The sequence below is a fragment of the Canis aureus genome, chromosome 21 (assembly GCF_053574225.1).
Source record: "Canis aureus isolate CA01 chromosome 21, VMU_Caureus_v.1.0, whole genome shotgun sequence".
Taxonomy (NCBI): domain Eukaryota; kingdom Metazoa; phylum Chordata; class Mammalia; order Carnivora; family Canidae; genus Canis; species Canis aureus.
Window position 1 is genome coordinate 1,278,691 of NC_135631.1, and position 138,246 is coordinate 1,416,936.

General features: G+C 53.0%; 5 protein-coding genes and 2 long non-coding RNA genes across 33 annotated transcripts in view; 3 read left to right on the plus strand and 4 right to left on the minus strand.

The window, feature by feature from the left end:
• Nucleotides 1-3,356: 3,356 nt before the first annotated feature.
• LOC144293188 (uncharacterized) lies at nt 3,357-4,376 on the minus strand. The gene is made up of 2 exons (XR_013360618.1): nt 3,986-4,376; nt 3,357-3,887 (listed from the first exon to the last, which is right to left on the minus strand). It is a non-coding gene; the product is annotated as an uncharacterized LOC144293188 (long non-coding RNA).
• A 477-nt stretch (nt 4,377-4,853) lies between these two features.
• Nucleotides 4,854-34,577, plus strand: FADS2 (fatty acid desaturase 2). Its single transcript, XM_077861941.1, has 12 exons — nt 4,854-5,116; nt 13,271-13,381; nt 15,142-15,339; nt 15,464-15,565; nt 20,111-20,236; nt 25,529-25,589; nt 25,889-25,965; nt 31,192-31,289; nt 31,504-31,600; nt 31,867-31,946; nt 32,408-32,533; nt 32,812-34,577. Exons 1-12 carry the CDS (start codon nt 4,910-4,912, stop codon nt 32,861-32,863), a joined length of 1,335 nt encoding a protein of 444 aa, XP_077718067.1. The 5' UTR covers nt 4,854-4,909; the 3' UTR covers nt 32,864-34,577.
• Nucleotides 34,578-39,141: 4,564 nt separating this feature from the next.
• On the minus strand, nt 39,142-53,079 carry FADS3 (fatty acid desaturase 3). Of its 3 annotated transcripts, none has more exons than XM_077861943.1 (12): nt 52,838-53,079; nt 45,087-45,197; nt 44,371-44,568; nt 43,484-43,585; nt 43,228-43,350; nt 42,825-42,885; nt 42,143-42,219; nt 41,657-41,754; nt 41,158-41,254; nt 40,939-41,018; nt 40,717-40,868; nt 39,142-39,472 (listed from the first exon to the last, which is right to left on the minus strand). In XM_077861943.1, the coding sequence occupies exons 1-11, from the start codon at nt 53,042-53,044 to the stop codon at nt 40,751-40,753; spliced, it is 1,272 nt and encodes a 423-aa protein (XP_077718069.1). In that variant the 5' UTR covers nt 53,045-53,079; the 3' UTR covers nt 39,142-39,472; nt 40,717-40,750. The 3 variants fall into 3 exon arrangements, with proteins under 3 accessions (XP_077718069.1, XP_077718068.1, XP_077718070.1); XM_077861942.1 differs by having other exon boundaries at nt 40,717-40,842; nt 52,838-53,074; XM_077861944.1 differs by lacking the exon at nt 44,371-44,568 and having other exon boundaries at nt 40,717-40,842; nt 52,838-53,076.
• Nucleotides 53,080-58,282: 5,203 nt separating this feature from the next.
• On the minus strand, nt 58,283-102,697 carry RAB3IL1 (RAB3A interacting protein like 1). 20 transcript variants are annotated; one of them, XM_077861957.1, is made up of 13 exons: nt 77,688-77,785; nt 77,065-77,247; nt 70,977-71,057; nt 69,027-69,261; nt 68,588-68,683; nt 68,417-68,494; nt 67,540-67,758; nt 66,460-66,606; nt 65,818-65,946; nt 65,618-65,730; nt 63,946-64,045; nt 60,145-60,211; nt 58,283-59,355 (listed from the first exon to the last, which is right to left on the minus strand). In XM_077861957.1, the coding sequence occupies exons 3-13, from the start codon at nt 71,036-71,038 to the stop codon at nt 59,273-59,275; spliced, it is 1,329 nt and encodes a 442-aa protein (XP_077718083.1). In that variant the 5' UTR covers nt 71,039-71,057; nt 77,065-77,247; nt 77,688-77,785; the 3' UTR covers nt 58,283-59,272. The 20 variants fall into 20 exon arrangements, with proteins under 20 accessions (XP_077718083.1, XP_077718084.1, XP_077718094.1 ...); XM_077861958.1 differs by lacking the exons at nt 77,065-77,247; nt 77,688-77,785 and adding an exon at nt 102,122-102,697; XM_077861968.1 differs by lacking the exon at nt 70,977-71,057 and having other exon boundaries at nt 69,143-69,261; nt 77,688-77,788.
• Nucleotides 102,698-102,735: 38 nt separating this feature from the next.
• On the plus strand, nt 102,736-117,706 carry BEST1 (bestrophin 1). 6 transcript variants are annotated; one of them, XM_077861950.1, is made up of 13 exons: nt 102,737-102,929; nt 103,805-104,018; nt 104,779-105,230; nt 107,363-107,550; nt 108,794-108,888; nt 109,288-109,521; nt 109,916-110,070; nt 110,641-110,718; nt 111,257-111,409; nt 112,809-112,889; nt 113,195-113,346; nt 115,012-115,635; nt 116,675-117,473. In XM_077861950.1, the coding sequence occupies exons 4-13, from the start codon at nt 107,399-107,401 to the stop codon at nt 116,691-116,693; spliced, it is 1,743 nt and encodes a 580-aa protein (XP_077718076.1). In that variant the 5' UTR covers nt 102,737-102,929; nt 103,805-104,018; nt 104,779-105,230; nt 107,363-107,398; the 3' UTR covers nt 116,694-117,473. The 6 variants fall into 6 exon arrangements, with proteins under 6 accessions (XP_077718072.1, XP_077718073.1, XP_077718076.1 ...); XM_077861946.1 differs by having other exon boundaries at nt 102,736-102,929; nt 108,794-109,521; nt 116,675-117,706; XM_077861947.1 differs by having other exon boundaries at nt 102,736-102,929; nt 104,779-104,980; nt 108,794-109,521; nt 116,675-117,706.
• FTH1 (ferritin heavy chain 1) lies at nt 117,161-119,864 on the minus strand. The gene is made up of 4 exons (XM_077861973.1): nt 119,538-119,864; nt 118,019-118,165; nt 117,581-117,706; nt 117,161-117,481 (listed from the first exon to the last, which is right to left on the minus strand). The coding sequence occupies exons 1-4, from the start codon at nt 119,649-119,651 to the stop codon at nt 117,317-117,319; spliced, it is 552 nt and encodes a 183-aa protein (XP_077718099.1). The 5' UTR covers nt 119,652-119,864; the 3' UTR covers nt 117,161-117,316.
• A 17,436-nt stretch (nt 119,865-137,300) lies between these two features.
• The window catches only part of LOC144293189 (uncharacterized), an 8,277-nt gene continuing 7,331 nt past the window's right edge, over nt 137,301-138,246 (plus strand). Inside the window, exon 1 of the long non-coding RNA XR_013360620.1 lies at nt 137,301-137,425. This is a non-coding gene — a long non-coding RNA (uncharacterized LOC144293189). The remainder of the gene's footprint in view (nt 137,426-138,246) is intronic.

A 138,246-nucleotide genomic window follows, 5' to 3' on the forward strand; every position in this document is an offset into this window, starting at 1 on the left:
AATAAGGTAACATTCTCCTAGCATCCTCTCCTACACTTTAAAAAAATTTTTTATTTAAATTCAATTAATCAACATATAATGTCTTATTGATTTCAGAGGTAGAAGTCAGTAACTCATCAGTCTTACATAACACCCAGTGCTCGTGACATCACATACCCTCCTTAATGCCCATCACCCACTTACCCCATCCTCCTTTCTCTCCTATACTTCTTTAGCCATTTGGTTGGAGCTGCAGATAAAGCCAATGCCTTCAGGGAACATTATTAGTATTTACATGCATTCCTTCCTTACCTCACCCCTGCTTAACTCCCTAGGCAGCGAAAACCCATGGGCAGGAGTCCTACTCAGCAAAATGACACTGCCATAGTGTGTGCAACGATGGCTGAGTGTCAGACACCCTCTGCCCTAACAGTGGCAGTGGCAACGGAATAAAAGGGGCATATGGGAACCACTGGGAGAGGTAGAATCTGTTGAGCAGAACGACTATTCTTTACAAAGGTCAGAGGCAAGAGAAGAGGAGTAAAAGGCATTCTGAGATTCTGAACCCAAGTGACAGGAAGCAAAGTGGTGTCATTAATAGAAATGAGGAAGTTAAAAGGAAGGGCTGTCTTCTGGAAGGGAAGCATCAAATTCATTCTTTGCATCAAAAACAGTGAAGGTGAGACCTGGCTAGGTCCAAAGGACACATCTGCTGAGACCTAATTCTTGACTCTGGGAGGTTATGTTGAGTCTGCAGTGCTAGTGGGACATCCAGCTTTGCCTGTGTAGGAAGTGGATGTAGATTTGAGATCCAGAGTCATCTCTGAGGCGGTCACATCCCAAATGTGGCCCCTGAAGAAGGAAATACTGGGTGAGCCAAGAGCCAAGAACATTTAGAGGGAAGGAGGAGGAAGACAAGCAAATGGAGACCACAAAGGGGGTGGTTCAGTGGTAGAATTGGGATCGTGGATTGCCAAGGAACCAAGAGAGGATCACATGGCAAGAGGAAAGGATGTCAGCCTGCCAGAAGTCTCTGAGAGGTCTGAGAAAGGCAGTCAGATTTGCTGATGACCTTTCGGAGAGGATTCTAGAAGATTTGATGGAATCTAGGGTTTGCATTCTAGGACTCAGTCTACTATCTGCTGATTGAGGGGCCAGACCTGTCATTACACTGAGTGTTCATGTTCACATCTGCAAAGACAGAGTAAGAGTACCTATTCTCAGCCTTGCTGTGAGAAATGAGATCCAGAGGAGGAAGGACAAGAGCCACTTTGATGCCTCCTTTGTCCTGGGCATTGTGCCAAAAGCTTTTGTCTACCCTCTGAGAGTCCTTTGGATACCCTAATGCAATAGGTCAACACGAGGGATCGTTACCACCATTATTAAAATTGGAGAAGCTGGTAACGATCAGAGGAATGAATGGGAGACAGGAAGGAGACCCAGAGACGGTTGACTGTTCATTCACAAAACCTGACAACGCATGAACGGTGAAAGCCAGGAGCCATGGCTTGACAGAAAGTCACCAGTGACAGTCTCTTACAGATTAGTGGTGTCTTGGCCATCTTTATCAACCAATGAAAGGAAGAGCCAGAAGGAGCCAGGAGGAGCATGCTGCTTCAGCTACTGGCCCTCTGCCTCTGAGGGGCTCTGAGTCAGAACTGTGTCCCCCCCCCCCATTCCCTACCCCAAACCCCTGCTGTTTCCCAAAGGTGTTTTCCACATTCACCCTCCCTCTGATTAACCTGTCTCTTCACTCGTGTGACCTTGCCCCATCCACCAGCATACCTGAGAGACCCCCTCTGTGAGCACAGACCCAAAGGCCCCCTCAGCCATTCTGTGGGGCCTGGCTGCACGGGCTCCAGCTCTCAGACCCTGGCTCCAACGGCACTCCCCCACTCTGCCCAGCCTTTCACTCGCTTGGCTGGCTGGGAGGACCTGGGCACCATGCCACCCGGCTCTTTTCTTTTGTTCCTGATAAAGTGCAGTGATCACACTTGTGAGGTCCTGGCAAGATCCCCAGGAAGCTGCTGTTCTTGGGAGGAGGGATTCTGTGGGCCAGGGGGAAACCATGGGAACCTCAACCCTCTCTGAGATCACCCCTTTTCCTAAGCAACTCTGGGGTCATCTGGCTGCCTTGGGGTTTTCTCTAAGAGAACAGTCTTATCAGCCCCTCTGAGTAGTGACAACAATAAATAATGGAGCAGGAGCAGGGCAGATGGGGGCAAGGCAGTGTCTGCTGCCGTGGGCTCCAGCCTTCTAAAGTTCCCTCCCACTTCAGCCCTTCTCCATTCTCTTCTGGAGCGCTGCAGGGTACCCCCTGCGTTCCACATCCAGTCCCAGCCTTGGATCCCTCCCAAGGTCTCTTGTGGATCTGGTCATAGCCAACACTCCCACTTTAAGAATCTCCTCGCCTCCTCCAGAATAAAGTCCTCCATCCTTGGCAAAGCTCTCGAGGCTTTCCCCATTTGAACCCTGGCTGTGGCAGGTCTTACCAGAACTGTCCCTGGAGCCATTCCTCTCTGTTCTTTTGCATTCTTCACACACTCATTCACATCTTCAGCAACTGTCTTTCTGAGACTACTCTGGGTGGCAGTAAGCTGGGACCTGTTGGGCACCCCACACCCTGGTGGGTTTCCACTATGTGCCCATCCTCAGCTGCACTCTCTACCTTTTACACCTTGGTGCCTTCTGGTGCTGTTCTGAGCCCACGGGACTCTTCCATGACAGAGTCCTGGTTCCCCCTTTGAGACTATCACTTCTCCTGAGCTCCTGGCCTTTTGAATTTTTTCATTAATTTATGTATTTGTGATAATCCCCCTTCCGAAAAAAAAAATCAGTTTTGCTTACTGTTTCAGTATACCTTTAACACGCATAAAAATCAGTGTATCCTCCTGGGGAGCTTGCTTCATCCTTTCTCATCCTGTGAGCAAGGGCTTTGGTTCAGATGCCTATTGCTACTCTTTAAAGCCAGAGAGAGGCCTTGTTTCTCCTCCTGTCAAAGTTTGAGACATGAATGAAGCCTGCTCGGGACTGATACCAGCATGACATGGGGGAGGCCGACCACTGGCCATGGCATGAAGGGGACCCTGTGGGGCCTCCACTGCCCTGCCCCCCACCAGTTGGCTAGCATGATCTTCCTACCCGCCCCGGCATCAGGTTGCTCCCCAGCCAAGTTTCTACAATGAATCCTTTCCACTGACCTCATTAGGGGAGAGGCAGGGTGATGTCTGGAGACTGCCTGGCAGTGCTAGCTGCTGGCGGTAAGCACCTGCCTATTTCATCTTTCTTAAACTTCCGTGTCTCCACGTTGTAGTTTGATATAACAACGTGGGTCCTGTTTGCCACCAAACACAGGCCAGTAAGTTAAGACACAGGTGTTGCAGCAATGAAAGCAACTTTATTCCAGAAAGCCATCTAACAGAAAAAGATGATGGACTGATGTCCCAAGAAACCATCTTCCTATGGGCACAAAGAGGGGCTTTGAAAGCGGGAGGGAAACAGGAAACAGAAACTGGCTGAGGTGCCACAGGGGCTTGAGCAAATCCATCAGGGGTCTTCAGTGAACATGCGTCCGGTTCGAGCTCCCTAGGAAGCCTTAAACAGAATCATATAAGCTTATCACGTGCTTATGGGGTGATCTGCAAGAATACGCCGATTAGTTTATTTTGTGCCATGTGTCCTGTCTTAATTCAGTGTTCCTATGAAAACCTAAAAACCTAAAGGTCGGCTAGTTCCCCAGCGGGTTCCCCAGCGGGCTTGCAGCGTGCAAACAGGTCTCCGGTGGAGCAGCAGGGGAGGGAGCAGCGTTCAAGGCAAACTGGGTTCAAGATGGAGCTAGGCCTGCTCCGCGGTCACCTCACAGGGTTGGCTGAGAAGCTCACGAGGGGAGTGTGCCAGCGACCCGGGACCTAGAAGTCATCCCATTGCAGCATGAGGGCCGCTTAGGGCCTCCCGGTCCCCAAGGCTGTCCTCGCCCCCCACTTGGTCCCGTTCATCCCCGGGCCACCTCGGGAGCCAGGGCTCGGGGCGCCGATCCTAAGCAGTCTGCGTCCTCCGGGCTCCGGGGGCCTGCGTCTCCCGCCTCCCTTCTGCCTCCTCCATCTTCTCTTTCCTGGAGCCCGCGGGGCGCTCCTGCCAGGGGCTCGGGGTGCTCGCTCGCCGCCCGGCCTGTGCGCTTCCCGGTGGGGCCAGCGCGCGCCCCCTGCGCTCCCCCGCCCGCTGCGGCCCCGGGTCCTTCCCTCCTTCCCGAGAGTCTGACCACGGGCGTCTTGGCCCTGGGCGGGTCCGGGCCGCGGGGTGCTCGGGGGAGGCTGAGGACGGCGCGGACGTGGGGAGCGCGGACAGTCGGGGACACCCCGGGGCGCGGGGCTGGGGGCCTGGGCGCCCGCGGCCGGGGCGGGTGGGGGCGGGGAGGCGGCGGGACACGTAGCGGCCTCGGGCCCGGCCGGACTGAGCGAGGGCGCGCGGGCGGGGGAGCCGTGGAGCCGGGGAGCCGGGGAGCGCCGCGGCAGCCCGCTGGCCTTCGAAAGATCCTCCTGGGCCAATGGCAGGCGGGGCGACGCGCCCGGATTGGTGCAGACGCTCTGCTGATCACGGTGGGAACGCGGGCGGCCGCGGAGCCGCGGGCGGGGGCCGGGGCCGGGGCCGGGGCCGGGGCCGGGGCCGGGGGCGGGCGGAGGAGAGGGGCCGCCGGGGGCGCGCGGGGCCGGGCCGGGCGCGAGGGAAGGCCGGGAGGGTCCTGCGCGCGGGCGGCGGGCGGCGGGCGGCGGGGCTGGGGGAGGGGAGGGGAGGGGAGGGGAGGGGGAGGGGGCGCGCGGGGGGGAGGAGGAGGAGGAGGAGGAGACAAAAGCCGCAGGCCGGGAGGCCCGGGCCGCACACTCGGGCGGCGGGCGAGGGGGCCACAGCGCGCGGGCACCGCGGTCGCCGCAGCATGGGGAAGGGGGGCAACCAGGGCGAGGGGGCCGCCGAGCGCGAGGCGCCCCTGCAGACCTTCTGCTGGGAGGAGATCCAGAAGCACAACCTGCGCACCGACAAGTGGCTCGTCATCGACCGCAAGGTCTACAACATCACCAAATGGTCCAGCCGGCACCCGGGGGGCCACCGGGTCATCGGGCACTACGCGGGGGAGGACGCCACGGTGAGGCTGCGCGGCGCCGAGCGGGGGCCCCGGGCTGGAAGGAGGGACGGGGCGGGACGGGGGGAGCTCGCGCGCTGCCCCTGGTCCCGGAGGCCGCCATGTGCCCCGGGGGCACCGCCCGGGAGCCCCTGCGCCCGCGCTCCAGGACCGCCACGACCCACCGGCGGGCAGGCTCCCGGGCGCCGGGGCTGGGGGATCGGCAGGAGGGTTTGTTTGCCAAGGCCGGGTCCAGAGGAGCCGGGAGCCGCGCGGGTTTAGCAGCATCAGGCTGGCTTGGCAGCAGGTCCAGCTGGGCCGGGGTTACTCCCGGACTCCTCCAGTACTCAATGGTCCTCTGTTTCCAGATCTTGCCAGGAATGCCCTTCCCTCATCTTGCACTCCTAAACCTATCGGGATGGTGGGGCCTCCCGCCGAGTCAGAGCTGCCCTGTCTCACCCACACTAAAGGTTTCGCTGTGTCCCTTTGGCACCTCCCGACCCCCCAGTCTGAAATCCTTGCATTGTTTTTGTTTTGTTTTGTTTTGTTTTTAATTTATTTATGATAGTCACACACAGAGAGAGAGAGGCAGAGACATAGGCAGAGGGAGAAGCAGGCTCCATGCACTGGGAGCCCAACGTGGGATTCGATCCCGGGTCTCCAGGATCGCGCCCTGGGCCAAAGGCAGGCGCCAAACCGCTGCGCCACCCAGGGATCCCCCTTGCATTGTCTTAAGGTGCTGCTGGAGCCCAAAGGACTCGAATGGGAGAGAGGGAGCCTAAGAGGGTCTATAAGGGAAGAAAGGGGCCCCTCGGTGGTAGTGACCTGGAAGCCACTTGGGCAGGGTGAACAGGGGAGAGGCGGTGGGCCGACACCCAGATCGTGGCCCCTGGATCGTTTGCATGCTCTGCGGCTTTTGCTCTTCTAGCTGTATGAGCCCCTGTGAGTCAGTAGAACTTTTCATCTCCCTGCTTCTTCTAAGTCTCTTTGGACCAGGCGTACCCAGGCAGGCCAGACCAGGCAGCTATAATCTAGACTGTAAATGGCTTACAGCTTTGGGGAGCAGGATCCAGGCAACATGCAAGATCCCGAAGGTGGTCAACCATAGATGGTGCCTACCACTCTGGGGCTCATCTGGTTTTACCTGCTTGTGAACGCTGCTCAGCCCTGGGGGCTGGACTGCCAACCATAACTTAGTGGGCATAAGGTTTCCCAGCCCATCTGTTATGTGACGGGGCCCTTCCCACAGTTGTCCATAGGAAGCTGGGTAAGGGCAGTTCTCAAAATACCTGACTCCTGGTTGAGGTCTTCTCACCATGAAATGTGTTTTTCTTATGTGGATAAAGATGTATTGTGCAGCAAAGCACTTCATAAGCTGTAAGTGAGCACTGGAAAGATTGCTTCTTGTCCAGCAAGTAAGAAGATGAGGATTATGTAAACAAGGAAAAAAGTTTAAATCTATGCCAGCTTTATGTGTTGGAGCAACGCATTACATAACCTTTATTTCCAAAGCTTACTACCTCCTAAGATGAGGTTTATAGGGCATTGTATGTGCTAACTGGGGATATAGTACAGTAACATGGAGTGGGCAACTGGATTCTCCTCTCTTCGCTATCTGGACCAGGTCCCCACCAGGGTGGCACCATGGGCAGCACAGGGTGTGTGGGATGCAGACTTGCGGAGGCTGGAGTAGTCTAGCAAGAGACCCTTGGCCTTAGGTTGTTGAGCAGCAGGTAGCGTTGGTCCTCAGAGCACTGACTTCTTCTCTGGAGCTTGGGGAGAGACAGAGTATTTGGGTCATGCAAGTTGGGGAGGGACTAGTCCATAGACAGAGTTCAGATGCCCTGGAACACTCAGTGCATGCACCGATCACAGGTTTTGAGCCGATCACATTGCAGTAATATCCTTCTTATGAGGCTGAAAGTCAAGGAAGCTTTTCTTGGGACAATTCAGGGCCTCCATAAGGGATTTTCCTGTTTCTGAAGAAAAGGCCGCAGAACTTAGGACCACCTCTTCCGCAGAAGAGTGACCTAGCCAAGGGCAGTTATCCTTTGGTACTTCTGCAGAAGTTAGAACTTGGCCTTGTCTATAAGAATACAGGTGCCTAAATTTTGCAACTCACAGAGCACATTCAGGCATGCTAGTGCAGTTGGCCCTCAGAAAAGCCATGGAGGTATCTCTCATTGCTCTTAGGTTTCAAAACTTTGCTCAAGTGGCAGTGCTCAGCCCTAAGCCCAGGATCTACCATTACGGAGTCCTCCATGCCCCATTACAGAGCCCACCCACCCTTTCCCCCTGCCTCCCTCCCCTGACTTCCTATTCTACCTCTGGCCCTCCAGTACTTTCTGCATTTTGCCTTGCTGAGGGCAAAAGGAACCCTGGGAGTCCCAAGGATGCCTGCTCTTCAAGACCAAGGCCCACCACTGCAGAACTTTCCCTACTTGTGGTTTTTATCTTCAGCTGTGATTTATCACACATTTATTCAGTGTCTCCACGGTTCTGAACTGGGCCCCCTGGGCAGTCAGCTGTAAGATGAACAGTTCAGACAGTAACCGCATCTGGTGGGTTTGCTTCCCTCCCTCTTAAGCTGAGGCATGGTGCTGGGTCCTCTCCTTCTGGGCACCACACCTGCCTTTGTCTCCAGCTTTTCCTGCCCTATCCGCGTTAAGCCACATCTTTAAAAATTTTATTTATTTCTTTGACAAAGAGAGACCGAGAAAGAGAGAGAGTGAGAGAGCACAAGCAGAGGGAGGAACTGAGGGAGAGGGAGGAGCAGACTCCCCACAGAGCAGGGAATCTGATGCAGACTCTATCATTGATCATCCATTGACTGTGGGACCCCAGGATCATGACTTGAGCTGAAGGCAGACACTGAACCAACTGAGCCACCCAGGAACCCCTCTGACCTCCTTTAGACAGGGCCAGAGGGTCATGGTATTCAGAGGCAGAGGACCTAGGTTTGCATCAGCTTTATGAATTCCTAGGCGAGGCATTACCATGAATTTTGCTTTCACAGATCTGTTGTTGCCAGGCTCAAATGGGCTGTGGTTCAAATGGACTGTGGCTCAAATGGGCTATGCATGAGTTCACTATTTTAAAAAAAGTTTTATTCTATTCTATTCATTCATTCATTCATTCATTCATTCATTCATTCATTCGTGAGAGGCAGAGACAAAGGCAGAGCGAGAAGCAAGCTCCCTGTGGGGAGCCTGATGTGGGACTTGATCCCAGGAGCACGACCTGAGCAGAAGGTAGATGCTCAACCCCTGAGCCACCCAGGTGTCCTGAGTTCACTCTTTAAACTTCAGGACGCACTACAGGTGTGATGGATCATTACTGGGTGTCCCTTAGCATGTGTGTGCATGTGTGTGCATGTTCCCAGCACACAGAGCAGGGAGTTCAGTAAATAGGAAATAGCAGGTGAAGAAGAGAAAGTTCAGTGACCCCATATTTACCATAGGAAAAGGCATCGACTGCAGGACACCTGTCCTCTGTGCCTGGAGGGGAGCTGTACCTCCTGAGCTAGATGTGGACAGGACAGTCCCAGCCCCACTGGCTGCAGCCTCAGGGAAGGACCCAGCCCAGCATCTTCCCATCCCTCATCCCTCATCATTTGTGAGAACGACAAGGTTGTCAGCTTGCCTCTGTTGGCATCTACTCCCTGTGCTGTGGAGCCCTTCCCTCCCCTGGGACGCTATGTGTGCCAGCCATCATCAGCCAACGTGCCCTCTCTCACCCAAGGGCACCCTGGTCCCCGAACCCCGCTCACAGCCTCCATTGCTTCTTTCCCGGGGATGGGGCGTGGTCCAGGGGCTCTGCAATAGAAAGGAAGTCGGTGACCCTGTCTCTAGCTGAGAACTCAGGATACCTTGTCTGCTTCTTCCTCCTTAACCCCTTGTTCTGCAGAGTCCTGGTTCCCAGGACCACTACCTGCAATGTGGAATGCCCTTTGTTTGCTCCTCCTGTACTTCCCAGGTCCCAGGCTAAGTGCCCAGATGTATAAAAGCTGGACTGGAGACCAGCTTTGTTCTGCAGAGAAGGTGGGCACAGCCAGAAACAAATCATGGCATCTACCCCTCGGTGTGGTAGGAGGAGTTGCCAGCTCTACCCTGAGTGGGCACGGACCGGGGAAGGTGTCTTCATGCAGAAGTTGTCTGGCATTGGTGCTGGATGGTGGCAGAAACAGGAAATGCAGCATACGTGTCTTCCATTTTGGAATCTTTGGCCCTTTCTCCCACAGCCCATACACCTGGCCTCCTGAGGACAGTTCCAGTCTGCTCCCAAGCTGTTGCTACTTCTTTCTCTTTACCCTTGTCTCAGACCTTCCTTTTTTTTTTTTTTTTTTTTTTTTGTCTTTTTTGTCTCAGACCTTCCTGATAAACCTTTGGCCTCTCTCCCTGTCAAATGAGGATAGACCCTGGTTCCAACTCTTGTTCCAAAGTCAATGTTTGGATTGGCCCTGTCTTGCCCTGCCTGGTGACCTACCTAGCGCCAGCCAGACACTTCTATAACCGAAGTTACTGGGAACCTTCTGTGGATATGTGAGGTCCATCCATGACATTTTGAAGGGGAAGGCACAAAAGGTGCTTGACTTCTGGCGGGGAGGAAGCTTGTTTTGATTGAGGCCTGTGTCTAAGCATTGGAAAACTCTAGATGTAGGCACCTGGAAGGTGACTGTGGCCTAGCAGCTTCACCTCCCTCAGTCTCCTTCCTTGTCTCTAAAATAAGACCTGCCTAAGAGTTTGGTAAAGATGAGTGGATTATGTACACAAAGCCCATGGCTCAGTGGCTAGCCTCCCTGTCTCAGCTTGTGGCAACTTGACAAACACCAGCATGGGTGCTGGAGAAGACGAAGAGTTCTGGGGCCTTAGAAGCATAAGCTGGGTTGCACTAAACGGTGCAAGAAGCGTCTGAACACGATTGCAGGATGGGTAAGTTTCCTGGGATGAGAGGGGGCATGGCTATGGCATCCTGGGCCCTCACATGCACTTGTGAGCGCCTCTCCAGCATTGTTGTCAGCCCTGGGGTTGCAGCGAATGAGACAGCTGTGGCCCTTCCCTGTGGGAGCTCACATTCTTGTGGAGAATGACAATAAGGAAGTGAGTATGTAATATAACCTGTGAATTCGGTAACTGTCAGGAAGAAGGCAAAACAGGTCAATGTCCAAGAGAGAACATGGGACTGGAGAATGGGAAAAGCCAGGCATGGGACCCTACTGGGAGCAGGGCTCCCAGGCAGAAGGAAGAGCCATGCAAAGGCCCCGGCGTGGGCACGAGCTTGGTGGTTCACTGGTGGTCCTCACCTGGCCTGCACAGAAAGCTGTCCGATGTACCACGGACAATAAGATGATCTAACAGCACTCGGCCTTCTAAACTGGTAGGAGGCGTGAGGCCTGTGGACCGTGGCAGGTAGGGAAGCAGCCCCCGAGTCAGGTGAACTTACATCTGATCCTGGCTCTGTCACTTGGAGCAGAGGATGTGTGCTTCTTGCACTCTGGTGTCTTCATCTGTCCTGTAGGGCACTCAGGCTTCTGGGAGGTGACAGAAACAAGGCTCCTGTCTCCCTCCCTGTCATGTGGCCCTTCCCTCCCCCTGGACTCATGGAGGTTAGAAGCCACCTGAGAGCCATCTGGAAATGGCCAAGGAATGGCCTGGGTCAGGATGGGAGTCTACTCCACCAAGTTCCCCGGCCCAGGCAAGGGCTTGAGGGCCTGACCGGAACCTGGTGGATGGAGGGGGAGGGGGATGCAGGGCGGGGGCGGTAGGTGCTGGGTGAGAAAAAAGTCACTTGCAGACTTGAATTTTATCTTCTCACTGGGAGAGTGGTGGCTTGGTTATCAGACACAGCATTTGGCCCTCAGGAAACTGCCTTGCCCAAGACTTCCCACCATTTCTCGAAAGCTGTGGTCTGATGTGAGGACGACCAATGAAAGAGCTTCTGTAGGCTCTGACTTTGGAAGGCGCTGCACCGCTGACACCCAGGCCCTGACGTGGAAGCTCCTGGCAGGCCTCTCCCCAGGGCCTTCAAACTTGGTGCTGGGAGGGACTTCGCTTTGCAGAGGACGCTGAGGCCAGGGTCAGAGCCTGTGGCCCAGAGTGGCAGAGCTGGTCAGCACTGGCCCCCAGGTGTCCCTACCACCTGCCCAGGGCCCTAGAAGAGCCTCGCATCTCTTCTCTGAAAAGAGACTTGATTTGATCCTCTGCTACCGTCTTTCTGTTCAAGTAGGGGGCAGGCACAGACATTTTTTTTTAAACTGCACAAAATGTTGCTTTGTAAGTCTGTTCTAGACTCAAATAAAGACCGAACAAAAAGACTTGATGCCAGGGATACAGTAAGGAATCAGGAGAGGCCTGGCAGTCGCTGTTCTGAGATACTTTGGTGGCAGCTGAAAACATGCTTATGAGTTGTGGGTACTTTCCCGGTTCTTCTTTCCTTTAAAAACACTTTGCAAATTTCTAAGCATGCAGAACTGTTGAAAGAGGAAGTGAACACCTGCATTTCCTCAACCAAGATTCACTAATCTTCACATTTTGCCATGTTTGCATTCTGCCTCTGTGCATATATCTAACTTTTTTTTGTATGAGATTCTCTTTAGCCAAATCATATGAAAATAAGTGTCAACAATTCCACCTCATCCCTAAATTCTTCATCGCTTGCTCCTAACAATAGGGACATTCTTTAACATAATCACAATACCTTTGTTGCGATTAAGAAAATAAATAGTAACTCTTCAACGTGGCCAGATATCCAGTCCATATTCCAGTTTTCTCATTCAACTCCAGAAGTGTCTTATGTAACAGCTGGATCTTCCCCACCCCCCCTCCAAAAAGGAAACTTTCAAATCAAGCATTGCCATTTAAAAAAAAAAAATTTTATTTATTTATTTGACAGAGAGAGAGCACAAGTAGGGGGTGTTGGGCAGAGGGAGAGGGAGAAGCAGGCTCCCCGCTGAGCAGGGAGTCCAATGCCAGGACCCTGAGATCGTGACCCGAGCCGAAGGCAGGCAGCTACTTAACTGACTGGGTCACTCAGGTGCCCCAAGCATTACTGTTTTTATAATCTTTTTGTTTTATCTTTTTCATTTTTTAAAAATCTGAATACCCCCTCCCAACACACACTCACATACATGCACGCACACACTTTTCCCCCCACTATATTTATGTTTCTCCTGGTTTCTCACCAGGAGAGGACTTTGTCCTCTATCCTGCAATGTCTCAAAATTTGGCTCACCGCAGAGTAAATGTTGTTTGCTACTGGGACATTATACCGTAGTCCATGAAGGGGACCTGATGCCAGCTCATCTCTAATGGAAATGCCATATTTGTTATGAGATGATTTATGTAATAATATACATAACGCATATAGGAAAAAACCCAGAGGGCAATAAGCTAAAATATTAGCAACAGTGGTCACTCTGGGTGGCATTTATTTTCCTCTTCATTCTTCTGTACAGTCTCTGAATTTGCTCAAATCATGCATGTTATAATTTTATAATTGGAATTACAATAATATTATTATATAACATTTAAAAAATTTAAAAGCAATGGTATGTCAGTGTTAGAGAAAGTTTGAAAAGTAATGAAATAAAGCAAGACATAATGCCACCACCTTAACATATAATAATTTAGGGTTTCTCCAAAGTTCTTGATGATTGTTTTTGTAATTATTTTCATACTTTGTCAAATTATGAAAAAGCTTTTTTTCAGGCATGGTTTTTTTTTTTTTTTACCTAGTTCTGTATTTGTTTTTGGTTTGACATGATTTCCTAAGTACATTTTCCATGCTGTAGCAGGATCCAGCCCCATGCTTTTCACTGTAAGCCATGTGCATGGGGTGGCGGGTGGTGTGATTCCCCGGGTGCCAGCGGAGGCACTCATCCTCCTTGGGCCTGGCCCAGCCTGTGAAGCTACCTGGAGGGGTGCATTTTTCCAACTCACCCAGAGGCATCCCGAATCTACACACACCCTTGGTGAGCCCAGGGTGGAGACCCAGGGGCGGTGCTGGTGTGGCTGCGCACTGAGAGATGTGCCAAGGTGAGGCTGGAGAGAGCATTTGGGGCCAGGTCCTGGGAGGCCCCATTCAGTGTCCAAGTGGGGACACTGGAGAGCTGCTGCTGGTGAGCCCTGTTCTTCCTGGATGGAGGTCTCCTCACTCGCCGCCTGCCTTCCTGCTCCCCAGGATGCCTTCCACGCCTTCCACCGTGACCTTGATTTCGTGCGAAAGTTCATGAAGCCTCTGCTGATCGGAGAGCTGGCCCCGGAGGAGCCCAGCCAGGACCATGGCAAGAACGTGAGTGTGCCCAGACCAAGGAAGGAGAGGAGGGTTTGAGGGGAGAGGGGATGCCCGCCCAAAGACAGAGAGCGCCAGGTGTCAGCCAAGGGAGCTTTGTGTCAGTACTGGGGAGCCACTGCACCATACCTGGGGTCGAGCAGGATTCCCAGACTCTGCAGCAAGCACCCTCCTCTTGCTGCCAGCCTGGGCTGGCTCCCCGCCTTGGAGTGATTCGTCCCCAGCCTATTCACCTCCACGGTCTCAGTAGAGTTCGGCTGGGCACAGGGTCTTCATTTCTGGTCCAGTCCTCCCACTGTTTTCTTTCTCCACCCCTGGGAAATACAGCCCATTCCATGTGTCCTCCAGAGGCCAACCTCCCCCCATCCCTGGATCTCTCATCTCTGCCCCTCCCTGTTCTCCCCAGGGCTGAGGGAGGAGATTGTCTTCACCCCATCCCGGAGCTGACCTGGGGTTCCATCCTGCTTCCTTCACTCCATCCTCTGCTCTCACCAGCCCCCCTGCAGGCAGGCACCTTCTCTCCTCTCTTGGGTGTCCTGTGGGCTCCCCCCTTCCTGACTGTGCTTCTCTGGCTCCTACCTGGTTTCCCCTCTTGCCCTGCTGCTTACATGGGCATTAGCCACTCTTCATATCCTTTGCCACTTATCACCCATGCTCCCAAACCTGGCTTCCTCCACCCCCACGGCACCCCATCTACCTTTCAGAGCACCCTCTTCCCCACACCTGCCCTACCCCCACCTCCCTGCTCTGTCTCCCAGCCATGCTCATTTCTCCAGAGTCACCGCCGCACACTCCACCTTGGCATCCTGGACCCCACATCCCCAGGGCCCATCCAGTTGTCCTGCCTCCCTGAGCTCTCTAGGGGCAGGGGCGTCTGCCTGCAGTTTTGTCTCCCCCACCACAACCCCTCAAGACTCGACAGAGTGCCCAGAGCAAGTGGGGGCAGGGTCAGGTACTGGAAAAGTGCAAGCTTGTGTGTGTGTGCGTGTGTGTGTGCAGTAATATACACATATCCATACCACAAATTTTACCATTTTAACCAGTTTTAAATGTACAATTCAATGGCTTTGGAGCACATTCACATTGTCAGGTGATCTTGACCACCATCCACTTCCAGAATTTTTTCGTCACCCCAAGTCATAATTGTCCCCATTGAACACCTAACTCCCCATTAAAGGTTCTCCCCTCCTCGAAGCCCCAGGAAAGCACTATTCTGCTTTCTGTCTGTGATTTGCCTGCTCTCGGTAGCTCAGTTATGTGGGATGACACACTATTAGTCCTGCTGTGTCTGGCTTCATTTCACGGAGTGTGACATCTTCAGGGTTCATCCCCTGGTACCTCAGGTCGTGATCCTAGGGTCCTGGAGTCGAGTCCTGCATTGGGCTCCCCGCAAGGAGCCTGCTTGTCCCTCTGCCTGTGTCTCTGCCTCTATCTCTGTGTCACCATCTCCTTCCCTTTCGAGACTGACTGGTCTTCCATGGTGTGGATAGACCCCACTCTGTTTAGCCAGTTATCCATTGGTGGATACTTAGGTTGTTTCTGCCTTTTGCCTTGCGAATAATGCTGTGTGAACATGGTATGCAAGACCAGCTTTTGAGTCGAATCCTTTCCTTGCCACCTAACTGGGACCAAACATGCGGTCCCCATGGCCATGGAGTCCGTGGCAAGTACCACAGATGTGGTGCTTCTCCCGGCTAGAAGACGACAGCCCCTCCAAAGTGACCAGGGGTCCAACGCCTTCCCTGCACTCTTCTCAACAGTCCCAGATCACCGAGGACTTCCGGGCCCTGAGGAAGACTGCCGAGGACATGAACCTGTTCAAGAGTGACCACCTGTTCTTTCTCCTCCTCCTGGCCCACATCATCGTCATGGAGAGCATCGCCTGGTTCATCATCTTTTACTTTGGCAATGGCTGGATTTCAACCGTCATCACGGCCTTTGTCCTTGCTACCTCTCAGGTGAGGTGTCATGTTCTCACTGGACACCTGAAGCCCCCATCCCCCCCACCTCCCCAGTACCTTGGGCGCACAGGGGCCAGGGACATGGGAAAGCCGGCTCTGTGAAAGCATCTCTATTCCCCAGGCCCAAGCTGGATGGCTGCAACACGATTATGGCCACCTCTCTGTCTACAAGAAGTCCATGTGGAACCACGTTGTCCACAAGTTCATCATTGGCCACTTAAAGGTAAATACCAATAGTCCTGGGCATCTGCCCATCAGTTAGCGGTTGGCACAGCACTGTCTCACTTTCCCAGGGCCAGGTCTCCTCTCGGGTCAGTGTCTGTGGCCGCGGGCAAAACTGCAGGTCCACCCTTGAGCCACGCCTTCCTCCTGGGCTGCGCTGGGCTCTGGGACTTGGTGAATCCTTCCCTCTTCTGACCTTCCAAGCCCTGTCTCCATGTATATATTAGACCTGCAAAGGCAGCGTACCAGTTATGAGGACAGGCATACGCTGCTTTTGTGTATTGACTCAGTGGATTACATTGTTTACTCTTTATCTAAATACTTATCTAATAAGTTACTTTTAGTCTGAAAGGGAGATATTGTCATGGAATTCTGCAGATAAGGGACATCAATCCTGGGATGCCTGGGTGGCTCAGTGGTTGAGCATCTGCCTTCGGCTGAGGTCGTGATCCCAGGGTCCTTGGATCGAGTCCCACATCGGGGTCACCGCATGGAGCCTGCTTCTCCCTCTGCCTGTGTCTCTGCCTCTCCCTGTGTGTCTCTCATGAATAAATAAATAAAACCTTTTTTTAAAAGAAAGGACATTAATCAAGTAGCACCATGAATAGCTTAACCAAAGGACCCGAGTTGTTTAAAGCTCATGGATAAATCAGCAATTCCCCTCTCACTCCCCTGCAGATCAGGAGGCAGTACCACAAAGGCAAGTTTGTGAGAAGACAGGCTGGACTTGCCAGTGACCTTGTGCTCGTCCGATAGGCTTATCTCCTTGGTTTTGGAAACAGATCAGCCCCCACTCAGCACCCAGCTGCTTCCTGAGAAAGGCTGTGTCCTAAGGAATCCCATCCCTCCTCACCCCGGCTCGGGAAGAGCTACCTGTCTGAGTTCAGTGTATCCCCCCATGACCCAGACCAAGGGGAGCGCTTGGCCTGCCGGCTGCAAATCTGCTTGGGGATGGACTAGCACCGAACTAGTAACCATTTCCATAGCGGTCTGCCTGGCCCTGCGCCTGAAGTGGCCTGAGAACCTGGTTTCTTTCCAGAAATTCAGGGGTGAAGGGAGAGGGTGTACATAGTAGAGCGCTTTGTTTCATTATATACTCTTTTCTGGGGGATAAAACCCTCCTCAGTAATGGAAAGTAACATTTCACTCCGACCCATGTTATCACCACACACTTAACAAAGGTGGGCTGTGTCCTGTTCCCAGATCCTGGGTGGGAGCCGGGAGGGCCTTTCCTGCCTGATGTCCTTCAGGTTTTAAAGGCCTTGATGTGCAGCCTTTGAGTCAGATGCAAGACATGCCAGGACAGAGGACTGGTCTCCATGCAGGATGTGGGTATATGAAGTCAGGATTCTGGGACAATGGGAAGACAGGGTACTTGGGCTCGGGGATTAGAAGTCAGAGATGTGGGATGCCTGGATGGCTCAGTGGTTGAGCATCTGCCTTCGGCTCAGGATATGATCCTGAAGACCCGGGATTGAGTCCCACGTTGGGCTCCCTGCATGGAGCCTGCTTCTCCCTCTGCCTATGTCTCTGCCTCTCTCTCTGTCTTTCATGAATAAATATATAAAATCTTAAAAAAAGAAGTCAGGGACGTGGGTTGCACTCATGGCTCGCCAGCCCCTCAGTGTAGTGGTATCCTTCTTGCTGTGTCCAGCCCAGAGGCACGGCCATGCAACTCACCCCAGGGTGCCCTAGAGCCAGGAGGATCCCAGCTTGTCTGAAATCGCCCTGGCACTCCATAGTCACACAGCTGCAGACAAGTCTTGTAGGTCCATCTGTTCCTCTGGTCCCTTTGCTAGAAAAAAAGAGTGTCTCTCTCTCTCTCTCTCTGTGTGACTGTCATAAATAAAAAATAAATAAATAAAATAAAAGTTGGAAAGTTGGGTATATTAAAGGGCCCAACATTAAGGGAAAGTATATTTTTTGCACCAAACCAAAATTTTATTATTATTTTACTTCGGATTAAGTTAATCAAAAGTTATTTAAGGGGCACCTGAGTGGCTTAGTCGGTTAAGCGTCTGATTCTTGGTTTCGGCTCAGGTCATGACCTCAGGGTCTGGAGATGGAGCCCCACTTCGGGTTCCATGTTGGGTGGGGAGTCTGCTTGAAATTTTCTCTCTCTCCCTCTGCCCCTCCCTGGCAAAGAAATTTAAAATTTTTTTTTCGATTATTTAAAATTGTCACTTAGTGGAGAGAAATCATCCACCTTGGCAATCCTCTCATTTGAAAATGAGACAAACCAAAAAGTAGACTCGGAAACTTGTTGGTGCCTTTGTGACCATTCAAGCGATGAGTACACATTTTTCCCATTCCCTCAGGTGGTGATAGGGGTCAGCCCAGGACTATTGACCCCCATCCTGGGTCTCCAGCCTAACCAAGGGGGCTTTGGCTTCTGGAGCAATCCACACTGCCCCTTCCTTGGACCCCAAGGCCCTCACCTGGCCCCCTCCCTCTGTCACAAAGGCAACCCTCATGCTCACTCTGCCTGCCCCCACCGGGTTTGCTTGTCTTTCCCGGCCCCATCTCAGTGTGTTGGGGTGCCCTACTCTCCCTCACCAGGCAAGGGCTTGCCTCTGGATCACTGCTTCATCATCCCTTATCATCTTGGGGCAGGCAGAGCTTCTGGGTGTGAAGAGTAAGTAGGGGGCAGCCTGGGTGGCTCAGCGGTTTAGCGCCGCCTCAGCCCAGGGCCTGATCCTGGAGACCCAGGATCGAGTCCCATGTTGGGCTCCCTGCATGGAGCCTGCTTCTCCCTCTGCCTGTGTCTCTGCCTCTCTCTCTCTCTCATGAATAAATAAATAAAATCTTAAAAAAAAAAAAAAAAAAAGAGTAAGTAGGGCTCTGCCTAGCAAAGAATGGAAGAAAATCCCAGCAGAGGACTAGCAAGATCAAACAACATATTGTTGCTAATCTGTCCAGAGAGAGACAGAGACAGCGACTCATCTCCGAGGTATTTACAGCTCATCTTTCTTTCCTTCATTTATTCATTCCACAACCAACTCTGGGTCGGGGTATTTGAAACAGCTGCTTACCCCTGACATGCCTTTCTCCTCAATTTCTTTCTCTGTGCCCAGGACTTCCCATGTGACCTTTCTAGGAGTGGGGTCCCTTCTGGCTGGAAAGATGAATGTGTCGTGTAATTCCTCAATCCTCTGAGCCCTCGCTTACTGAACTTTTTTCTTTTTTTTTTTTCTTTCTTTCTTTCTTTCTTTTTTTTTTTTTTCTCTGTTGGGTTTTGAGACCCACCTGCTTCTAAGTCTCTTGCAGCTGTGCCCGCCCATGCCTCTTCGTGTCCAGAGACCGTGTTTGTGCCAAAAGTATCTTCCAAGTAAAATGTTTGTTTTAGCAATTAGACCTTTTTGTAGATGGCCAGATCCTTGGCCAAAACGTTGATTGATCCAGTTCACTAGTAGAGAGTGAAGAACAGAAAGGTCCCATTTCCTTCTACGGACCACAGGGCATCTTTGGGAACAGGCATGCCTCCAGCATGTGTCAAGAGCTTGAGTTGGTGAGGCAGAACTTTGTGACCTTGAAAAAAATACTCAGTTAATGTCTCTTATCTTCTAGGATCATGTTTTTAGATTTTCATGTTAGAAAACTTTCACTGGAAACTCATGCCTGTTCCCGTTAGCCATTGCTTATTAAGCCCTCCCTGTGGCCTTCGGGGTATGACCTCACTGAGTCCTCACCTTCCCATGCAGCAAACCTGTCTGGCAACAGTTGGGTTGTCTCTTGCTAATTGCTTATAGGATGTTCACAGATTTATGCAACCATCATCACAATCAACGTGGGAACATCTTCATCATCCCCAAAATAAACCTCACACCTCCTAGCCACCACCTCCCAACCCCCTCATCCCTTTCACCCATCCCCAGCCCTAGCCTTAGGCAACCACTAATCTTTCTGGCTCTAGATTCTCTATTCCAGACATTTCATGTAAATGGAATCACATATGCGGTCCTTCATGTCTGGCTTTGTTCATTCAGCATGATTTTTCAAGATTTGTCCACGTTGTAGCAGATGCTTCATACATTTCTATGGCATGGCCAGACCGCATCCCATCCTGTGGATCTACTGCATTTTATTTATCCATTATTGGCTGAAGGACATTGGGTCGTTTCCACTTATTGGCTATTTTGGATAATGGGAACATCGGTGTATAGTTTCGTGTGGCAAGGTTTCATTTCTCTTGGGTACACATCTAGGAGTGGAATCCTGGGCCATGTAGTGGAGACCTCTTCTTACTGTATGAGGAGAAGAACACAGCACATGGGGGATGGGTGGAGAATGAGGGGTGTGGAGGCTCACACCTGGTGCTGCAAGCACCTGCCATTGCTGATGGGGAAGCAGGACCAGAGGGATGGCATGGTTTGGCTCCTGGCCTCAGGGGCTGGCCAGCGCTCCAGACTCAGTATTGGCAGGTCCTCATTCCTATGCTGGGGGGCCCAAGGCCTCGTATATGATGGTGACGTTCGTTCTGAGTATTGGCGGTGCTAGGAACCAATCCCCCAGAGAACCATGCTGCTCACCCTGTTTCCCCCCACAGGGTGCCTCTGCCAACTGGTGGAATCACCGCCACTTCCAGCATCATGCCAAGCCCAACATCTTCCACAAGGATCCAGATGTGAACATGCTGCATGTGTTCGTTCTGGGTGAATGGCAGCCCATTGAGGTACGATGAGGGGTCAGTGTTGACGCGGGAAGTGTTTGGCTTGAGCAGGAACCAGGGAAGGAACTCTATAGGTTGGATAGTCATCTGAACACATCTGCATCTGATGTTTGCATGAAAACCCTTCCTGGATGCTCTGAATTATTCAAGCTGGAATTTCTGTGGAATGGCCTCCCATATAAATAATGGACCAGCTGCTTATCAGTGTTCGATGCCTCTCTCTCTCCCGTGGACTTTTCCAAAGTACGTGCTGCTGGCCTGCTTCTTCTTGGAAGCAGTTTGCTAGCTTTGATTAGTGGTGTCCAGATAACAGAGCTGATTAACTCTGGGTTTTCTGATGAGTGAAGACAAAGGCTTCCTTTTCTCCGTGAGGCTTCATGTCATAGAGCTGTTGGCTGTCCTGCCAGATGTTCTCTGCGTCCCTAACAACAGAAATCTAGTCTTGCCAGCTCTGCTGGCAGGAAGGCTTTCTTTCCTCTCTGCCTGGTGGTCAGCGAAGTCTCTTCTAACACCTCCTCTCCCTAAATACTTCTTGAATGTTGGCTGCTGGGCAGGTGCTAGGGTGGGAGGTTTTGGAAATCTGGTTGTGTGGTTGCTAATAGCTTTTGAAAGACCACAGCCAGGGCCACAGTGCTCTGTGGAAATCCTCTTCTCCTACACACATGGCAGGATAAAGGCCAGATGCTTACTGGGTGGAGCTGTGTCCTGGTGTCCACAAGACCATGCTGCCCTGGAAGGGACTGTGGTGACATTGGGTCTGATAGCATTGTCTCATGCCAGGCCCACATACCACACCCCACACTGCCCTGGCCCCAAATGGCCACACCTTGGGGTGTTGGCCATCCTCTGGCTTCCAGAGCAAGGAGGCCAGAGGCTCTTATCTCCAGGCCAGGATAAACAAACTGGCTCCAAACAGCTATGCAGAAATTAAGTAGACAGATCTCAGCAGTTGAAGCCCCTTTCCTAGTTAGTTCTCTGCCTTTTGGTCTTATTTATGACTTCTGGGAGGATTTTGTTTGTTTTATGTAGCAAAAGGTATTCATTTTTTTTCCTCCTGCAAATTCCTTTAATTTCTTTCATGCTTAAAAAGTTCTTTTTTTTTTTTTTAAGATTTTATTTTTAAGTAACCTTTACACCCAGTGTGGGGCTCAGTGTTTTGTGGCTTCACTTTTGAATTATTTAACTTTGGCCAGATGGGGTGTGGGTAGGCTGGTGGCTGCCCTTCACCTTTGTCTGAAGGCAGCCAGGTTCCCCAGCACCCCCATTGGGGTGGGGGAGTGTGCCCCTGAGCCATATACCTGGGTGGGGTGGTCAGCCTCCTGCAGGGCGCCATCTGCTCTCCATCCGCCCCTGGCCCTCCATCGCTGGCCGGCAGCAACAGTTCCCATCTTCATACTCTGTGTTTCTAGCTTGAAATAAGGCCTCTTTCTCCAGTTCCTCAAACTTCTTTTTCTTTCGCTTAGGAAAGCTTTATAATCTTCTTTACACGTCTTGTGGGTGTTTCCCTTCCAGTTCAAGCATGGATCTTTCCTACTTGTGTTGTTGGGATTGGCGCTTCTCCAGTGTTCCAGAAGCTGTTGATACTTGATGGTTAGCTTATGTCCAGCTGGTGTCCACTCAGGCCTGTGATTCTAGTTGTCCTTCAGTTGATTCTTTTGAGTTTCCTGGGTAGACTGTTGTACCCTTGAAAGTGATGAAAATGTACTTTTTTTCTCATAGCTCCACCCTCTCATTTCTGATTTGGGTTAGAAGAGGTTCCCGGAGCTTCTGGTATAGAATTAAATAGAGGTCAGGGGCAGTCTTTACCCCTTCCTTTTAGTCACCTGCCACATCCTAGAGGGGAACAGTAAGGCCGTTATCCCTGTGGCCCTAGAAGCAGGCTTTTCAGAAGCCAGGAGTGTTTATGCCTCCCCACGTGAGGTCCTGCTTCCCCCTCATCTAGGATGCTCTCCCTTTCCCACTGCCTATCTGCCACCAAGCCTCCAGGCTTCCTGCTTCACGTTGTCCTTTCAGGGCCCACGGACTGGGGCCTTGCCATTCTGCATATGCCCTGCCTGGCCATGGAGTTCATTTCTCTCTGAGTTTGCAGGTTCCCAGAGGCGGGGACTGGGCTTGGCGACAGCTCCCCTCCCCCAACCCTGAACAGACAAGGAAGGCCCTTGTCATTCCTCAGACATTTTGTTCCAAAGCTGCAAAGTCCCCTGCACATGGCCCTGGCATGTGCTACAATCCAAGCTTGGCCTGCGGCCTGGGAAAAGGCTGAGCACAGGAGGGTCAGCCCAGTCTGGCCAAAGGGGTAGGGACCTCCAAGAAGCCAGGCCACCAGGGCCAGCAGGGCTCCCACTCTCTCTACCCTGGTTTGTGTCCCCCCCGCCCCCGCCCCGAGCCTCTGCTTGGGCATGAATCAAAGGGAGCCCTCCGTGTGCTTCCATGTTCATCTCTAGATCACAAGAAGCCCCCTGGCCTGAGTAAAAGCACCCTCTCTTTCTATGGCTGCCCTGCCACCCGAGCCTCGTCCCTGGGTATGATGAGGACTATCCTAGAGGAGAAGAGATGCAGGGGGTCCTCCAGGCCCAGTGGCCCCCAGTGGCGAACAGGGCAGACCCTGACTGAATTTGCACATCGAGCACTGTGCCAGGCACAGCGTGCAGCACATTACTTAATCTTGGCCTAACCATGAGGCAGGAGCTATCTTCACGCCCATTTCATAGATGGAAAGGCTCAGGCCAAGGGACAGGAGATAACTTGCTTGAGGAAAAGGTAGCTCCACTCCCAGGCCATCCAGCTCCAAGCTAGGGCTTCTGGCTTCTGCAAGAAACTGCCCAGGGCCACCACCTGCTGGACCCTAGGGAGTCGGGCTTATTGGATCACTCCAGGTTCCTGATGAATTGAGATGCCAGGAGTAGCTCCTCCCAGCTTGGTATGTTCTAGAACCCTGATCCTCTCCGCACCTGTGACTTCTGTGGTTGGATGCTGGCAAAGAGCCGAGCCAACAAGTCAGCCACGCATTGTTACACTGTGCGTGTGCTTTCTGGTTTCTGAGGAAAACTGGTACTGTGGGCCAACCATACCCTGACAGTTGCCTTGCAGTTGCTTCATCTAAGGTCATCAAGATGGGAACAGATGTGCAGTGATGATTATGTGTGCCAGCACGCACAGTCACACGTGGAATTGTGACTACACCTCCTGGTTCTGTCCACAGTCCCGAAGTAACATTTTACCCACCTCGGCTGCCGGTCCCTCAGCAGCCCTGGCAGGTGCCCATCAGACCCCCACTTGACAAGGAGGGAATCCTCAGCTCATAGCAAGGCAGAGGAGGGTGTGTGGGAAGAAATTCGCTCAAATACTGAATTGTTTCTGAATCCTGAGGCCCTGCCTCCTTGGAACACCCAGGGTCTGATAGAGAAAGGCCAGGGACCCAGCAGCTTCTGCAGGATAGTCTACAGCAACAAAGGAGCACACGTGGGAGCCTGGACTGCCTGTTGGCTTAGGGGTAGCTGGGGGAGTGTCAGCCCATGTAATCTGTCACTCCCCAGAGGTCACCATAAATCAAGGAAAACAGCATGCTTACTATGGAAATATGACTTCAAATGAATTACCTGGTGTGCCCCCCTCCCCCCGCCCCGTAGTACCCCTAGGTCCTTCTATGAAGACTCTCTGGTCTGCCCACCTGCCTGGGCCACCCCAAGTGTTCACCTCCCAAGAGTCTAACCCTTAGGGCCCACGGCCACCTCCTAGGATGATCTGTGGACAGAGCTGCAGCAGGGAGGGCTCCTGTTTGGGGCCCAGAAGCCTGCAGACAAAGGCTGGGCCTGTGGGCCTGTTTCCTGGCTTCTGGGAGGAGGTTAGAGCAGGATCCAGGAACCCGTTCTACGGGCCATATGTTCCCTGGAACCCTGGACCACAGCATTGCCCATCCCAACTGGCCACTGAGGGGTGCACCTGTAGTCCTGCCCCCCCACTCCCTCCTCTGAGAAATCTTCCATAGCTGCCTCTGAAGCCACCTTGGCCAGGACCTCTCCAAGGCCAGCCTCAGCCCTGGCCTTGGTGACTGTCCTTGTGCAAATGGCCACACTTTCTGGGGATGAGTGAGACCCCTGCCAAGGCACAGGAGGCCACGCAGAACAAAGGGCTCAATTCTAGTGGTATTTCAGCCAGATGTGCTGTGACTGTGGCTGCTGGCGCCAAGATGCCAGGCCTGGAGACAGGCTGGCCTTCCTTCCCACCCAGGGCTCCTCCTTTCAGGAATCGTGGGCCCTCCCTGCATTTCTGGCAGTCCTTTCCCTCTCTGTGTTACCCTGGAGATGGGTACTGGCTTAGCAACATCCAGGGTCTCTCTATCTGTAACGTGCTTTCATCTCCTGAGTGTGATAAGTGGGAACAGACAGGGCTGGATCCGGGGAAGGGCGAGTGAGGGGCTGCGTCCCAGCAGCCAGCCCCTGGCATTTCTGCCTGTGTTCTCCTTGGCTCCTCTTAACAACTGGTGATTTGGGTACCGAATGGGGTTGGGGGGTACGAGGGCTGAGCTATCTGTGCAGGTGATCTTGGCAGATTCCAAGCCCCCCCCTCCACCCAATGGCCTTTCAGTACCAAATATAAGAGCAGGAGCCACTCTCTGAGCAACATCTTCTGATCTCAGGCCCCGAGGAGCAAGATGGACTGGTCTGCAGAGGGCTGAGACCTAGCATCAAAGGGATCCAGGGACCCCGTGGGGCAGGGGCTTCCCGCACCGGCTCGTGCTCAGCGTGGCCTGAGCAGCTTTGTGCAGTAGGATGTCTAGGCCCCGGCACTACCCTCCATACTCTGTGACTGTCTGGGTATCAGGGTACCCTGTGTGGGGGGGGCGGGGGGAGCAGCCTGCCAGCATCCTCGACTGAAAAATAACTGCCTGGGAGAAGGATTAGCTTTTGAAAGTTGCAAGAGGCTCTCAGGAGGTAGATATTCCCAGCCTGGTGACTGTTAACTATTCCCCAGGTGCTTATCTGGGTTCCTCAGGCTGCTGCAAGCTCTGGGCAGCTCCCCAGCTTGCCCCAGGAGCTTTTCTCACTCTCAAATGGGTGGAGACTGGCCAAGGAGCTCCTCGGTGGACACCCATCTGAGTCGTTTGGTTGGCATGCACTCCACAAACATTCATTTAGTGCCCCTCATGCGGGCTCTGAGTCACAAGATCCCAGGCTTCAGGGCCCCAGGGTGTGGGCTGACAAGACAGGAGCAGTGATTGCAGAATGGGCAGGGGGTGCGGACGGCTGGAGCCTCGGGGGTGCCAGGTGCTCACCCTCTCTTCTCTCTCCTCAGTACGGCAAGAAGAAGCTCAAATACCTGCCTTACAACCACCAGCACGAATACTTCTTCCTGAGTGAGTGCTGGGGGCCACTCTCCAACCACAGCCTGGAACACCTGCCACCCCTTTGGACCCCACGATCACCCCTAAGCTTGGTAGAGCAGGAAGGGCTGCAGCAGCCATCCAAGCAAACTGCCCCTGGCCCATGGGACAGAAGGGACACAGAGGCCTGGGGCCCCACACTCAGGGGTCCCTGGGTGGGGAGAGGGGGGGCGTCTGCTTCCAGCCCCTCCTCAGGCACAGGTCGCTGCCTCTGCCTGTGAGCTGCAGAGCTGGGCCCCCCACATCTCTAAGCGCCTCTGCTCTCCCCACAGTCGGGCCGCCGCTGCTCATCCCTGTGTACTTCCAGTACCAGATCATCATGACCATGATCGTACGCAGAGACTGGGTGGTGAGTCAAGGGGTCCAGCTGGCCTGGGCCATTGGGAACCCTTGGGGGCAGGGGTGGGTGGGCCCGGCTGCCTCCCAGAGGGGCTGCCTCATCACACTCAGAAAAGGAGTTCCTCTGGGGCTGCCAGGAGCCAGGGAGGCCACAGCCCTACACATTCCGCCCCACACACACATACAGTGGGGTCAGTAGGCAGCCACTGCCTTCACAGAGCCCCCTCAGAAAGCCCCTGAAGGTGATGTGATGAGAGCCACCTTGGGCCCACCTGTCTTCCACCCTGGCCATTGCCTCCTGTGGAGCCCTGAGACCCCATGAACCAGCGCACACCTCGCTCCACATGGTAAATGGAGAGCAGCCAGGCACTGGGTGAGAGGACATGTGTATTGTTTGCTCAGGCCATACAACAAAGCACAGAGTGGCTGCTCTGTTCCACAACAGGGATGTCAGTGCTCACAGTTCTGGAAGCTACAAGTCCTAGACGAGATGCTGTCGGCATGGGTCCTTCTTTTTTTTTTTTTTTTTTTAAGACTTTATTTATTTATTCATGAGAGACACAGAGAGAGGCAGAGGGAGAAGCAGGCTCCCAGGACCCCAGGATCACGCTCTGAGCTGAAGGCAGACACTCAACCACGGAGCCACCCAGGTGCCCTCAGCATACGTCCTTCTGAGGACTGTTAGGGGAGGACCTGGTCTGGGCCAGTGGCCTTGGCTAGTGGACGGCTGGGTCTCCTGCCTGTGTCTGGATCTGTGTCCAAATTCCCCTTTTCTTTAAGAATGCCAGTGGCAGGGAACTAGGGCCCACCCTCTTGACCCCAGTTTAGCGAATTACACCTATCTCTAAATAAGGTCACATGTGGCCCTGGGATTAGGGCTTCAACATATGCATCTTAGGGGACACAGTCCAGCCGGTCACACCAGGCTTGGTGGATTCTCCAGATTCTGTATCCAGAGAGAGAGAAGCAAACTGTGCACAGGGGCCATACGGCTTTGGTGCACTCTCTGGTCCCCGGCTTTATATAGATCTGCACGGGTCATTCTGCATAAAGGGTTGATAGAATGACCTGGAGGGACCCATCACCGCAGGCAGAGTGTGCTTGTGGCAGAGCAGGGTTCACTGGGACAGGGACAGGGCCCCTGCCCTGGAGACCAAGTGGAAGGTCACTTAGGTATCGCTGGTCTTTTTTTTTTTTCTTTTCTTTTCACAACCCAGTTTCATAAATGAAAATATTGAGCCTTTGAGAGTTTGAGACTTGCCCAGGGTGACATCAAGGGGTGGATCCGGCACGAGAACCCAGGCCATATCCTGTTCTGTCCCCCGACTTCAACCACAAATACCTCATATTTCTGTCGTCTCGGAAGGGCTTCAAATGCTTTGCCTTGTCCTTGCACACTGAAGTTGTGGGCATAACGGCCGTATCTGTTAGTGCTGCTAATGTCCAGGGCTGAGACGCGGGAGCCGGTGGCATGGCTAGTGAGGCAGTGGGACTCTGGAAGTCTCTGCCAGTCATGTCTTGTTAGAACCTGTGCCACCCACATGGTATTTTTCCAGAAGTGAGCATTTCATAAGTACTCACTGTGTTCTAGCGCGGCCACCTACATTGTGTCATTTTACTCCGGTTTATAAGTTAAATAACATGGGCTGGAGGGACGGAGTTTCTGGGTCAGTTAAGCGGTGGGGATTTGAACCCGGATCTCCTGCCTATGGTAATTACTGTTTCCACTGGGTTCCCTGGGCCTTGGGAGGAGTCCCACAGTTGAAAAGGAACTTGAGCCCTGCTGCGTGGGGTTTCCTGGTACTGCCCAGGGTATTTTAATCAGCTTTTATGGCAGATGACTCCTGCCTGAATATTTACCCTTTTTTTTTTTTTTTCTGTGCTTCCCCAAGGGACCAAGCACTCAAGGATGGTAGGGAAGGGAATAAGACTATGTACCTGGATGGGATCAGATGGCAGGCCCAGGGAAATTTGATAGGACCCCTCAGGTCTTCCAGGGCCCGCTCGGTGGCAGGGATCCTGGGCAGCCCTGCTGTTGCCCTGCTGGGCAGTAGGTTTCAAGTTGGGCAGGAGGGACAGTCTTCCAGCCTTGGGCTCCTCTTATGAAACAGCTGACTGCAATCAGTACTTGGTGCTGGGGACTCGGGGCAGGCAAGATTCAGTGCCCCTACCCCCAGGGGTCCCCAGCTGCATGGCACAGAGGTGCATCCTGTACTGTGCTTTTCTGATTTATGGTAACAGCAAGCTTCAGTGCCAAGTGCACCTGCGGCTTGGGGCAGTCGTCGCCAACAGGAGCTTCTATTGAGCCAGTTGGCAATATCTGGAGACATTTTCGATTATCACAACGCAGGGGAGATTGAGTGCTCCTGGCATCTGGCACCTGGTGGGCACCCAGGGAAGCTGCCGAACATCCTGTCATGCATGGCACGGCCCCCCACGGCGAGGACTTGTCCAGCTCCAGATGCCGGTCATGTGGAGGAAAGGGGGTGATACACTGTAAGAGCTTTGAGGAGGGAAGTTTTTACCGCGGTGGTGGTACTGGCAGTGACCATATATCCTGGAGATGCTTCTCAGCTTCCCTCCCTGGAGGTTCTCTACATCCAACGCCAATAACCACTCTCTCCTGGAATTCTCCCCATCATCTTTCAAGTCCCACATCTGCTGGTTCTCCTCCGCTTCTCAATTCCCCTGCGTCTGCTTCATACCCGACCCCTGAAACCAGTGGTCCTGTGGTCGTGTGTCACTCTGCACAAAAAAAAAAAAAAAAAAAAAAAGCACCCACCCCTTAATGGACATGCATTTTCTACTGCACTCCATACACACACACAAAAATGAATGTGGACGTGGTGAAGAGTAGGAGCAGAACTTATAAGGCTTGCTTCTCTCACCCCCTGAGAGACCCCTCGTTGGATCCCAGGTCATGCCTTGGGCCTGCTGCCAACCCTCCAGCCTCTGCCTTCCCCTAGACCTCCTAGACGCTCCCCTCTGCCTCAGCTCATGGCACCTGTGTGGGGAGCAGCCTGGATTTCTCACCACTGAGCACTCCCCAGATGCAAGTACTCCAGCCTCCTAAATCATTCTGGAATCTGTATCCTCCTTGGGGCCGTGGGCTCTGCTTTGGGTCTCCATCATTTCCTGTCTAGGCTACCTCATGCCTTCATCTCCAGTTGGCAGAGATCTATTTTAATATTCCAATGTGGCTGTGTTCTTCCAACATGTAAAGCCCTCGGTTTTTCCACTGCCCACCCAAGAGGCTGGGGTCAGCATCCTGAGGCAGATGGGACCTGGCCACATCTCCCACCCCCACAGCAAGCACTTGAGCTGGAGTGCGTGGGACACAGGGTCTGCACTTGCCTCCCGTAATGCACGCCACTGTCTTCCCTTGTCCCACCTTTTTATTTTTTTTCATTATTGTTGTCATTCTGCAAATGTCTCCTACTGTTCTTTGCTCGGCTGACCTCTGTGGTGTCCCAGCCCGGCTCAGACACCCCCTCCTGACGGATGCCCTTCCTAAATCCAAACATCATGTCAGGACCGCCCCCGTACTCCCCTCGCTTCTGTCACTTTCCATACGATATTGGAGGGACCTCTTTATTAGCCTGTCCTTCCAGATGTAGGGAAGGACCTCCTTTTGCTCCCAGCACCCAACTCAGCCCCGGCTAGAGAGGAAGCAGTCACAGAGTTTGGGGAGCTTAACTGAACATAGACTGAAGGAGGAGTTTGCCAAGCAGAGCAGACAAGGGGAGAAGGAGCCTCCAGGTGGAAACGACACTACACTGTGACAGAACCTGGTCTGGCCGGCTGCACGAGGAGGCAAGGTCGGTGGGCAGGCCTGGGAAGGGCCCATGTGCCCTACCCCGGGCTGGATTGTCTCCTTTATCCCCCAGAGGAGGAGGCAGCGAGTGGTGGCTTTAAGCACGGCAGTGTCATGATCCAGGTCAGGAAGATCTCCACGGAGTATAAAGGAACTGGACTAGAGTCGTTTAGAGCTTATCCTTTGGGGCTGTGCTCACCATTGCAATACATGGTTGACCCATTAACAGCCTCAGCAGGAGGTCCTTTCCCTGTCCCACAGATGAGGCCATGGGGGCATAGCCGAGGAAGTCACCCATAGCCCCACAGAGCTAGTGGTGGAGCTGAGACTAACACAGCCAACCCGGAGCCTGTGCTCTGACCACTACCCTGCTGAGACTCTGGGGAGGAGGAGCGATGGGGGAGAGGAATCCATGCAAAGGCCCTGGGGACGATCGGCTGAGCTCTATGGCAGAGACAGGTTCTGCCTGGAGCTAAGGTGGCCGAGGTACACGAGGAGACGCGGGAGACCAGTGGGAGGCCACTGCTATGGCCCAGTGGAGACATGTGGACTCGGGCGGCAGTGAGATGGTGGAGAGAGCGGGACCTGCTGCCTGGAGGGCCTGCTTGTGGGGCTGCCGTGGAGGGTGTGAGTAGCTGGAGTGGCTGAGGGAAGCACTTGCCCAGCTGAGGGAAGACCCGCAAGCATGGGATACTGGTGCCACCCCAGTGAGGGGCAGGAAGGGAGAGGGGATGACGGGAGGAGAACCAAGTGTGGGAGGAAGATCAGCGTGTCTGAGGTGGCTGCAAGGGCCTTAGGGAGAGGATGGACGGTGTCACTGGCCTCGGCTCTGTGACAAAGGAAATCCCAGGTGTTGATGGGCAGGACATGGCTGAAGGGCAGTTTTCAGGGGTCTATGCACCTTCAGAATCCCTGGGACCATGAAAGGGATGCTCCTTGGGGCACCTGGGTGGCTCAGCAGTTGAGCCTCTGCCTCTGGCTGAGGTCATTATCCCAGGATCCTGGGATCGAGTCCCGCATCGGGCTCCTGGCAGGGAGCCTGCTTCTTCCTCTGCCTGTGTCTCTGCCTCTCTCTTTATTTGTCATGAACAAATACATTTTTTTTAAAAAAAAAATGTTTTTTAAAGAAAGAAAGAAAGGGCTCCTCCTTGCTGACATCTCCTGGCCCCTGACCTGTTTCCCTGAAGCAAGGCACCCAGCCCCCTCCTGCCACTCAAACACTCAGCATTCCCCTGGGAACAAAGTTGGTCCCATCAGCCCTGTGCACACAAGCATCACATCCCCCCTGTGGGCCCAGTGCCCAACTTCCTCCAGGCCTGTTGGGGGTTCTTGGACACCTTGGCCCAGCGGGGCATGTGAGGGGTTGTGTGCACACCTGTGGGGCAGGTGGTGGTCCCATATCTAACCTCGTTCTCTCTGCAGGACTTGGCCTGGGCCATGAGCTACTATGTTCGGTTCTTCATCACCTACATCCCTTTCTATGGCATCCTGGGGGCCCTCCTTTTCCTCAACTTCATCAGGTACCTGAGCTTGGCCTTGATGGGGTTTTGACACGAGGGCCCCATGCAGAAGGGCTCCAAGCTCCCCACTTCCCGCCCTAGGCCTCACGACCTGGCACCTTGGTCGGGGCTGCACCTGCCCAGGCCGTTTGGGGCTAGGGGAGAGGATCTGTTCCCGCCGTGGCCAGGCCCAGTGGAGAGCAAGGCTCCCGAGCTGAGCTGTGTTCTCTTCCAGGTTCCTGGAGAGCCACTGGTTTGTGTGGGTCACACAGATGAACCACATCGTCATGGAGATTGACCGGGAGCCCTACCGTGACTGGTTCAGCAGCCAGGTGAGGGTAGCCAGAGCTGTCACCAGGGTCCCACGGAGCCTGGGGGTCGATTTCCCTGGCCTCCAGCTCTTGGCTGCTTGGTAGACCCGGTTCCACACTGACTTCTTGGGGCTGTCTGTAGCCTTCCGCTGGGAGGGACTGGTGGGGAACCCAGGCAGGCTGAGGTCTTGAGGCAGGGCTGTATGATAGGGAGGGGGCGCCTCACAGGAAGACCAAGCTCTTCATCCCCGCCCCCACTCCTGGCCTCTCACCCCTCCCTTCTACAGCTGGCGGCCACCTGCAATGTGGAGCAGTCCTTTTTCAACGACTGGTTCAGCGGGCACCTCAACTTCCAGATCGAGCACCAGTGAGCAAAGGCTGGCTGGAAAGGCGGGTGGCACAGGGGGAGGGAAGAGGTCACCAGCCCCATCTGGGCGTGGGCAGCACATGTGGCTACCTCTCCCAGGCCTAGAGCATGGCTCTGCTGCCAGCCCGCTGCAGTCGGGGAGGGGCTCACGTGGCCCCGATGGCAAGCACCCCTCTTGTGCGGCCCATGCTTTGTAATTACCAAGAGCTCACACCACCAGTCTCCCTTGATCCTGGACGCCTAATAGGGTAGGATGATTGATCCCTTTATTGGCAGGGAAACGGAGGCCCAGCTTTCCCCACACACACATCCCCCTGCCCCCGTGTGGCAGCCTCCTGGGGCAGTGGGGGGGAGGGTCACACGGGGAGAGCCGTGGACAGGATCTCCCTGGCCCTGACTGCTGTGTGTGCGGGCTGCAAGTGGAGCTAGGAGTGTCCTCACCGTATCCCTGCCGTCCCCAGCCTCTTCCCCACCATGCCCCGGCACAACTTGCACAAGGTCGCGCCGTTGGTGAAGTCTCTATGCGCCAAGCATGGCATCAAGTACCAGGAGAAGCCGCTGCTGAGGGCCCTACAGGACATCATCAGGTAAGGGGGGGTGGTCCCTGAGTGCCAGGGGCCCCCTTGACATCCTTGAGAGGCCTGTAGCTGGGACGACCCTTGTTGGAGACCCACAGCCGCAGGAGGGGGCAGCCCTGTGGCACAAGTGTCCCCACCAGGCCACCTCCCTTACTAGGAATGACCTGGCTTTGCTCTGGGCTGGGTGAAGTCCCTCCCTCCTCACGGGGTCCCCTGCAGCCCCGCAGCACAGCCTCCACGGCCCCCCTCACCCTGCCTGAGCCCTGACAGTCCCCTCCTCTTCCCAGGTCCCTGAAGAAGTCTGGGGAGCTGTGGCTGGACGCCTACCTCCACAAATGAAGCTGCAGCCCCTGGGGCACCCACGGGGAAGGGGGAGCAGGTGGGAGTGCTGGTCACAGGGAGGGGTGGGCTGTAGTTCTGTGGGCTGCCCACGAGGCTGGGGTACAGATCCCATCTTTGGTCTTTCTCCCGTTTTCCCTTCTGCTTGCCCTTTGCTTCTCTCCCCGACACCCTTCCTCGCCTTCTCCCAGCCCCTGCCCCTAAGCTTCTGCCAGACCAGAGGTCCACATATATGGCCCGTGATGCCCCCCTGGTGCCTGGCCTGTAGGCCTCACACCCCCTGGTCTCCCTCCGACGCTCTTGCGGGCCGTGGGGTGGGGCCCTCGTTGGGCAGGGAGGCTCCCTGGCCTGGAGGCCTGCCCGCCCCCCTCGCCCCCCCCACACACAAGGCCCCACCACTGGGTCCCCAGGCTTAGGGAGCCTGTGTGCAGGATGCACCTGTCTCCTTCCCAGTCCACACCGGGACCGGGGCTCTGGGCCTCTCTGCTGGCACCACTTCTTATCAGGTGTCCAGGGGCCTGGCCCCGATCCCAGCTCCCTCTGCTGCAGCGCATCCAGCTCAGACCCTGGGGGCCTAGGGGAAGTGTCCTCGCCCTCCCGGCACCCTCTGACCAGGGCTCATGCTGTTCCATCCTATCATCTTCCACGTTTCCCTACTCCACTTCACAGCCTGTGACCTCAGAGCCAAGGGGGCAGTCCTGCAGGTGGACTCAGCCGAGGCCATGGCCAGGTCAGAGGCTCAGCTGGCCTAAGGGCTCAGCCCTGCCCGCCCCCCACCCCCAACCCCATTCAGATGTTTGTTGGGGCTGGGAGACCTAAGATTCTGGAGAGATCAGACCCTTCTCCAAAGTGCTCCGTTACCTGCCAGGCAGTACCAACCATCTCTAGGTGCTTGGCTGAGTGGCCGAGTGGCCAAGTGGCCGAGTGGCCTTGGGCCCTTCAAGCTGCAGGAGCACTTCACACAGCCCCTCCCCGTGTTGGGGTGGCTAATGTGGACCTGCTCACACTATCTTCTGCTCTCTTGTGTCTTCTGGTTTTTTAACCTTTTGTTATAGGGATACATTCTGACCGGGGTGGGGGGTGGGAGTGGGGGGGTGGTGAGGCAGGGCTGGGCCTTGTGACAACCTCTTACCACCTGCTCCTCTGGGACCCGAGGTGGGCTGAGCCGGGCTCACTCACTGAGGCCACAGTGGCCCCGACTATTGGCAGGGGGGCCCATTGGGGCCACTGCTGTCAGGAGGGCAGTGGGGGCACAAGGGGAGGCAGTCCCAGAGGAGGTGACCCTGAGGATCTGGGGGATCAGGAGGGAGATCTGATGAGGGCCAAGTGAAAACTGCCAACAGGGAGTCGGGCGCTGGAGGCCAGGGGCTGGGGAGTGAGAGGGAGGGAGGGATCCAGGGCTGCATTCGGAAATCTAACCCACTAACCAATATTTAGCTTCAGGGGAGGGGAGCAGAAACAAACTCAAGGGGGGGCCTTTGGAGGAAGGGCTGTGGTCCCCCAGCTCTGGCCAGCCACGAGGGACTCATCCAGTGTGATGCACCTGTGGGTTGCCACGGCAACATGGGTTCCCAAGGCCCCCCACTGAGAACCCAGGCCCCAGGAGCTGTCCTTCCCTAGAGACAAGATGGATCCATAGGGCACTGATGTTAATTTTTACCATGTCGCTTCCCCACCCCCACATTTTTTGGAAATAAAAGTAATTTTATTCTCACTTCCTTGATCAGCAGGTGACCTTGTCCTCCTGCCCGTTAATGCTGGGCCAGGTGTCGGGATGGAGGGAAGGGGCTTTGCACCCAAGGCCTGGGCACCAGGGAGGAGACCCGTGTTGGTAGAGCAACCTTTTGGCTGTCCTCTCCCCAACTGCAGTCATCCTACCCCTGTCCTCCACTGCCTCTGCTCAGGAAAGAACTTCTCTCCACTTGCCTGAGTGCATTCCCACAAACCCAACCCCAGACGTGGCCGCCAGAGCCACAGGAGGCTTTCTTGCAGGTCACTAGAGGGCAGCAAGGAGCTGACACAGGCCACTTTCCCGACACCCGCCATCTCTGTCCCCAGTTCATCCTGGGACCAGTAGCCTGCTCACAGCCTCACCAGTCAACTGGCTTCTGCCAGACTCCCGGCCCTCCCACTTTCTGGTCTGTGCACAGAGTGCTGGGGGCAAAGAGAACCTCAGGAGGGGTTTTGGAAAATCCTGGAGACCTACACTTCCATCGTGTGGCCCTTGTGCCCTGCTCTGTGGCTTATGTGGCCCCCACAACCTGCGGAGACACCATGGCATCCAAGCCTGGGAAAAGTCCCAAGGGCTGTGCAAGGGGCACTTGTACAGTTTGCCTCCCACTGTACAAGCAGCCTGCACACCGCTCCGCTCCCCAGCCTCTGTGCGGGCTCAGCCGGCAGGTCAAGCTAGGCATGCCAGGGAAGGCAGGGAAGGGCCAAGAGGCTCAGGAGAGCCAGCATCTGGCCTTGGATCTCCTCCCAGCAGGGCTGGACAGAGCTCCACACCGGACCTTCAGGCCCCTCTTGGCTTTCCCTGTGACCGCAGTATAGCCGTCAGGGACAGCCAGCTGTCCCAGGTATGGTGTGGGTGGCTCCCCAGGGGGTGCATGGCTTCTGCAGAAGGTGCCCTGAGCCAGGAGGCAGAGGCCCACTGAGTGGCCTTGGGTGAGTCCTTTGCCCTGGCTCTCTGGGCCAGCCCCACCATTTGTAGAGCGAAGTCACAGTGGGCTTGGTGGGGGGCACTGCAGTAATGCTGTCAGTCACCACAACTGAGAGCCCTTGGCCTGGTCCTTCCCATAGACCCACTAGAGGCCTTCGAGGCTGAAAGACTGTGAAGAACACACCTTCCACCCTCTGACTTGTGCCTGTCACCTCCTACCTGGGCTGGGTGTGGCACCCCATCCCCCAGGATGGGACTGTACAGGCCCCACCACCCCACCAGCTGTAAGTCCAGGGTTCATCCCCTGTGACAGTCACTCCTGGGGGGTGGGGGAGAGTTAGGGGGTTGCCCAATGAGCCAGGTGGATGCTGTGGCTGAGGACACTCACTAAATCTTGGCTCAGGTTAGTGGGCACTTGGATCTTCTTTGGGACTTCTTCCCACCACACTGTCTTCGCAAAGCTCAAGTATTACCCTCGCAGCAAGAAGCTGGGGACACCCATACCTGCTCTCTGTTGTTCCTCCTCTCCCCATACTCCATGGAGGCTCTTGCCCAATACGGAATCCTGGGTTTCCCCACCCCCTCCCAAAGTCATGAGGCCCTGAAGTGTGAGGTCCTGTGTGCTCACAAGACCCAAAGATTCCATTTCTGGGTGAAGCTGGGACCAGAAGGGAAAGGACTGGCCAGAGGCCACTCGGTGGCAGCAACTGGAGCCCTGCTCCTCACCCAGCACTCCGCCCGGCCATCTCCTTCACTCCCTCAAGGGAAGGGCTGTTTCCCAGAACAGGGCATCCCCCCACACCAGGCCAAATGTCAGACCACATTCCTGAGAGGCCCAGCAGCTGGGCAGAGGGGGCAGAGATGGTGGAGGTGGTCCTTGAGGAGATGTGAGCCTGCACATAGTGAGGGGCTGCCCTGATGGAAGAGTATCGGTTGGGGTGGGGGGAGGCATGCACATGTGCCAGGCCCAGAGGAGGGGTTGGCAGAGCAGTCTGGGCTGTGCGTGGACCTGGAGCCCCAGAGGTGGTCAGTGCCCTGGCAAGTTCCTTAGGCACCAGGTGGGACACTCAGAAGTCCTCTTGGTCCACTGGGAGGAGAAAGGCCATTGGTGACAAGGGGTGGAGGTGGCAGCCCTGGGCTCCAGCTGCCCTTGGGAGTCACCAGCCACTGCTCATGAGATAGATAGTGCCTCCGGCCTATTGGGACTTCTCAGCTGTCCCGGCCACACAGTCCCTGGAGAGGTGTGTCCTTCTGGAAAGGATACCCCTTCTCAAAGAGCCCCTGGCTTGACACCTGACGTGGAAATGATAAACTGTGGATCCTACAACCACTTCTGAAGAAACAGGCCTGGCAGGGAAGTAGGGCCCCAGGTCCGGAACTCTGGGGCTCTCTTGGCTGCATTTGACATTTCTAAGCAGACTGGCCACCCAAGCTACACAACAAGTGACCACCAAGCGTGGTAGCATTTGAAGACCGCATCTCTACTTGCCCTCTGCCATCAGAATTAGGTTTCTTTTAATTTTGAAGGCATTTAGTTCTTCCTTCCAAATCACCTGTTTTGAGAGCAAGCGTTCAGGAGAATTAGTGACAGGGCCCGGGAGCTTGGGAAGGGCCAAGCAGAAGAGGCAGCCAGGTGCTCCACACCTGTCACGGGGCGGGGTGCATGGGAAGACTTGCGAGAGATGCGGGGCCCATCCTGTCACATTCGTTCGTTCATCACCCAGACCCGCACCCAGAACCTGCAGGCAGGGTTCTTGGAAATCTCCTTTCCCTCCATCTGCCCGGCTGCCCGCCGGAGAGCGAACGCTGGTTGACCAAAAGACAAATCGGCAAGTCCTGGCTGACCCCACCCGTTCTGCTTTCCCTCTGCACCCAAGACTGTGCAGATCATAAAGAAGGGATACGGGGTTTCTTGAGGCTCCGCCAAGATCTTTCGTTCTTTTTACAAACCTGGCCCAGACTCCCTAAGTTCTTGTTCCTGGACTGTGTGAAAGACCTCCTGAGAAGGGGACCTCAGCTCAGGAGAGGGGTGATGACCTGTCCGCAGGGGCTCTAGCATGGGGGACAGAGTGGGACAAGGGCAAAGACGACCCGCCAGTGAGGACTTCAGGCAACAAGCAGAGATCGGGTGGCCACGTGAGAGGCCAGGGGGCTTCCTCAGGGTCCTCTGAGCAAGTCGCTAGTCAGCTGCCAATTCACAGAGGGACCGCGCACTGCCCGCGGCCACCACCAGCGGCAGCATGAGCGTGGCCTGCCCACAGCGGTGCAGATACTCTGGAGGCCCCGAGGTGGCGACGCAGGCTCAGCGTTGTTCCCTACGGTGGGGGCCCCGCCACCCCCAAGTACCGGGCGCTAACATTTCCCATAAGCGCCTGTGCATCGGAGCCGCTGCGGGACAGGCACGGATGGCACAGGGTGGGGGGAATGCCATCCAGAACCCACATGGCACCCAGGTTCGGCAGGGTTCCCAGAGGTGGCCACAGGAAAGAGGCCTCCCTGCAGAGTGAACAGCAGGTGAGGGACCCCGAATGTGAGATCCGCTCTGGACACAGGGAGTTTGCTTTCAAGGTAGAAGGACCTTCCAAAGAGCAAACAGGGTCAGAGACCGCCGCGGGCTTGTCCCAGGTCAGAGCAGGTGGGGCTCCAGGGAGTTGGACTGTGCATGATTTTTTTTTAAATTTGAGCCCTACTGGCAAGCCCTATGCAAAGACTCTTCCACACAGCATCCCCTTTACCTTCCATCATCCCAGGAGGTCAAACTGCCGCTCAGAGAAGTTGAACTTCCCACAAGGTCACACAGCCAGAGTCCTGGCAGCGGTGGGACCCTCACCCCCATTTCCCTAACCAGAGAAGAGCAGATAGAAGCTGCATGGAGGGGGCCAGAGTGGGGCCCGGCGGTCCCAGGAAAGGACTGAGTAAGGCCTCTGGGACTTGTGCTCCTTCCAGATTCTGAAGAGAACCCAGCCCAGGAAACCCCTGACAAAGTGAGGGGCGGCTGATGGGGAGACTCCAGTTCCTTCTCTAGAGAGGCCTTCAGAGGAATCCTATAGCTCTGTGTTTCATTTTCTTTAAGCTGCTGAAACCACGCAAGCACCCGGTCCCAGCAGGTGTAGGAGAAACCCGGTGTCACCTCTTGTGGGCTGCTAAGCACAGTCCAGCTGCACCCCCACCAGCATGATGCTGGCAGGTGACCCTAGCAGGCCCCTCATCACAAAGCTGCGGAAGGAGGCCAGTGTAGGCCTGGGACAGACTGGCTTCCCCTCCTGTGCTCAGGGGACCTACGGACGTGACCCTCCACCTGGAGCCCTGGTCTGCTGGACCAGCAGCCCCTATACGGCTGTGCAGAGGAATAAAGTGAGATGAGTCCAACATGACTGCCCAAGGGTGCTGGTGAGCGGGTAAAGAACAGGAAGGGAGGAACCGGGCCCACAGAGAGATCTGAGCCTAGGGCAGCTGCCAACTCCCCAACCCAGGGCACAGAGGGACCTCTGAAAGCCACCACTCACCCCCCACCCCATCTCCCAGCACCCTGATGGCCCACAGGCCTGAACTCCTCTCAGGAAGTCTGGGGCAGACTCCAGCTCCAAGGTTCTTGCAGATTCAGTACCCTACTCCATAATATATTTAGGTTTTTATATAAAAATAACAGTTTTCCCTAAATTTTTGCTCTAGGAAAACATGCCATGCTGTGTGGCTTTATGTACCATCCCCCTAGCCCTGTTCCTGTTTGGCCAAAAGCTATGGCCTTAGGGCTGCCAAGCAGACAGGTGAGGGTGAAGACAGCAGATCCAGAAGGGTGGGCAGGGCCCCTAGGCAAAGGAGAGGGGGGAGAGGGAGAGCAGAGGTGTCAAGCCTGCCTGGGCCAGCTTGGTGGCTGCTGAGGCCCTGGGTGCTGCCCTCACTGGTGGAGATAGGCTTCCAGCCAGACATCGCCAGACTTCTTCAGGGACCTAGGAGGCAGAAATGGGGTGGGTGTCTTGACTGCAAAATAGTAACCCCCTCCCCCAAGACAGTGAGTGTAGTGGACTTTCCCCATTCCTCTAGGTGTCCTTTCCCTCTGGGGCAGCAGCTGGGGTGGGAGTGGTGGGCAGAAGGGTAACCGGGAGGAGGGACACTCTCGTTATTAACTGGAATAGAGTTTAGACTTTGCATGGGGGCAGTCAGGGACACCAAGGCCAAGTCCTGACAGCAGTCAGCATGCACCTGTCCCTCTGTCACCGAGCTCTCTCCTCTGTCTTCTTCTGCTGGACCCTGTGACCCTAGGACCCATTTGTAAGGCCTGGAGCCAGCCCACCAAGAGCCAGGTGACAGGCTGAGGATCCAGAAGCGTCAACAGCTCACAAGAACTCTGTGCCGAGTGTTCCAACAGGGGCTCAGAGCATGGGGCTGGGAAGGGCCATGCAGGAGAAGCAGCAGGGCTTCTAACACCAGTACGGGAAGGGCCTCCCCGTAAAGGGAACAGCATGTGGCAAAGCGCAGAGGTAGCAGAGAGAATCTGACCTCAGTTCCCCATGGCCAAGGTGAACTCTAGGGCCCCGGCCACCCCCACCATCCCTCACCTGCACAGCTGCAGGAACCCCTGCTCTGCTTCTTTCTGCTTCAAATTGAGCCCCGTGGGTGCATTCTCACTTAGGACATCTTTCCCAAATCCAATTAAGTCCTGCATGTCCCTCCTCCACTCACATCGGCACACGCTTGCCCCATGGCCTTTGCACTGCTGCTCCCCTGCCCCAGACAGTCTCTCCCCTCCCCCCCACCATGTCTCTCCATCACCAGTCCTCTCCCCTCCTCCGCTCACATGGCACCTTCTCAATACCACCTACCCTGCCACCCTATTAAAAATCACAAGTCCTGCCTAGCACTCCCATCCCTTTGCCTGCTCCCACATCTTCTCTTCCCACACTTTTTTGTAATTTGCTTATTTTAACTGCTTTCTGTTTCTCCTCCTAGGATGTTGGCTCCAGGAAGACAGGGACCTCAACCTGCTTTGCTCTTGGGCACAGCTGCATCTATAGCTCCCAGGCCAGGGCCCAGGCCCAGGAAGAGCACTGGGAAGGGAGGGAGTGAGGGAATGGGCTGAGGGCAGAAAGGTTGATTAAAAAGGCCTTGAATGCCAGCTCTTGGACAGGGACCCATGTGGGCTCAAAGAGCCAGGTGCCCAGGATGGGAGCTCTCATGAGCAGAGGGTCCTTACCCGATGATGTCCACCAAGGCAGTGAGGAAGGGCTTCACTTCGTAGTTGAGGCCATGCTTGGCGCACAGCGCCTTGACCAGCGGAGCCACCCTGCGGTAGTTGTGCCTTGGCATCGTGGGGAAGAGGCTGGTGGGGAGAGCGTGTGCTGGCACCTGAGGGGAGGGGGTGTGGGGGAGCCCCCGCCCTCCCATCACCTCCCCGGCCTCCAGGGCCCACACTCACTGGTGCTCGATCTGGAAGTTGAGGTGCCCGCTGAACCAGTCAATGAAGAGTGAGGGCTCCACGTTGCAGGTGGCTGCCAGCTGCCGGGAATGGGTGGGGCACGGGTGAGAGAGGCGGCCAGGAGGCCCTGACCCCATGGCATCCCCTGAGCCTGCTAGCCCTACAGGGCCCCCAACCCCTCTAGCTGGGAGCCTGCCCAGCTGCACCCCTGCTGCTCACCTGCGAGCTGGCCCAGTCCCGGTGCTTCTCATGGCCGATCTCCTTGGGGATGTGGTTCATCTGTGTGATCCACACGAACCAGTGGCTCTCCAGGACCCTGTGAGGAGAGGTTCAGTCCCTGCCATGTCCAGCTCACCACCTGGACCAGACCTGGGCCTCAGCTTCCTCGTCCGCACCGTGGGAATGTGGTAACCTCTCCCCGACTGGTGTTTAAAGAAGCTGAGCAAAGCAGGGCCCATTGCCCAGCTGAGCCCAGAGCAGCCCTGCTCGGGAGGCTGGCTGCCCATGGGGCTGCCTGTACACCAAGCCACTTCCTCCAGACCCACTGTCCCTGGGATCCTGCCGCTAGTGTTCCTCAACAACCCAGGGAGGCAGCCCTGCCATCCCCATACCGCACATGGGAACACGGAGGCCCTGAGGATGGAGGGTCCTGGTCGGGGGCCCCCTGCTGCCTGTGTGTGACCCCTCCAACTCCCCACCATTCTGAATCTGGCCATACCTGACAGCAACAAACAGGAGCAGTGCCCCAGGAACACCGTAGAAGGGGACATAGCACAAGAAGAAGCGGGAATAGAAGCTGGTGGCCCACAGCAAGTCCTGCAGAGGACGGTAGAGGACAGAGGCCCCCAGGAGCCCGGAGGTGGAGCAGGGTCATTCACCCCTTCTGCCTGCTGCACCTCTCTGGGCCTCAGTTTTCTCCACTAGGTAAAGGGATGGGGTCCTTGCCCTGCCGGCCTCACGGGGCTGACTCTGGAGTGAAGGTGTCCTGGAGGAGTGTGCAAAGCGGGAGCCCCTCCCTGGGAGACAAATGCCTGGCAGATTTGGCCCAGAGGATCCCCACTCCCAGAGAGATCCCCCCAGCACACCCTGTGCACACTCACACATGTGCACCTGTTTGCATTCGTGGGCAGGGCCGTCCCCTTGGGCCCCACCATTGCCAGCATGGCGGTATTCCCTGGGAGACATGTGCAGGGCCCCCACTCACCGTCCACCGCATGCACACCAGCATGTATGCCAGATTTTCCACTTCAAAGTTCACCAGGGTGAGCAGTGGTGGGCCGACTGCAAGGGGGCACCAGAGAGCTCAGAAGCAGGGCTGGGGTGCCGAGCAGGAGAGGCCCAGGAAATTGGGGAGCCAGGCGCAGGTGTCCCAGGAATGCCTGTGGGACCCGGTGCCGGTCCCATCCAGTTGGGTGACCCCACATTACCCACAAGGCCTGGTCCGCAATCTTCCCTTAGTGTCTGAGCCTCCCCAGGCTGGCCCTCACCTGACCATCCCTGTGTTCCTTCTGCAGGCCGGAGCCAGCCTCACACGTCTCCACCCTTAAATCCTCACCTGAGCCATCCCAATGACTACCCCGGGTGCTCCAGGCCTTGGGACTGCTCTGATGGGAGTATAGGAAGGAATTCTGAAGACCCCCCCCCCCCGCCCACCCCGGCAGGGCCGAGGCTGTCTCTGGCCGTGGGAGAGTCAGCCCAGTCTGCCGAGTGGGGTGACCAGGGCAGGGGCTGGGAGAGGCACATAGGGACGCCATACTGAGGGAGGTAGGACAAGTTTGCCCCTACCCGGTGCTAGAAGTTGTCTAGGGTGGGCAGGCAGTACAGGCTCAGGCACGGTCTGGGGTCCAGCTGTGCCCCCACCTCCAGGAGGACAAACAGACACTCACTCAGGAAGAAGTACAGGTGCTGGTGGTTATAGGGTAAATATCTGCGCTTCTTCTTGCCGTACTGTGGAGACAGCCGGGGCTGAGGAGAGCAGCCCTCCGGGCCCTCTTCCTCCCAGCTAGGGTCAGGGGACTGGCTGGGGCCAAGGAGCCAAGGGGCAAAGGCAACCCCAAGTTCTGGCAATTGGGCCCATCATCTCCAGCAGGCTGGCAAGTGTGGAAGGGGCGCGCGCCCCTTGGGCAGGGACTCAGCCTGGAGTTAGAGTAGGGGGTGTTGTCAGGGCCCAGGCCTGGGCCACAGTGAGGGACTCAGTGGCCATGGTCCCCCTGGAGCTGTGGCCCAGCCAGGTAGGTCCCCCTGGAGCTTCAGGCCCAGCTGGGTAGAGTCCATGTTCTCCCCACACACCTCAACGGATGATTCCCCCAGGAGGAAGACGGGCGCCACGGTCACATCTGGGTCTTTGTGGAAGATGTTGGGCTTGGCGTGGTGCTGAAAATGGCGGAAGTTCCACCAGTGGGCAGAGAAGCCCTGTAGGGGATGCGAGGGGCTCTCAGGACAGGGACCAGGTGGGGTCAACGACTCCGCATCTGGACACTTGGGCAGACCCAACGAGACACCCCCAACTCAGCCCCTGGCTCCCCACTGCCCACACCACCCTCACCTTCAGCTGCCCCATCACAAACTGCTGGGCCACATGGTTCCACTGGGACTTCCTGAAGACCGAGGTATGGCCTAGGTCGTGCTGCAGACACCAACACTGGGCCTGTGGACAGAAGCAGGGACAGGAGCTGGCAGGAGGGAACCATGGGGGCCCCAGCCCTGGAGCCCCAGGGTGTCCTCTCAGCGCACGGGGCTCACCCACAGCTAATGCTGCATTTGAGGACCTTAACAGATAAGGAAACTGCGCCTTGGGAGGCCTAGGGGCTTGCAAGTGTGTCATGGAGCTCATTTAAAATGCAGCTGGACCAGGAGACCTGGGTGGTTCAGTCGGTTAAGCGACCTATTCTTGGTTTCAGCTCAGGTCATGATCTCAGGGTCCTGGGATCAAGCCCCGAGTCAGGCTCCCTGCTCAGCCAGGAACCTGCTTCTCCCTCTCCCTCTGCTCCTCCCCTGTTTTGCACTCATACTCTCTCTCTCACTCTTCCTCAAATAAATAAATAAAATCTTTTAAAAAATAAAATAAGGGACATCTGGGTGGCTCAGGGGTTGAGTGTCTGCCTCCGGCTCAGGGCGTGATCCTGGGGTCCTGGGATCAAAGTCCCACATCAGGTTCCCCACAGGAAACCTGCTTCTCCCTCTGCCTATATCTCTGCCTCTCTCTGTATCTCATGAATGAATAAAACCTTTAAAAAAATACAACATAATACAATACAATACAATGCAATACAATGCAACTTGACCTAGAGTTACATGCCTTATGGGGCCTTTGCTACTCATTCATTCATTCATTTATTCATTCATTCAGCAAATATGTCCAGAGTGTCCTCATTTGCCAGGCCCCGTGTCTACTGGACAGTTTAGGTGGTGGCAAAACAGTGCTGGAGTCACCTGCGAGGTGGCCAGGACAAGGGCAGCAAGGGTGCTGGGCACCCAGCCCGGGCCGAAGAGGTAGATGATAAGCCAGGCGAGCACCTCCATGGCCAGGATATGGCCCAGCAGGAGAGCGAAGAAGGCTGGCTTGGCCTCAAACAGCTCCATGTCCTCAGCTGCCTGGCGCAGGGCTCGGAAGTCCTTGACAAGCTGTGCCTGCCACGGTGGAACGGCTGGTCGGCTACAGGATCGAGGCCCCAGTGATCCCCCAGGAGCCCCTGACAGTGACCCATGCCTCAGCCAGTCCCTGTGCCAGGCCCCAGGGGTACGGTCAGAGGATGGAGGGGTGAGAATACCAGACATGGGTCTGAGCTGGGGAGCTGGCTGGTGGCAAAGGTTCATCCCGCAAAAGGTGTCGTGGTACATGAGAAGCAGAAAAGCCAGAGCGGGGACAACCCTTAGAGCCTCGTGTGTCAAAACCCTCCGCGTGGATGGGGAGACTGGGCCCAGCATTTGCCACAGCAAATGCTGGCCCAGCCAGCCCCGGGGGCCCTGGGCTCCCGCAGGTCTCCCTCCCTCCAGCTCTGCTTTGCCTACCCAGGAAGGGATGGCAAAGGGATGACCCAGTCCCGGGTCCCCTGGGGGTAATGGGGACAGAGTTGCTGCTGCCAATGTCCCCCCACTCCATCAGCCCTCCACTGGGGGCTTGGCCTCCACCCTGGAACCCCACTCACGTCCTGGGGTCCATCCTGGCTGGGCTCCTCTGGGGCCAGCTCTCCAATCAGCAGGGGCTGCAGGAACTTGCGTACAAAATTGAGGTCTTGATGGAAGGCGCGGAAGGCATCCTGAGGGAGAGCCAACGGTCAGGTGGGCAGGCGGGCGGCAGTAGCAGCACCCAGAGGCGGCACAGACGAGGCGGGAGGAGGCTCACGGAAGGGCAGGGCGCACGTGGGCGGAGACGCAGCTGCCTGTTCAGGGATCACATCCGTCGGGCCCCCGACGGGTCAGCCTCGCCCACTGGCCCAGCTGGGTCCTCCCTCGGCCTCGGGTGCCCTGCCTGGAGCCGCCTTGCCTGCCGGGCTCCAGCTGCCGTCCCCAGCACCGAAGGCCCCTTCTCCCAAAATCAGTCAAGGGCCACAGAAACTTGAGTTCTTGGGTTTGAGAGGACACTCACAAACAGTCAAACTCGTTTAATTTTAAAGGCAGAAGTGGAAAATATCACTTTTTTTAAAGCAAATTAGATATCGAACGTTCTCAGGATTCTCTGTAACAGCTGGGGGTGGGGGTGGGGTGCTAGGCCACAGGGGTTAGAGGGCCACAGACAAAGCGCCAGGGACGGGGACCAGTTGGGAAACTGCCCCGCAGCTTGGAAACGTGAACAAGCTTGACCTGTGCCCCCGGGTTCCCTCGGGCATGCTGATCTCATCCTAGGGACACTGGCTTGTACTGTTCCCAGCTCTTCCCTGGGTCTTTATCCCTGAACTTCCAGAGGCTCTCTCTGAAGGGACGAGCCCTACCTAGCCACCCAGCTGCCTGAAGTACAGAAAGAAGCAGTGACTGGCGTGGGTGATGCTGTGCCCCGGGCCCGGGGAAGGGGCTGCCGGCTGCCAAAGGAAACAGCTTTGAAGAAGGCTGTGAGAGCAGGGGGGCTCCTATTACTCTCTTGCTAACGAGCCTTCCAGCTTCTGGTGGGCGTTCAGACAGACAGCTGGGCCCCTACACCCGCTACTGGACATCCCGTGTGGTCCTGTGGGGAGGAAGCACTGCGAGCCCCTCTGGCCCCCAGAGTACCTTAGGCTCTGGAGAAGGAGACTTGGGGCCTTCCCTGAGCTCCTAAGAGGGGAGAGCACTGATCAGATCTCCCCTTCTCTGGGCGGACCCTGACTTGGGAGAGGAGGTGGAGGGAGGGCTGGCCCCATGGGGGGCAGGGAGCTGCCTGGCCCTGTCCTGGGGAGCTAGCAGGGCCGTGTGCTCTGGGGTGGCTGCCCCTACTCACTGTGACCTTGAGCAAGCCCGTCCTCCTGCTGGGACCAGGCAGCAGAGGGCAAGCCTCCAGCGCCTTGCTGGCTCTCCATGGACTCAGAGCGTTAACTTTTTTTTCTTCTTAGTTTACCCTTTTAACCATTTTCAAGCAGTTAAGTAGCACTAAGTGTACTGACACTTCTGGGCGACCACCACCATCCACCTCCACAACGTTTTCATCTCCGCCCCCGTGAAACACTTCCTCCCCCCAACTCCCTCGCAGCCCCCACTTTGCTGTCTCTATGCATTCAACTACTCTAGGGACCTCTAATAAAAGGAATCAAACATATTCATCCTTTGGTGACTAACTTGTCACTCGGCATCATGTCCTCAAGCTTCATCCGTGTGGTAGCAGGTGGCAAAATTTCCTTCCTTTCGAAGGCTGATGAGCACCGACTCTGATTCCATTTGGCTTCCTCTGAAATTCCCCTGGCAGCACATGAGGCCCCTGACGTGCGTACACGACTGCGACACCAGGATTTCCTCCCCCATCTTCCAGTCCTTCTTCTCCCCCATCCTCTGTGTGTTCTGGGGCCACCCTGGCACCCAGCAGACCCCCCAGATGCTCCAAGGCCATGCCCTTGAGCTGAGGAGCTGCAGGAGCAGCAGGAGCAGGCCAGCCGCCCGGACTCTTTCCCTGGGTGCTGATGCACCCAGGTCAGGCCTGGAGATGCACTGAGGGAGGGGGCCACTGAGGGACCTCCAGCCAGGTCTATCCCCTGGTGTGACAAGGGGAAGGGGGAGTCCCAGAAGGGCCCGTGAGACAATCCCAAAGCTCGAAGACAAGGCTCCTCTGGCTGATGGGAGGAGATGGGCAGGGCTGTGGCAGGGCCTTGGAAAGCAGGTGGGCACTGCTGGGTCTGTTCTTCTTAAGATTGTATTTATTTATTTGAGACCGAGAGAGAGAGAGAGAGAGAGAGAGAGAGCGAGCACAAGCTGGGAAGGGCAGAGGAGGAGGGAGAGAGAATGTGAAGCATCCTCCACACTGAAGTGTGGAGCCCGACCCGGGGGTCAATGCCATGACCATAAGAGCATGACCCGAGCGCAAACCAAGAGTCAGATGCCCGACTGACTGAGCCATGCAGATGCCCCCAGACTCTTCTTATGCTCTCAGGACCAACAAGGTGGGTTGCTGGCCTCACACCCAAACCTAATGTACCAGGAGACAGCCTTTGCTGGAACACTTGCTGGGGCCATGTGACCAGATCCTCTCTGGGCCACTGTTTAAGAAGATCCAGAGAGGTTAAGCCACATTATAAAGGTCACACAGCTCCATTTGATGGAGATCGGACCAGAATCCAGTCTGACTGTAAAACTGCGCAGTGGGTGTCCCAGGCAGGGGGCAGGAGGGGGTGCGCAGGGTGGCCCTTGCCACGAAGCTGACCACCATCCCACACAGCCAAGGACCTGGCTGCTTGGAGACTGGACTGTGAGGAACAGGAAGGTGGTCCTGGCATTTCTTGGGCTGCTACGGTTTCAGGGCCCTGCAGGAGACCCCACCCTTACCTACACCTGGCACACCTGGAAACATCCTATGATCCTCCCCCACCTAACATATCAAGGGTGGCACTCCAGGTCCCTCCTGAGGTCTTGGAACAGAGCTGGGGGAGACTGCTGGTATCCCTAAACATACGCTGTTGGTGGCAGCGACAGGCTGTGTCCACAGGGCTGTCCCGAATCTGGCAGAGCAGGGGCTGGACAGCAGGTGTGTATAAGTGGAAAAGAGCCAACCCTCCACAGCCCACAAGGAAGGGCTAAAAACCATTTTACTGGAACAAAGCCTCAGAGTGGTAGAGATACTGGCCCAAGTCGGAGTCTGTCATGGCAGAGCTGGGATTTAAACCCAAGTAAATCTGTGATGTCTATGTCCTTCCAGCCCTGCTTCGACCCCCAGAGTGGCTCCTGGCCTGCTCCACAGCCCCTCGTGAGCCCTGAGTAGCAGCCGGTTAAGGGGCAGGATTGGGGCGCTCTGCAGCCAGCTGGCTGGGGATGGAATCTGAGCCAAGCGGAGCCCCTCCATTCTGGATTTCCTCATCAGTATAGCAGAAATCACCACTGCCCATCTCCTGGGGCTGCGGGGAGGACTGAGTCAGTGCGGGTAAAAGTGCACGTAGAAGGGGCTGGCATCCAGCTCTGGCAGAGCCCCCGCTGGCCTGACTCACCCTTCTCCTGAGTTCACTCACATACAGTGGCCTTGAAGGGTGGGGGGGCGGGGTGCAGGCTGCGGGTGTGAGGCAGGAGAGTGACCGGTCAAGCCCTGGCCAGCCTGAGGCTGGGGAACTGAGACACAGTGGGGAATGGGGACAACTTCTGGCCACTCCCCAAAGAACTGGGAGTGTTCCAGATCAGGAAGGGAATGGAGCACGGCTGTTGGGGGCTCAGGCGGTCTGGGTCTGTCCGTGCTGCATAAGACTCTGTTGAGGAGGCAGCAGTGGGCTGTGAGAGGTAAGCTTCAGGAGCCACCCCAGGAATCCCTCCATCCCCACTTCTCCCAGGCCCTCATGCCCAGCACTCCTGCTCCTTCCCATCCCTTGCCTGCATTCCTCATCAGAGCCAGTGGGGAAGTGCTAGCATGTCCCCATTTTATAGATGGGGACACGAGGACACAAAGGTCAAAGGACACACAGCTCTGCCCACAGCACATCCAAGTCCCGTGCAGACCAGCCGAGCCAGCACAAGGACAGACCCTGCTGGAAAGCTGCTCCTGGTGAACCTGAGGACGGGCTGGCAGCCACATTAGGGCTCCACTCAGGGCCCTTAGCTTCACAAATGTCAGTCCCCCCCAAGCAGCCAGGTGCTCTGACGCTGGGTCCTTTCTCTACTATCACTCCCTGGCTCACCCCACGAGCTCTGGCTCTTCCCTGCTGTTACATGTGAAACCACAAGGCTTGGGCGCCCTCAGGAAGAAAAGCAGAGGGTTGCCGGGTGCCAGGTGCCGGGGTGATAGCATCCCTCCTCTGCACTGTGTTCCTGCCCAGCACTCTCCCAGGGCCGGAGCCTGCACAGCAACTACCCCGGGAAGGGGCCTGAGTGGGTGGGGAACCACCTATAGAGCCCAGGGAGGTCACACTCATGGGAAGTGCCACTAGGCAGCAGAGCTTTCCAGGCAGCCAGTGGTGGGTGGAAGCAGCGTGGGCTCCAGAGCCCTGCGGCCTGCGTTCCTGGCTGGGCCCTGTCTGAGGCCTCACCCTCCCTCCAGGGCCTCCGATCTGCCCCGCCTTCCCCCAACTCCTACCCAAACACAAACCCCACCCTCCAAGCCCAAGGGTGAAGGCCCTGCCTGCCCTCTGAAGGCCCCAAGAAGGTTCTTTCACATCACCCACATTCAGCCTGTCTCCTCATCTGCAAATGGGCTAGCACTCATACCTGCCTTCAATGGGTTATTGTGCCAAAGCTATCTCCTAATGCTCCTGCCTTCTGCCCTGGCTCTTCAGAGTGACCTCCCCTGGGAGACGGTGGGTCCCCACCATCTCTTCCCTTGGCCTCCCGCCTTCTCCTGGAGGGCTCTGCATTCCCCCCTATATTAGGGGTCCCTTTAAATGTATATCAGATTCCCCCGGCTTCCTTCCCAGCTCTGCCCTCCAAGATCCCCTTAGAATAAAACCAAAGTCCTGCTTCCAGGGACCCCTGGAAGGGACACAGAAGGGACACAGAAGCCCAGCAGGAGCCAGCTCCTGTCACCTCTGGACCTCACTGCTTGCCCCCTCCCCACTGTGTGCTCCAGCCATACTGACAGCCTTGCTGTCTCTTGAGTACCTTCCCACCTTGGAGCCTCTGTTCCAGCTCATCCCCCTCTCTGCCAAGGAATTTCATCCTTGCCATGTTTTGTTCACAGCTATGTCTTCAGAGGTTAGAACAGAGTTTGGTGGATAGGATATGCTCACTGAATACCTGCTGATGGGTTTAATGGTTCAGTAACTGAAGGATGGATGAATGGGGAAAAAAAAAAAAACAGTTAAGTCACAGGGCAGCGTGTGCTTAAGAGGATGGCCTATGGATTCAAATCTCTGGACCGGCCACTTAATTTCAAGTCACTTACCTCTTTGAGCCTCAGTTTTCCCATCTGTAAAGTGGGAAAATCACTTAATAGCACCTGCCTCATAGGAGTAACCTGAGGATTAAGAGAGCGTCCATAAATTCTTTGCTGCATTTGGAGCGTGGCACATAGTAGGCTCTCAGGGCCTAGTGCCCGTATGCTTTTGATCGGCAGCAGCCAGGCCTTGCCCCTCCCTGGCTGCCTTAGCTAGTCTCAAGCTGCCTCTGACTCTTAGGCAAACTTGGATCAGTGCCCAGAGCACTCTCCCCAGGGTACCCAGCATTGTATCCCAGGATCGCCACAGGCTGACTTCATGGCACAGGAACTCTGGGAATTTCCTGGCAGGAAGGCTTCTGTTGCCTGGACATGAGAACAGCTGATGGGTGGCTGGGGCTAGTGAGAGGTGGCCCGGGGAACACAGCCCTGGCATGACAGCTGCCCCACCCTACCTGCACTCCAGGGCATGGAATGGGGTACCTGGGGCCTAGACTCAACCACACACACAGCCCTGGGCTGGTCTGATCTGTCATCTGTGCTGTGGGCCCATCAGAGACAAAGGTTGGGGTCCCTCACCCCCCAACCACCTCATAGCCCATTTAGCCTGAACGGAACAGGTATTTCTGGCAACTCCACCCAGCCCAGTGTTTGGAGCCCTGAGGAAGCTAACATGGCCGTAATGCACGCAACTCCTGCCCATTACAGACATGGATTGACAAGGCCATCCAGCCAAGGGGGTGGCTACACCATGGCTGTTCCACTACACTGTGTGGTTTGCAAGGTGCACTCACGCTTCCCAACCAGCAACAGACACCAGCCAGGAACGAATACATGGCAGCCCTGGGGCCACAGAGCTGCGAAGGCACGGTCCTGCCTGTAGCCGGCCCGGCTGTCTGCACTTTGCAGATGAAGAAACTGAGGCGCAGGGGAGGAACACCTGTTCAAGGTCACTCAGAGTCTCAGGTGGCAGAGCCAGGACCCAGCCAGGGAGCAGACAGATTGCTTTCTGGAGATGGGCGAAAGACCTCACTGGCGACGAACCAGTGAGAAAACTGTCAGATGGAGGTGTCAGGGTCAAGAGCTAACTGTACGATGGGGTTCCCACGTCGGAGGCCCCCCCAGCAGTGGCCTGGGCACCGAGAAAGAACCACTGATTGAGAAATGCCTTGCGTCATCCTTCCTCTCTCCTGCATCCATCCCACCCTTCAGCCCCAAGGTTCAAGTTCAGTGAGGCTGGAGCACACACCCACAGGATCCTCGAGGAGTGGCCAGGGCCGTGGGATCTCATACCACCGCCACCCCCCCATGCCCCGGCAGAAACGCACACGCGGACGACCATGCACGCAAATGCGTACAGCGCTCACACACATATGGGCCCGTGCGTGGCCACGCAATTGGTGACCCACAGTCATCTTCAGCTCCGTGGCTCCTCTCAGGAGGCTTCTGAGTAAACTCTCAGCTTCTTAGGATGCAAGTGGGGAAGGGAAACCTTTCCCCTCAAAGAGTCCGTGGAGCTTGCCCAACCCGGCAGCCCTGGTAAACAGGGACGCTGGACGTCATGGGGCAGGACACACTCTTCTTTCTGCTCCTTCAAGTTCTGCCAATTAGGGATTCGGCTCCTGGAGCCTTTAAGATTCCTAGTACCCAGCATGGCCAACCTAGAATTTTAGATCAGAGCATCACAGCCTCAACTCCTGGTCTCAGGACAGGGCACCGCTGGACTATGGTGAGAAAGGAGTCTCCCCCACCACAGCCCGCTCTAGCGCTGGACCACGGCCAGGCAGTCCCAGCGGAGCAGGCCGTATCCCTTCTTGGCAAGACCTGCCTAGACATGGGCTGGGAAGGGGAAGCCAGGGTCCCCAAGGGCCAGCCTATTCCTGGGGTGGCTGTGCTTCCCGAGGAGGCCCACCCAGCCGGGCTCACAAAGTTCTCCCACGTGCGGCCACCGGCTGCCAGCCCAGGAGAGGTGAGTCACGGCCCTCGGGGCGGTCGACGGCAGCTCTTGGGAAAGCCACGGCCCTCTGGGCCCTGCCCCAGCTCTGCTGCGCAGCCCACGGCCTCTGGTGGCACATCCTGGCCAGCCCCCAGGGGGACCCCGCCCGACCGCGGACGCTGGGCCGAAGGAACCTGGGGTGGGGGGCCCAGAACCGGAGGAGGGGCTCCAGGCCGCCCGGGCACGCCCACCTCGCCAGCCCCTCGCTCCGGCCCAGGCCGGCGCCCGCCCAGCCCCGCTGCAGGCCTGGTGCGCAGGTTCCCGGGCAGGGACGGGGCCTCCTCGCCCAGCGCCGGCCTGGCGCGTGCATCCCGGTCTGGGTCCTGCACCAGGAGGTCCGGGTCGGCGGAGGGCGGCGAGGATGCGCGGCCGGGAAGGGCTGCGGGTCTCCGCGCCCGGCCCCGGCCCCGGCCCCGCCCGGCCCGGCGGCTCCTTACCGTGGCGTCCTCGGCGCCGTGGTGGCCAATGAGGCGGCTGCCCCCCGGGTGCCGCTGAGCCCAGCGGCTGATGTCGTAGACGCGCCGCTCGATGACCAGCCACTTGTCGCCCGGCAGGTTGTGCCGGCGGATCTGCTCCCAGCGCAGCGCGGGCAGCGGCGCCCCGGGCCGTGCGGGCCCCTCGCGGGGCTCCCCGACGCCGCCCATGGCGAGTGCGCGAGGCCCCGCGGAGACCCGGAGCGAGGCGCGGCCCCGCCCTGCCGCTGCAGCCGCCGAACAGCGCCCGCCCGAGCCGGCGCAGGGACTGGCCCCCGCCCGCGCCCGCGCCCGCGCCCCGCCCCTCCCGCGCCCCGCGCCCCGCCCCTCCCGCGCCCCGCGCCCCGCCCGCCCGCGCGCGCCAATCCCCGCGCCGCGCCTCCGCCTCCATTGGCTGCGCCGCGCTCCGGGCCCGCGAGGGCGGCGTCCACGCGGACCCGCCCCGCCCCGCCCCGCCCTGCAGCGCGACGCGGCCGGCCCCGGGCTCCCCGCGGGCGGGGGCGGGGGCGGGGGGGACCTGCCTCGGGGCTCGGGGGCTTCCAGGCCAGCCCTGACCCCGCCAGTCCGCGCGCACGGAGACGCCTGCGCCTCCCCTGAACCGCTCCCCAGCAGTCGGCCCCCCGCGTCTACGCAGCGAGGCCTGCTGGGGGCGGGGGCGGGGGCGGGGGCGGCCGCTGGGGCGCAAGGGGCGCGGGGGCCGAGCGCGCTCCTTCGCTGGCTGCGCTGCGGGACCAGTACCTCCCCCAGTTTCCCTTAAATGAATTCAAGTCCTTTCGAGAGCGTAAGGTGCTCCCCAAACTACTTTTTGTGTGTTTTTGAGACGAAGACACCTGTTCCCGACAAGCGAAGCGTTGGCACTCAACATGGAATGAAATCAGGCCGAGGTTCCGCCGCCGCAGGGCAGCAGGTACCAAGCCTGAGCACTGCGGAATCACCTGGAAGCCTGTTCAGGCAGGACCCACCGTCGCGCTCACCCCCCCCGCCACCCCCCTCCAGGGTGGGATCCAGGAGAGCGGGTTTGGGGGCAGAGAATTAATTGCATTTGGAACAAGTTGGCAGAGCGGTGATGCTGATGTGCTGTTTCAGGGAATGCACTTTGAAAACACTAAGTTTATTTCTCAGATATGCTGACCTTTTATCTGGGTTTAGCAATTTATAGGAAATCATTATGTCTGGGGCAGCAGGGCCAGGCCGCCAAGAAACGCTGAAGGGGCCTCTGGGTTCTCCTTGGTACCAGGAGACCTCTATTCAGTTGCCAAGACAACAATAAGGCCTTGCTGTCACCATGGCCCTGGGCTGCCTGAGCACTGTGTCCTTGAACCCCCTCCCTGAGTGTGTTGGGAGGCGGGGCTGGAGGTGGGCAGTGGTGGCAGGCAGAGGTGTGTGGCTGGTGGCTGAGGGTGGGAGGTGACTGCGGATACCCGGGCCACCACCATGTTCGCCTCTGAGAGCACAGAGATAAGAGGGGGCAGGCTCTTACAGGAACTGAACCTCCTACTGATCTGCCCCTACACAAGGGGGGCAGCCCTCACTTCCGCGGCCCCGATATCCAGATGCTGACCTCTAACACCCTCCCTGGACCCTGACCTGGTCTCAGCCCCGTGCAAGGCAGCTGGGTGACTGGAGTAGGTTAGAACCTCCACTTGCCCCAGCTGCTCCTGACAGATGAGGCAGATGAAAGCCTGCACAGGGTCCCCCAGGAGGTAAAGCAAGGGCAGGGCCTGGGGAGGTGCCACCCCTCCAGTCACTTGATCCCAGCAAGGAGGGAGAGGTGGTGAGCTCTCCTGGCCTGGCCGCCTGTAGTTGTGTTCCTCTAAGGCCTGAACTCCCTCCTTCTCAGAGCTGAACCAGCAGCTTCCCACAGGGTTTCTTTGCAGGCCTAGGGGCTTTCCATAGGGGACTTTACCACTCCACGCTTCAACCCAGTGGACCGTGCAACTCTCCTAAAATCAGGGGGTCTGGGAGACGTTGAGACTCTGTTATCCCCATCCCTGCACCCTCCCTGTCAGGGCATCAGGCCTCTCAGACCACTTGAAAGGGAGAGGCTCCACTTGACATTCCTGAGCTGCCATTGGGCCAGCCAGGCATCGGGTTGAGGCAGGGGGAGGGGAGAACTAACCAGAAGGCAAGGGAGGGCGGGCATCATGTGCTGGAGGTTTAAGGGGAGCCCCTCAAACCAGTGGCTGGCCCCTGGCCCAGCCCCTGCAGAGCTTCTCCTGGCCATGAGCTGGCTGGCACACAGGCCTCCTGTTGGACACGCTCAAGTCTCCACCCCCCCACCCCACCCCCACGGAACCACTAGCCACTGCCAAGGAGCCAAACAATACTTGTGCAGGCCAGCAGGGCTCAGACAAGAGGTGCAGCAGGAGGCCCGGGGTGTGTCTGGGGGGTGGGGTGGGGGGGGACACGGGGAGCTCTATAGCCAACCAGAAAGAACAGTCACAGAATCTAGGCATGTGTTCCGCGGCAGCCAAAAAGTGGGCTGAAGTCAGAGCTGTGCAACTTGATTTTGACTTCAAGCTCGCCACACACTGTGGGCTTGGTTATTAGGCCCTGGACATGACTTTTCTGTAAAGGGTGCCGTCTGAGGGGTCCCGGAGCCACAGAATTACAAGCAGCCACGCAGGTCTCTCCCTGAAGGCATCACTGTGGTACACAGGGCTCCTCCCGGTGCCCCCTAGTGAGAACCAGCTGCTTGGAAGTGGCCAATGAGCATTTGAAAAGATGCTCAATGCCACCAATTATGAGAGAAATGCACACTGAAACCACAATGAGGTATCACCTCACAGCCATTAGGATGGAAACTTTTTGTTTGGCTTTTAAACATTTTTTATTTAATTTCCAAGTAGTTAACATAGGGTTATATTAGTTTCAGGCATCCAATATGGTATTTCGTAGGATGGAAATTATTTAAAAACTGCCAACATAACAAGCTTTGGTGAGGATGTGGAGAAACCGGAACCCCTGTACCCTGTTGGTGGGATCATAAAATGGTGCCACTTCTATGGAAGACGGTGTGGAGGTTCCTCAGAAAATTGAAGATGGAACGACCACAGATCCTCTGGCGTTCCCACCTCTCGGTTAATACCCAAGGGACCTGAAAGCAAGGCCCCAAACAAATGACCGCACCCCTGTGTTCATCGCAGCATTGTTCACAGTAGCAGGTAGGTGGAAGCAACCCAAATGCCCAGCAAGGGATGGATGGACGGAGAAGGCAAATCGTATGTTCTTTTCACCACAATAAGTGAAGAAGGGGTGGGGAGCTGCTGCAGGGTCATGTGGTCGTCCTCCCAACTCACAGAGGAGCAAACTGAAGCCCAGAGAGGAGCCCGTGGCCCAGGTCCACAGTCCGGGCGGCATCAAATCAGGGCAGCTGTGGAAGGCTGGGAAACGTGACCCAGAAGGAGAACATGGAAGGCCGCTGTGCAGCTAGGCTCAGGCTCAATGGCCATTGTTGGAGCTAGCGTGTAAGATGTGGCCACATGTGCCAGGCGCACTTGAGAGAGGCCTGAGTTCTCTAGAAAATGCACTTACGGGAAAAACTCCTGTCTGGCTGATGGCTGACCCTCCTCTCCAAGAGCCATAGCCCTGAGCCCCTCCCTCCAGAAAGCCTCACCCCCAACCCCAGCAGCCTGAAGAGCGGGGGGTGGGGGCAGCTGAAACCAGATAAAAATGGGGGAAACAAACCTAATGAAGATCCCATTCTGCTACTGCCTGAGACTCTGAAAAACGGAGGGGACTCCTCTAGCACCGGGCACAGACAGGTGTTTAGTAAAAGGAGTCCTGGATGCTGGCTCTGGAGCTGGGCCCACACATTCCTATCCTGGGGGCACCCTTGTCTGTGTGACTTCTTGCGGCCTCAGGGGATTCCTCTGCAAAGTGGGATAATAGTAGTACCTCCCGGGATGGCTCTGGGGGTTACGTGCACTGGGTCCCTTAAAGGACATGGAGCCAGCCCTGGGGCCGATATTAGTGCTCAGATATTAGCCACTGCTGGGAGGTCCTGAGGCCAGACTGTGTGGCCCTGGGTCCCTCACAAGCACCCCACCCCAGTATCTCCACTCTTATTTTCCCACCACGGCCCACTCGTCCTGACAGGAAATCCCCACCCCCTACCCCCAGGGGCAGGCACAGTGAGTCCGGGGTGTGGGACTCTCTACCAGGGCTCTGAACCCCGGCCTGGTTCTCTGAGGCCCTGGTGTGGCTTGTCCAGGGCCACAGGAGCTGGGGGCAGGGCTGGGCAGCTCCAGGCCCAGACCCTCATTGTCTTTCTCCCCCAGCAGACCCAGGACAGACTGAGAGTAAGAAAGAGGCAGGTAAGCAGACAAGGATGCCAGGATCACCCCGGGAAACACAGCTGCACCTGTCCTTCCCTGACACCCCTCATGCGCTTCCGGGCCCCACCCAAAGATGGCTGGGAGACACAACCTGCCACGTAGTGTCCCCCTCCCCCCCCACCCCCCCACCCCCCACCCCCACCCCACCCCCGCTTAGTTGCCCAGCTCCTGCACAAGCATCAGGGGCAGAGGAGCTGCCCCAAGGGGATGAGGGGATGTCTGTAACAGGGGACCTGCCCCGTGGGTATCTGAGGGGCCAGGAGGGGGAGGGGATTCAAGTCACAGATGAAGAGGGAGGAGGGGGAGAGGCAGTGTTGGGGAGGGAAAGACGGGGAATCTGCGAGGCAGGAGACCATGAGCTGAAAGGCTGGAGAGGGCAAGAGGGCTGGGCCGGGTGGCCTTGATGGACTCCCAGCTGGGTGGCCCTTAGGCCTCAGGCCAGTGGGGACCTCCTCGCCAGTCCCAGCACAGGCTGACCTAGAAGCTGCTATGCTCCCCTTCTCCCGGGACACCCCTGGGCCCGGACCCATACCCCTATGGGTGGAGGGGGAACCTGGAACCACAAGCTACCTCCCCAGGTCCACCTGGTGATTATTGGCTCTTGCTAGGAATCCATCTAGGAGCAGGCCTGGGAAAGCCAGAGTCCCCACATCCCTGCCCCTGCTGCCAGCAGACATCCCCAACCCATCCTGCCACTGTCCTGCACTCGCCAAGCAGCCTCAAGAATTTGCCTCTGAATTCCAACTCTTTGTTAAAGACAAGGGGACCAGAGGGGAGATGTGCTCAAGGTTTTCCCGAGACAGCGTGAGAGCCAGCCTCAGCACCAATGCTTTCCCCACAGCAGGCCACCCCGTGGCGGAGAGGAAGCCGGGCTCAGCCTTGATAACCCACAGCCCCACAGACGGCTGGGGACGACTCAAGCGGTACTCCCTCCAGCAATCCCTTCAGGATTTGGGCCTAATCCCAAGCACGAGGTCAGGCTAGGGAAGGATTTGGTTTCATTCCCTCAGATGCCCAAGCCTTGGCCCGAGCCCCGGGGTGCAGGAGTGAAGGCGCGTGGCTGCCCAGCCTCTACTAACAAAGCCTTCCTTTATTAAATAGAGATCGTGTTACATTCCATTCAAAGGAAATCAGCTGTGGTGAGGGATGTGTCCAGGTTGGACCTGAGTCCTAAATGGGCTGTGCGGGGTGAGGAGCGGGCCTGGGGCGTGCCCACCCTACCCCAGTCCTGTGTGCAGGGCAAGGCAGCCTCAACCCCCATTGTCTGAATGGCCACTCACAGCTGAACATAGACATGGGTGTCCTGAGGCCCTGAGTTTTACTTTGGGGGAAACCCATCCTAATCCTTCCAACGGTGGTGGGGGCAGAGCCTCCTGGGGCATGGGCTCAGGTGGGGGATGGGGTCAAGTGCAAGGATCAGTGCCTGATCCATCTGAAGAACAGTTTGGGGACGGTCCTCAAGCAGGTATAGGTTGGTGTGAGAGTCCCTGACAGCCCCATTTCCTGACGGACACTGGACACAGCTGGGGGGGGGGGGGGGCATTGAGGCAGTCCAACAGGGAGGCCACGGGGAATGGATGAGGGATGGCCACCAGGGGGTGCTGGTGCCCCAGGGCTCGGAAACTGAGGTGGGGGCGATACCCTGGAGGTCAGGCCACCCAGCGCGGTCCTCAGTGGTCCCCTTCTGAGGATGAGGCAGCAACAAAGCACCTGTGAGCAGCAGCTCCCAGGCCTGCAAAGGGGGTGCAGATACACATTTCCCTTCCCGAGGGCTGAGCCCGAGTACGGGCCCAAGCTCCTTGGTCTTCAGTGCTTCCCTGAAGGTCTCCCAGTGGCTGCAGGGCCACTGGTGAAGAGAGAAGGGTCAGTTCATGAGCTCCTGTCGTCTGTCCTGGGTTGAAGGTTTGGTACCAGCTCAGCAAGGCTTCTGTGGCCTGGCCATTTGTCCATCTGCTCAGCTTCTGGCTCAGGGCTGGCTCTGGGACCCTGTCTTCCTGTCTGTCTGTGCTTGGGGCAGGTGTTGGCTACGGATCAGAGCTCCCCTCCAGGCCTGGGCCATGCCCTACGCCTCCTGGGGGAAGAAGCCGAGCTTGGCCAGTGACATCTCCTTCCGCAGCCTCGTGATCTCCCAAAACATCGGCTCCACTGCAGGCAGACAGAAGGTGGATAGCTTAGTAATGGTGGACTCAGGCCGATGGCCTGGCGCCTCTCCCCTGGCTTCGGACAGGGCAGTTGGCAGGCACCCGGGGCTTCCCAGTCCCCCAGGACAGGTGACCTTGTGAATGGCTGGACCTCTGAGGCTCCACACCGAGGCCTTGCAAAACTGTGGAGTGCTGAGCACACTATGCACCCCCACACTGGTGGCCGAGGTGGCATCGCCCTACAGCCTAATACCAACATGCACAAGCACGTTGACACCCATCTGGCAGGCTACAAACGCCTTCCAACCCTGTCTCCCTGGGGTCTCAGAGACCCTAAGCCGTCAGCAGAGCCATGGGATGCGTCCAAGTTCCTCTCTGGGGCCTTGATCCCCCCAAGCCAGGAAAGAGAGGCTCTGACTCCAAAACTGAATCGGGAGAAGACTCAGCAGGAAACCAAGTTTGGGAAAGGAGCGGGATGCTGAGCCTTGCACAACAGGGGTAGAGGGGACAACAAGTAGATGGAGGGCCTGCTGGTCAAGGGTGAAGCGGGAGGTGGCAGCATGAAGAGCCCGCCCCCAGTGGGGAGATCCACAAGGGACACCGCATCGTGCAGGCTTCCAAGGCCAGGCCACTCATAGGGAGCAATCCCCACGGGCCCTGGGGTCTTGGAGACGTTTCTGGGTGGAGAAGGCAGTGGGACTGAGTCCTAGCAGAGTCCTCCCCAGCCCGCCCCAAGTTGACCCCACCGCCACGCCCTCCCGCTCCCTCCCAGGGGCCACCAGGGGGCGCTCACCTTCCTGCCGCACCAGGCCCTGCTGGATGTAGCGGATGTAAGTGAAGAAGTTGCACACTGCGGTGATCTGTGAGCAGAAGCCGGAGGCTGTGACCCGCGGCTCTCACGCTCAGGGTCCCCCCCAAGAGCCGGGGCAGATGGGAGACCAGAGTGGGAGACCTCATGTCGCATCAGAGCTAGATAATGCTCCCTGAGTTGGACGGGGCTGGGCTTTAAAATTTGATTATTGGGCGCCTGGATGGTTCAGGTCATGATGCCAGGGTCCCAGGACAGAGCCTGCCTTGGGCTCCCTGCTCAGTGGGGGGGTCTGCTTCTCCTCCTGCTTGTGCCCCTCCCCCTGCTTGTGCTCTCTCTTTCTCTCTCCCTCAAATGAATAAAAAATCTTAAGAAAACAAAACAAAAAAAGCTTTAAAATAATTTGATTAGTAAAAAAATAATAATAAAAATAATAATAATAATTTGATTACTGACAGTGCTGTTATTACCCCTCCCAATAAAAACAGTAGCAGCAACTAACATTTGATCCAGCACATGCACCCAGGGAGGCAGACACGCGTATCATTCCCATTTCACACATGAGGAAAACAGACTCCAGAAACAGAGCTACCAGATGACGATTACCGGGGCCACAGAGATAGTTAAGTGGCTGAGCTGGAAAATGAAACCAGGCAGCCTGCCCTAGAGTCCCCGCTCATCCTGAGGGCCCTGCCTGCTCTGGGTGCCCAAGGCCCTGGCCTCCCTGGAACGCCAGGACAGGCAGGGGGATCAGAAGCTGCTCCCTGGGGCTGCCCTGGATCCCCAGGCCTGAAGCCCTCAACCTGGCCGGAGGCCCGCTCCTTGCCAGGCCCTGTGCTGGGCACCATGGACCCCACATTGGCTCAGACGTGGGCCCTTCCATGAAGACTCTCCTATTGCAAAAAGGGTGCTGCTGGTACCTTGCCCAGGCCTCTTCCCACTGCTGAAGCCTGCCGGCCACTGGCGGCTCATCAGTATCCCTCTGTACCGCGTATTGGCGGGCACGCAGCATGTAAGAGGCCAGCTCCCTTGTCTCAGCGTGGAACCCACCCTGGGCTCCAGAGCCCCCATGGAGCGGGTTGCAGCCAGACTCCAGCTGAGGCCACAGCCTCCTTTACCCACCCGACCCCCTATTCTGTTTCCCTCCCTCTTCCTAAGAATGGCATGAGATCTTCGTCTTCGGCTCAGCTTCTAGGGAACCCCATGTAAGACAGGGCAGAAGGCAGCTGGCAGCTGTGCCCACGACAGCACTGACTGAACATCAGCACTCTGGGGAGAGACTTCAAGTGTGTGGGAGCCCACGGGGTCCAGAGTTACAGCGAGGGGGCAACAGTCCTGGAGGCCCTCAACACATAGGAATCCTTGCCAGGAGAATGAAGTGGGTGCAGGGGCATTGGTGGCCCTGGCAAAAGCAGGGAAGCATGCGGGGGGGGGTGCCCAAGTCAAGGGACTAACCCAGTGTGGCTCAGGAGGGGCTGCAGCGGGCTGGGGTGGGGGGCACAGGGTGGGGCAGGAGAAGCTTGTGTGCCAGGCTGTGGTGTTTCTCAAGGGCCCATGGGCCCCCATGAGAGGAGGCTGGTGAGCAAGCAGTGGCAGCGAGCAGTGGAGTTCTTTCCCCAGGGCTGTACTGTTCCCCATGGGAAGCCTGCTTCTCCCTCTGCCTGTGTCTCTGCCCCTCTGTGTCTCTCATGAATAAATAAATAAAAATCTTAAAAAAAAAAAAAAAAAAAGATTAGGGACGCCTGGGTGGCTCAGTGGTTGAGCATCTGCCTTTGGTCCAGGGAGTGATCCTGGAGTCCCGGGATTGAGTTCCACACCGGGGTCCCTGCAAGGAGCCTGCTTCTCCCTCTGCCTGTGTCTCTCTCTCTCATGAATAAATAAAATCTTTTTACTTTATTATTTTTTTAATAAAATCTTAAAAAAAAGAAAATTAAACAGAGAGATCCCTGGGTGGCTCAGCGGTTTGGAGCCGTCAGCCCAGGGCATGATCCTGGAGACCCAGGATCGAGTCCCGCATCAGGCTCCCTGCATGGAGCCTGCTTCTCCCTCTGCCTGTGTCTCTGCCTCTCTCTCTGTCTCTCATGAATAAATAAAATCTTTGAAAAAAAATATTAAAAAGAAACCTCTTCTCCCTAAGGATGCCACGTTCCTTAGTCTCTTTAGGGTGGAGACTACATCCTAAAACTTCACACCATCCTCATCTCCCATCCCAGCTCTGCCCGGCAGAGACAAGCAGGCTTGGAAGAAACACAGTTCTAGATATAATTTTGCCAGGGACCGAATGGCGCGGTTCCTTCTGTTGAGCCCTGGTAGGGATCAGAGAGAGACCACTGGAAAGGGCTCGGGGCACAGAAGTGCGGGGCAGAGGCTGCAAGGGAAGGCAGACTGAGTTCAGAATGGGGACGCCCCAGGTCTAGGCCATACACACCCTCCTTTCTTTTTTTTTTTTTTAAGATTTTATTTATTTATTCATGAGAGACATGGAGAGAGAGAGAGAGGCAGAGGGAGAAGCAGGCTCCATGTAGGGAGCCTGATGTGGGACTCGATCCTGGGACTCCAGGATCACAACCTGAGCTGAAGGCAGATGCCCAACCGCTGAGCCACCCAAGCATCCCTCACACCCTCCTTTCTAAGGCACAGACTCCCCACCTGCAAACAGGAGCTTGGCTCACTGCTGTGGGATGTGTCAGGACAACATTCCAGACGCCCTGCAGAAGCTGTCAGGACCATACAAGCTGCCCAACAATGGGGCCATCTGTCCCTTCAATGAGCACTCTCTAGTAGGTCAAGGATGGGAGATGGTTCCTCAAACAGGGCCCCATGCAGTGTCACCTTTGAACCAAGCTTCAGAATCTTCTAACACATTCTCTTTGGTTCTTCACAATCCTGTTCACAGTTTGTCAGGGGACAGAGGAACGGAGACCACCCCACCTTATCACCCCTCACCCCCCAGCTCAGTGAGGTCCACTGACCCCGCCTGTGCCACTTGGCAGATGAGGGCGGACTCTGGGATTCCTGGAAGCCTTGTGGCACCCACCACTGGCTGTCAGGTTCGAGTAACACACATGCCCCAGAACCTTCCCAAAAGCCTGGGGCCAGAGCCTGAGCTGGGAGTCAGGAGCCTGGAACTTTAACCTGAATTATTATTTTTTTAAGATTTATTTATTTATTCATGAGAGACAGAGAGGGGGAAAGAAAGAGAGAGAGAGAGAGGCAGAGACACAGGCAGAGGGAGAAGCAGGCTCCATGCAGGGAGCCCGACGTGGGACTAGATCCCAGGTCTCCAGGATCACGCCCTGGGCTGAAGGCGGCGCTAAACCGCTGAGCCACCCGGGCTGCCCTAACCTGAATTCTAATGTCACTCCCACGATTAGGTTTCGGCAGGCCAACAGGGACTGAATCCTGCCAACAGCCGTGTGAGCTCAGAAGAGGACCACCGTCTCCCAAGGAAGGACGCGGCCAACCTGCTCCTTGACCGCAAGCCCATGAGGCCCTGAGCAGAAGAACCCACGAAACTAGGCTGACTTCTGCCCTGGGGAGACCACAGTTATAAATGGGGGTTGTTCTAAGCCACTCAGTTTATGGTAACTGGTTATGCACCAACTAACTAATTCACCAGGCTTGGCTACGTGGTCTGAGCCAGTCTCCAGATCTCTCTGAGCCCAGGCCCTACTCTGCAGATCAAGGTTGCGCTCTCAGGCCTAGGGCCCAGCGTCCCAGCCCCAGTTGCCCCTAAGAAGCCAGGTTAGGGTACGGGTACATCCAGTCTCCTTCTGGATGACTCACCCTGGCCCGGGAGGACGGCGAGATGTAGTAGTGGCTCTCAGAGTCCCCAAGCCGGATTCGGTGGCGACAGGCACGAGCCAGTCCGCTCAGGGCACAGGTGCTAGAAGAAAGCAGAGGGGGCCATGGAGGCTGGGGGCGGGGGGGCTTGCCTGCCCGGCTCATGTACCAAGCATGCACAGAGGGAGGGAGAGGCCAGCAGACTGAGGTGTGCAGTCGGGCATCCTCTCCCTCGACCCCAGCTTCCCCAGGACCCCAGGGCCAGGCCAAGGAGGGCCCTGGGACAGGCCTCTGACCTAAGCTAGATCCCACCCCTCAACTCCCTACCCTGCCCCTGGAGGGCAGGAGAGCTCCGTCAACCCCATGCCAGGTATACCAAAGCTCCACTCTCTGCAGGCCCTCCAAACACACCCCCTACTTTACTGGGGCCCTTGGACTTCGTCACTCCTTCCCAACTGAACGAGTCCACTCTCTCCTCCACTTGGCTAGCAAGTCCTCAGGCAAGGTCATGCTAGCAGGGGCTTTGCTTGAATCCCTTCGGATCCTCCAACCAGCCCTTTGCCTTGCCTCTCCCCTTCTCTGCACTACAGCCAGGGGCTCCTTCAAAAGCTCCCATCTAGCCCATCATCTTTCCCTGCCATTTTCCTACTGCCCAGGAAACCATTATGGAGACTCTGGAGCAGAGGAAGGTTAAGGAGGCTCCTGGCTGCAGGACTTATCAGTGCCTTGCTGTCTCCAGGTTCACTGGGACTCTGATTGGATTCAGCAGCCCTCTTTTCAGGAAACATCTATTGATGATTTTGTGAAATGCTGGCCTAATGGGTCAAACCCCAAACCCCATTCAAGGCCCTTGACACTCTGGCCCCAAACAGCCTCTGCAGCCTCAGCCCTATCTCCCCACCCACCCTACTGCTCTGCCCACAAATCCAGTGATGTTTCCATTAATACCCCGGCTTTTCAAACCTTCATTCATTTTTTTCCCTCTGCCTGAAAGGCCCTTGCCTACTTGGCAAACTCCGATCCATCCTTCAAAACCCAGCTCAAATGTTCCCCTCTGTGACAAGTCTCCCCCAGTGGGGCATCCCTGGCAGGTCAAATCCTGGGCTGCCGAAGGAAAGTGCTCCCCATCTCTGCCCTTGCTCCACCCTGGCTATTTTGTTCTGCTGTGAGTCCTGCTCGATGGCAGCTGAATGGCAGGAAGGACAAGATGCCAGGGCTGTTTGGTTATTTATTAGCACAAGGGGAGCTGGCAGCTGACATCACTTACACATCAGTCAGTGCCCAGAACCCACTGTGGGAGAGAGATGCCTGTCAGGCCAGCCAAGAAGAGGGAGGCTCCAGTTCCCGGGCTCCCCGGAAGGCCTGAGGATCTATGACTAGAGGCAGGAATTTCTGCCAGAGATGCCTCCCCACCCTGCATGCCTCTGCAATCCTCCCCAGCCAGGCCTGTGCGCCCCCTCACCCACGGGGGACCCACACCAGGAAGCTCAGTCCTCAGCCACACTCCCTGCAAGATCAGGACCCCAGGAGGCAGGCCTGAGGCTCAGTCCCCAGCCACACCCCCTGCAGGACCCACACCAGGACCCTAGGAGGCAGGCCTGAGGCTCAGTCCCCAGCTGGCAGAGCACCAGGCTAGGTGTGGCGGGCAGGAAAGGAGGAAGGACGCCAAGCTCACTTGGTGCTGCCACACTCGACTGCAGCCACCTTCACTGCAGGCAGTGTCTGCGAGGCCACGGGCTCGATGGTGAGCGTGTTGTCCTCCACGGCGGCCCGTACCAGTGCTGAGAGCTGCGGCAGAGCAGGGCAGCAGGTGGGTCAGTGAGGGGCTGGCCTCCGTGAGAGGCTGGGCCTGGGGCCAGCTGCCCTCTGCCTCACCTCCTGCATCGTGAAGTCCAGGCAGGGGCCCACGTCCTCCCGGTACACCCTCTCAAGGAAGGGGCAGGTCTTGTCCAGGGTGGGTGACTCCCTCCAGGCCTGGAACTCTGCGAATAGGGTTGTGTCCACCTGTGGGGGAGGGTGAGCCTGATGGGGCAGTCAGACGCCGGGTCGGGGGCAGGGGGGCAGCATGGCAGGGATAGGCAGAACTGAACGAGGTGAGGGGCCAGGAGGGTTGCATGGCAGGCCCCAGCCTGCCAGCGGGTCTGTCCCCAGTGGCTAAGCAGGGGGGCAGAGTTCCCAAGAAGAACTACTTCCTTCCCTCTGCACTGAAGGCCTCAGAACTCCAGCTTTCATATCTAGGTGTGCTTTTAGCTTCTCGGCTCTATGAGGTTACAGACTTTGGTCCAGGGCCTCGTCCCTAACAACCTCTCTGCCTCCTGGAGGAGGAAAAGCTGAAGACCGGCCCTGCAGGTACCCCCCACACGCAGGTACCATGGCACACACAGGCCCACGCACATAGAAGGAACACACACGGGCTGCCTCCCTGGGGACAGATGACTAGCTGGTTGCCCTGGGGCATGTGCAGCGAGAATGAGGCTGGGCGGGGGCAGAGGGGCGGCCCCTCTCCAGAGCCATTACCTGTTGGGAAAAGGAGAGAGAGGTAGCAGAGGAGGGGGCCGTAGGTGGCTCCCCAGGCAGGAGCTGCCAGGCCGGCTCATAGGTGAGTTGAACAGCTTTGCTGGGGACCACGCAGAGGAGCAGGGAGAGGAAGGGGGGCAGCCCAGGCTGGGGGGAGGGGCAGACAAAGAGAGACAGACGGACAGATGCACAGAGACAGAACAGACAGTAGGGAGGAGATGTTAGTGTCCAGTTAGAAGCTGAGGACTCAGAAGTGGGGGAGAGGCCTAGCCCGCGCTTTCTCCCTGGAAGCCCCAGAGACACGGGGCAGCATGGAGATGGGGGCCGCCTTGCTTCACAGGAGCCTGGGTCCCCCTGCAGCCCTGGTGGGGTTCACTGGGTGCAGCCCTGAGCTGAGCAACCAGCACCCTGGTCTTGTGGGTCTGCATGGCCCCAGGAGGCGCTACTTATGTGAGGAAGCTGAGGCTCTGGCAGGTGCCTTTACTTGCCCAAAGACCTACGGCCAAGGACATCAGAGCCCACTGCCCGCCTGGACCAAGTACCCCATGTACCCAGCTCAGAGGCAGGGAGGGAGACAGCCCCAAAAGTCTGTGCTTGTCCAGGTACCACAGCCAGAGGCACTGAGGACCTTCAAATCCAGGGATGTCACAAGCTGGTCCTGGACCTCATGGCTATGGGCATGCAGGGCCCAAGCAGCTTGTCCCCAGAGGCCCAGCAGTGGCCTCTTTAGGCTCAGAGAATATGTCTTCCTGAAGAACTCTCCCCATCCCCCTCACCTAGGCCAGGCCCCCAGGCCCCAGGCCAGTCTCGGGTGCACAGAGTACCACCTACTACTGGAGGGTTGTGGAGGGGTTACCAGGCCCTCATGGCACACAGGAGGGGTGCACACGGTACATTCATAGGCTGAGGGCCAAACCTCCTATCACAAAAAACCTGCGCAGCCCTCCCAGACAGGGGACACAGAGACCCAGAGATGGCAGGCCAGGCTCCAGGTCACACAGCGAGGGGTCAGGACTCCCCACTGGGCCCCCCTGCCTGGCTGACACTGAGACCGTGTCTCCCTTTCCTGCCACCCCTCACCTCTTTGCCCTCCTTGTCCGGGGTGAGGGGATGTCCGGCAGTGGGGCACATGGCGGGGCAAAGGGCGCTGCTGGTGCTCTTATGTCGCAAGTGGCCCTTGCGGGGTCCAGCCTTGGTGGGGCTCAGCAGCTGTGGGTGCAGCTCGCGATTGGGAGAGGCTGGTGTGGATGTGAGGACCAGGGTCTTCAAGGCGGTCACCTCCGCCTGCAGCATGTCGATCTGGCCGGGATGAGATGGCTGTCAAGGCCTAATGCGGGCCTGGCTGCCAACCGCCAGCCACCCCAGCTCAGGATAACCTGTCCCAGCAGTGACTGGCATGTAACCCGGCCTGTCATCCTTGGAACAGCATGAGACCTCCGCTTTAGAGAGGGCAAGGGAGGCTCGGAGAGCGACTGTGGCCTGCCCGAGGTCACACAGTATGCCAGGGCTCTGTTGGAGGCACCTGTCCAGGAGGTGGCTGGGCCTCCCACCGAGGGGCCCAGGAGCCAGGGACTACCCAGCCCTCACATTTGACAGACGTGCAAACAGACTCCGAAAAGAGGAAGAACTTCCCTGCCCCGGCTCACGTGGCCAGACAAGGTTTTTGCTTTGTAAGGAGAGTAAGGCAGGCAGGAAAGAGACTGTAAGGACTACAGGATCCGCCCCGCCCTAGTAAGCCCCAGAAAGGTCTCTGTGCGCTGGAAATACTGCCCGAGTGCTGGGGAGTTGGATTTCAGCTGTAGCATCTCAGACCCCCGCTTCACTTTCCTAGGCCGCAGGGTCTGCCCATCCCCACTGCCCCACAACCCTGGGACACGCTGGGGTGCGAGGGTCCGATCAGGTAGCCAAAGCTGACTCGAGGGGAGCTCTGGCTGGGCCGGAGTGGTGGGGACCTCACCTTGCCCCGCGCCTCCTTCAGCTGCTTTTCCGACGCTGCCTGCTTCATGTTGGCTTCCCGCACCATTCTGTGGGCTTCCTGGGAAGCAGGGAGGCTCTGCGTGAGTGATGAGGGGCCAGCGCACCCCACAGACCTGCTCCCCAACCTGTCCCCCAGCCAGCAGGCCTGTACCTCAAACAGGCTGGCCGTCAGCTCCTCCAGCTCCTGTTCCAGCTGCTCCCGCACCTTGGACAGCCGCTCACACTCCTCGTCCTTCAGCTGCAGCTCCTGGGGGTTCGGGGAGAGTGGCTGTCAGCCCCCTGGGGCTCCAGGCCCCCTGACCAGGCTCCACCACGGGGTCCTCTTCCTTGGCCCTGGGCCCCAACCCCCTTCCTCTGTCGCCCTGCAGTTGACGACGCAGTTCCCACTTAGCTTGCGGCGTGATGTTGCAACCCCAGCTGCCTAGAAGGGGCTTTCGGAGAAGTCAAGACTCCTAAAAAATCCTCCAGAGTCACAAGCACTGGTTTCTCCTCTGTGCTCCCTCAGGCCCAGCCCCAGCGTCTGTGCAGGCAGGTGGCCCTGACGGGAGCCTCCAGGTAGGCCCCGAGCCCCAGCACCCCCAGAGCCCCACCTTCTGGGCTTTGTGCAGCTCCTCCTTCAGGAACTCTGAGCCCTTCTCACGGATCTCCATGGAAGAGCTTCGCAGGCGCAACACGTCCAGCTGCGCAGCCGTGGGGCTGTCCTCACCTTGGGCCTCCTCCCCAGCAGGGCTCTCTGCCGGGCCTCCGGGGGACTCCCTGCAGCCCTTCCAGGAGACCGGGACGGTTTCAAGGGGCGGCGGGTGGCCCTCGTCTGGGTGGGGCTGGCTGTGAGGCAAAAAGCAGACACAGGCTGGGGTTCGGAGCCCCAGCGCTGAGCCCAGGACCGGCCCTGAGGACCACGCCTGCCACCGAGGCTGCCCTGGGCCCCTCTGTGAAACAGCAACCCTACCCGCGAGGCTGCCACTGACTTGTCACCAGGGCGGGATGAGCCAACACAGGGTCTCCTTGGGGCAGGGACAGGACTCCTTCATCTGTGCCAACCCCCTCTAGGGCCGGGATCGGCACGCAGCCAGTGCTCGGTCTGTGTTGGTCCACAGATGACGAAATGCGTTGGCTCTCCATTTCTGCAAGGCGGGGGACCATTGCCACGGCTCCACCTCGAGGGTCACCAAGCGGATCTGACGTGCACAAAGCCCCGGCACAGGGGATCCCTGGGTGGCGCAGCGGTTTAGCGCCTGCCTTTGGCCCAGGGCGCGATCCTGGAGACCCGGGATCGAATCCCACGTCGGGCTCCCGGTGCATGGAGCCTGCTTCTCCCTCTGCCTGTGTCTCTGCCTCTATCTATCTATCTATGTATCTATTTATCTATCATAAATAAATAAATAAAATAAAATAAAATAAATTAAAAAAAAAAAAACCCCGGCACACACAAGGCTCATAAAGGAACTGCCTTCTAGGCTATTGTTAATGCAGATTTGATGCAAATCCTACCCCACTCAGGGTGGGCAGGAGGGGAGGGAGGACGCAGCCAGGGCCAGGAGATGGGGCAGGAAGATTCTGTCAAACAGCCCGGACGGGGCCCACTGCCTTCCTGTGCCCTGAACCTGGCGGGGCGCGGTCCTGGCCCTCCACGGGTGGCGCTCGCCGGTTGGCCTCATGACCTCAAACACCCCCCTCTGGGCCTCAGGACCCTCCGCTCCCTGAAGCGGGAGACCCTAGGGGTGGTGCCCCGGCCAGCAGCCTCTGTCCCCGCCTCCCCCCCCCACTGTCCATCCACACACCCCCACACCCACCCCCCCCTTTGCAACAGACCCTGCCGAGGGAGGGAGGCAGGAAGGGAGAGGGCTCAGCCAACAGTGGTTTGTGCCAAGACAGCACCTCTGGACTTGCTCACTCAGCAAAAGCTGGTGGCTCCTGAGCCAGCAGCTTTGGAGCCATTGTGGCTATGCAGAGGGTGAGGGTGAGGGTGAGGGGCTGGGTGGGGGGTGGGGGGGAGTGGAAGGGGCTCAGGGGGGGCCCATATAGTGGGAAGGAAAGACAAGGCCAAGGGGTCACGGGACTCAGGCTTTCTCAGGGAAAAGTGTGAAAAGCAAGACCAGAGAGCAGTCCCCCCTGTCACCAGGACCCTGAGACAGTCACCAAGCTGCCCCTAAGCCTCAGTCTCCCTCCCAGGGAACACAAAGGGACTGGGTGCCCAGGGACCCCAGCAATGAGTCCACTTCCAACCTTTCATGTAGCTCTGTCCCTACACCCAGCCCAGCCTGCTCTCTGCTCTGGAACGGGCCCAGACTGTGGCCTCATGGTTCCTTGGCTGGGTCCTGACCGGCAGGGACCCAGGGCTCTGACAGATGACGTGGGGAAACACATCTATTTCTCCATCTACAGTGTCTATCCAGACAGGGATGCTTCCTAACACCTTCGTGTGTGTGTGGTGGGAGGGGGAGAGGGTCCTCCCTTGGCAAGTGGCTCCTGAGGCTCAAGGAGGGGCTGCGGCAGTGCTACAGTGGCCCTAGACTGGGGTCATCACCCAGTGGACTCACATTGTGCCAGGTGCCGCCTGGCTGCTCTGCTCATGTCCTTCATTTACAGCTCTTGATGTCATTCATGGGACTGTCCCCGTCCTACAGATGAGGGACAGAGTGTCTGAGAGGTGCAAAACTTGTCTAGGCAGCCAGGGCTTCGGTCTAGACCCAAAGCATCCCCCGCCTGGTAGGTGGGGGCTGAGGATGGAATCAGCGCATCTGTCTCCAGATCAAGAGTTGCTGGTCCCAGGCAGACTCGGGAGACTCTTCCTTGGCTGCAGCAGGGAAATCTGACCCAATTCTGGCCCGACTGACTTCTCAGCTTCTGCTCAGGCCCAGAAACTGCCTCCCAGGAGGGCGGGCCAGGCTGGGGGAGCTGTGGCTGAGAGCAGAGGCCAGAGGCAGACGAGGCCAGGTCCACACTGGGCTCTGAGCTGGGTACTTACACACCAGCCCTATGAATGGCACTACAGTTCTCTGAAGCTGCTTCCCACCTGTGGGATGGGAGTAAAAATCTGGAGGAGGAGCTCCTGTGTGGCTCAGATGGCTGAGAGTCTGCCTTGGGCTCAGGTCATGATCTCCAAGTCCTGGGATCCAGCACTGCATCACATCAGGCTCCCAGCTCAGCAGGGGACCAGGGCCGATCCCTCAGGTGAGAGAGGACAGATGGCCCTAGTTGCTCAGGTTTGATAGGGACAGCAGACTCCAACTCAGGAGCTGAATGCTTCAACAGGATGAGCCAGAAACGTGGGCCAAGGATAGGGGTAACCAGCAGGGACAGCATGGGACACAGGGCAGGATCCCAGGTTCTAGACACCCAGCCCTGGTGTCTTTTTCCTCTGTGAGGACATCATCCCAGACATCACCCACGCCCCTGCCTAGGAGAAAAAGACCTCCAGTGCCTCCCACGAGGGCCACCAGTGTGGTCTGGGCCTCCCACTAGAGTGAAAGACACTAACTCTCCTGCTGGTCCCGAGGGTAGGGGCTGGGGTCATGGCTGGACTGTCCCCCATCATTTTCCCAACAGGCTCTCACTTCAGCCCACTTCTGGGAAAGATAGGGCCCAGTTTTGCAGCCAGAGACAACAGGCTCTGCCCCCATCCCCAGCATAAAAGCCCAACTTGAAAATCCTAACGGCAGAAAGCGTGGGTAGAGTAGGACCACCTGGCAGTCACCAACTGCTCAATGCCTGGGCTGGGGGTTCAGGAAAGATGGGCTTGCCCTGTACTGGGAGGGAAGTGGGAATCTGCAGGCCCTCACCTCGCACTTCTGGGCCATGAGGCAACTCAGAAATTTCAGAGGAACGAGGGACCCCAAGCCCCATAGGTCCAGCCAAGCCAGTATCCTCTGTCTTCACACACTTCAGCATCCTGGACCAGGGGCTGGAAAACCTCGAATGGGATGCCCGTGGTGCTGGGGAACTCACTCCTCAGACAAGCCTGGGCTTCCACTTAAGTTCTTCTGCACCACATCCCCTCCCTGCCCCTCAGGCCAGGCCCATGGCCCTCTGCTCGGACCTTCTCAGCCCCCACTTCCTACACAAACAGAGTCCAGAGTTCAGAATGCGCTACAGGGAAGGCCTGTAGCAGGACCCAGGGCCACTGGGAGAGGTTAGGGGCAGGAGACTATAAGAGTCAAGGTCAGAGGAAAGTGGGAGCATCCAACATCCCCCACCTTGAAGCTGGCTCTGCTGCCTAGAGCCCACAGCAGTTTACACAGGAAAGGCCCCAGTGGGTCACTTCCCCAGGAAACACACAACGGGGGGGGGGGGGGGGGGTGGATGCAGCAATGCTCACCCCCCAGTCCTGCCCTGGGAGGCCCAGCACACAAAAATGGCACAAATGAGAATGAGGACCCGCAGATTCTATGGTCCCCAGTCACCCAACAACCCCCACTGGGCCAGGAGGGCCTGACCAGAGGCTACTAGGTCGGACCTACCTCTTCCCATATCCAGCCTGAGCTGCCTGCCATGAGGTCTTTCTGTCCCTCTGACCAGGGCCCAGGTCACTTCTTGGAATCAAAGATCCCTGTGCTAATGCGCACAATGGGTTCATTAAAGAAAAAGGAAGAATGGGAGCCTGGGGGCTATGTTTGAGCGTCTACCTTTGGCTCAGGTCATGACCCCGGGCTTCTGGGATCAGGTCCCACATCGGGCTCCCTGCAGGGAGCCTGCTTCTCCCTCTGCCTGTGTCTCAGCCTCTCTCGGTGTCTCTCATGAATAAATAAATAAAATCTTTTAAAAAAATAAAGAAAAAGGAAGGAACTAGTTAGGGCAGCTCTGAAGCTGGGGGACAGAGAGGCTGGGAGGGCACCTAGGACCACTCACCCTCCGCCCGGGGCTGACAGGGTGGCTGAAGGTGAGCTGGTCTACAGGGCAGTGCCATGGCGCAGGGGTCCCGTTCAGACTCACACCCCTGCACCCACAGGCATTCCAGTAAGCCCCGAGGGTACTGAAGCTGACAGCCAAGTGATTTGTCCTGTCCAGGGGCCACAGGGCAGAGAGGGGCTAAGTCTTCAGCTCCAAACCCTCAAGTACTCCAGTGCCCCAACCTCATGATGCCACGGCAGGCAGATGCTCTCCCCAGCCCCGGTCTAGACAGTGAGGCACCTGATGTTCAGAGAGGTATGACGACCTGACCGGAACACACAGCAAAGAGTGGCAGGGTAGGAACAGAACCCAGAATCGCAGTTTTCTTGTATCATGTGACCTGTCACCCAGAGAAGGATCCAGATGGGAGGAAAAGGGGATGAATGGTGGTTTTGGAGAAGTGAGGCAGGATGCAGATGGGATTTGAGAAGTCTGAGATAGTGCCTGAGACAGTGGCGGTGGTGGTGGGGATGGCGGGTTCCATTCAAGGCTGCTGCATAAGCCAGGCAGGCCCCAGGCTAGGAAGGGGCATGCAGAGGGGACACTGAGGGGGGTATTGTGGCAGGACCAGGAGCTGGAGAGGGTGACGGGGTGGGGGGAGGTAACAAAACTACAGTAATTAACTAACATAATGAGATGGTGCCAATGTTGGGAATAGGAACTGGAAGGGAAGCTTTCAGGGAAAGGCAAAGGGGTGGCTGAGGCATCTGGGGAATGGCATGTCCTATAGGTGGTTGAGGGGAGGCACCCAGCCAGAGGGAGCAGCTGCAGTCTGAGCCTGCACCAGAAGAGGAATAACAGAGGAGCCTAGGGCCAGAGAGCCAGCCTGGAGCAGCCATCACCAGGGTTGGAAGGGAGGGTTCCAGTATGGGACAACAGTGTCATATATGCCACACACAGAAGCAGAGCAGGACCCCCAGGGGTTGGGAGGGGGTGGCGGCAGGTGCATCCAGACAACTCCAGCAAGGGGGACACAGTGTGTGCCTTGCAGAACATGAAACAGGAGGGCAGAGGTCAGGAACAGCCTCAGGAGGGAAGGCAGGGAGGCTGGGACACCTGAAATCAGGTGGACCAGGCCAAGCCAGACTCTCCTCACCACAACCTCAGGGCTGCCAGCCCAGCATCTCCACAGGGAGCCAGCACAAGGCCTGGGAGGGTGGTGGCTCACTCTGTGCTGGTGCGGAGCAGGGCATCCAGGGCCTCACACCCACCTGCTCAGCCCTAGAAGAGTCTCACTCCTCAAAAGTCCAACACATACAGAGTGAGCACCTATGATATGCTAGGCACCCCATCACCCCCAATCTGCCGCATCTGCATGACTGCACAGATTCTAGCAGCAACATCACCGAGCTCCCTTCTGATCACATTCTAAATCTTTTTGCTCCCCCCTTCAAACCCCCCCCCCCAGCGCTATTGGGCACAAATCCTGGGCAGACATGGGGAGAGTCTAGGATAGGCAGGATCCTAATGAGGGTCTGAGCTCCCCACCTGTACAGATTAAGGCGCAGCAGGAGATATATCTCCACCTGCTGAGGGGGCAAGGTAGGTAGTTAGATCAAGGAGGGTTTCCAGAAAGACACAGCTGGGAAAGGTGCACAACTGCTCCCCAGGCAGGTCCACCTTCTTGCCCCTGAAGCCCCCAGGCCATACTTGGGACAAAGTCTGAGCCAACAGACCCCTGTGACTTAGGCCCAACAGGCAGGAGCTCATAAATCCAAGCCCTTTAGGGTAATCACAACCCAGAGCAGTTAACTGACCTCCTCAAGATGACCCAGCCTGTCGGCAGCCTTGGAGTTCCCCAACATCCTGCCTGCTACAAAGACACAGTGCTCCATCTCTGGGAGGGTGGGGAATCTCATTTCATTCCTGAGCAGGCCATCAGAGCCTGGCCCTCCCTAGAGATTGGTACGATTAGTCCCATCTGTCAGACAGGGAAACTGAGACCAGGGGGCTTGCACCAGTGTCATGTGGCCACTTAGTGGCAAAACTCAATTTCTGGCCTTTGCTGATCAAGCCCCAAGTGCCCAGCACTGTCAGCTGCAGACACCCAAGGCTGCTCTCCCCTCTGCCTACCCGGAGGAGGCTTAGTACCCAAGACTATGGACACAGGAAACAATGGGGTGGGGAGCATCCCACTTTGGGGGGAGCTGCCTGTGGGTTCAGAATTCAGGGCTCCTGCTCAAGAAGTCTTGAGAAAAGAGGGCCCACCTGGGCTCCCACAGAGTCCTGCCACTGTCACTCACTCTAGGGGAGCAGCCCTGGGTCCAGTGCACCAGGACCCAGCCATTAACAGCACCATCCCTCACCTACAGATGAGGAAAGAGGCCCTAGAGACACTGATATAGCTCAGCCAGGGCCAATGACCCCTGATGCCAGATTCCTCATAGTCTAGAACGAAAGGTCCGGATATACACCTACCAGACTATCCTGAGCCTGTAGGGGCTGCAAGCCCAAGCAGCTCAGTTAGACTTACATGGACAAGTGTGACCCCAAGCAGGTCCTTTCTGGCTCTTGCTGGGGTCTAGATGAGCTCCTAGGACACTCGGCCCCCAGTGGATCCTGGCAGCTTGGCCTCTGATCCTTCAGTCCCTGCCTCCAATACCCGAGCGGGGGTCCATTAAAATGCAGTGCTCAAGGTAACCCCCAAACTCTACCTCTCACTCTCAGGTGTCCAGCTCCTCCTCCACCCCTCATGCTTTCCATCTGCGTTTATAAATCACCTACTAGGTGCTCTGTACCTGACTAGGCCCTGGAGGTCCAAACATATAGGCAAGAAGTGAGTTATAGGGCGCCTGGGTGGCTCAGTCAGTTAAGCGCCTGCCTTTGGCCCAGGTCATGATCCCAGGGACCTGGGATTGAGCCCCGCAGGGAGCCTGCTTCTCCCTCGCCCTCTGCCCCTCCCCCCACTTGTGCTATCTCCTTATCTGTGTCTCTCAAATAAATCTTTTTTAAAAAACGAAATGAGTTATACTGAGGATCACGTAGGGGTCAGCTTGGCAGCCTGGTTTCTCCAGAAGGCTCTTGGGAATAGGACAGGGAGGTTGGACTGCGGTGGGGGGGGGGGGGGGTCTTCTCCAGGACCCCAAGTCTTTTTGACATTGTCCTTAAAGAGAGCATCTATCTACTGATGACTCCCAGTCCTGTCTGTCTGGCCCTGACCTGGGTACCTCCAGGAAGGGGCACTCTGGGCATGGGTCAGCCCCTGCCCCACACTCCACAACCCTCTCATTTCACCTAGAGACCCAGAGAAGTGAAGCCATACTCTCAAGATCACATAGCAACTCGGTGACTGTTTTGCTTGGGTGCCTCCAGCACATGGAGTCAGAAGTTTCTTCCAGATGGCACTGCCCCTTAAGCACAGTTAGCCCCACGCAGGACTGTGCTAACCCCACCAGGTCCCACACAACCACTTTCTCCCTGAAGTCAGTCTTCTTGAGGGGGAGGGGGTGCGAGAGGGGGGTGTAGAACTTCTCCCAACAACACAGGCTCTGCTTCACCTTTCACCCTTTAAGGATCTCATGCCTCTCCACACCTCACCCCTGCTAGGAGCCCTTTCTCTCGGCACCCCCTGCTGGGGACAAAGCCCCACTACTCCCGAGCATCTCAGCCCATCTCAGCGAGGCTTTGCTAGGGGCCATGGAGTCATGTGGACCTCGCCTGCATCAGCCCCCCTCCAGACCTTCTCTCACTCCCCAGCTCTGGTTGGGAAATAGCCCTGTGCTGGGACCCCCTACTCACCCAGCTGACCCAGTAACTTGCAGGAATACCACGCACCCCACTCTGGCCACATCTTCCAGGACCCGGCCTTTCCAGGCCACTGGGGAAGAGGAAGTGCTTGCTGGAGTCCCGGAGAAGACCACCACCTTCTGCGTGCACAGGGCAGGGGACCCTCACCAGGTTGGCCGGGTACTGGGATGACCCCTGGGGGCCAATGAAACAGTCATGGGGACAGGGGCCGCTACGCTGGGACCCAGGGCTGTGCCCTCCTTCGGACTGCGGCCAAGTCCTGCCCCACGCCTCGGTGCCAGGCCGGAGCCAGGAGCCCCCGATGGAAGTTCAGCAGCTTTGCAGGGACCGCGACAGCGCGCTCCCTCTCCCGCCTGCACCGCTCTCAGGGGTTCCTCCGGCTCGCAGGTCCCCTCCTCCAGGTGCGCACCCGGACTTACTCCCCTGCCCCCCCCCCCCCCCCCCCGCCCGGCTGCCTCTCACCTGCGCTGCGGATGCGCTGGGAGCCGGCGCCGTCACGCCAGGAGGGTCCCCCCCCCCGCCCCGGGGCGTCCTCCCGCCTCCACCGCCGGTTGCCCGCGCGCGCCCGCCCCGAGGCCACGCAGCCCGAGCCGGGAGCGGAGCCGCGATCCTACCCGCTCCACATCCCGGCGCCGCCGCCCGTCAGCGCCCGCCCGCGGCCCCGGGCACCCAGTCCCCCGACCCGGCAGGTCACGTGGCCGAGGGGTGGCCCGAGGACACGTGCCCGGCCCCGCCCTCCGCCGGCCGCGCGCCCCGGGACGGGTGACGGCGGAGCAGGGGAGGAGCCCGCGGGCGGCGCGTCCTGCGGCCCCGCCCCGGAGTCGCCTGGGTCCCCTGCCGCCCCCGCACCCTTCCCCGCCTTTGCCCAGCATCTACGGGGGGGGGGGGGGGATGCACCCCGGGGTGCACCCCCACCACGCACAGCGCACAGCGGTCTGGTTTTAGGTCCTCTGCAAAACCTCTCCCTGCAGCCCAGACCACTCGTCTTCCGGTCCCTCCACCCCTCTGCCTCCGGCCCTGAGCCCGGACTGCGGGCCTCGTCTTCAGCCTGGGGCGGGATCCAAGGAGTTTAGCTCCTTTAACCTTCCGCCAGGGACCGTGGCTCCCACCCTCTGTGTCTAGAGAGGCCTAGGAGGCCAGGAGAAAGAAGGTGCGCCCCTTCCAGATGCTACCAGAACTCAGGACACGACTCTTCCAGGTCCACAGAGCTGGGACCCCAGGCTTGAATTTGTCAGGTCGTCACTGGGGACACGCATTTGTTTCATTCATCCTTTTTTTGTTGTTGTTGGTTCGGTCATCCATTCATCCGTCCCTCCGGAGCACAAACTATGGACCATCAAAAGCCTGGGGACCCAAAGGGAAACTGCACAGACACATGCCCTGTCATCCTGGGGTTCCAATGTGCTAAGGAGGTGGGGGTGGGAGACACTCGCAAGGGCTTCCACTTCCAGGGCCACCCTGGACACACTCTGCTAAGTGCACGTGTCTTTGTCAAAAATGTAAGATGGTCCTGCCTTCCTAGATGAGCATAGCCCATGCCAAGGTGTAGGACTTGGTGAGTGGAGGATAGGCTACATGGATTTCATGCTTTGCTAACTCACTCACTGCACAAGGTGCCAGCAACCTGAGCAGCCCACTGTGACATCCCTTCTGACTTACCAGAATCATTCTGCCCAGACCTCCAATGCCCTTCACTCCACAGGGCAATTGTTTCTCAGACTGTGGTTTCCCAAGGGCAGGGGCCATCTCAGTGCAGTGGGGCTCTCTACCTATCCCAGCCTAGTCCAGGGTCTGGCCCAAAGCAGATGTCATTGTGTTTGACTTGAATCCTATACCATCTAAGTCTTGAGCAACAGCTAGCTTCCTGGCCCTTGCTCTGTTCATTATTTAGGGGAAGGGGAGAAGAAAAGGAGCTCAGGACAGGGCCCTCACCCTCCAAGACTTCACAAGCCGGGGCAGGAGATAAGATTGGTCCAAGTCATGGTAACCCAGACTGGTGGGAGATAAGGCATGGAGGGGGTGTCAGCCCAGGCGAAGGCCCCAGAGGAAGAGTCCTTAGCAGGATAGGGGAGGGCCAGTGGGCTGTGGGAGGCCCTTAAGTGAGGCCTCCAAGGACAAATGTGGGGTCACCACTCTGGGAATGCTGTCATCCCAGTTACTACCTAAAAATATCACATCATCTATACATCCAGTGACCTTCAATTCCCAGGCCTCACTAGCTCCTCCCACAGCCCAGTGAGCTCTACTCAGCTGAGAAGGATGGGCTCAGAGAAGTTCAGGAACTCACCCCATGTCACACAGCCAGGGGCGGTGAGGCTGTGACCCCTCCTTACACTAATTTTCTAAATAGCCCAGAAACTAGAGAACTCACTTGAAGCTGCAGCAGTATGCTGTCAGGCAAAAAGGGAAGCTTCCTAGGGGCCTGGCCAACAGGTGGGGAGGGAGAAGTAAAAGGTCAAGGCCTCAAACCATGGTCCTACTCCACCCTCCCCATATTCCCCCTCCCCACCTGACAGCCTTGACCACAGAGCCTTGGCTGGAGGCAGATGAGGAACAGGAAACTGCCAGCCTGGATGACCCGGGCCCCAATTCTGACTTCAGTCTCTCCTCGGCTAACCGTATGACTCAGGGTATTTGTCTTGCCATCTCTCATCCTCAGACTCTGTGTCTGTACCACACCAAGTTAGACAACAGGGTCACTCCTCAACACTGACCTTGTAGGAGGCTCATCAAATTCCTCAGAGTTCTCTGTCCGTCCCCTGTCCCAAGCCTGGCTTCTTCCTCCCTCCTCCCCCAATGTCTCTCCAGAGTGGCAAGACTCCCCGCCTGCCAACCCCTCCTCTGTGCCCCAGGTCACTGGCTCACCTGTCTGTGTCCCAGGGCTCCTCTTCCAAGTTACCCTCTGGTGCGGGGCCCAGAACCGATGGGGCGTAGCGGACAGCCCCTGAGCTCAGTGCCAGGAACACGGGGCATGATCCTCGGGCAGGGCACCTGCTGTGCTCCTTGGGGTCATCCATGCTGGGACCAGCCCAAGGGTCCCTCTGGAGACCGCCAGGCAGGCAGGTGGCAGAAGCCTTCTCCCCGACCCTGCGCAGAGCCTCACGCTAACCTTTGCTATCTCTGAGGAGCAGCAGTCTGGGAGAAAGGCCCCTCCCAGCAAGCCTCTATCTCCTGAAGCCCCATAATTATTAACTCCTATGGCTCAGCGGGCAGCAGAAGGTGCTGGGGCCCTTCTCCCTGGGTGCCCGGCCAGGGAAGGTGAGACTCCCTGAGGGGTTGTGGGAGCTTTCGTCCACATGCCCGAGACCCCCAGCTTCCACGAGGCCCGAAGGAGGAACTGCCTGTCCCCTGCCTGGCCAGGTTGGCCGGTTGGAAAGATCCAGCACAGACACTATCACTAGCTGGTTGTGTGGCTTTGGGCGAGCACCTCTGCCTGCTCCAGGCCCCATCCTTGGCCTCAATAACCCCTTAAAGCTTGTAACCACCAATAAAAAGGCACAATTCAGTGTAGCAGTTAAGAACACAGGCCCGGAGTCACATGGGCTGGATTCTACCCCACTCCAGACTATGAGCCTTCGGGCATGTCACTCTCTCTGTGACTCAGTTTCCCAACTATAATAAGGAAATCTCACCCTCTAAGGCACACCAGGCCAGCTGCCACTGCCCAGACATGCCCTACACCACGCCTTTCCTCACACAAGGCCCTCTGCGCATGTCCTACCCTCTGCAGATAAATCTTTTTTGTTTATACCACCCCTTCGCCAGGAAGCCTTCTCCCCTGAGGACTGTTTTCCCCCCATAGCACAGGGGTGAAGGCCTCAGGCACATATCCACCTGCGTCATGACGGAGTAGACCTATTTGACACCCCCACAAGAACTGAGTGACCCTGTGTGCGGAGGCTGGCCCACACTGACCTCCAAATCCTCAGCACCCCCTTATCTGGGACGTGGTCAGCATCAGTCCACCGGGATGGTTTGAACGTTCCACCCTGCTTCATTTGGCTTGAAAACTCATCCTAGCTCTGCTGGTCTATGGCTGTGTGACCTGAGGCAAGTCCCTTCACTTCCCTGGGACTCAGTTTCCTCATCTGTAAAAGGGGACCAACTGTCTTCAATGAAGTTGTACTGGGGAAGGGTCTGCCACGCTTGACATGAGTGTTCTCTGGCTTTCTCCCTCCCTTTCCCTCTTCTTTCCTGTCAGCCTCCGACCTCCCGAGGGGGGGAGAAGCTGCCAGTTCCTGCAGAGCAGTCACACCCCCGCCAGCCTTACCCTGCGGATAACAATATCTCCCACTCAGGCTCCGGGCTTCCAAGCTCTCAGCCTAATGCAAACCAGATGCTGGCCTTGCCTTTCCTGGCAGAGAATTTTTCATGGCCAGCTCCCACCCCCTTCCTGTTTTTGCTCCTCACTGATACCCTGCGAAATTCTCTTGCCATGCCCCCACCTTCCCCTGCAGGGCAACACCCCCCCCACCTGGAAACAATTGATGGAAAACAGGAAGTATGAAAGAGGGGAGGGTCGCCCCATCACCCCACGACCTGGCAGGAGGGGAAGGAGCTCAGCGCAGCTGCTCACAAAGCTGCTCACAAAGCGAATGAAAGCTAGTTCCCCACTGCCAAGCACCAGTCCGCCCCTGGGGGGTGGAGTGGAGAGGAAACTGAGTCAGAGCTGTCCTGGGGAGTGTCTAGAAAAAAAAAAAAAAGCTACTTTCTGGACATTTAGGCAGAGCCAGAACTTCACCGGGAGCTAGTAGGGCTGTGGCAGCGGCTGTGACTTAAAAAAATCAGAGCCAGAAGAGACCCAAGCCCCGTCCTCCCGGGGTCACCTGTGAGTCAGAGCCAAGAGACACTCAGGCCTGGGACTGCTTGCCAGTAAAAGCGGCTCGACGAAGTCACTGAAGTCACTTCCCGGGCTTGCTACCTCCTCGGCATTCCCGGCGCCCTTCCCCCACCGGCCAGGCGGTCACAGTCACGAGGATGCTCACAAGGCGCCGCCGCAGTACCTGGCCCGGCAGACCTGCATCCTCCCGCCAGGGGCCGTGCACTGGGGACCGCGGCCGGGGCGAGCCCAGGAGTGTGCCCGTTGGGGCCTGCCTTTACCAACTCAGCCCCTTGAACTCCTGCGGGGCCCTCCGCAGACTCCACAGCCCCCTGAAAGCAACAGCACAGGGGCTCCCTGGGGGCTGGGCTCTGGCCGCCCCTCCCTCTGCCAGCTGTGCAGAATGTTTGGACAACTGGATGGAATGTTTTGCAACTACAGCCCTCCCAGGATCCCTGAGCTCAGGTTTCAAGAGGGGAGGGAGAGGATGCTGGCTCCAGGGGGAGGGAAGGAGACCCAAGAGGTCAAAGGTGAGTCTGGAGCCCACCTCCCCACTCCCCACCGGACTCCCAGCCCACCCCGGGCCTGAGGGAGGCCACTGGCCACCCAGCCCCCAGTGTGGTGGAGAGATGGAGTCAGGCTCAGGCCCCTGGGAGAACAGGACAGAGGGAAGAGGCAGACAAATGGTGTCAGAGATCTGGGGAGGCCAACTTGGTGAAGTCAGGCTCTGTAGACAGTCTGGGCTCAGGGAGGGGCAGGGCCCAGGACAGCACTTTGAGAACGTCATTGAGATTGCTAAGATTCTGTAACAGAGATGGGTCCATCTCCTACCATCTCCGTTTCACAGATAGAACTCTTGGGGTCCAGAGGGAGTAGGAGATCACCCTCAGTGAAGCGGCATGATGGGTGCAGAGCTGGGCTAGAATCCAGGGCTCCAGATCCTAAGCTCGCTTTTCTCATTATTCAGGCTGTTCCTACCCTCACCTCCAGCCCCAGGGACACATGCACCCCAGCCAGTGAATTACCATCCTTGCTCTTCCGCAGAAGACACAGACAAAATAACCTATGTAAGTTGAGTAGTCCATGTTCACAAAGAGAATGCACAAACGCTAAGCTCACTGCCAGCCTCTGAGAGCATTAACCTACTTGTGGGCAAGAGGTGGAGACCCCAAGAGCCAGGATTCTGGCACCATCTCTGACTCTAGGGCTAGAGCTCTCCCAGATTCCCCAACACAGCCGCTCAGGCTTCCCAGAGCCCCTTGACTAAAGTTGAGAAGACACATGAGTTCTAGAACCAACTATTTGGAAGAGAGTTGAAGCCTCAGTTTACCCACCTTAAAATTGGATTGTCTTTGCTCTACTTGACCCACCACTATATTGTGGCTGCTGAAGGCAAGGAGTGGAAGGTTCCAGTGGAGCCCTTGGGAGACTTAAATATTTCCTAGAAATAAAGCCCTTGGAGCTCATGTGAAGAAAGGAGGGAGGGGATTCCTTTGAGCCCAGAAGGCTGTAGGAGTCTCATCAAGGTGCCTGGGGGCCTGGGCTGGATTCCTTGAGGTGGAACCTGTTTGGCCATTCCCAGGTCCTGAGGAGGATATTTTACCCACCCAAGGTTTAGCCAGCCAAACCTTCAGAGTCAGATATGAACTAGAGGAGGGTGGGTCTGTCCCCACCCCACAGCTGGTGACTCCCTTCCAAAATGGCAGGAAATGGAGGAAGGATCTTTAAGTTTACTTGTTTTTTTTTTGTTTTTTTTTTTTAGTAATCTGTACACCTATCATGGGGCTCAAACTCATAACCAAGACTGCATGCTCCTCTACTGAGCTAGCCAGGCACTCCTGTGCTAGGATCTCTACCTTTGATCCATTTAGTTCACTCTCAAACCACCTGATGTGATGGTTCTTCATTCCTTTCAGTTCCTATTTTAATGATGAAAGAATGAAGACTAGGAAAAGGGGAAGGGATTTGGCAACAGGGAACAAGTAAGGAATTAGGATTTTAATCCACACTGACCCCAAAAGCTCGTGTTATTATCCCTTCACCATTCACCCTCTCAAAGGGTAAGGTGAGGCTGTTTTTTTGTTTTTGTTTTTGTTTTTTAGAAAAGAGAGCTTGAAGACTAAGCAGGATTTAAATATATAGAATGGAGGATGGGCATTCTATGCCCAGGAACACGAGAAACAAAGCAGGGACAGAGCAGGACACAGAAACAGAAGCAAATGCTTCGCTTTGGCTGGAGCTTAAGCTGATTTGGGGAACACTAGAGAAAAGACTGGACAGGCATGCTCGGGATGAATCATGAAGAGAATTAGTGGCCTAGTTAAAGAGTTTGGACTTTATTCCAAAGGCTCCAAGGAGACAGTTAAACATTTTTGAGCAGAAGGGTGACGTGATCAAAACCCTGCTAAGAGAAGATTAAATTGACAGCAGTGTGCATAGAAAATAGAAATGAACACTTATCAAATATCCAGAGAGGTAAAGGGTTTCTAAACTTAGATGCATTTGAAGAGACCTCAAAAGAAAAAATCAATAGATCTGTTGACATTAAAATTCAAAACTTCTCCATCATCTTCCTTCCACCAAAAAATAACCAAAATTAAAAGGCAAATAGCCTAGGGAAAATATCTCCAGCAAATGGCAAAGTGTTGACATCTTTAATATGTAAAGAATTCACAAAAATCAATGAGAAAAAAAAAAAACAGCGCAATAAACATGTTCGTGCCTTCATTCATTCGTTTATTTAAGCAACATGTAATGAGCACCTGGACCAGGTGCTGAGAAGATATTCATGGATAATATGAATTACCCGGGCTGCCCAGACATAATTTATTTTTAAAAAATACTTAGAGGGGATCCCTGGGTGGCTCAACGGTTTGGCTCTCCCTTCAGCCCAGGGCGTGATCCTGGAGTCCCGGGATCGAGTCCCACATCGGGTTCCCTACATGGAGCCTGCTTCTCCCTCTGCCTGTATTCATTCCTCTATGTCTCTCATGAATAAATAAATAAAATCTTTAAAATAAATAAATAAATAAATAATACTTAGAAATCTGAGAATAAAAGGGAATTTCGTTAAACTGATATAGTACCCACCAAAACCCCACAGCAAATGTCATTCTTAATGGTGAAATGCTAGAAACATTATTTTTTTTAAAGATTTATTTATTTATTTTATGATAGACATAGAGAGAGAGAGAGGCAGAGACACAGGAGGAGGGAGAAGCAGGCTCCATGCCGGGAGCCCGACGCAGGTCTCGATCCCGGGACTCCAGGATCACGCCCTGGGCCAAAGGCAGGCGCCAAACCGCTGAGCCACCCAGGGATCCCTAGAAACATTATTTTGAAATCAGGACTAAGACAGCATGGCTGCTATCCTTGCTTCTATTCTACACTGTATTGATGATTGTAGCCAGTTCAGTAAGAATAGAAAAAGAAATTCAAGACATACAATTTGGAAAAGAAAAACCAAAACTGTTCTTTTTCACAGATGATTATCTACATTTTAAATCCAAAGGATTCCACAGATAAATTATTATAATAAGACAACTTGGCAAAAAGGTTGGCCATAATATCATATCAATATAAAATTATTTGCAAAAAAAATTATTTGCAGTTCTGTACACTGGTAAAAGTTAGCAAATTAGAATTTTTAAAAAATACATTATTTATTATAGCAATAAATGATAAGCACCTATAATAAATCTTTTTTTTAATTTTTTTTTTATTCATAAGAGAGAGAGAGAGGCAGAGACACAGGAGGAGGAAGAAGCAGGCTCCATGGTAGCCCGACGCGGGACTCGATTCCGGGACTCCACAGTCGCGCCCTGGGCCAAAGGCAGGCACTAAACCGCTGAGCCACCCAGGGATCCCCTAATAAATCTAATAAAATATGTGAAATATTTATTATAGAGAAAATTTTAATTTTGGGTATAAATTTAAAAATTATAATCACTATAGTATGTATATTATACAATTATTATATAATCTAGAATTATTATATAACCTAAATTATTTAAATAATAAAAATATCAAAATGATGCAAATTAATAAATTAGATATTTCACAAAAATGTCAATTTTCTCCAATTTGATCTATGGCTTCAATGCAATTACAATCAAAATTCTAATAGGGGGCAGCCTGGGTGGCTCAGCGGTTTAGTGCCGCCTTCAGCCCAGGGCCTGACCCTGAAGACCCGGGATCGAGCCCCACGTCTGGCTTCTCCCTCTGCCTGTGTCTCTGCCTCTCTCTTTCTCTCTCTCATGAATAAATAAATAAAATCTTAAAAAAAATTCTAATAGGGATTTTCTTAAATATGACGTGTTGCTTTTATTTTTTTAATTTAAATTCAATTAGGCAATCAATAGTACACACTTAGTTTCTGATATAGTGTTCAATAATTCATCAGTTGTATATAATACCTAGTGCTCAACACATCACATGCCCTCCTTAATGCCTACCACCCAATTACCCTATCCTTTCTATCCCTTCACCCACTCCCTTCCAGCAACCCTCAGTTTGTTTCCTATAGTCAAGAGTCTCTCATGGTTTTTCTCCCTCTCTGATGACTTCCCATTCAGGGTTCCCTCCCTTAACCTATTATCCTCTGCACTGTTTCTTATATTCCACATATGAGGGAAACCATATGACAAGTGTCTTTCTCTGGTTGACTTATTTCCCCCAGCATAACACCCTCCAGATTCATCCACATCAATGTAAATGGTAAGTATTCATCTTTTCTGATGGCTGAGTAATATTTCACTGTGTATATAGACCACATCTTTTTTATCCATTCATCAGTCAATGGACATCCAGGCTATTTCCACAGTTTGGCTATTGTGGACATAGTTATTATGAATATTGGGGTGCAGGTGTCCCGGCATTTCACTACATTTGTATCTTTGGGGTCAATACCAGTAGTACAATTGCTGGGCCATAGGGTAGCTATATCTTTAACTTCTTTTTTTTTTTAAGATTTTATTTATTTATTCATGACAGACAGAGAGGGAGAGAGGCAGGGACACAGGCAGAGGGAGAAGCAGGCTCCACGCAGGGAGCCCGACGTGGGACTTGATTTCAGGTCTCCAGGATCGGCCCTGGCCTGAAGGCGGTGCTTAAACCGCTGAGCCACTCGGGCTGCCCTATATCTTTAACTTCTTGAGGAACCTCCACACTGAGCCAACTTGCATTCCCACCAACAGTGCAAGAGGGTTCCCCTTTCTCCACAATCCTGTCAACAGTTGTTGTTTCCTGTCTTGTTAATTTTAGCCATTCTGACTGGTGTGAGGTGGTAGCTCATTGTGGTTTTGATTTGTATTCCCTTGATGCCAGGTGCTGTAGAGCATATTTTCATGTGCCTGTTGGCCATGTGTAGGTCTTCTTTGGAGAAATGTCTGTTCATGTCTTCTGCCCATTTCTTGACTAGATTATTTGTTCTTTGGGTGTTGAGTTTGGTAAGTTCTTTATAGATCTTGGATATTTGCCCTTTATCTGATATGTCATTTACAAATATCTTCTCCCATTCTGTATACTGCCTTTTAGTTGTGACTGTCTCCTTTGCTGTGCAGGAACTTTTTATCTTGATGAAGTCCCAGTAGTTCATGTTTGCTTTTGTTTCCCTTGCCTTTGGAGATGTGTCTAGCAAGAAGTTGCTGTGGCCAAGGTTGAAGAGGTTGCTGCCTGCGTTCTCCTCCAGGATTTTGATGGTTTCCTTTCTCACATTTAGGTCTTTCATCCATTTTGAGTTTTAGTGTACAGTGTAAGAAAATGTCCAGTTTCATTCTTCTATGTGTGGCTGTCCAATTTTCCCAGCACCATTTATTGAAGAGACTGACATGCTGATTTTAAAATTTACATAGAGGGATGCCTGAGTGGTCCAGCGGTTGAGCATCTGCCTTCAGCTCAGGGAGTGATCCTGGAGTCCCAGGATCAAGTTCCACATCTGGTTCCCTGCATGGGGCCTGCTTCTCCCTCTGCCTGTGTCTCTCTCTCTGTGTATGTGTCTCATGAATAAAAAAATAAAATCTTAAAAAAAATAAAATAAAATTCACATAGAAGAGTAAAAATATCTAAGACATCCATGAAGGGGAATGAGGCAGTTGCTTACTCCCCAGCTATCAGGACTAATAAAACTGTAGTAATAAAAACAGTATGATATTAGCTAAAGAATGAATCGAGGTAGATTGACAAAATCAAATAGAGAATCCAGAAAAAGACCCACACATAGCTGGAGCTCTGATATTCAGATACAGTCTTGCTGATCAGTGGGGAAAGGAAGGGACCATTTAATACCTGATCAAGCCTATGTGGATAAAATAATTGGAACCCTATCTCACACTATCAGAAAAATTTCTGTTGGTGGTGTTAAAGAAGATATAGAAGATTATAATTTGAGAGACTACTTTGAAAAGTATGGCAAGATTGAAACCATAGAAGTTATGGAAGACAGGCAGAGTAGAAAAAAGAGAGGATTTAATTTTGTAACTTTTGATGATCATGATACAGTTGATAAAAATTGTTGTTCAGAAACACCACACTATTAATGGGTATAGTTGTGAAGTGAAAAAGGCCCTTTCTAAACAAGAAATGCAGTTTGTTGTATCACAAAGAGGTCATAGAGGTGGATCTGGTAACCTCATGGGTCATGGAGGAAACTTTAGAGGTGGTGGTAATTTTGGCCATGGTAGAAACTTTGGTGGAAGAGGAGGCTATGGTGGTGGCAGTGGTGGCAGCAGAGGTAGTTATGGAGAAGGTGATGGTGGATATAATGGATTTGGAGGTGGCCGTGCTAACTATGGTGGTGGTCCTGGTTAGAATAGTAGAGGAGGCTATAATGGTGGTGGACCAGGATATAGAAACCAAGGAAGCAGATATGGTAGTAGTGATGGAGGATATATGATGGTTACAATGGAGGAGGAAAATTTGGAAGTGGTACTATGGTGGTGGTGGAAACTATAATGATTTTGGAAATTATAGTGGACAACAGAAATCAGATTATGGACCAAATTGAAGGGGACAATTTGGTGAAAGAAGCTTGGGCAGTCCCTATGATGGTGGTTATGGATCTGATGGTGGAAGTGGTGGATATGGTAGTAGAAGATTCTAAAAAATTTTCAGAAGAAAAGAATTGAAATAGAATTCTACTTGCCTAAATGAGGAATGTCTTTCTTACCATCCTAAATATGAAGGTTTCTGGCTAGGTAAGGTTTGTAGCTCACAGTAAAGACCGATAACACCAAAAAAAAAAAAAAAGAAAGAAAGAAATCTGATAATACCAAGTGATGAACAAAAATGTGTATCCCCAGGAACTATAGTGTTGGTAAAAGTGTAAATTTGTAGCCACTTTGGTAAACAATTTGGCATTAGCTTGCAGAATCAAATATTTGCATATACTATGACCAAGCAATTCCACTTCCAGGTATATGTGCTAGAGCAAGTCTAGCACATTTGCACCAGGGAACATGTACAAAACTGTTCATAATAGAAATCCAGGGGCACCTGAGTGATTCAGTCGGTTAAATGCCTGCCTCCAGCTCCATCCTGGGATGGAGCCCCATGACAGAGGGGAGTCTGATTCTCCCTCTTCCTCCCCCTGCTCATGCGCTCTCTCTCTCTCTCTCTCTAAAAAAAATAGCAATCCAAATAATCCAAATGTCTAATGAGCAGGGATTGGATAAACGCATTGTTATTATTGAATTAGTTTCCTATGGAAACCGTATCAAATTACCATAAACTAGGAGTCTTAAAACAACAGAAATTTGTTTTCCCACCATTCTGGAGGCCAGAAGTCCAAAACAAGGACCTAAATGAAGATGTCAGTTGGTCCATGCTCCCTCTGGAGGCTCAAGGGGAGAGTTTGTTCCTTGCCTCTTCTGGTATCTGGTGGTAGCTGGTGTTCCTTGGCTTGTAGCCATACCACTTCTCCATTATCTTCACTTTGCCTTCACCTCTTTTGTTTCTGACAAATCTCCCTCTAACTCCCTCTAATAAGGACACTTGTAATTGTATTTACAGCCCACTTGAAAATCCAGGATAATCTCCACATGTCAAGATACTTAACTTCTGTTTTTTTAATATTTTATTTATTTATTCATGAGAATACACAGAGAGGAGAGAGAGAGGCAGAGACACAGGCAGAGGAAGAAGCAGGCTCCATGCAGGGAGCCTGACGTGGGACTCGATCCCAAGTCTCCAGGATCAGGCCCTGGGCTGTAGGCGTGCTAAACTGCTGAGCCACCAGGGCTGCCCTCAAGATACTTAATCACATTTGCAAAGACCCTGTTTTTATAAAAGGCAGGATTCACAGGATTTATAGAAGATCAGGGATTAGAATTTGATATGGGGGGACATTTTCTTTTTCAGTTTTCTACACTCGGCCATCAGTTTGTCACACTCAAAAAATACATTCACCCCATCCTGACATCTCCAGAAGTCTTAACCCATTATAATATGAACTCAAGCCCAAAATCTCACCTAAATATAATCAGCTCAAAACCCCATATCTCATCATCTAAACCAAGCATGATAAGACTGTGGATATGATCCTTGCTGGGGAAAAAATTCCTTCCATCTCCGGAACTGTAAAACTAATAAGTTATGTGTTCCCCAAACGTAATGGTGGGATAGGCATAGGGTAACAGTTATAGATATTTCTACTCCAAAAGGGAGAGGATAGAAGAAAGAAAGGGATCGCTAGTCCCAATTTCAAAATCCAGCAGGACAAATTCCTCTACTTTTCAAGGTCTGGGACTAATCCTCTATTGCCCACAGTTCCAGTCTCTGCCTCTATAGTTCTGACTTCCAGGTCCAAGGCTCTGCCCTCTGGGCCTGAGGCTATTCCCTTTTGTCATGCTTCCATTTTCTTTTTTTTTTAATTATTTATTCATGAAAGACACATAGAGAGGCAGAGACACAGGCCAGGGAGAAGCAGGCTCTATGCAGGGAGCCTGATGTGAGACTCAGTTCCGGGAGTCCGGATCACACCCTGGGCCAAAGGCAGACACTCAACCACTGAGCCACCCAGGCATCCCACGCTTCCTTTTTTTAACAGTAGGCACGTATCTGAAGTTGAGTTGTTTTATAAACCGATTTCTTGCCTCTAGAATTGTGGTAGTCCAACAGCTTTCCTTCATTCCATTCTGTCTCTGTCCCTTTCCATTCAAGATGGCAGTGTTTCTGCTGAGAGATATAACTTTGGAAACCCTGTTAGGTCTCCTCTGTATGTCACATAGATTCACATCATTAAACAAGAGAGTCCTCCACAGATCTTTCCTGGATAATTCTATCCCTATTGCTGGCTTCTGCTGAGATGGTTGAGTGGATCCATGAGTCACACACCTAATATCCTCAACACCAGCAAAACGCTATTTCAACCACACCCATGGCCTTCTCTCCAGAGCACATTTTTCTAACATAAATCAGCTAATTTTAGTATATTTCACAATCTGGAGAGGCTGCAAATTTCCCCCATCATCATGTTGGTTCCTTTTGGTGTAACAGTTCTTTCCCTGGTATATCTTTCTCCTCTCCCATTTTATGATGATCAGCAAGAAGAAACCAGGGCACAACTTTAACATTTTGCTTGGAAATTACCTCAGCTAAAATCCAAGTTCATCATGTACAAGTACTTCTCTTGTGCTTCTCAAAATTCTTCTAGCGTCTACCCTTTAACCAATTCCAAAGCCATATCCATATTTTAAGGTGTTTGTTACAGCAGCACATCATTCTTGGTTCCAAAATTTGTGTTAGTTTGCTATGGTAACTGTAACTAATTACTACAAACTAGATGGCTTTAAGCAACAGAAACTTATTTCATACCATTCTGGGTGCCCAAAGTCCAAAATTACTATCACGTGCCCAAACCAAGAAGTTAGTAGGGACGCCTGGGTGGCTCAGCGGTTGAGCATCTGCTTTTGGCTCAGGGCGTGATCCTGGAGTCCCAGATTGAGTCCCACATTGGGCTCCCTGAGTGGAGCCTGCTTCTCCCTTTGCCTATGTCTTTGCCTTTCTCTCTGTGTCTCTCATAAATAAATAAAATCTTAAAAAGAAGAAGGAGGAGGAGGAGGAGAAATAGTAGGTCCAGGATGCCTGAGTGGCTCAGTGGTTGAGCATCTGCCTTCAGCTCAGGGCGTGATCCTGGGGCCCCCGGGATCAAGTCCCACATCCAGCTCCCTGCATGGAGCCTGCTTCTCCCTCTGCCTATGTCTCTACCTCTCTCTGTGTGTGTCTCTCATGAATAAATAAAAAAAATCTTAAAGAAGAAGAAGAACAAGAAGAAGAAGAACAAGAAGAAGAAGTAGTAATAGTAGTAGTAGTAGTAGTAGTAGTAGTAGTAGTTGATAGGTCCAAGGCACCTGGGTGGATCAGTGGGTTAAGCATCTGCCTTCTGCTCAGGTCATGATCTCAGGGTCCTGGGATCAAGTCCCACATCACTGGGCATCCTGCTCAGTGGAGAATCTGCTTCTCTCTCTGTCCCTCCCTGTTGCTGTGCATGCTCCAGAATCACGGCATTCTCTGTCTCTCTCAAATAAATAAATACAATCTTAAAAAAAAAAAAAAAAAAGATGTTCATAGGTCCAGGTTCCTTCTGGAGGCTCTAGGGCAGACTCTATTCCTTGCTTCTTCCAGTTTGGGGCAGCTTATGGCAGCCTTAGCTTCACTATGATTTCTGCTTCCATTGTCACATTGTCTTTTCTTCTTCTGTCCATGTCAAATCTCCTTCTTCCTCCCTCTTATATGCAGGCATGTGATTGAACTTGGGGCCCACTCTGATAATCTAGGATAATATCCACATACCTCAAGATCCTTAACTTAATCGCAGCTACAAGTGTCACGTTTCCATATAAGGTAACATCTACAGGTTTCTAAGTTTCTAGGATTAGGATCTGATATCTTTGGGGGGCCATTTTTCGTCCTATCATAGTTACATCCTTATGATGGAACATTAAACGGCGGTAACAATGAATATTTATATGCCATTCATTTCTCTCCCTACTCCAAGGTAAGCTCCATGAGGGCAGGGCCTTATTTCACTCATTGCTGTATACTCAGTCCCTGGAAAAGTGACCACCAGGTAAGTGGTACCCAATAAATATTTGCTGAATGAACTACTAAAATGGATATTTATCTGAAGAATAATACAGATAAATAAAACATTTTATGGTATAACATCAGGTGAAAAAAACAGCATACAATTTTTTTAAATATCAAATCATTGTGGGGATGCCTGAGTGGCTCAGTTGGTTAAGCATCTAACTCTTGATCTCAGCTCAGGTCTTGATCTTAGGATTGTGAATCAAGCCCCACTTAAAAAAAATTTTTTTAAATAAATGCAAAATTATCAAATAATTATTTTTACATGAAAAATACTATGCAAAAATATTGGGGATGTCAGTGAAAATGGAATAGGGAACTTCAAGAGTCCATCTTGTCACAAACACAGCTAATAAACTGGCAAAACTTTCAGAATCAGGGACGCCTGGGTGGCTCAGTGTTTGGATGTCTGCCTTTGGCCCAGGGTGTGATCCCAGGAACTGGGATCAAGTCCCACATTGGGCTCCTTGCAGGAAGCCTATTTCTCCCTCAGCCTATGTCTCTCCCTATGTGTGTGGGTGTCTCTCATGAATAAATAAATAAAATCTTAAAAAAAAAACCTGTCAGAATCAGCTTTATCAGAACTCTGGAAACAACTCAAAGTTTACATCAACCAAGTGAAACCACTGAATCTCAGTAAGAAAACTTCATTATAATTTCACTTATCTTCTCCATCCCCCAGTTCTGCAGCAGCCTTGAAGACAATGTTCATGGTATAAGTTTCTAGACAGACCTGCTACTGAAAGCATTGTGGTTGTTTGTTTTGACCTGTCTAATGGCCCTCTGAATGTCTAGCTCAAAGGGCTTGCCTTTATTTTGCCTAATTCAGAACTCTCACAGGGCTGATGTGGCTACCAAGGGGGCATTTGTTGAAAATACATAAAGGCAATTGTATTAGCTGCTACCATCTAGGACAAGGGACCACATTTGGAGAAAACAACAAATGAATAATAATTTTTAAAAAAAACCCTTAGGAAGAAAAGCTGGGAAGTGAAATGGATTAGGGAAAATAACTTTGAAAATTTCCTACATACTCCTGGGAGTAGAGGTCCACATGCACGCTCAGGTCTGGGTACATGCTCAGAAAAGATCTGAGAAGGCCCTAAGATCTTATCTCTAGCTGGTGATCAGGCTCTGTGCAAGCAGGAAATGAGAGCTAAAGCAGAGTTGTAAATTGCCTAAGTGTTGAAGGAATTTCCCAACACACATACAGAGCGCATCTGTGAAGACTGGGAGGTTTTTGTTGTTGCTGTTCTAGGCATTTAAGGAAATCTCAGTCAAATGACTAGCAGAGCACTAAGCTAATGTAACAGAGACTTCAGTGGCCACATACTACAAAAAATGGGCTTTACAAAATTAGTTCCTGAAAAGTCACTAAACTAACAAACAATTCAACAACAGCAGCAACAAGTACTAGCATAGTAGGAAATCCTATTCCCAGAGTTGTTGCATTTTAATACTAAAAATGTCTAGTTTAGAAAAAAAATTATGATGCATGCAAAGGGAGCATGGCCTATATACATGGGGAGAAAACTGTCCTTGAGGGAGCACAGATATTGGATATTGGATATGGTAGACAAGGACTTAAAATCAACTATTTTTAGGGACACCTGGGTAGCTCAGTGGTTGAGTGTCTGCCTTCGGCCCAGGGCGTGATTCTGGAGTCCCGGGATCGAGTTCCACGTCAGGCTCCCTGCATGGAGCCTGCTTTTCCCTCTACCTGTGTCTCTGTCTCTGTCTCTGTCTCTCATGAATAAATAAATAAAATCTTAAAAAAAATAAATCAACTATTTAAAATATACTCAGAGACCTAAAGGAAACCATGTGCAAAGAACTAAAGGAAAACATGATCTCACCAGACAGAGACTGTCAATAAGAAGACAGAAGCTATAACACAGAAACAAAACTTCTGGATTTGAAGAGAATTAATTGAAATGAAAATTTCAGTAGAGCAGTTCAACAGCAGATCTAAGCAAGCAGAAGAAAGGGCCAGCATACTTGAAGGTAAGTCAATGAGCTTACCCCATTCTGTGGAGCAGAAAGAATAAAAGGATGAAGGAAAATGAACAGAACCTAAAAGATGTGTAAGACACCATCATGCATACTAACATATGCATAGGAAGTCCAACAGGAGAGGTGGGAGAGAGATAAGGTAGAATATTTGGAGATACAAAGGCTAAACACTTGGCACGAGACATAACCTACACATTCAGGAAGCTTAATTAACTTCAAGTAAGATAAACTCAAAGAGTGCTCGCTTCGGCAGCACACATACTAAGATAAATCAAAGAGATCCATGCCAAGACATAATCAAACTGCAAAAGGCCAAAAACAAAAAGAGAATCCTTAAAGCAGGAAAAGTGACTAATCATGTTCTAGACAACCTCACTATGATTAACAGCTGATTTCTCATCAGAAACCTTGGAGGCCAGAATGCAAGGGAATAATATATTGGAAAGTCTGAAAGGAAAAAACAAGGCAACCAGAAATTTTATATCTCACAAAACTATCCTTCAAGAGTTAAGGAAAAACCAAGACATTTCCAGATTAGTGAAAACTAAGACAGTTTGTCACTAGTAGACTGTCCTGACAAGAAATGTTAAAGAGAGTCTTTCAGGCTACTATGAAAGGGCATTAAATAAGTATCTCAAATCCACATGAAGAAATGAACATTGATAACAGGGATATAGGTAGATTAAAGTCAGTAATTATGTATTTTTAGAACATATTTTTTCTTATATGATTTATTTATTTTTTAAAGATTTTTGTTTATTCACAAAAGACACACGGAGAGAGGCATAGAGACATATGCAGAGGGAGAAGCAGGCTCCCTGCAGGGAGCCTGATGCAGGACTCGATCCCAGGACCCTGATCATGACCTGAGCCGAAGGCAGATGCTCAACCACTGAGTCATCCAGGTGCCCCTTTTATATGCTTTAAAGGACAACTACAATAATTATAAATCTGGGTCCTGGCGTCTTTTCAGGACCCAGGTGTCCTGAAAAGAGTAATAAAATTGATGCATTTTTAGTTAGAACAATAAAAATAGAGAGAGAGAAAGAGATAAAATTCTCAATTACTAAAATCAGGATGAAAGTAGGGCATCACTATCAACATTACAAGATACAAAAAGGATTATAAAAGAATATGATGGATAATTGTAAATCAACACACCAGATAACCTAGATGAAAAGAAAATTTCCTAGAAACACACAAATGACTAAGACTGACTCAAGAAGAAACAGAACATCTGCCTTCAGCTCAGGTACAATCCTGGGTCCCAGGATCAAGTCCCACGTTAGGCTCTCTGCATGGAGCCTGCTTCTCCCTCTGCCTATGTCTCTGTCTCTGCCTTTCTGTCTCAGTGTCTCTCATGAATAAATAAATAAAATTCTTTTAAAAAAGAAAGAAAACAAAGCTGAATAGACCCATAACAAGAGATTAAATAAGCAGGATGCCTGGGTGGCTCAGTGGTTGAGTGACTGCTCTTGGCTCAGGATGTGATCCGGGTCTGGGGATGCAGTCCCGCATCGGGCTTCCTGTGAGGAGCCTGCTTCTCCCTCTGCTCCTCTCTCTGTATTTCTCATGAATAAATAGATAAAATCTTAAAAAAAAAAAAAAAAAGAGAGAGAGAGAGAGAGAGAAATTAAATAAGTAAAAAAAAAAAAAAAATCCCAGTAAAGAAAAGGCTAGGACCAAATGGCGTCACTGGTAAATTCTCTCAAACATTTAAAGAATTAATACCAATCTTTCTCAAATTCTTCCAAAAAACGGGGGATCCCTGGGTGGCTCAGTGATTTAGCGCCTGCCTTTGGCCCAGGGCATGATCCTGCAGTCTCAGGATCGAGTCCCGCATCAGGCTCCCTGCATGGAGCCTGCTTCTCCCTCTGCCTGTGTCTCTGCCTCTCTTTTTCTCTCGCTCATGAATAAATAAATAAAATCTTTAAGAAAAAAATTCTTCCAAAAAATAGAGTGTGCTTCCTAATTCACTCCATGATGCCAGGATTACCTTGATATTAAAGCCAGATGGAGACATCATAAGGAAAGAAATCTATAGAGCAATATTTATGAATATAGATGCAAACATTCTCAATGGATTACTGAGAAATTTGAATCCCACAACATATTAAAATGATCATACTGCATGGGCAAGTGGAATTTATCCCAAGAATGCAAAGGTGGTTCAACACATGAAAATTAACCAATGTGATATACAATATTAATGGAATGGAAGAAAAGAATCACATCACCATCCCAACTGATGCAGAAAAATAATTTTATAAAATTATCTATACCAACAACCTTATTGATGAGTCTTGGAAATATTGTGCTAAGTGAAATAAGCCAGTCAAAAAAAAGACAAATGCTGTATGACTCCACTTACATGAGATACTTAGAGTAGCCAAAATCATACAGACAAAAAAGTAGAATGATGATTACCAGGGACTGGAGGAGGTGAAGGTGGGAGTTATTGTTTAACATATACAGAGCTTCAGTCTTACAAGATGAAAGTGCTATGGAGATAGGAGGTGGTGATGGTTGTACATCATGAATACATTTAATACCACTGAACTGTACACTTAGCAGTGGTTAAATTTATGTTATGTATATTTTACCACAATAAAAAAAGTTGGGAAAAAGCCCACCTAACACTCTTGCATGATAAAAAACACTTATAAAAGTAGAACTAGAAGGAAACTTCCTTAGCTTGATAAGGGAGATATATGAAAATCCACAGCTGGGGCACCTGGGTGGCTCAGTAGGTTAAGCATCTGGCTTCAGCTCAGGTCATGATCTTGGGGTCCTGGGATCAAGTCCTGCATCAGGCTCCCTGCTCAGCAGGGTATTTTGCTTCTCTCTCTCCAGGGACGCTCATTCTCTCTCTTGCTCACTCTCTCTCTCAAATAAAAATAAATAAAATCTGGGACTCCTGGATGGCTCACCAGTTGAGGGTCTAGCTTTGGCTCAGGGTGTGGTCCTGGATCCTGGGATTAAGTTCCACACCGGGCTCCCTGCATGGAGCCTGCTTCTCCCTCTGCCTGTGTCTCTGCCTCTCTCTGTGTGTCTCTCATGAGTAAATAAATAAATAAATCTTTAAAAATAAATAAATAAAATCTTAAAAAAAAAAGAAAATCCATAGTTAATATCATACTCAATGGTGAAAGATTGAAAGCTTTACTCCTAAGATCAGAAACAATTAAATATATATATAAAGATCAGAAACAATATAAAGATATCTGGTCTTGCCTTTTTCTTTCTCTTTCTTTCTTTCTTTCTTTCTTTCTTTCTTTCTTTCTTTCTTTCCTTCTTTCTAGATTATTTGTTTATTCATGAGAGACTCACACACAGAGAGAGGCAGAAACATAGGCAGAGGGAAAAGCAGGTTCCTCACAGGGAGCCCGATGCGGGATTAAATCCCAGACACCGGGATCACACTCTGAGCCAAAGGCAGATGCTCAACCACTGAGACACTCAGGCTTCTCTGGTCTTGCCACTTGTATTCAACATTTTACTGGAAGTTTTAGCCATAGCGGAAAGTAAATAAAAGCCATCCAGATTGGAAGGAAAGTAGTAAAAACTATATTTGTAGACAGTGAAATCATATATAGAAAATCCTAAAGAACCCACACAGAAACCATCATCACTAATAAATGAATTCAGCAAAGTTGCAAAATATAAGATCAATATGCAAAAATCAGTTGTATTTCTACACACTAGCAATGAATAATCTGAAAATGAAATTTAGAAAAGTAATCTCATTTACATTACCAAAAAAATAAAATATTTAGGAATAAAATTTAAAAAGGGTTATAAGACTTGTACCCTGAAAACTACAAAACATTGTTGAAAGAAATTAAAACAGGCCTGAGTAAATGAAAAGACACCTTGTGTTCATGGATTGTTAAGAACCAATATTGTAAAGAAAACAGAATGATCTACAGACTCAATGCAATTTCTATCAAAATTCCAACTGTCTTTTTTGCAGAAATGAGCAAGTTGATCCTCAAATTCATAGGGAATTGTAAGGGACCATATATAGTCAAAACAATCTGGAGGGCAGCCCCGGTGGCGCAGCGGTTTAGCGCCGCCTGCAGCCCAGGGCGTGATCCTGGAGACCCTGGATCGAGTTCCACGCCGGGCTCCCTGCATGGAGCCTGCTTCTCCCTCTGCCTGTGTCTCTGTTTCTCTCTATGTGTGTTTCTATGAATAAATAAATAAAATCTTAAAAAAAAAAAAAAAACAATCTTGAAAGGAAAGAAAAAATTGGAGAACCCACACTTCCCAATTTCAAAACTTCTAAAAAGCTACACAACCAAAACAGTGGGGTACTGGCATAAGGATAGACATATAGAGTAATGGAATAAAATTGAGAGTCCAAAAATAAACCCATACATCCACTGTCAATTGATTTTCAACAAGAACACCAAGATCATTCAATGGGGAAGGAATAATCTTTTCAAATAATAGTGCCTGGAAAACTAAGTATCTGCATGCAAAAGAATGAAGTTGGACCTTTACCTCACACCACATACAAAAATTAACTCAAAATAGGTCAAAGACCCACATGTAGGACCTGGAGCTATAAACTGTAGAAAAATTAACAATAAATCTTTATGACCTTGGATTTGGTAATGATTTCTTAGACAAGACGCCAAAGAACAAACAACAAAAGAAAAAATAAACTGAATTTCACCAAAATTTCAAAAAAAACTTCAGTGCATCATAGGATATTCTCAAGAAGGTGAAAAAAATGACCTAAAGAATGAGAAAAAATATTTGTAAATCATATGTATCCTATAAGTATTGTCCAGAATATATAAACAAGTCTTATGGCTCAACAATAAGAATATAATCTAATTAAAATGGGCAAAAGGATTTGGATAAATATTTCTCCAATAAAGACATGCAAATAATCAACAGGCACACAAGAGGTTCAACAATCACTTATTGTTAGGGAAACGCAAACCACAATGAGATACCACTGCACACTCACTAGGATGGCTTTTTGCAGGGTAGGGACATAATAAGCATTGGTGAGGAGGTGGAAAAACTGAAATTCCTTCTTTTGCTGGTGGGAGTATAAAATTGTACAGCCACTGTGGAAAACAGGTAGTTCCTTGGAAAGTTAACCATTGAATGACCATATGACCCAGCCACTCCACTCCTAGGTATATACCCGAAAGTACCAAAGCCATGTGTAAAGAAAAACTTGCCCCGTATATACATAGTAGACAGAAAGAAAGAAAGAAAGAAAGAAAGAAAGAAAGAAAGAAGAAAGAAAAGAGAAAGAAAAGAGAAAGAAGAGAAGAGAGAGAAGAGAAGAGAAGAGAAGAGAAGAGAAGAGAAGAGAAGAAAAAGGAAACAATCCAGATGTCCAAAAAAAAAAAAAAATCCAGATGTCCATCAACTGAGGAATGGGTAAACAAACTGTGGTCTATCCATACAATGGAATATTACTCAACCCAGAAAGGAATGAAGCACTGACACATGGATGACCCTTGAAAATGTGACGCCAAGTGAAAGAAGCAGGATATAGAAGGACAACTATCATATGATTCTATTTATGTGAAATGACAAGAAAAGGCAAATCCAGGGAGATAGAAGAAGCAGATGGATAGTTATTGGCAGGGATGGGAGAAAGGGGTGAATAGGGAGACTCTGCATGATGGTACTGAGTTTCCATTCAGGTAACAAAAATGTTCTGGAATTAGTGGTGATGATTCAATGAAGTAAAAGTCACTGAATTGTACACTCAAAATGGTTAAAGTGGTGAATTTTATGGTATGTGAATTTTACCTCAATGTTTTTACAAAAAGACAGGAAGGAAATACATCAAAATGATAACCTTTGGCGATTTTGTTTTTGCACTGCTCTGCATTTTCCTGTCTGTCTACAATAAACATGTAGTATAGTAACAAACTGAAATCTCTCTAGTCATTGAGTAAAACAAGCCTCTCCAAGTCCCGAGTGCACACAGATCTCCCAGGGATCTGGTTAAAGTGCAGATTTGGATTGAGTGGTGTAGGGGGGAACCTGCGAATCTGCATTTCCAGCAAGCTCCCCCAGACCTCCCTTTGAGCAGCCAGGCTCTAAAAGTCCGCAGCCCTAGGGGGTGGACAGATGGAGCAAGCAGTTCCCAAAGCTGTGCTGCCGACATAGAAAAGACCGTGGCCTCTGGATGCCCTCCCGTCAGGGCCTGGGTTGGGTAGGACATATGTACACTAAAATAAGTATTCATTGTTTATCTGAAATTCAGATTTAACGGACTATCCTCTATTTTTTATTTGCTAACTCTGAAGCCCCAGAGTGGGGTAGGGTTGGAGCTGTGGTTGCCCAGGCAACCTGTTCCCAAGGCACTTCAAGGAAAGTAAGAGCAGTTTGCTAGGTGGTCTGGTTGACCTAATGGGCAGCCACCACCACGGCTCCACGGCTCACCCCAGGTGCCTTCCTCCCCTACTGCCCTTGGATCCATTTCACTTGCCTGGTCACCTCCTGGGGAAGGCTCCTGGAACGGGCTGGCTACCTGGTCCAACCGCACAGCGAGGAGTCCCCTCCAGGTCACCACTACAGGGCAGCCTTACCAACTGACCAACCCATGGCCAGTAACTATAGGAGGCAGTTTGCACAGTCACTACTGCAAGGAATTTGCACCAGGCTGACTTAGATTTGAGAGGAGGCATGGACGAGTAAGTAACTGTGTCTAGGCCTCGACACCCACCTGTTAACAGATGACATTCCCAAGTTCTGATGAGGATGAAATCCCATCTAAAAAGTTCTTAGCTTAGCGCACCGTCTGGCACCCAGTAAATGCTCGAGATATTGGGGAAACCATTATTTTTCTTCTCTTTCCCTCCCACAATGCCCAGCACAGTGCTGAGCACAGCTGACACCAATGTGTGCTCACAGAGCTAAATGGCAGGAACATTCTGGAACAGTGAAGAGTCACGTGCTCTGACCAACATAGGTGACCTCTTTACACCTTCCAGCTCTGATTCTAATTTTTTGTGACTTGAGGTTAAGTCCTTTCTTTCTCTATGCCTTGGTATCTTTGCAAAATGAGCAGCCTCTCATTAGCCCCAGTTCTGAGTTGGGACGAGGGTGGTGGTGGTGGTAGGGGGATTGTGGATGGGGTCTGTGCCTCACCTGGCTGGCCTCAGTGGGGTGGAGTCCATGGGGAGAGGGCGGCTTGGAGATTCCAGTGTTCTCCCTGAGGCTGCGGTGAATCCTCTGTTTCTAGTTGGGCCGGCTCTGGCTTATTCCATGCTATTTCATTGTCATTGGCAGGACTGGGCTCGGTGAAGCTGGACCCAGTGTGTCCTGGTCCCTCCCAGTCCTTATTGTCTCTCTGCAGGAGCCAGAGCTCATGTGTTCATCCCTTGGGATGTTGAGTCTATCTATCTAGCCTTTTAGGGATCAGGGCTGCTGGCCCCAGTATAAAGGTATTATCGTCTGTGTTGCTTCCAGGCCCCAGGCTGGCAGTGTCCCTCCCGCCCCTTGACCAGATATGCCAAGCCCCCTCCTTTACTCTCTTGATTTCTGCCCTGTTCTTTCTGTGATTGGCCGAAGAGGGGAGTGTGGGCTGGCAGTTTACCTTACATAGAGCCCGGAGGTAGCATCTGGGGCTGCTTGGCTCACCCAAAGGCCCCCTATCCACCGCCCCCAGTCAAGCTGGGTCCTCTTCTTCCTGCCCAGCTGAGGCAGGGTCTGGAAGGGCACAGTAGCAGGCCCTCTGTGATGCTCCTATTGCCATGGTGATCCTAGATGAGAAGGCCATAGCATTCTGTCTCTAGAACCTCCACACATCTTTCCAGTTCTGTTTTGCCTGCCCCCAGAGATGGCTCTTTGCTGGTGTCCTCAAGAGCACAGGCTCTGCTGCAGTCAACGTGTCTTCTGTACATCCCCTATCCTTTGGACCTCCCTCTGACCCCAACAGAAACCACTACCCTAACAGGTAAGCCTCCACCCCTCAGAAACTGACCTCCACCAGAGAGGTGATGGTGAGTCTCGGAAAAGCCTCAGGATTCAAAATGAGAAGACCCAGGCTTCAGTTCCAGCCAGGCCTTTTAGAGCTATGTGACCCTGGTTAAGACAGTGCCCTCCTCTGTAAAATGTAGATGACAATACCCAATTGAAGTGTCCCTCAGGAATGCCTCTGTGGCTTTCCTTCTACGTAATACCCTTCCCTCCTTCTCAGCTCAGGCCAACTCCTACCCATGCCTCAAGACCCAGCTCAGATGCTCCCTTCTCTGTAAACGTTTCTCTGAGTTCTGTAGACTTGACACAGAATATTAAGACTGGCTATTTTGTGTTAAAGTTATTTGTTCCCTTCATTTTTATTTGACCGGGAATTTTGGGCGGCAAGAATAAGATTAGGCTTAGTTTGGCATCAGAAATGGTTTGTTGAATGACTGCTTTGTGGAAGAGAAATAGGAATAGGCTGACCTTGACTGGGTTGGACACCATCCCTGCAGGGGTCAATCCTGGGGCCCTTTGTCCAAGCATGGTGTGGGTCAGTCAGTGCCTGCCGTGGCCTTGCTGTGTGCCTGAGATGCACATGGCTGGCTGGGGACATTTTCATGGCCAAGACCCAGTGGAAGAGACCCTGGCTTATACCTGGGGTCTGTCTTAGCATTGGGGCGTGGCCAGGAGCAGCTTCCTATGGGGTGTCTCTGTGAATGCCCTGGGGTGTCTGGGAGGAGAAGGGGGATGGTACAGCACTGTCAGCTGGTTCTAGTGGGCCTTTTGGGATATTGAAAAATATCCGAGGAAAAGAGAGGAGGACTTCAGTTGCCACCGTGTCTCCCACTCCCTCTCTTGGCTCTACAGCTGCTGGTCAGGGTCAAGGAGATGAAGGAGACATCCAGCATCAGCTCCAGCGTCCCTACAGACTCACCAGCCAACAGGGCTTCCAGGGCCAGAGCCAGCTAGTCAAGGGTGCCCTCCGGTGGTCACCATAGGCGAGGCAGGAACCGGACCGGGCAAAAAGAGAGGTGTTTCATTCATTCCTTCAACCGACATGGAGTGAGCATCGGCGTGCCAGGCGTGTTTCAATTTTAATTAAAAACCTATTGATCGTTCTGCTAAGTAGAAAGCTGATATTTTTTGGCGGGGGAAAAGGGAATACAAGGTAAGGAATTGCCCCTTACAGCAGTGATTCTCAAACCATGCTGCCCTTGGCACCTTGAGAAAATATCAACGTCTGGGACCCTAGTAGGTCCAACCAAATCTGGGGGAATGGGGTAGGGGCATCAGCGGCAGGCAGCCAGGCATGAGAACTGCTGGTTTGGAGAGTTGACTAAATTGTTACCCAGCATTCTCATTGCTGAGGGAGGTGTTAATGTCCCATTTTCCGGATGAGGAGCCTGAGGCCCAAGTTAAGGACAGCAATGGGAAGGATGTTTCCCACAGCACAGGCAGCAGGGGGGTGGCAAATATTCCTACCAGGCTGCTCCTGATCTCTGAAGGGACCCTCTCTGGCATTATTTTTGCTGTGATTAGAAAAGTATCCAAGGCGTTGTTGTGAAATAATGTCCCCAGGACAGAGACTTATAAAGGCAAAAGTGGTGTCCACGGAAGTCACCTGCGATCTCACTGTTAACACTGAGGCGTATGTCAGGGAGAGGGAGGAAGGGGGATGGGGACGGGGACGGGGAAGGGAGGGAAGGAGTGGATTCATTTTCAGGCTGAAGGTCATATTGTAGATCAAGGCTTCAGAAAGTGCCATCTGAAAACCACTGGCAGCATAATCCCCGAGGTGCTCATTAGAGACGCAGCCTCCCCGTGCCCCTACCTCTCACCAGGTGGCAGAATCAGACTCTGGAGACGGACCCTGAGAAGCTGCACGTCTCCTACACGTTCCAGATCCTTCTCACAGCCATTCACTGAAGACCAATAGCCACTGCGGCTTCAAGCCTTCACAAGAGGAGCCTGTCCTAGACACCCATCGCTTCCAGTGGCTCAGGAGGGCCCTAGCGTATGGATTGATGAATTATTTGGAACCAGGTGCTGACGGGCGGCCCCTGGGGCCCGGGTCCGTACCCCCGCCGGGCTGGGGCTGGAGGAATCGGGCAGCACAACCAGCAGGGCTGCGGCGTCGACCCTCACCAGGCCCAGCCCCCACACAGCAGCCCCCTCCCCCGGCCCCTCCCCCACCTCCCATGGGACTCTGCCACCAATCACAGCCTGGACTATGACGTTACCGCCTGCCAACCCGAGCTCCTCTGCCGCAGAGGCCGGCCGCCGCCACTCTTAGGTGATGAGGGCTGCAGCAATGCCATCCTTTCTGGAGGCAGGGACTCGGAGACCTGGGGATGAGCGGAGACCCTCCAGGGCCATCACACACGGGTCGCAGGGCCAGGACTAGAAGCCAGGACTTCAGTGTTCTTTCCACTGCCCTCACTGCCGCCAAAGCCCCATAGGGCCCCTCTCCGGGCAGCTCCTGGCACGAGAGATGAGGACCAGCATCGCCCCCCCTTCCCCAGCTCTCCCCGCAAGACCTTAGTGGTCAGGAACAGACCCTTCGATCTCTGTTATTTGAGGGCCCAGAGATGATGGCAGGATTGGGCCCATGGTGGAGGGAAGTTGCCCCAAATTCTAGCCCTGGTTCCAGCCCCTCCAAACACCCCCCTCGGCCCCAGCAGGAATTAGAGGGGCCCTGGCCAGGCCGTGCTGGCGGCTGCTACTGTGCAGATTATAAGGGGCCAGACAAGGCTCCTTTGTGGAGGCCTTGGCTTAGGCAGTCAAGTGACTGCTTAACAAAAGCGTGGGCAGGGCCAGCCCCTAAGTGTGGGCAGGGGTGCTGGCCACAGGACCCCCAAGAGTCCCATCCGTCCAGTGGCCAGAACTGCTGTGGTATCACCTGAGAAGACCAGAGCCCCTCCCGTGAGTAGGCTATCAGCCCAGGCAGGCTGCGCTGGGGCTTTGAGGGCCTGTGGGGTGGATGGCCATCCCTGCATTAGTGCGTGTGATGTGCGCAGCCGGGCAGTGTGTGTGCAGGTGTGGGGGCACTTGTGCGTGTGTGCAAACTCTCTGCAGTGCGAATGAGCTTGGTGTGCACTAGGCACAAAGACAGCCCAGCCACTGCGGCTCTGTCAGAGTGAGCAAGGAGGGGGTGGGTGTCCGTCATTGCTTCAAGAAGTTTTTATTGCACATCTCTCCTATGAGAACACAAGGAGGGAATAGGCAGTAAACAAGCAGGCATCCTGCAAAACATGATTTCAAGTATAATAAGATAAACACTATGTAGAGAAATCGACAAGATGAGGGGACAGAGAGTACCAGTGGCACTGGGATGCTATTTGCAGGGACAGTCGTTGGGAACATCCTTTCTGAGCAGATGACCTGAAGTGGAAATGAACCATACGGTTAGATTAGAAAGAGCATCCTCGGGACGCCTGGGTGACTCAGTGGTTGAGCGTCTGCCTTCAGCTCAGGTCATGATCCCGGAGTGGCAGGATCGAGTCCCACATTGGGCTCCCTGCATGGAGCCTGCTTCTCCCTCTGCCTATATCTCTGCCTCTCTCTCTGTATGTCTCTCATGAATAAATAAATAAATTCTGAAAGAAAGAGAGAGAGAGGGGATCCCTGGGTGGCGCAGTGGTTTGGCGCCTGCCTTTGGCCCAGGGTGCGATCCTGGAGACCCGGGATCGAATCCCACGTCGGGCTCCTGGTGCATGGAGCCTGCTTCTCCCTCTGCCTGTGTCTCTGCCTCTCTCTCTCTCTCTGTGACTATCATAAATAAATAAAGAAAAAAATATTTAAAAAAAAAGAAAGAGAGAGAGAGAGAGAGAGGAAGAAAGAAAGAAAGAAAGAAAGAAAGAAAGAAAGAAAGAAAGAAAGAAAGAAAGAATCTTCCAGGTAGAAGGATTGGCAAGTGGAAAGGCCCTGGGGTCACTGTTCAGTGAAAGTGATTTGAGCATCTCTACCAGCCAGACTCTGTTCTGGGCACTGTGGACAGGGCAGTGGACAAGACCGATCAGGCCCCTTACCAGTCTTGCTCCAAGATGGCTGAGGGTGCCTGGGGAGCTAATGAACAGGAGGGGCTCAGAACACTGCCTGGCTCAGAGGACTAAGCCTAGTGTGTGGACTTTGCTATTAGTTACTGCCTTTGTCATAACTTTAGGGCACAGACGTATCTGTCTCCTCTGCCAAGGCTGTGGGCAGCTCTGGGCTCACTTCATTGGCTTCCCATGTCCCACAGGCAGTAAGAGCCAAAAGGGCCTCTCAGGCTACCTCATCCCATTCCCAGTGTCCAGACAGGAAAGCCAAAGCCCAGAGCAGGGAAGAGTCCTGGCTAAGATCACTTATGAGGCCCAGACAAGCCTCGACCAAGGCCCCTGCTCCCTCCCAGCCCCCTATCAGTGTACCTCCCTGTCTGTCTACTAGGACCCAAGTGCACCTGCTGCAGCCCAGTGCCCGGCCATGACCGTCACCTACTCAAGCCAAGTGGCTAATGCCCGCCTAGGCTCCTTCTCCCGCCTGCTGCTGTGCTGGCGAGGCAGCATCTACAAGCTGCTCTATGGCGAGTTCCTCATCTTCCTGCTCAGCTACTATACTATTCGCTTCATTTACAGGTGCAGGGGGACAGGCTGGGGCCAGGGCCTGGGAGGGGTACAGCTGGGTCTTGGAACAAATAGCCAGCCATTCAGGGGGGCCGATGTACCAGAGACCTGTAAGGCTGATCTGAGCTCCTCCTGGCCAAGCCCTGGGAGCAGGGGGGGGGGGGGTCGGAGGCGGGGTTTGGGGGTTGTGGCTGGGGAGGAGATCAAAGAAGGCAGCCTGGGAGACAGCTCAGTGCAGTCCAGAGTGTCTTTCCTCCAACTCAGGGAGAGGCGCTGGCACCAGGGCCTTACCTGGTCCCACTCCGCCATCCTGTTCTCCTGAGTTCCACACAAGCTCACAGGCCCAGGACATATTTTTTTGTCCCCCCAAAAAAGTGTTTACTTAAATAAAATAAAGGACGGATAAAAACCACAGAATATATGAAAGCATTTTGAATGGAAAAAGCCTTAATGACTGCAATGGATTGAACAACGATTAAATCCAGAAAGTTCTTGAATTCAAAATTACAATAGCAATAACAAAGCACATCAGTTTTCTTTAGTTGTTACTCAGGCACCAATATACTTTTTTTTTTTTTCATTTTTTAGAGTTTTTAAGCTTATAGCAAAATTGAGCAGAACGTAGAGAGTTTCCATATACCCTCTCAAACACACACACACAGCTGCCCCCACTGTCAACATACCACAGCAAAGTGGCACATTTGTCATCAAAGATGAACCCGCATGGACACAGCATTATCACCCGAAGTCCATAGTTTACACTAGGGTCTACTCTTGGTGTTGTACATTCTATGGGTTTGGACAAATGTATAATGACGTGTATCTACCATTATACTATACAGCGTAGTGTCGCTACTCTAAAACCCTCCGGGCTCCACTTACTCATCTCTCCTTGCTATAAGTTTTTTTAAAGACCAAACACTCTTTGTTTGAACCTGCTTTCAAACTATTTTTTGGATGCTTTAAAGGGGTCAGTGGTGCCTGCAAGGAAGTCCTTCAGCAGGAGCTTCCTTCCTATCCCTCACAGAAAACCTCTTGCAGCCACAGAGCAGAGGCCCAGCTGGGGCTTGGGGCTGCTAGAGTGGGGCCTGGCTCAGGCCAGAGGAGGGGCCCTCGGGCGGGGCCAGTGAAAGAGACGGGGAAGTGGGGGGGTAGCAAAGAGGCAGCCACACTCCCACCCTAGGCTGGCTGGGCCGCGTACCTGTGTCAGCCGTGTGCTCCCAGTGTCTACATCCGCCTCCCTCCCCGCCACCAGGATGGCCCTCACGGAGGAACAGCAGGTGATGTTTGAGAAACTGACTCTGTATTGCGACAGCTACATCCAGCTCATCCCCATTTCCTTCGTGCTGGGTGAGCCCCCACCCCCACCCCCCGCGTCCCGGGATCCCAGTGCTGCTGCCGGCTCCAGAAAGGTGGCCTCTCGGCAGTTCAGGGCTGCAGCCCGACGGAGGTCAGACGTCAGGAGGGACGTCCTGCTGTTAGCACCCAAGACTCCCGCTTCTGGGGGCGGCAGTGACAGTCCCTGGAGCGTCTGCGCAGGAGGGGAGACCGGGCAGCTCTCTGGGGTGGACAGGGGGCCCCTGGGAGCGAGAACTGGAGGATCCTGCACCTTCCCGCGGGTCTGCTGGTCCTCCCCTGGGGAGCGCCCTCCAGGAGGGCTGGGGCTGGGCGCGCTCCGGTCAAGGGAGATGGAGACGCGGAGCCCGCGCCCTCGCCCCTCGCCCCCTCCCCCGTGCTTCTCTTGCCCAGGCTTCTACGTGACTCTGGTCGTGACCCGCTGGTGGAACCAGTACGAGAACCTGCCGTGGCCCGACCGCCTCATGAACCTGGTGTCGGGCTTGGTGGAGGGCAGGGACGAGCAGGGCCGGCTGCTGCGCCGCACGCTCATCCGCTACGCCAACCTGGGCAACGTGCTCATCCTGCGCAGCGTCAGCGCCGCCGTCTACAAGCGCTTCCCCAGCTCCCAGCACCTGGTGAAAGCAGGTGGGCGGGGCCGGGCAGGGGGCGAGGTCGGGAACTGCGCGCGGGACCGCGGCTTCAGACGGGCGAAGGACCCTGGAGGGGCGAGGGGACCGTGGGGACCGTGGGGACCGAGGGCCGGGGCGGGGCCTTCTTCCTCCCTTCGCCCCTTCTGGTTGTGCAGTGCTCAGTCCGCACATCTGTGACCTCCATCCCCGACCTTCCCTCACGTGGTCCTGATGAGTCAAACCTTCCCGCGTGCTCAGGCCAGGACAGCGCGTAGTGGCCAATCAGTAACTACTGAATGGCAAAGGAGCTCGGTGGTGCCAATGGACTGGGGCTGGAATCCCGGCCACGCTGCCAACCCGCCGCTCTGCGGGCCCTCCCCATCCACTGCCTTCTTCACTCCATCCCGCAGGCTTTATGACCCCCGCAGAATGCAAGCACTTAGAAAAGCTGAGCTTGCCGCACAACACGTTCTGGGTGCCCTGGGTGTGGTTTGCCAACCTGTCAATGAAGGCGTGGATTGGAGGTCGAATCCGGGACCCTGTCCTGCTCCAGAGCCTGCTGGACGTGAGCTCACCTCACCACACAGATGGGGCTGGTGCAGAGCGGGGACGGTTGTGCTCTGGGTAGAACAGTTTCCTACAAAGAGCAGGCTTGAGAGTCTGCCTAGAACCTGCTTTGGGGTTGGAGGATTTTGACCAAGAGGATTCCACAACCCATGGTGGCCGGTCCCTTAAATTCCTCTCCTACTTCCTCTCTAAAGTGAGCCTCAGAGATACTGGTTCCTGGGTTGCTGTTTTCTTAAGATTTTATTTATTTGAGATAGAAAGCACAAGTGGGGGGGGAGGGGTTAGAGCGAGAAGCAGGCTCTCTGCTAAGCAGGGAGCCCCATGCAGGCTCTATCCCAGGGCCCTGGGGTCATGACCTAAGCCAAGGGCAGAGCCTAACTAACTGAGCCACCCAGGCACCCTATCCTGATCCCTTTTTGATAGATGAGGAGGCTGAAGCACAGAGAGGTTAAGTGAGCTGCCCATGATCACAGAGCCAGACCCTGGTACCTTGGGAAGAGCTGGGGGTTGAGCCTGGGAGAGCAGATAGGTGGTGGTCAGAACCCCAACCCTCCCTCCTGCTCCCCAGGAGATGAACATCTTGCGTACTCAGTGTGGACACCTGTTTGCCTACGACTGGATCAGTATCCCGCTGGTGTACACGCAGGTGAGGACTAAGCCAGTGAAGCTGCCCCTTAGGGAAGCCGGGACTGGGAGGACACAGAAAACAGCCTGTGATGGGAAGGGCTCACTTGGGGGCTAAGAGGCCCATCCCGGGAGTTAGGTCTGGACTTTGCAGATTCTCTCTAGTGACAACTTTGAAGAGTCCAGGCTCCTGCCTGGTTCAGCCCAGGGGAGAGAGTGTAATTATCCCCATTTTAAAGAGATCACAGGGCAGCCCTGGTGGCTCAGTGGTTTAATGCTGCTTTCAGCCCAGGGCGTGATCCAGGAGACCTAGGATCAAGTCCCACCTCGGGCTCCCTGCATGGAGCCTGCTTCTCCCTCTGCCTGTGTCTGTGCTTCTCTCTCTGTGTGTGTTTCTCATGAATAAATAAATAAAATTTTAAGAAAATAAAGAGATCACAGAGGGCCAAAGTCACAGGACTGTGCAAATCAGAGCAAGGGCTCATCCTCGCAGCCTAGGGAGCTTCCTGACCCCAGGTTGCCAGCCAGTCCATTTCTGCTGCCACCTCCTTTCCTCCCAGGTGGTGACCGTGGCTGTATACAGCTTCTTCCTGGCTTGCCTGGTTGGGCGGCAGTTCCTGAACCCAGCCAAGGCCTACCCTGGCCACGAGCTGGACCTTGTTGTACCTGTCTTCACATTTCTGCAGTTCTTCTTCTATGCTGGCTGGCTGAAGGTAAGATTCTCTGCAACCAGACTGGCTGTGGTCATGGCTTTAGAAGGGTCATGGCTGACCAGGAAGGGAGGATCTCAGGGCCCCCACCATGACCCTCTTGTGTACTCCTTCCCCGTGTCTTTACATTTGAAGAAACTGAGACCCAGAGAGGAGTGGGACCAGCTTGAGGCTGGTGTCTGATCCCAACGCTGCACCACAGTCCTCGAATTTAGCAGGCTGGGCAGATACAGGGAAAGTTCAATTGTCAAACCATTTGATGCCTCCTCAAGAGAATGTTCCCCAAATATTTGTCCAGAAAAAGGGAAATGCATGGATTGAGAATGTCTGTGGCAGGCCCTGCTGGTGAGGCAATTCCTCTCTGTGCCCTAGGCTCTGATCCCAAATTTGTCCCCTTTGCTTAGTAAAACCAAAGTCCTGATGTTAACTGCCCCAGCCCCCACCCTTTCAAGGCAGATTAGCACCACCTCTCCTCACTCAAGATATCCATCTGTGATGGGGGTGAGGGGCGGGGTGCCTCATCCCCACCCCAAGTGGTGTTTCCAAGTATTACTCCCACTACATCCAGGGCTCTTCCTAACAGAACTTCTGAATAACACAGTTTTCTCTCCATCTCTTTATCTTTCCTGTTTCTCACCCACTCTCTCTCCCTTTTTTCTTTTTTTTTTTTTTGGTAGTGGTGCTGGGAGGTTGGTATTTTTTGGCAGGTGATGGTAGGTTGCCTCCTCCCTCTATCCCTCCTGTCCATGTATGGAGCATGTGTGCACGTGTGCAGTCCCTCCCTATCCACACCCTCGTCCCAGCAGTCATCTTCAGCCGCTGCAGATCAAACCAGGTCACACCATTTTTCTGCTCAAAATCCCCTAGTGGTTTATAGGATGTCCCTTGAATGCTTAGTACAGTCCATCACTACTGTGGAGATTTGTCAGGGGACTTCAGAGGTTAGCACTAGGACTCTGCCTGCCTGGGCCACCCTTTAATTGAACACAGCCTCCCACGTATAAACTCTGTGGCTTTGAAAATAATGAATATATGAATGTTGGAAGACTTGAATGAGTAAATGAATGAATGCATAGATTATGGAACTCCAGGGAAGATACAGTGAGGGGAGGTACCGGTGGTGACTGTGCCACGTGATAGACTAAGAACAGCTCTGGGTGTTCAGGGAGCAGCTGGCTCAGAGAGGGGCTCAGGCTCAGTGTCCTGAGAGAAGGGGACTGTGTGCAGGTGCCTATGAGCGTGGGTGGCTGGAGGCCTTATATTCTGGCTTTGGAGATGGTGGTCAGGCAGGAGGGGCATGATGGGGTGGGATGTGTAATGAGCAAGAACAGAAGTTTAAGGGCAAGGAGCAAGACCGCAGGGAATCTACCTGAGGACTTCCAAAGCCTTACCTCTCCCCAAGGTGGCAGAACAGCTCATCAACCCATTTGGAGAGGATGATGATGACTTTGAGACCAACTGGATTGTTGACAGGAGTTTGCAGGTACTTGGGGAGAGACGGAGCCTGTCCTGTGGGCCTTCCCTGAATTGGACCCAGGGAGGGGACCCCACAGTTCCATAGGGAGGCCTTATAGTGAATTGCCCCCCACCTCCTGGCCCACTCTTCACTCACAGGATTCTCACCCCAACTTAATAAGGCTGCAGATAAGCATTAGTCTCTCCATTTTACAAGTAGGGAAACTGAGGCCCAGAGAGAGGGAAGTGACCTCTCCAAGTCATCTAGCAAGGTTACAGTCCTGCTTGGGCTGACTTTTCTGTTGGACTTCTCCTTCTGTGCCTGGCAACCAGGTGTCCCTGTTGGCTGTGGACGAGATGCACCAGGACCTGCCCCCGATGGAGCGGGATATGTACTGGAATGAACCAGAACCACAACCCCCCTACACAGCTGCTTCTGCCCAGTATCGTCGAGCCTCCTTTTTAGGCTCCACTTTCAACATCAAGTGAGCAGTGCCAAGGAACCACTTTGTTTAGTAGAAAAGCCCAAGGGCAAGGACTTAGGAAAGCACTAGTTAACATGTATCAGATGCATGCTGAGGGTGGGGAGCTCCACTAGGCTCTTTATATAAACTGTATTTTTCTTCCCAATAATCCTGATTTGGTTATCTCCAGTTTTCAGATGATTATGTCCAAGTTCAGAGAGGTTAAGAAGGTTGCTCAGCCCAAGGTCACACAGTTAGCAAGCCGCACCTGTGGATGTATGCCTGCTTCTGTCTCCACCCCCTTAATCCTTACCTTGTACTGCTTAATAACTCTTAAAGCTATAATGGCTTTTAGGTAACTCAGGCCTAAGTCCCCCAAGTCTAGAATTGGAAACTGGGACTTACCCAAGGGCTGACAGTTATCAGTGATGCAGTTGAAATGTCGGACGCTGGTTCCTGACTCTGGTCCAGAACTACGCTTTCTGATAAGCCAGGGTGTTTAAATGGGGAGTGAAAGGGGGTGGAGGGTGTCCCTGGCTGGGGAAGAGGCAAGCCTGTGCCAGCAAGAGACTGATTCATCACAGGTACCTTCTGGGTAGACTCTGTGCTAGAGTTCAGGCCTCAGGTCACCCACAGGGGCCAAACTTTCCTGCACATGATTCCCATTTCCCTGATTTGGTCTGTTTCCCTTGTGAGCTGCAGCTGGGCCATCCCAAACAACCCCCTCTCCCAGGAGGACAGCAGAGAGGACTTTGGAGAGTCCTCTGCATGTCAGGGTCCATATCATCCAGGTTTTCTTCCACAGTATTAAGCACTGTTATCCTTTAGAAACCAAATATCCTGCCTGTTAAGCCATAATTCAAATTAGCTAGAGTCCCGAGTGGGTGTGAGGAAGGTTCGAAAAAGTGATCAAATGAAGGATGGAGGCTTGCTTAGGTCAGAAACATTTCTGGAAGTTGCTTCTGAATTCCATATGATCTGTGCTCTAGCAGCTGAAGGTTGGGTGGGGAACAGAGGATAATGATAAATAGACCTCATCTCCAAGGAACACACCATTTTTAGTGAGGGAGCTCAAACCCAAGGCCCAAACTCTGGACACAAGGTACAAGGTACTGAATGCCTAGGAGAGAGACAGAACATAGAACAGAGACCATCTGTGGCTTGGGAGGTGGCCTCCAGCTGGACCCTTAAAGCATGGGGAGAATATGGACGCAGTCAAGGGCAGGCCACATTCTGGGACAATGGGCTTTCTCCTGCAGAGCGAAAGGCTCTGGGCTCCCAAGAAACCACACTTCTTTGTGGGTGCTTGGAACCACAAACCCCTGGCCGACCCAGAGTCACTCCTGGGCCTCCTCTGACCCGGGGACCAGTAGTTCAGATCACTTGAAGGGAGAGGTGGTAAAGGAAGATGGAGATAAAGAGAAAGCCCATAAGTGCCAGTCCAGGGAGTTCAGTAAACATGGGCAAGAGGGAACCACAGAACCTCAAGGTGAGCTGGGTCCAGAAGGAGTAAGAGGTCAGTGCAGGGCAGGATGGGTCAGGACAGAGAGGAGTCCAGGCATTGTGAGAACACTGTGTGTCCTTGGCTTTGGGCCAAAAGGAGGGAAAAGATAGGGTACAAGAGAAGTCAAGTCCTGCTTTGGTCCTTTGTCCCCTACTCAAGTAACCCCCCCTGCTTCTTTCCAGTCTGCATAAGGAAGACATGGAGGAGGAAGAGGAAGGCACTCACGCTGGCATCATTGGCCGCTTCCTAGGGCTGCAGTCCCACGACCACCAACCCCCCAGGACAAACTCAAAGACCAAACTACTATGGCCCAAGAAAGAAGGCTTTCTCCAAGACGGCCAGCCCAAGAAACTCGGGGGTGCCAGGCAGACCTCTAGGGACAAGGAAGACAGCAAGGCCTGGGAGATTAAGGAGGAGGGTGCTTTTGAGACTGCTGCATTTTATGGGAGGTCAGGCTACCACAGTGCCCCACAGACGCCCCTCAGCCACACACCTATGGTCTTCCCATCTGGACAGTCAGCACCCTCAAGCCTACGCAGAGTCTCAGGGATAGACGGCGCTGTCAAAGACCAAAGCCTACAGCCTGGGATAAAGACCAGTTCTGAAGCACTCCCAGAGAATGTTGGGTTCTCATTAGAGAACCCAGAATCGGGTCACGTGAAGAGGAAAACTGTCGAGTTTAACCTGACAGACATGTCGGGGACCCCTGAACATCATCTCAGAGACTCAGATTTGAGCCAGTCAACTAGCAACTTACACACTATACTCAAGGGCCATGGAGATCCCTATTGGGCCTTGGAAAACAGGTCTGTCCTTTACCTTAACCTTAATCACTTCACTGCCCCCCCCCCCCCCCAAACACACACCTGGGTGAGAAGCCCCATCACCTTCCCTTGCTGTGATTCTACCCTCCTTCCACCTTCCTGGGAGCCGATTTTCCTGTGGTTCCATCTCTGCCAGAGGATGCTGGATTTACACCCAATACTGGCTTGCGGCACATACCTAGCCACCTCAGCAAGGGCACCGGGAAGTTTGAGAACTTTGCTCATTTCACCAGAGCCTGACATCACTGGCTAGGTATGTTCTTCTCTACTGAGAAGAATGAGGCTAGGAGGCCACTAGGCCGGGGTTAGATGGTCAGAGGTTATCCCTGGACCCAGCTTGCTTTGTGTAGCAGACATAGAACCCATGAGGCAGAACTAGGGACTCTGGGCTGTAGCCCAAGAACTACATTCACTGCCCAGGCTTAGCTCAGAGATGGCTTGTGAACACTTCCCCATAACCTCTCCAAGGTCCCCAAGTATGTCTTTAAAGTGTTAAACCCTTGGGAACTGGCAGATGGTTAAGGTGAGGGCATCCAAGTCCCTTGGGGTGTATCTTCACTTTTGGTAGGGGGAACTCAAGACTTCTGAATTTGAAATAGCTCTTCATGCCTTCTTGGGGGCAACCCGCAGCTGTCACAAAACCATCAGCTGTTCCTGTATGTTCTGGGTTTCACTCAATTAGACACACCCTACCCCACCAATTGTGTGAACTTAACTTCTTGTTTTCTAGATTCCCAAGCAGTCACTTCTGTGGTCAAAACACATACTTCATGAAAAACTTCTAAAAGGGTCATAATCGGTCTTAGATCTAGCTAGATAGAAACTCCTACAAATTACTGCGGCTTATCTAGGAAGAGCTAATTAATGTAGTTGTTAGCATGGAGGGATGGGCTCCGCAGTCGGCTGACACTATTTTTTTTATATTTTGGGATTCCAACCTTTGCCCTAACTCCCAACTATTTTAGTACTGAAATGATGATCTTCCATGTTCATGTTGTAAACTTTCTCAAATTCTCTCTAGGGATGAAGCACATTCTTAGCCTGTTTCCCAAGGGAGACGCTTCATCGGCCTGGTCCTACCTGCACGTACACCAGCGGTACACTGGTCTAGTCACAGCCATACAGCCGTCCACACTGAAGAGTATGTTCGTAGGACAGCCTGAATTAAATGGTTAGCTTAGTGGAAAACAAAGTCCATAGTGTCAGGTCTACTTAAGCCCTTAAGATACTTTTTGTACATAAAAATTGTAAAAAGCTGGAATCAACCACTGGAAACATGTAATTCAAAACCTTCAATTCAGAATCAGGAGTCCTTAAGTCCTGTCTGAATTCAGCACACCCAGCCTCAATTATCATTTCCTAACTAAGGACTTTAATAAAACACAAATCCCTCCCTAGGCATGTCATTTTGGTTACTGTGACTGAACTACAACACCTCAGCAGATTTCACAAAGATGACCTACTAAATACATTTCTAGCCCATCCCAAGAACTCAAGAAACAACAGCTGGGTACCAAATTACTTTATTTGAAGGAATGATACAAACGAAAGAAGTAGATGTTTCGGTACAACTTATAGAAAAGGTAAAGGTAACCCCAACATGCATGCACTGCCTCGGTGACCAGGGAAGTCACCCTGCGGCTATGGGAAGACAGCCTAAGGCTTAGCTCTCACTATCACTGTTTCCCAGGGTGTGCTTGTCAAAGAGATACTCTGCCATGCCAGATTCGGGAGCCCCCATCTTGCGCAGGTTGGTTACATGGTCACCCAATTCTTTGATGGATTTCACCTGCTCGTTCAGGTAATGAGTCTCAATGAAGTCACACAACTAGAAGACAGAATGGGGAAGAATGTTAACGGTACACTTTCCCAACCCCTAAAGAGGGAAATGACTCCCTCCATTCTCTCCCAGACTGCCAACACTCACGTGGGGGTCATTTTTATCAGTGGCCAGTTTGTGCAGTTCCAGTAGTGACTGATTCACGCTCTTTTCCAAGTGTAATGCACACTCCATTGCATTCAGCCCATTCTCCCAATCGTCACGGTCTGGTTTCTGAACGAGAGGAGAGGAGGTCAGGTCAATGCACGTACAGCCTCTACCTATTATTGCCCAAGTCAGCAAACACCTAACATGCAATCGTTGTGCTTCGGCAAGAGGGACATCCCAGTTTCTCCCACAATGGTTTCCAACTTAACAGCCTTGTGCCCATTACCGTTCACCTCCTTCAACTTAGAGGATAGGCTTAAAAAAACACAGAAGCCAAAAGTACTTCATTTTATAAGAGCAACTGCTAGCTTGAGGGATTTCTGACACCCAAGGACTTGCCGGATAGATGAGACACAGGATCTAAGATGTTTTGTTCACCTTAATATCCTGAAGGAAGATTCGACCACCTCGTTGGTTCTGCAGCTTCATCAGTTTCTCAGCATGTTCCCTCTCCTCATGAGATTGGTGGAGAAAATATTTGGCAAAGTTCTTCAAAGCCACATCATCGCGATCAAAGTAATAAGACTGAAAAGAGAACACGAACATGTTCTGTTAGGAATTGCCAAGCCTAGCCTTTCTTCCTCAAAGTCCAGCAAGAAAGGAGTCTGCACTGAAGACCGCGGACAGGCTGTGCTCTTGGACAGAACACAACACTAGTCTGTACTCTAAAACACAAAAATGAAACGTAGTCCTGGACATTTAAAGTTTACTGCAAGGAACCTTTAGAATATCATAGGGAATTGCCCCCAGCAGATAAATTCTTAAAGCCCTATATGAGAGCAAACTTCTTCTGGCCAGTGTCGCATTTGATTGGAGAGGGTGTGGGAGTATTTACCCTGTACAAACAATGCCTTCTCTCCCTAACTCCCTGATTAAACCCATGTTAAAACATGAGCTTGCCAGCTTACAGCATACTGACGCATCTCTAAGATTAACCCATTAGGCAAGGTGACAACTGCTGGCAACGCTAAGCTGTACAAAGAAACTGCCAGCAGAAAACAGAAAACTTGATTCCGTTTTTAGACACTCGCTGAATCCAGGTGTTCCTGAAATGGAATGGCAGTGCGGAAATCCAGGCCTATTTTCAAATTCATCTGGAACAGGTCTATTCTTAGATAATTTGCACAATCGTAAGGCAATCCTAAGGAAAACGCCCACCACACCGCCTAAAACCAGGATTTTGGAAAATGGATTCCATCGATCAGCACGGAAAGTTTCCTTGCCCAGTAACTGTTGGTGTAGTTTATTCTAAAACCAAGGGTTCAGCCACAAAAGGATAAAGTACTAAATGCCCGGGCAAGAGGACGGATGACTAAGACAACCGTGTGCGCAAAAGGGGAGATTTCCATGCTTCAAGTGGGACTGGGCGATAAGCAGAACAGAGCGGGTAGCGATGGCTGCTCCAGAGTGGTCGGCCCCCGGGAGATAAGCCACTGAGCACCAACCCCCGCCCCCAACGGTTGCTATTCGACACCATTACCCAGCAGGCTCCGCCAGTCGCAGGGAGGACGGGGGCTGGACCACTTCGCCCCCGTCACCCAAGCAAAAGGACAGCCTCGGGGCCACGTGATCGACACGGAGCACAGGATGGAAACGCACACCCCGTTTTCCTAACTGCAGGATTGTGCCGGTTGCAACTGCCGCAAGTCGGGGATTTCTTGAAACCAGGCTCTCTCTAAATACGAAGCGGCGCGCAGAGGCGGCCCTTGACTAAGAGGGAGCCCTCCCAGGGGGCCGTCAGAAAGGCCGAGCCGGCCAGAGTTTCTGCGCACGTCCTGAGAGGCCTCGAGCAGCGTCCATTTTCCAGCAGGGCGAGCAGGGGCGGGAGGGCCCAAGCGTCAGCCACACCCCCGCCCCGCCGCCAGGAGCCCGGAGCCCGGAGCCGAGCGGCGCTCACCATGGACAAGTAGACGTAAGACGCGTAGAGCTCCAGGTTGATCTGGCGGTTGATGGCGGCCTCGGAGTCCTGGTGGTAGTTCTGGCGCACCTGCGAGGGGGACGCGGTCGTCATGGCGGAGGCTGAGGAGAGGCGGCGGCGGCGGCGGCTGCGCGGCGCTGGGGCGGCGGCGGCGGAGGCCTCGGGGCGGTCCGAGAGCGCTGCGTGGAGGTGGCCGAGGGCTGGCTCTGAGCGGCGGGCCCGGGGAGGGGAGACGAGCGCCGGGTTCCGTCCAAGCACTGTTGAAGCAGGAAGCCGCGGCGACTCTCGGCGGAGACTGGCGCAGACCGCCGTGGCCCCGCTCTTATAGCGGGATCGGGCGTCACGCCCACTCCGGCCAATCAAGACGCCCGCCCGCGCGCGGAGCCCCGCCTCTTCCGGCGGGCGCGCGACCCCGCCCTGGGGGCAGTGGGGGAGGGGCGGCCCCGCGCGGGCTGAGGCGGCGGGCGTGTGGCCGCGCGCGGGGCGGGGCGGGGCGGGTGTCCTCGGCGTCCCGGCTCCCGCGATGGGGGGGGCGGGGAAGAAGTGCGGTCGGGGTCGGGCGCGGAGCCCTGGCGCCCGGGGCTGGGAGCCGCCGGCACGTGTCCCCTGAGCCGTCCGGGCGGGCTCCCCGAGACATCCTGCCCCGGGGGCAGGTTAAAAGTCCGGGCGGCAGGGCAGCAGTTACCACACCCGGGGGGATCTCCTCGGGCGTCACCTGGAAAGTGGCAGTGGGAGCCCTAGGAGGTTGCGTCAGTTAGAGGTGGGGCGGGAGGGGCTCGCTCTCCCTTCCTCAGGGTCCGGCCGGGAGCGACGCGCGGACGGGCTGGGGTCCCGGGGGCCGTCCCCGACCCTCGCCAACATGGCTCCCGGTGCAGCTTCCCCGACAGAGGCTGGGCGGGCCGTGGTTCCCGGGGTGAGCGGGCGCCTTCGGGGGGGAGCCGTGAGGGACGAGCCCCCGGGGCTTCTGAGAAGATCCGGGGACGGGTTAGAAAAGGGAGGAGAAGCCACTGGGGATCTGGAGACGGAGCCATCTTGGAACGGCTGCCTTGGCGCACCCGGGTCAGGCCACAGCCGGCTCAAGCTGAGGAGATCTCCCGGGGAGCCACCTCCTGGGGCTGCCCCTGCGGAGCGGCCGGTGGGCACAGTGTCCACAGGGGACAGGTGCAAGGGACCGGGCAGGGCAGGGCAGGGCCGCCGAGTCCCTTCCTTCCAGGCGCCCGCCCTGTCGGCCGGCTTCCAGCTCCACTGTTCGCCACCAGGTCCTTCCGCACGGCTGGGAGACCTCGCCGAGGCCCTTTGGACGCTCACAAACATGAAACCTTAAGCTGAACTTCGCAACCTCAACAAAAAGAAGGAAGGCTCTAAAATGTTAAAATTCGTTGCTGACGGAATTCTGGTGATTTCTTTCTTGGGTCTCTACTGTTTTCGTTTCGGAATGAACATTTTACCTTCAGGAAAAAAAAAATTTTTTTTTAGGTCTAAAACTACAAAAATAAAATAAAATAAGCAGAAGCCTGTGGGAGAGTGTAGACGAGGAGTGCCTTATCCAGTCTGGGATAGAAGGCCAGGGAAGGCTTCCCTAGGAAAGTGACAGTTGAGCTAAGTCTGAAGAAAAAGCTAGAAGGAAGGTAGAGTGGAAGAGGGAGATACGGAAGGGAATTCCAAGTGGAGAGAACAGCACACGCAAAGGTGTAAAGATGTGGAAATGTATGGCCTGTCCATGGTACCTCAAGAAAATGTGTTGGCCTTGGAAAGCTACAAGGGTGCTACACGGGCAAGGTCAGGAAAGGTTATCTGCAAGGTCAGGAAGGGGTGGCTCAGAAGTTTAGTGCCACCTTCAGCCCAGGGTGTGATCCTGGAGACCCTGGATCGAGTCCCACGTCGGGCTCCCTGCATGGAGCCTGCTTCTCCCTCTGCCTGTGTCTCTGCCTCTCTCTCTCTCTGTCTGCCTCTCATGAATAAATAAATAAAATAAGTAAAATCTTTTTTTTAAAAAAAGGAAGGGTTGTGTGCCTTATAAAGGGTTACATTTTATCCTGGGCAATCTGGAGACACTAAGGGATTTCTAACCAGGGAGATACCACATTTCGTTTTATTTTTAGATATCTTGTACTACTAGGGAAGAGTACAGCAAAGTCATCAGATGCAGAGCTCTTTCTACAGAGCCATAAACGCCAGTTAGAAAATGTAATAAAAGAAAAAATATTTTTAATTTACACTGGCAAAGAAAAGCTTAAAGTACCTAGCAATAAGGTTAATAAGAAATCTATGAAGAGAATTATAAATGTTTGCTGCTAGACAGAAAAGAAGACGTGCATAAAGGAAGAAATGCCATGTTTCTAGACAGTCAACCTCAGTTTTGTAAAGATGTCTGCTGGCCCCAAAGACACCTATACATTCAATGCAATTTCTAGAAAACTCCATGGTATTTTTTGGAACTTGACAAAATGATCCTAAATTTTATTTGGAACAATGCATGTGTAGAATAGCTGATAGGCATCTGGGAGAAAAACGGTTATGAGGGTAGATTTACCTTCTCTGATATTAAAAAACTCATACAGGAAGTGTTAACAGTCCTACCCACAAACTTATGGGAACTTGCTAGATGCTAAAGTGACATTTTGAATTTGGGGAGAAAGAGTGAGTTCAACAAATGATGTTGAAACAATTGATAGTCATGTGAATGAAAATGACTCACTATATTTCAAAACATGTTCCAGACAGATCCAAGCCTTTAAAAAACAAAAACAAAACACCTATGAAATTACTAGTAGAATACATGGAAGACTACCTTTTAGAATTCTGGGGTAGGTAGGGAGTGTTCTTTTGAGTTTGTCCAAAGCCATAAACGGGCAGATGGCAGATTTGACTACTTAAAAAAATGAAGAGTTGGATAGCTCAGAGGTTTGGCAACATGGAGGGTGGACGAGAGACTCTGGGCCACGGAGGAGCCTGAGTGCACTGGGCCACCGTGGACAATGGTGGAGGACAACCAAATATGGGATTGTGCCAAAGGAAAAGGCCAGAGTCTTTAGAAGAGAAAGACTCTGCCAAATAAGAGAAAATCAATGACACTTCAGTTCCTGAAAGAACTCCAAATCGTAACAAGTTTGCAAAACCAAATGTTACTGGACTACCTTGGTGATTAGGTGCACTTGATTACATAGGAAAGAGGAGAGTTTGGAACAGAATTGGCCTATTGGCAAGAGGAAAATAGAGATTCCAAAATGTCTGGGACTTGTGATATTGAAGTTAGAACTATTTGTCTTTTTCAACTAGTATAAAATAAAATCGAGAAATACTTTGAGTAACAAAGGCTGATTCAGGTGAATGCTCTGGACTGTGACCAATCAAGGATACGGCTATCACACAGTTTGTGAAGATGAATTAAAAGTGTTCCTAGTAAGTCCTTTCAGTTGGACAAAGCACTCGGCAAAAGAACGGAGGGTATGGTCCTACAAAAACTTGGTAAGCCCAAAACACATTCTAATTATGCTAGAAGAAGAAAAAGAACTAGAAGAAAATTTGTGGGTATAACTATAGGAATATGGAGCAGACTGGAATCAAGTAGGTTAAAGAAATCTACAAAATTGTTCTTTTCTTCGTAAAAATGAGTGATTTAATTTTTTAAAGACGAATTACGGGCAGCCCGGTGGCTCAGCGGCTTAGCGCTGCCGCTGCCTTCAGCCCAGGGCCTGATCCTGGAAACCCGGGATCGAGTCCCATGTTGGGGCTCCCTGCATGGAGCCTGCTTCTCCCTCTGCCTGTGTCTCTGCCTCTCTTTCTCTCGTGAATGAATAAATAAAATCTTTAAAAAAAATACAAATGATAGATTGAGTTTGTATTTGTAGCTTGGAAAGTAGCAAAGATGCGTAACTATCCTATATAATATTTATTTGTACAGATAATTATATATTATATACACGTAGGTCACTCTTTGATTGTCTTTCCTGCTGTCAGATACTGTAAGCTCCCGGAGGGCAGGTGTGTTTCTGTTTCTTCATCTTGCACTCCCAACATTTTGCAAGATGCTGGTTACTAGGTGCTGAGGATTTGTTGAACCAACACATGGCTGCAGGATTGAATGTGGAGGATGGATTACAGTCAGGCCAGAGGGCAGGGTACTGGTTGGGAGGCAGCAGCCCTGGTTCTCAGCAGAGGAAACAGCAAGCTGATACTGAGATATGGAGGAGACACAATAGACAGGATGAGGTGGCAGGTTAGGTAAATGAGAGGTGGGAGGTGGGCAAGAAAGTTCCCGGTTTTCTGGCCTGGAAGCTGGATGGCTGCTGCCATTCACTGAGAATGAAATGCAGGTTAGAGGACAGGCAAGCTTGCTTTTGGGCTGGATGTGCAGAGTGTCAGGGCCTCTAGGACATCCAGGTGGACAGAGCCCACAGCAAATTGGACCCACGGGAAGGCAGTTGGTCTGTTGCTCAAAGTAGGTTTCATGAATCAGTATCGGCTCTGTGCTGGGATAAAAACATAGGCAGTTGCAGTGACCCTCGTGGCAACACAGAGGGACGGCTGTGGCTAAAGTTGACCGTTGCGGGAGGCTGGCTGGGAAAAATGAAAGAGAAATCTTGTGCTGGGATGAGTGTGTGTGTGTGTGTGTGTGTGTGTGTGTGTGTGTCTGTTTGCTTGGGCTAGTCCCCGCATTCTGGGACTCCTGGGTGTTAGAACTGCCATTTCCAAGCTTCTAGATTCTTCCAAAGCTGTTACCCGCTCTTTGGACCTTTGCTGGTCAGGATTTGGCCTCCCTCCCCTCCAACCCTAGCTCCTGGTGACTTTGAGGAGGTGGGGAGTTTGGCTGGCCTCCCAGGACATTTACCTCCTGGGGCTGGGAGCAGGGGGAGGGACAGCAAGCCAGAGAGGAACCAAGCTAGGTTTTTTTTTTTTTTCCTGGAGGACACTGGCACTTTCCAGAGCTTGAGGGGGAAGAGGCGGGGTTGTGGTAGACAGCTGCTGCCCCACCATGACTCAGCACTCTCCTGGTCTGGAGGTTTTGAGCTTTGACTCCAAAAGTGCTTTGTCACTGAGGGGAGGGAAAGACTGGAAGTCTTGGAGGGCTGTGGCTTCACTATAAGGAGCGAGTGGGCGAGCACCCCCTTTTCCTACTGTGGCCGGCTGCCTAGGCTCGACTTAGATCAAGGGGGTCTGGATCACCCCACCAGGCCTCAGACCACATTTCTGCTGGGAGGGGGCAAGGGGTCCTCACTTCTCTTACCTGTTTCTCCCTCAGGGCCTTTCTGCCTCAGTGAGTTCTTTCTGTCCCTTCTAGGGATTAATCTAGGGTTACAATTAAGGATTCCACAGCTGGGAAATCATAGACACTTGTAATGCTAAGGCTTGGAAACGACTTGAAAGTTTCCACATCACCATGTTTACAAATTAAAGAGGTGAGAGGCCCATAGAAAGCCAGTCTTGCCCCAGGCCATAGTCACTGGGAGGAACACAGACTGGAAGTATCTAACCAGCCCGGGGTAGAATACAGCATGGTCATTAAAAACAACAGTAAATTGGTTGTTGGAATGTGTATATAAAATAACGTTACATGAAAAAGCAGAGCCCAGATAAGTTCCTGCAAAACTGATGGAGATGAAGATAAATCCCAGGGCTGGAAACTTCGATGAGGTCTGGGAGAGACTGTGTTGATGTTTCAACTGAATAGAGGGTGTTTTAAGTGTCTGGAATTTGCCCTGGGGCTCGAGAAAGTGAAGTGTGTAGGAAGTTAGAGTTCAGAAATGTCTCAACTGGAAAAAAAGGACACCTAAGGAGATTCAGGAACATTCCTGGATGATGCAGCCATGTTTCAGAGAGCTTGTCCTTAAGCTACATTTTAAAAACCCCGAGGCAATGTAGACTCAAAGTCTAGAGACTCAGCAACCCCCTTTCCCAGACCATTAAGGTCAAGAGTCAGGTCCTGAGATGTTGAGGATGATTGGGAGTGGAAGGCACCCCCTTGTCTAAGGGAGAGCCCAGCACACCACTCCTTTCCCTCACCACTCTTATCTCTCCAGCCCCGCCTGTTGTTTGCTTGTTTACCTTCCCACTGGACTTTGAGCTCCACATTACACCTCCTCCCCAGACCCCAGCACAGCCCAGAGCCCTTCCCAGCTCTAGCAGCTTGCAGCCCTGGAGCTCTCTCTGGAATCATCGTGCCTCGTTGGGAGCTGGCCTCTGCCTGTGGCCTGGAGGCCCCTGGGTCCAAATGACCCCCAGTATCTGCCCGCATTCTAGATACTTTGAAAAGGTCACCTGGCCTTTCTTAACTTCACTGCCTGTATTTATTTACAGTCTCTGGAACCAGCCCCTCCCCCCACCCCACCCCCCATGCTACCCTGGCTGTCCCTCTCCCCCTTTCGGGTGCCCTCATCGCCACAATTCGTGTTGCGCCTCATGACCTGGTGCCCAGCCACACGGCATGCCCATGTTACCTAGTCTCGGCCCAGCCTGCAGAGTAGGGGAAGTTGCTCGCTTTGTTAGGGGCCAAGTAGCCGTAGCCGGGGCACCTCCTCGTGGAGATGGACTCTTGTAGCCGCCTTGGCCTTTCTCTTTGATTGATTAATTGATTGATTTACTTATTTATTTATTCATGAGAGACACAAGGAGAGCCAGGCAGAGGGAGAAGCAGGCTCCCTGCGGGGAACCTGGTGTGGGACTCAATCCCGGGACTCCAGGATCACGACCTGAGCCAAGGGCAGACGCTCAACCACTGAGCCACCCAGGTGCCCTGGCCTGGGCCTTTCATAGCATCCACACTTCGCCTTTCCCTGGAGGAGGCTTTCTCCTAGTGACAACTGAGGAGTTGAGGCCCCAGTCAGGGGTGTGGGAGGGCTGCTCCCAGCAGCCAAGGCTCCTTATTTCCTGCCTGGGATCCCACCTGTGGCCTCCCTGCCCTTCCCAGCTTTGTGAAAGGCTGAGGGAAGTACTTCACTCTTCCCCTTACCTCCCCAAGGGTTCTCCACTGTCCTAGGGATAAAAGTGTGACTCTTCTACCTGAAACGAATATAACATTATGCGTCAACTACACTTCAATTTAAAAAAAACACGTGACTCTTCTGTGGGACCCGAGGTACTGCCCACTGCCTGGCACACTCCTCTGGGACGTCGTCTCCAGCCTTTCCCCATGGCCCAACAGCAGTGCCCTCACACCTGGAGGACTTGACAGCAGGTCCTTTTGCCCAGATGGCCTTCCCTGACCTTTCTGCCTGAAAAACAACCCAGCATCCAGAAGCCAACTCACATATCCTCTGAGAAGCTTCCCTCACTTCCCCTGCAGAACTGTGCCCTCCAGCGCCCTGAAAGTTTCTCCAGGAGCACACCTCACCTGCTGGGGCCCTGCCTCCTGCACTGAAAGGGGAGCTCCTGCCCTGTTCCTCTCCCTTGCCCACCTCGGTACCCAGCAAAGTGCCAGGCTCCCAGACTACCGAGAACTGTGTGCTGGATTTCATTTCAGATCTTGGCTCTCACTCTCCTTCCCTGCTCTTAAGGGATAGGCTTCCCCCAGCCCTTGTCTCACAGATGAGCTTTTACCATCTTAACATCAGTAAGACTCTTTCTACCTTGCTCATGGGGGATGCAGATGAGTCTCTCTGGGGTTTGAAGCTTATTACGCAGCAGAGACCTGAGGATACTATAAGGCAGTGGGAGCTATGACCAGCTGGGCCATGGGGTTAGTGACGCCATGGTCCCAGGCTCTCTGCTCTGAAGACTGGTCCCTTTGTCTTCAACCGTGGCCGCGGAGTGGGAGGTCACAAGGGGCCCAGGTAGACACGTCGAAGGATTGTTGGTCCTCTCTACCTAGAAAATGTGCATGTGCTTCCTGGAAATGTGACTAGAGCATTCTTGGAGTTCTTATCCTGTGAACATAACACACCAGAGAGTTTATAGAAACTAAGTGGACACCTTATTGCAGCTGAAACCTACACTACCTCTGAGGAGGAGGCAGGGCAGGTAGCCAGGTTGTAAGCAGAGGAGCACACTACAGGTCAGAGAGGTTCAGTGACTGCCTCACCAAAGGTAGCGCAGCTTGTAAGAGACTGGGCTGGGACTGGAACCCAGAGTCTAACCGTGCGGCGGTTGTCCAAATCTGGGCCCTGATGCATCCACTCCAATTCTGAAAATCAGTCTGTGACCTTTAGTCACAAGGCAGAGAGGAAAAAGATCCATGAGATTACAGGTGTCTGAGGGCTGAGATATCTTTGTAGGGGGAGAATAGATCCTGCTGGCCAAAGTCCCAGGCAAAGGTGAGGCAGCACCCACCTGTGACCAGTGTGAAGGTATCCATGCTGGCAGTTGGCACTTTTAAGGAGTTCCTATGATTTCACCAGCAGCAAACAGGTGATTTTCAAAATCAACAATTTGATTTTATTAATACCTGGAGTCTGTTTGCTTGGTGGACTTTGTGGATCCTTCCTTTCTTTCTTTCTTTCTTTCTTTCTTTCTTTCTTTCTTTCTTTCTTTCTTTCTTTCTTCCTTTCTTTCTTTCTTTCTTTTCTTTCTCTTTCTTTCTTTCTTTCCTTCTTTCTTTCTTTCTTTCTTTCCTTTCTTCTTTCTTTTCTCTCTTTTTGAAGTAGATAATACGCCTAGAGTCCAACACACAGCCTGAACTCACAACCCTGAGATCAAGACCTGAGCCAAGATCAGGAGTCAGACACTCAATGGACTGAGCCACCCAGGCACCCTGGGAGCTTGTGGTTCTTTAGGAGGCATTAGTAGAGATCATGGGGCAAGGCTCAGGCAGTGAACTTGGTCTTAAATTATCTTCTGAGCTTGGTGCTAGTGGCTGCCAGGCATAGGAGATGGCCGGGTAGCCTGGAGCACCTTGGCTATTCAGTGGTGTCCCTGAACGTGGCAGCTGGGTTCAGACCCACTCCTGAGACCTGAGGCTACCTCTAGAACATACTGTTATTTACAGGGACCAAGGCTCTCTATGGGTCTGGAGGCCTCTGCTTGGCCATTGGTGGACACACCAGGATTGGGACTTGTGGGAAATGCCTCCTCCAAGGCTCGAAACCCCTCATTCTGATGTGGGATCTGAGCATCATGCTATCATTCCCAAAAGAGCCTCTGGGTTCCTGGAGCTGAAGCTGACCACTCATTAGGGCACATAAGATGCCCCCCTTCCCAGCTGGGGTAATCCTACCTACTTAGCAGGGCCCCGAGCCCACCCTTAGCTTTCTCAGTGGAGGACTAGCCCTTCTAGCAGAGCTTGCGGTCTAGGGCAGATGCTTAGAAGAAGAAGTCAAACCCATGGGAGCCTTCCCAAGGGAAGGGAACTCACCTGCCCTTTCCTTCCCCAGCTCTTTGGTTCTAGCTGCACAGATAATATAAAAATACCCTTCCAAACATCCCTGCCCTTTCACAATTCTTCAGAATAATTGGATGGAATTAAGTATCTTTTTTCTTAATTGCTTACCTGTCTAGATGTTCTTTCCGTATTGTGGGTATGTAGGTGGTGGCATGGGCAGGAATGCAGATTCTCTACTTTTCTCGGGAATTGGTTATTTTTCCAATATTCACACCTACTTGCCAACATTCACCCCCCTTCTGGCTAGACTAGCTCCAGATTCTCCTCTGGGGAGCCATTTCCTTCCCTCCAGGTCCTGCCATGTGCTGTGATTAGAATGGCCTCTCTCCCCAGATTCAGGAGTAGACCTGTTTCCTGTCACTTGCAGTATATTTTCCAATCAATATGCCTCTAACATCATCTAAGTGGCAACAGATTCCCTCGTGAGTTACAGACTTCAAGCCAGGCATGTGATCTGATACTTTTATTCAGTCACTCAATTAACAAAGCATGGTTCACAACTTGTCAGGATGCATCCAAGTGCCTGATATTTCTAACAAGGAGTCAGCAGAAGGAAATGAGGGTCGGAATCGAACCTATTAGGGAAACTGTCAAGAGGCCATCCAAGATCCTCACTATGTACCTGGCTTTCCCATCTTTCTGAGAAATACCTTCAGGGCAGCCGCATCCATGTGCCAGACACAGTGAGTTGCCTGACAGGTGGCAGGGAAGGATGGGGCTGCATGAGGTCTCATTCCCTCCTCTTGTCCCTCCTGCCGGTCCATTGGCACTGTGTCCTGTGTGGGCCCCACCCCTGTCCCTTTACTTAAGTCTCTCCTCCCAAAACTGTCCCCTTTGATATGCCAAAGACCTACCCTTCCCCCAAACTCCAATCCAAGTCCTGCCTCTGCCAGGAGTCTTCCAGGTTGGAGCTAATCTCTTTCCCCCTCTAATGGTGGTCCCTTCAGCCTTTACTGAGTGACAGTGGGTGCTTGTGTGTCATAGCATCATCATTCCTCCACAGCCACGGGGAGATCATTGGCTCTGTGGACATTTGAACCTCGTTGTCATCTCTATTCCTAATACGCAGGCCCAGGCCCTGGCCCAGGACAGGGCCAACTGCACCGTGTATGGGTGGCAGAACTGAGCTGTGGAAAGGAGGAATCCTTGCTCCAGAAGGAAGGGTCCTTCCTTCCAGGAGACATGGTTCTCTGCACTTAACTAAGGGTGAGGAAGGGCTGCTCCTCCAGCTTCTTCCTAGGAGCCCTGAATGGGAGCCTCATGAATCAGAATTGGTCTCTGGATGGGCACCGGGTGGCTCCGTTGGGTGAACAACTGCCTTTGGCTCAGGTTGTGATCCTGGGGTCCTCGGATAGAGCCCTGTGTTGAGCTCCCTGCTCAGCAGGGGGTCTGCTCCTCTCTCTCCTTTTGCCCATCCCCTTGCTTGTGTTTTCTCTCTCTCAAATAAATAAATATGTATAAAAGAATTGGTCTCCGGAATTTGCCTTAATCTGGCTTAACCTAGTCACCACTTCAGGCCTGGACTCCTGCATTCCAAGGGAATGTGGTCCTCAGGCTCAAGCTATAAGTGGGTTATACTCAGTCCCTCTTCTTAAAAAAGAATCCAATAATGATAGAAATTAATGCTTAATAATAAAAGCTAATGCTTTTTGAGCCTTTACTAAATATATGCCAAACATGCCACTTGACAGATGAGGAAACCGAGGCACAGTACTACATAACTTGCCGAAGGATACCCACTGTTTGAATTCAGAACCCACACTCCTAACCATCCCTCACCCCACCCACTGCCCAGATCATTCAGCTTTTTGCTCCAGCTGCTCCTTGGCCCCTTACTCCACTCTGTTCACCCAGGACCCATCATGAGGCAGCCCATATAGGGGTTTAGTAAACGCTTATGGAACCAGTGAAAGGAAGCAGGGAATTCCGTTTACCAGGGTATCCCCAGGAAGGAGAGGAACAACAAACATGCTGAAAGCCCAGCTTCCAGGACATTCTGTCACTGCCACATCCAGGGAGGGGGATGTTTCAGGTCCCAGATTTATTTATTTATTTATTTATTTATTTATTTATTTATTCATTCATTCATTCATTTTTATGATTTTACATATTTACTCACGAGAGACACACAGAGAGAGGCAGAGACACAGGAAGAGGGAGAAGCAGGCTCCCTGCAGGGATCCTGTTGCAGGACTCCATCCCAGGACCCCGGGATCAGGACCTGAGCCAAAGGTAGATGCTCAACGTTGAGCCACCCAGATGTCCTCTGGTCCCAGATTTCTGACTGACTCTCGTCCCTGTTCATGTAAGATTGGAGGGCACGAGTGCAGTTGCCTCTTGGCCAGACCTCGTGAGAGTACTCCAGGGAAAATCCTCCACGGATGGCAGTGGCTTCTGAGGTTGTGCCCCAAGCAGATGGATGAGAGAGCTGGGATGTTTGCATCAGTCAGAATGACTTTGATTTCAAGCAACAAAGCCCTACCCACATTAGCTTAGCAACGAAGGAAATTTATTGGTTCATGTAGCTGAGACATGACGAAATGAACTTCAGGGCACCTGGGTGGCTCAGTCGGTGAAGCAGCTGCCTTCGACTCAGGTTATGATCCCAGGGTCCTGGGATGGAGCCCCATGACAATGGGCTTCCTGCTCAGTGGGGACTCTGCTTCTCCCTCTCCCTCTACCCCTGTCCACGGCTCATTCTCTCTCTCTCTCAAATAAATGAATAAATAAATAATCTTAAGAAAGAAATATGTACTTCACGCATGGTTTCATCAGGGCTCTGGCTCCATTTTTCTCCAATCACTTTCCTATCTGCTCCCATCCTCATAGAGCTTTATCCATAGGCTGCCTCCCAGTAGCATGGAGGGTTGCAGGCCTCCTTCTGGGAGGAATGCTAGACACCACTCCACCCCCACTCACAATTTTTGTCTGAAAGGGCTCACTTGACATAGTACTGCCTCTCTGAATGTCTGATCCTAAATGGCTGCTTCAGCAAACCAAGAAGATGGAGTCGATGAGTATTTCTAAGTGGCATTTGGGCCCCAGAGCTCACTGGAGACCAGAAGAATTTCTGCCAAATGCTCTCTGGTCTGACTTGCTGGTATCTTGATTTTACCAAGTAATAAAGTTATCTCAGTGGCAGGACAGTGGAACTGGGGCACCCAGGCCTGTGCCCTTCAGCTTTCAGTGCTGTATGTGGGTCTGTTGAAGACCCGTGAGGGGCCCAGCACTCCGATTTTGGAGGCTCCACTGCACATCTGGCAAACATGAAAGTATGCCTACATCCCATATTCAACAAAATTGAAAAACAATTTTAAGAGAATTGAGCTCAGTTGCATTTGAGTAGGTGACAATATTATAATTTGTAAACATTTGCTTTTATTGACTTGGCTGTTGCATTTTCTTTTTTTTTTTTTTTTTTTTTTGAGATTATTTATTTACTCATGAGAGACACACACACACACACACATAGAGGCAGGCAGAGACACAGGCAGAGGGAGAAGCAGGATCCATGCAGGGAGCCCGACGTGGGACTCGATCCCGATCCCGGTCCCCAGGATCACGCCCCAGGCGAAGGCGGCGCTAAACCTCTAGGCCACTGGGGCTGCCCAAGCTGTTTTCTTAGTTTAGAAGCAAACACATTTTCTTGGGCCTTTGCAAAGCTCCCAGGTAGGAGGCTGTGGCCTGTTGTGTATAATGGAGGATCGGCCTGATTGAAGATTTGTGCGCAAGTGACTTTGGGCAAGCTGCCAACCTCTCTTGGCCTCTGTGAGGTCAATTGTCCATTGACCATAAGGATGTTTGCATTTTTTTCCCTGTTACTGCCCTGAGAGCTGCCCTTCCAACTGGAGGAGCAGAGGGAGTAAACTGAGTGTCACTGGAAGTCAAGTAAACCCAATTCCTTTGGGATCCGTTCGACACTTGCCAAAATATAGAGAATAGTCTAGTGAATTTCCATGTACCCATTGCTCAGTTCCAACAATTAGCCCATAGTGCATGATTACCCCTTATTCCCTCTATATGTCCACCACCTACGCTCCCTTTGACCCAGACATTATATTACTATATTTCTTAATATTCCAGTATATGTCTCTAAGAAGAAATGGTTCCACTTTTGAAACACAAACTACAGAAAACACAAATTTCTTAATGTCATCAACTTTCCAGTCTGCACATTTCCCTACTGTCCTACATACATCTTTAAATAAAAAACAAAACAACAACAACAACAAAAAAACCTAATTTGCAGGGTGCCTGGGTGGCTCAGTCAGTTAAGCGTCTGACTCTAGGTCTCAACTCAGGTCTCAATCTCAGGGTTGTGAGTTCAAGCCCTATATTGGCCTGCATATTGGGCTCTATGCTGGGCATCAATCCTATTAAAAGAAAAAAAAAGTAAAAAAAATCTAACTTGTTTATTCCAATCAGGATCCAAACAAGATTTATGACTGGTTAATAGGTTTCCTCAGACTCTTTTAATTGCTTTCTCCCCGTTCTTTAGCTTTCTCCCCATTCCCCTTCCCCATCTCCTCCGTAGTCTGCATCTCATTGATGGTATCTTTGTGGTATTATTTAACATGTTCCTTTGTCCCCTACATTTCCTGTAAATTGGAAGTTAAATCTAGAAGCTTAATCAGATGTTTTTAGATATATCTTTTGGCAAAATCACTTTATAGGTGGTCTTGTGTTCTTCCATCAGGAGGCACATAATGTCTATTTTCCTGCTTATTATTAGCAGTTGTTAATTTATTCATTTTTTAGGGTTTGCAAAATGATGATATTCAAATCTATCATTCCTTATTTGGTTATTATGTGGACTGTCTCTATAGAGAGCAACTTCCCCTTCATTATTTGGCTACCCCGGGGTATAGTTCTTAAGGAAAAGACAGAATAAATGCTTGGTTCTCTCCCTCCTGCCCTTTATTTACTAGTTTTGTTTTTTTGTTTGTTTTGTTTTTTTTAATTTTATTTATTTATTCATGAGAGACACAGATTGAGAGATGCAGAGACACAGGCAGAGGGAGAGGCAGGCTCCATGCAGGGAGCCCGACGTGGGACTTGATCCCCGGACTCCAGGATCATGCCCTGGGCTGAAGGCGGCGCTAAACTGCTGAGCCACCAGGGCTGCCCTATTTACTAGTTTTGTAAATAATAAGTTAGCTCTCTAGTATTCACCAAAGGTGATCAATGAGTCTTTATATTTTAGAAGTATTTTTAATTTAAAATTTTAAATAAAAACTTTTTTAATTTAAAAAAAAATTTTTTTTTGGTGGGCTCCATGCCCAGTGTAGAGCCCAATGCAGGGCTTGACCTCACAACCCTGAGATCAAGACCTGAGCTGAGATCAAAAGTCAGATGCTTAACCAACTGAGCCACTCAGGTGGCCCAATTTTTTTGTTAAGTAATCTGTACATTCAAGGTGGAACTTGAACTCACGACCTCAAGATCAAGAGTTGCTAGCTCCACCAACTAAGCCAGAGAGGTGCCCCTCAATGAGTCTTTTTAAAAAATCATTATGAACTTGTGGATTTAAATGTGCTTGACAGGATGCCTGGTTGGCTTAATGGTTAAGCATCTGCCTTTGGCTCTGGGCGTGATCCTGAGGTCCAGGATCGAGCTCTGCATCAGGTTCCTTGCAGGGAGCCTGCTTCTCCCTCTGCCTGTGTCTCTGCCTCTCTCTCTGTGTCTCTCATGAATGCATAAATACAATATTTTTTAAAAAATAAATGTATTTGCCGTATTTCAATGAACTGCAATTATTATGCATATTGACTTTCAAATGGTCTCAATTTGGGTGCAGGGGCAGCCTGTCCCTCTTACCCTTGAACCCCTTGGACAGCCTCTGTTTCAGAAGTTTTTGATACATTTGCTGTTTTCAGGTGTGATGAGTTGATCCAAATTCAAGCTCACGCTGTACTTTCACTCAGTCAGTTCCCAGTTTTGCAAACAGTCTTTTCTCCAAGGGGCCCTGGTTCCTTTAATTTGAACATGATAGTTAGGGGCCACCACCTGGGTACTGGAAGTGCTCATGGTTTCTAATACTTCTAGGCGCCTTTTCAGAGATTAGAGACAGGATTTTTTTTTTTTTTTTTTTTAATTTTAAGAAAAGATCTGAGTTTGTGGCAAATGTGTGGCTCGTTGGCTGGGCACCTGACTCTTGATTTCAGCTCAGGTCATGATCTCAGGGTCATGAGATAGAGCCCCACACTCAGCTCAGAGCCTGCTTAAAATTCTCTCTCTCCCTCTCCCTCTGTCCCCCCCACTCACACACATTCTTTCTCTAAAAAAAAAAAGAAAAGAAAAGATGTCGGCCTGGAGCATAAAACCCTGAGATCATGACCTGAGCCAAAATCAAGAGTTGGATGTTCAACTAAGCCACCCAGGTGCTTTTTGTTTTTTTGTGCCTGTCTTACTTCATTTAGTATGTCTTCACGATTTATTCATATTACAGACTTTCCTTCCTTTTTAAGACTGAATAGTATTCTGTCATGTGTAAAGACCACATTTTGCCTATCCATTCATCCATGGACGAATGGACATGGATTGCTCCCACATTTAAACTATTGTGAAAAAAAAAAACTATTGTGAATAATGCTGCTATAAACATGGGCGTACAGATTATCTTTTGAGACCCTGCTTTCGATTCTATTTGGTATATACTCAGAAGGGGAATTGCTGGATCAAATGAAATTCTATTGTGAATCTTTTGAAGAAACTCCCTCATTTTTTTTATGGCTACAAAGCACTCCATTATGTGAATGTACTATTGTTTATTCAGCCAGGCCTTACTGACACACGTTTGCTTTTTTCCAAGCATTGGTTATTAAAAACAGAGCTGCAATAAAGAGCCTTATCCTTCCATCTTTTTTATTCTTTGCAGTTTATCTTTAGGATAGATTCCTAGAAGTGGGATTGTGGGATCAAAGGACACAAGCATGCAATCTATTAGGTATCAACAAATTCCTTTCCATAGGGACAGTATCATTTTGCACTCCCAACAGCAAAGTGTGAGAATGTTTGTTTTCTCATAGCCTGGACAAAAGAGTATTTGTTATATTTTGGATTTTAGCCAAACTTATCAGCAAGAAATAGTTCCTTGTAGCAATTTGCGTTTCTTCAACTATAAGTGAGGTTGAGCATCTTTAGTACATTTTTTCTCACAGGTTGTTGGTCTTTTAATTTATGCTAGCAGCTCTTTATATATTAAGAATGCTAATACTGGGGATCCCTGGGTGGCTCAGCGGTTTAGCGCCTGCTGTCGGCACAGGGTGAGATCCCGGAGTCCCAGGATCGAGTCCCACATCGGGCTCCCTGCATGGAGCCTGCTTCTCCCTCTGCCTGTGTCTCTGCCTCTCTCTCTCTCTCTCTGTCTCTCATGAATAAATAAATAAAATCTTAAAAGAAAAAAAAAGAATGCTAATGCTTTGTGATGTAAGTTGTGAATCTTTTTTTTACCCTTCTGCCATTTCTCTATTTAATTTTACTTATTTATATATTTTAAACTTATTTAATTTGCCTTACAAAACTTCAATTCCTTGTAGCTTACTAATCTTTCCTTTTATTGCCTCTGAGTGTCGGGTCAGAATTAAGAAAGCTTTTCCCACTCCCAAGTTATAGAAGAACTGCCCCCTATTTTCCTTTAGTACTTGGGTAGTTTCATTTTTACACTTAAATATCCAATCCCTTTGGAATGTACCCTAGAATATGAGAGGGATGCCTCCAATTGTTCCAGATTCCACAGGAGTCTCCAGTTACCTGAACATTGTTAAATCATAATCATTCTTCCCCCACAATTTGTGATGCCGCCTTAATCATACACCAGCTCTCCATAGGCAACAGGGGCTATTTCTGGATTTTGTATTGTTTTCCAGAGAAACCACTCCATCTCACTCACCATTACTCAGGACACCCCCACCCTACCCGCCCACCAAGGCAATACCTGAGGGTCCCACCTGACAGCAAAGCCCTTTGCTTCAGACTCAGAGGTCAAATTCTGGAGGCAAGTGCTTTTAACAGAGGGTCTGTGGGCGCCAGATGCATACTAACCCATACTCTGCTGATGTTGTTTCTGGAGAATCACCTTCAGAGAGGGGGGCTCTCTGGCAGCAGGGGGCCCCTGTTCAGTCTCTGGGGAAGGGGTGAGTGGGCCTCAAACAATTGGATGTTTACAATCAGTGCTGGGGGCAGGGCAGAATCAAATGCCCAGTTAATGGCAGCCCTTAAAGGGTGTCTTTTTCTCAGACAGACAAAGCAACCACTTACCCCCAACTCATCAATATCCACTTAGCTTCTACTTCAGAGCAAATACCTTGCTCTATGCTATGGAGGAAGAGAGTTGATACACTGTTCCTGCTTCTTTGAGGGGGGGTAGAAGCAGAAGCTCAAAGAGCTTTATAAATGCATGGAAAAGAGGCTGAGGCCTTGTTTTCTATCAGCGTCAACACATCGGCTTCAGTGAATGGATGTCTCTGGTCAAAACTCTACTAGCTAGAAATACGAGCTCTGGGAGGAGGAGAAGCTCAGAGAGTGGAATGGCTGGGACAAACTTAATGATATGGTGAGCTATCAGTCTTTAAATATACAAGTGAAATAATAAAAAATGCTTTCTATAAGACAGGCTTGAAGTTTAGAGGGGAACAGATCACTTCTAGCTTGGGGGCTCTAGGGACAATTTGTTGAATTGATTTTGCTATGAAGCAGAAGTAAATATCGATGAGCGGGTGGGGGTGATAAAGCAATTCAACTTGCAAATCCATCTGCAAATCAATTTTTGGTTTTCAAGGACCTGGTTGGCCTCCAGCGCATGCTATGAATATGGAAGGATCCTTTGGACGGGTTGCAGCTCTTACTTCCCCCCAGCACCTAGAAGGTAGACCCTGAAGGCCCAGAGCAGGGTTGGGCCACAGGAAGTGGAGGGCCTGTCTTACTTGCCCCTCTGGAGGGACTCCTGTATGATGTCAGAACTGCTCTACTCACCTGACAGCATCACTGTCACGATGGACACTGTAGAAGTTGACTTATAGTTGAGTACCCCACAATATTATTATTGTTTGTGTGGCCTGGATTTTGCAACTACTGCCACTCCCCCAAAAGCCATTCACAGCTTAGCAGCTCTGACCCCACCCCTCCCTTAGTACTCTGAGGTGACCTTGACACCCCAGTCTCATAGAATCAGACATTGTTTAAGAGTTAAAGGGACCCTAGGAGGTGTGGTGTCCCTCTTGATGTTGGTTTGGGTGAAGAACAGTGGCAGGTGCGGATCCCCTACTCCGTTAGGACATCCACTCCTGGGAGGCCAGGGATCCTTAGGGAGCTCGTCTTGCCTCACAGCTGTGTGTGGAGGGAGGAGTTGCCTGGGTTGTCTGGTTCTGGTCCAGC

Bases quoted from the DNA above. Each gene is read 5' to 3' on its own strand.
- FADS2 (XM_077861941.1), top strand. From the start codon at position 4,910: ATGGGGAAGGGGGGCAACCAGGGCGAGGGGGCCGCCGAGCGCGAGGCG. The intron at 13,382-15,141 runs GTGAGTGTGCCC...TCTTCTCAACAG, and splicing joins GCCAGGACCATGGCAAGAAC to TCCCAGATCACCGAGGACTT. The intron at 31,947-32,407 runs GTGAGCAAAGGC...TGCCGTCCCCAG, and splicing joins AACTTCCAGATCGAGCACCA to CCTCTTCCCCACCATGCCCC.
- FADS3 (XM_077861942.1), bottom strand. From the start codon at position 53,044: ATGGGCGGCGTCGGGGAGCCCCGCGAGGGGCCCGCACGGCCCGGGGCG. The intron at 41,755-42,142 runs GTGAGTGGGGGC...CGTCCTCTGCAG, and splicing joins TGGTGTGCATGCGGTGGACG to GACTTGCTGTGGGCCACCAG. The intron at 40,843-40,938 runs GTGAGTGTGGGC...TCTCCCCACCAG, and splicing joins AACTTCCAGATCGAGCACCA to CCTCTTCCCCACGATGCCAA.
- FTH1 (XM_077861973.1), bottom strand. From the start codon at position 119,651: ATGACGACCGCGTCCCCCTCGCAGGTGCGCCAGAACTACCACCAGGAC. The intron at 117,707-118,018 runs GTGAACAAAACA...CCTCTCGTTCAG, and splicing joins TCTTCCTTCAGGATATTAAG to AAACCAGACCGTGACGATTG. The intron at 117,482-117,580 runs GTGAGTGTTGGC...TCTGTCTTCTAG, and splicing joins CTGATAAAAATGACCCCCAC to TTGTGTGACTTCATTGAGAC.
- BEST1 (XM_077861946.1), top strand. From the start codon at position 107,399: ATGACCGTCACCTACTCAAGCCAAGTGGCTAATGCCCGCCTAGGCTCC. The intron at 110,071-110,640 runs GTGAGCTCACCT...CCTGCTCCCCAG, and splicing joins TGCTCCAGAGCCTGCTGGAC to GAGATGAACATCTTGCGTAC. The intron at 110,719-111,256 runs GTGAGGACTAAG...CTTTCCTCCCAG, and splicing joins TCCCGCTGGTGTACACGCAG to GTGGTGACCGTGGCTGTATA.
- RAB3IL1 (XM_077861952.1), bottom strand. From the start codon at position 69,738: ATGCACCGGGAGCCCGACGTGGGATTCGATCCCGGGTCTCCAGGATCG. The intron at 69,262-69,385 runs GTAGGGTTGCTG...TTTGCCTCACAG, and splicing joins AGTCAGTGGCAGCCTCGCGG to CCAGCCCCACCCAGACGAGG. The intron at 59,356-60,144 runs GTGAGCGCCCCC...GTCTGCCTGCAG, and splicing joins GGGCCTGGTGCGGCAGGAAG to TGGAGCCGATGTTTTGGGAG.